The following is a 140,685-nucleotide window of genomic DNA, read 5'->3' on the forward strand; positions in this document are numbered from 1 at the left end:
GTTCGGTGTCTTGATTTGAGACAAAAGATTCTGTTTGCTTCCCAGGAGGCAGAATCTACTTTGAAATATGATCCAAATCTTGTTCAGAGTATGTTTCTCCACACTGTCCTGACCGGCTTACAAAATGATAGTATTAGAAGTGACCTGCAACCTTACCTCACAAGAAATGAGGTGAGCGATGAACTTCTATTGGACAAGGTCAATGTTGCCTGTGCAAATGAAACAGAGCGTCAAAACAAGAAAAAGTATCTATCCCAACATCATCTCACTAAAGTAAATCCTGTACAAGTTAATGAAGTTGCTATTGAAAAAAAAGGAAAGACACAGTGTCACAGAAATACAGAGAAAGTTGAACCTGACCTTTTGAGTGAGTTAAAAGGAATGCGGTCTGACATGGCAATGTTGAAGGATCTCAGTGTAGAGGTGGCTCAAATTAAAGAATCCATACGACAGCCTCAGGTCATGCCCACACAGTCCTCCACCCATTTAAGGGATCCCATATGCATGCAACCTCCCCAGTCTACATACCACACTGCACATTATCTGCAGCCTTATGACAGGCGAAGGGGAGCATATCAGCGACAACATTGGCTCCCTCCACAACAATACCACCCTCCTCCAACCCATCTAAGGAAATGTGTGGCATGTCAGCAGAGCGGATTAGATGTGCACTGTACCCACTGTTATAGATGTGGGAGTAGCGACCATTTTCTGGCAGGTTGCAGAGTGCGAAATCCAATGATTTACAGAGACCAGTCGTTAAACGAGACCGGGTCACGACCGCGGGACAGGGAGTGACCAGTGAAACATTGGAGTCCCTACAAAGCTGTGCACACTGTGGTGTAGTGAATCCTGACTCAAATTTGCAACAATGTTCTGCCTGTAAGCAAACACTTTATTGCTCCAAAGCCTGTCAATGTCATCACTGGACAAAACATAAGAATCAATGCAAACAAGTTTCCAACCGTGATATGAATTCTGCCATGATTGAAAAGAAAACAAATGCAAAAGAATATATTTGTGCTGATTTTGTTGGAAAGCAGTGTATTGTACCATGTTACATTCAAGGCCAGCTTGTTGATGCATTATGGGATACAGGATCACAAGTGTGCATAGTGGATGAACTGTGGAAAAATGAGTACTTGCCTAACATGAGGTTGAGGGATGTGACAGAGGTAATCGATGCACCTGAAAGTCTCCGTCTTGTGGCAGCAAATGGACAGGATATTCCTTACATGGGATGGGTGGAAGTGACTTTTGGTTTAACAGTAACTGAAACTGAAACAAAAGAACTTGTCATACCTGTGCTGGTGATGGAGGGCAGGCAGCTTTGTCGTCCTATTATTGGATTTAATGTGATTGAGCGAATTCTAAATGACAATAAATTACCTCGGCCAGTCACAAATGAATTTCTGAGAACAGTTCTCCCTAGTGTGGAAAGTGAGAAAGTACATGCTTTTATTAATCAAATCCACGAAGAAACCCCATGTGAATACCTTGTTAAAACAACAAAGGAAAATATTCAGGTGCCAAAACACACATCTGTACAAATAAAATGCAGGGTACAATCTCGTCGACAAAAAAAAGACACATTGCTTCTCTTTGAGCCTGATGTTAACCCACAATGGACAGAGGGGTTGGAGTTCTGTGAAACAGTAGTGACCCTACAGAAGCACATGTCCCCACACATCATCATCAGTGTACAAAACCCCACAGATCACGACTTAATGCTAATGGGCAAGACAGTTATAGGAACAGTACAGCCAGTACAGTCTGTGTATCCAACAGCTGCGTTTGACAATAATGACTTACCATCATTGAGAATAAATGAAATAAAAATTGAAGCTGGCCACACCCCTGACAACACATGGGTTCCACCTGTAAACTTAAGTCATCTTAATGAGTCTGAAAAACAAATTGTTCAACAAATGTTAAAAGAGGAAGCGGCATCATTTTCCAAATCCGAAACTGACATAGGCTGCATTGAAAAGCTGCAACTGTCCATCTCTTTGAAAGACACTACTCCAGTAGCACGTACTTACCAGTCAGTGCCTAAACCGCTCTACCAGGAAATGAAAGACTACTTGCATGATCTCATTGCACAAAAATGGATACAGAAATCAAATTCATCATATGCCTCACCTGTAGTGTGTGTCAGGAAAAAGGATGGCACCTTACGCTTGTGTATTGATTATAGAGAGTTGAACAGAAAAACACATCCTGATAGGCAGCCCATTCCCCGGGTACAAGATATAATGGACAGTCTGGGAGGGAACTCCTGGTTTTCACTCCTTGACCAAGGAAAAGCATACCATCAGGGTTTCATGGCCAAGGAAAGCAGACCACTAACTGCTTTTGTTACACCATGGGGTTTATATGAGTGGATTCGGGTACCTTTCGGCCTGATGAATGCTCCTTCAGTGTTCCAACGCTGCATGGAGGAATGCCTGGAAGAGCTGAGAGACAATATCTGTGTTCCTTATCTGGATGATACCTTGGTTTTTAGCAAAACCTTTGAAAAACATGTAGAGGATGTGAGAAAGGTCTTGCAAAGATTAAGACAGTATGGAATAAAGTTAAAACCTATCAAATGTGAGTTGTTTAAGCGTGAAGTGCGGTACCTCGGGAGAATTGTGTCTGAGGAAGGAAGTAAAATGGATCCGGCTGACACAGCTGCCGTGGAAAGCCTGAAAGAGAAAAGACCTACCACAGTTGGACAACTGAGATCTGTCATGGGCCTGCTCAGTTACTATAGGCAATATATAAAGAACTTTTCAAAGATCGCAGGACCTTTGTACGACCTACTGAAACAAACAGAAACTAACAGAGAGGATTACAAAGAGAAAAGTCATCAAAAGTGGAAAGAAAAGAGTAGGGGATTGTCCTCCAAAACACAAATTAAATGGACAGACAAACATCAAGAGATACTAGAGAGACTGATTGACTGTCTGGTTGAGCCACCTGTCCTTGCATTTCCTGATTTCTCACAGCCATTCATACTCCACACTGATGCATCAAATCAAGGACTTGGGGCTGTTTTGTATCAAAAACAAAATGGAAAATTAAGAGTCATCGCTTATGGGTCTCGAACTTTGACAGCCGCAGAAAAGAAGTACCACCTCCACTCAGGCAAGCTGGAGTTTCTGGCCCTAAAGTGGGCTGTCAGCGAAAAGTTTAAGGATTATTTGTACTATGCGCCCACATTTACAGTGTACAGTGACAACAATCCTCTCACTTATGTCTTGACCAGTGCAAAGTTAAATGCAACAGGATGCAGATGGGTTGCAGAGCTCGCAGACTTCCATTTCACAATAAAATACCGTCCTGGAAAAGAAAACATAGATGCAGACAGTTTATCCCGTATGCCACTAGACATTGAAACTATAATGGAGCAGTGTACAGAGGAACTTACATCTGATTGTGTTGAAGCAACTGTGCAGGCAATAGAAATGCAGGATTGTACAACTTCATGGACAGCCATGACCTCTCTTAAAAACCCAGCAGAATCTGTGGAGTCAAGCGAAAGATATTCAACTGATGAAATACGACAAGCACAAAGGGAAGATGCCCATATTGGGCCAGTGTTACAATGCAAGTTGATTGGCGAAAAACCTTCTAGACACCAACTGAAAACATTTAGTATACAAAGTAAAAGTTTGTTACGCCAATGGGACAAACTTACTTATGGAGAGGATGAAATCCTTCGCAGAAAGACAGCTACCCGAACTCAGCTTGTGTTGCCAGAAAAATACAAATATTGTGTCTTGCAAGAGTTGCATAGTAAAATGGGTCATCAGGGAGTGGAAAGGACCATGTCCCTCATTACTGACAGGTTCTTCTGGCCAAAAATGCAGAGCGAGATTGAACATTTTGTGACCAAGTGTTGTAATTGTTTGAAACAGAAAAAGCCAAGTAAAGAAACAAGAGCACCACTCACGAATATTGTCACCACTCACCCATTTGAACTCGTTTCCATAGACTTTTTGCACCTTGACAAAAGCAAAGGAGGGTATGAATATGTCTTGGTTATAATGGATCACTTCACAAGGTTTGCTCAAGCTTACGCCACTACATCGAAATCTGCAAAAACTGTTGCTGAAAGGATTTTCAATGATTACGCACTGAAATTCGGATTCCCTGAAAGGATTCATCATGACCAGGGAGCTGAGTTTGAAAACCAGTTACTTTCTCAATTAAAGAAAAATTGTGGAATTGCAGGATCACGAACAACACCATACCACCCACAAGGAAATGGGCAGGTGGAACGTTTCAATCGGACATTGCTCCAGATGTTAAAGACTTTAACAGAAACACAAAAGGCCAACTGGAAGGAATCGTTAAACAAACTTACTTTTGCCTACAACAGTACACGATGTGAGGTAACTGGATTTTCACCATTTTATCTTCTGTTTGGGCGTTCGCCAAGATTACCTGTAGACTTGCTTTTTGGATTAATGCCAGAGGGAGGGACTGAGGACCACAAGGAATATGTAACAAAATGGAGTCAAAGAATGCAGGAAGCATATGAGATTGCAAAAGAGAACAGCAAAAAGGTTTCAGAGAGAAACAAAAAGAACTATGATGGAAAGGTCAGGAGCTCAGTATTGCACCCAGGAGATCGTGTGTTGGTGAGAAATCTTACACCTCGGGGAGGCACAGGGAAATTACGAAGCCACTGGGAGGATATGATACACACAGTTGTTCGACGATTAGGGGAAGAATGCCCAATTTATGAAGTGAGACCTGAGCAGGGTAAAGGAAGATCACGTGTTCTTCACAGAAACTTATTATTGCCCTGTGATTGTTTACCACTGGAGATTGAACCTGGAAAGAAAGCAAAATCAAAAGGACCATCAAAAAATCTAAAACCAGTCAAAAGGAATGAACCTGAGCCAGAAGAGGATGAGGATGAAGATTGTCCTTATTACTATTACTTACCTGAAATCCAGCCTCAGAGCCTTGGGCAAGAGATTGTTGAACTCAGAGAGCAGAATGTATCTGAAGCTCAGTCTGGATTACCTAAAGGGGCAAACAGAAAGTTAGTAAATGAACACTTACCTTGTGACTTGTCTGGTGAACCTGAAAAAGAAAAAGAGCAAATCAGTGAACGGACAGAACAGGATCAGATAACAAATGTTTCAATGGACCTTGAGGATATGTCTCAACAAGAAGTTGATGTGTTAGAGGAGGAACAACCTGAAGAGGCACCAGAGAACATGCAAGAAGAATATACTACTTTGAGTGAAAGTAGCACAGAGGCAGAACAAGAAACCAGGTGGCCTCAAAGGGAAAGGAGACAACCAAGAACATTTACCTATGACTATTTGGGCACTCCAGCCTGTTATAATGTTGGACATACTAACACCACAGCTTTTCATCCCATGCCATATGAAATGCAGAATGTAACTCCGTGGACTTACCTTGTGCAGCAATATGAGCCAGTATATTCATACATATATTAAAAGATAGAGTTTGTGGAGGAAAAGTGGGATTAGAAGAAGAAACAGACTAGGTAGTCTCAACTCGTACCCCTATTCATAATATGCAGAGCACACAAGTAATGAGACATACAACCACTAGACATTAATATCACATGATGACAAGAAATTATTCCGTTTTCGTGGGAGATAAACAGGAAAGTAATGTCGGGACGACATTTATTTTGATGGGGAGAGTGAAGTGGTTACGAATTATTAGAAATTAAAAATCAAAGTTAATTTGTCTTTCTAGTCTGTACACTTTCGTTTTATTAAGTAGAAAATAGAAAATAAATATTTTAAATTAATGTAACGTGATGCTATGATTTACATGTTTCCGATTGGCTACTTCTACTTCATACTTAATGAGGGGGAGGGGCTTGCTGCTCAAACAATACACAGACTCTGACGTGAAGCAGCAGCAGCTCCGTGTTTCCTGTGTTTTTATTAACATTATTGTCCCTCATCAGGTATGAAATATTGAAATCGTTATCAAAATGTGTTGAATATAAGTTAGAGATGTGAAAGCAACAAGTGTCATCTATTAAATTAACCTGATAGTGTATATTAATATATAAGAGTTCGTATTAACTGTATATATATACGCTCTGCACTGTAATTCCAACGGTAACATGATGATATGATGATTTAAATGCCAACTGTAGAAACGGTCAAGTAAATGTATATTATATGTATCAACATAATAACTAACAAAGGGAATATTGTTACAAAAAGTAATTATAAAGTCACAAAGTGCTATTATTTCCCATAGTTGGTTACAATGTATATATAAAGAGAGATAGATGTGTAGGTCGTTTATAAGCCTTTATGTGTGTGTGTTATAGAATAATTAAACTGTGAATAGTTTATTTAGGAAGAATCATATAATTACTTTATAGTAATTTATAACAGTAATGTGCAGGGAATATGTATGTGATTATTTTGTGATACGTGTATATATATAATATCTGTGAAGATGTTTACATATGTTGTTGTACAATGTGAAAGTATACTTTTAAGTGCATTCATTTAAAAAAAACAATACACAGACTCTGACGTGAAGCAGCAGCAGCTCCGTGTTTCCTGTGTTTTTATTAACATTATTGTCCCTCATCAGGCGGTGAGGGCGCTACAATTCCACTGTGGCAACTCCAGATTGATAAAGGAACTTAGCCGAAAAGAAATGAATGATTATGCATAGGAGATATTGACAGATGTTTAATATCTCTGCCGATTTCACTTTTGCACACATTATAACGTTACAGTATCAGTTTGTTTTATCTGCAGCTCCACAGACTGTAAAATTCTTCCACAAAGAACATGTTTTTTTTTCTTTTTTGACTGGTGGAGGACCAAGAAATGGCTCAGAAGCAGTCTCACTCTTTTTCTATTCGGGTGCCCAAATGTATTTGAGGAGTTTCAAGTTAATAAAAAGTGACGGGAAGCTATGCTAAGGTTAACTAGCCTATAGCATATATCTTGCTGTCTGCAAAAGACAGTAATGTAGACGTACCATATAACTCCCATAAGTGCATACTATTCGACACAACAGCACAAGCATCATTTTAACCTTTATAAACGAACGTTAATTTTACTCTGTCAACAGTCTATTGTCTAAATTACCACGCTAACAGAGCTAACGTTGCGTAAACAGAGCACCCGGTTGCAAACTTCCCGATCCCGATCAAACTCCGCTACAAGCTTATAAACTGCATCTGGAACCCAATTAAGGTACAAAAATCTATTTAACAAAAATAGTGATGCAGATAAGATTTTTTTTCGCTCAGCCGAGCCTTCTCTGTCTGTATCTGTGGAGAAGATTGTGCCAGACACCTCCGACTGAGCGTCTCACTCGCTCTCTCTCTCTCTCTCTCTCTCTCTCTCTCTCTCTCTCTCTCTCTCTCTCTCACTCACTCACTCACTCACGCGGGCATGCACTGTGGTCTCATGAGGAAACGCAGCTTTTTGATATAGTGTTTTTCTTGCTCCCGAATACAAATATTTTTTCAAGTATTTGTTCGAAATAAGTATTCGTAAAAACACGCTATTCGTGCCTTTCCGAATACCGTATTCGGGTTCGGCTCCACCCTTAGTAGTTAGATAAAAAATCTCCCATACTATGCACTTTAAATGTGGTAAACAAACCAACAATTCAGCATGATTTATGATTAATAATTTTTTGTTTAAGTGAAAAGTTTTTTTAATAAGAATGACATTACTTCCAAATGTAAAATAATTCTTTGCAAAAAAAAAAATAAAGTAAGGTGTCATGTTTTTAGACACGTTTACATTTCTGTAAACTAAGTGACAACTAAGCATTTATGTTTTTACAGCTATCATTCTTCTATATGGCAGAATGCACAAGTTCTAGTGTAAGTAATATCCAGTGAGGGAAATTTGACAGCTAGTTTTTAGTTGTTTTCAGATATAAATGGTCAAGTGTTTTTTTTTTTTTTATAAAATGTTACAAATGTCTTCCCTACTAAACAAAAAAGAAGCATTTAAAGGATCATTCTACTAAATTGTAAATGATGCTTAATGATCTTGGTGGATAAATTGTATTTTAATGACAAATTGACCGCATGTCCACACTAAAATAACATTGTACTGTAGTACTTTATCAAACCTTTTTTTTAATGGTTTAAAGTAGTTTTTAAAAAACTTTTAATAAGTGTAATAAGCTTTAACTTTTTTGTGTATACTCAAGATGATTACAGACGATTATTTTATATAATATGGAGACAGACAAAAGATGCACTAACAAAACAGGAAAATAAACATTTAATTAGATCATTAACTGATAGACTTGATATTGTTTGTACAGTTGTGACCTGTTTGGCTGACCATGATATTAACTATAAAAAAAATTGAATAAAAAGTATAAATATGAAGAACAAAAACGATGTGTTGAACTTGATCTTGTTTTTGTCATCTAAGTAATAGCGTCACTTAGTTACTCAGCTCATTGTTTGATTGGCTGGTTTCAGTTCCACTGACGCATCATGTTGTGAGTGTATAAAAGATGAACGCGCTCCTTCATTTCACTCACTTCTTATTTATTTCGTAGAAGCGTTTTGATAATAAAACCTGTCGACATGGAGACTTGTCAGATTCGGCAGAACTACGACCGTGACTGCGAGGCTGCGATCAACAAGATGATCAATCTGGAGCTTTACGCTGCATACACCTACACCTCCATGGCAAGTGTTTATTATACAGTCTGTTTGACCAGAACCGCTTTTCGGCGAGTTGCTTAATTTTTTCTGTTGATTATTGTTTTCCATTTTTATATCAGACGCTAAATATATTTTTTTTCTTTCTGGAAAATGTAGGCTACAAATAATTTATATATTTATAAAAACGGTTGAATTTATTTGTAGTGGCTTAAACAAGTAGCCGACATAAAAAAGCTGTAATTAGTTTAGTCTATACCTAAAAAGGAACACATTTTCCTTTTCAAGGGATAAGTCGTTTAATTAATATGATGCATATTAACCCTTTATTACACTCAACACTGGTTCTAACAATATAAAAACATACAAGTCCAAATGCCATGAGCTGTGATGCACATTCGTTTTATTGAACTGTCCTGTAAACATGTATGGCTGCAGATCTTGTTATGTGGTCATTTTGACTTTAACTGGATAGTTTTGTCGGCCACATGTCAAAAATGAACTGTCCTTGATGAAAAGCTTATATTAACATCAATTCAATATATTTTTGCACAGGCTCACTACTTCAAACGGGACGATGTGGCTCTTTCTGGATTTGCCAAGTTCTTCAAGAAGAACAGTGAGGAGGAGCGCGAACATGCTGAGAAATTCATGGAGTTCCAGAACAAGAGAGGTGGACGCATTGTCCTTCAGGACATCAAGGTGCTTTTCCTGTCATGTATTATTTAAAGCAATGTAACATCAGCAACTATAGTCATTGTTCTGTTGTTTAGGAAGGGTCTTAACTTGCTCACAGATCTTGTATTTGCTCTTCAGAAGCCTGATCGAGATGTGTGGGGAAATGGACTGATTGCTATGCAGTGTGCTCTTCAGCTGGAGAAGAACGTCAACCAGGCTCTGCTGGACCTGCATAAGCTCGCCACTGAGATGGGAGACCCTCATGTGAGTGACCCCTAAAATTTGCCTCCATGTAACTTTGTAAATCAGTTTATTAGTTGAGTACTATTCTCTGAAGATATCATCCAATATAGTCTTCTGATGTCTTGTCCAACAGCTGTGTGATCACCTGGAGTCTCACTACCTGAATGAGCAGGTTGAGGCCATCAAGAAGCTTGGTGACCACATCACTAACCTCTCCAAGATGGATGCTGGAAACAACAGGATGGCGGAGTACCTGTTCGACAAGCACACCCTGGACAGCTAAACTCCAGCTGAAGTTGGAGACATTGTTTGATTACTTCTAGTAAATTTCATTAATACATGTTTGATGCACTGAATTTGCTGAATTTGAAGAATAAACATTTTGGTTGGATAGACTTGTGGTTTTAAACATTTGGTTTTGGCTGGATTTACTTGTGTTTTTATTTACAACTGTGAACAATAATATTTACAAGTGATGTGTTGTAGCTGGAAGGGCATCCGATGCGTAAAACAAATGCTGGATACGTTGGTGGTTCATTCTGCTGTGGTGACCCCTAATTAATAAAGGGACTAAGCCGAAAAGAAAATGAATGAATGAATGAATGAATGAATGAATGAATGAAAGAATGAATAATTGAACAATAATAGTCTTATTGTCACATCCAGGATGTGCAGTGAAATTCAGAATTGGGAACTTCTCTTTTAATTCACTCCAAAAAATGTCATAATTATTGCACATCACTTGAAATGTGAAAAACAACCAATTGTTTTGAATCTGCCAAAGGCGTTTGGAGCTCCACCCTATTTTGAAAAAAGCACAACCTCGTTTGAATATTAAGAGACCAAAAGTATACAAAGGGCAGATTATTTGTGGGGTATTTTGGGCTGAAGCATTACATACACACTCCTGGGACATCAGAGACTTATTTTATATCTTGTTAAAAAGGCATAATGGGTCCTCTAAAACGTTTTCAGCAACTGGACATCAATCTGTAAACAGTGTCTGAAGCTACAATGGTCTTCATTATGTGAAACAAGGACATGCTTCACATAATGGGCCCCTGGGTTTGCCACATATTTTATGGGGTGGTTGTGAATGCACTTACAATCATCCTTACTTTCTCTTTCATTACAGTTCACTGTTTTGAAAGACTCAAATGCAGGATGGTCACATATGTGGATTATTAGGACTGCAGAGAAACATCCATTTACACATTTACATTCACATCCATGTCCATTGTTTGTTCTGAGAGAGAAAGAGACACTGTAGTTATGCTCAAAGTGTCATTTTACGGTACAGTGTTTTCACTGCTGACATCAGCACTTCCAAAAGCAAACTAACAGCAGTCTCCATAGGGATATTTTCCAGGCAGGTACTGATGAGGCCCAACCCTGCTTCGCTTCAGTGGGTGTGTTTGTTACTGAAACACCTGCTCCACACCATCTTGACACATCAGCCTTAAACTTAAAAATTATAGTAATGAGGTTGTGAACAAGTCAGTTCCATGCAGATTCATAAACACCTGTGCAACTGCATTATACATGGTGCTTGGCTCAGTTATTCCATACATGAAAAAAATCTATGAGGGGACATGAAGGAACACCCTGTATTGAATTAATTGATTTGTTCAGCCCTCACCAATGTTACAACAAATGACTGAAGAAAAACTTAAAGCTAAGCTACTTTACTTACGGCTTTTTAATTCTTTTGTTGACTATACTGTAACACAAGAGAAAGAGAATTCGGTATAACCAATAATACATTTATAATCTTACAATTTGATGTCTAACCCACAGGTCCTACTGCACACAACCTGGTCTGAGCTGGGATCGAAGCAGCGATTATTTGTATAGGAGTCAGTTGCTTTAACAAGAAGGTCAAAGACCATGCCCTCTAGTGCCTGTCGCTAGAGCACCTATTGAAGTCAGAGGAGTGAGGTTTACCTGCATAGCACTTCACTAGCTGATCTCCATCACAGATGCAAGTGCAAGATAAGTAGTAATAACTGAGAACCAAAATTATCAGTTGCTAAATAACTAAAAGATTGAAGATAAAAGATCTGGGTAAAGAGCATAACCAACTCTTACAATGTAAATGGAAAAGGCCTGTGAAGCAACGGATGTCAAAGAGCAAAGAAGAAGGACTGAGGAATTGTCCTGAATTTATATTGGCACTTATATCCTACCAAGTATGCAATCCGATGTCTTGTCTGGTAAGTTAAAACAGAATAGGCTATAGAGTGGAAATTAAGTTCAGCGGTCCCATATATAATTACAGTATGTGCGTATGCGCCATTTTCCACACAAAGGTTTTGATCTATAAAAAAACTAACATGACAGAAAAATGTGTGGACCTGTAAGTAAACTCTAAGTAAACATATGTAACAAAAAAAAAATCAATCAATTGAATCAATTTAAAATCATCATATGAGTCATAATCCTTAATATATGAAAAAAATATGTATTCTGCTGTACGTTCACTTGCAAGAAGGTTTCTACGCAAAGTTTTATAAATGACACTGGTCACCATGACCCTTTAGATTCATTAGACACTTATACATGTAGTTTGACACCTAAAAATAACCTTGAGCAAATATCTATCATGGAAAGTCAGGGAAAATCTATGAACAGTTCTTAACATAAGAACAGTTATTCATCAATCTGCTAAAAAAAAAAAAAGCATGATGCATTTGCATACTCTCAAGACAAGAACAGGAAAGTGATGATATATAAATATTTTGGATTACATATGAAAGAATATATCTACTTGTAATAACTTATAAACGATAAAATGTCAGGATAAGATAAAAACATTATATTGAAATACATAACTTACCAATTACATTATCTGCCAACATGTGCCACTTACATCTATAATAGTGAGAATTAGTCACACAGTTTGTTTTACAAGTTCCTGCAGGTTCACTTTTTAACAGCACACTGATGTAGCACATTATTTATATTGTTTACGACTACAGCTAATGCTTTAACTGTTTCTTTTTGCAATTATACTGTGAACATTATTTATAATTAATGAAATCACAAGCCATGCTGATACTGTTACGAGATACTGCATCACCTCTCAACATTACTGTTGGTGCTGTTTACACTCTTTTATTAATATCCATTCATTACTGGTTTTTAGGCATCTGAAAGAGCTGCTCGCTTCATTTCATTGTTTTGTAGTTACTACTGTATAATATATACAGTATAACTGTATAATATATACAGTATAATATATACAGTATATAATATAATGACAACATTCATGGTTTCATAATGACAGTGATACTTATTTTTTTGTGCAAATTTAAAGAATTAATATAAGTAATGTTTTTAAACTATTTAGAGAGGAGCATGTGATATGAGTCATCTCTCATTCGTAATTAGCAATAATCCAGTCAGATTGATTCAAGCCTACAATAAATAGACCGATTTCACCCTACTGCCCTATCTTCGTTTTGGAAGTATCTCCCCTTCCACCTCATCTCCTCCTTTTCCTCCTCAACCAAAGGAAGCTCTTGAGACCAAGCAGAAGCCCTGGGCCAAACCTGCTAATAGCGTCAAGCATATGCACGTGTGAACTCTTGAAACAAAATTGGGTAAAACTTACAAGAACAGTAGATGAATAATGATGTGTTAATAATACGTAAACTAAACAATACTTTATTATGAATTAATGATGAGTTAATGTATGTGCTAATCATGAACTAACTTTAACAACAACATGAGTCACATGAGTTCATGCTGAATAAGCGCTACCTACTTGTTAGTACATGATTGTTTGCTAATTAATATATTAATTGTCACATTGGTTTATGCTTAATTTAATTATCATGAACTCAAGATATGTTAATGTATTGTTATATCATGACTTTACTTAAAGGGCAAATTATCAATAAACCATTCTTAACTGCTTGAACTCCTTATGCACGTCTGTCTAGTGCATTTACACTAAGTAACAATTGAAAGGTGTTCTGTCAACACCAACACGATCAGTTTAAACACAGGAGTTCATGAGCAGTTGGATAAATTAATAATGATGTGCCCCTTCAAGTGAAATCATGACTAGGCCCACACGGAATCTGCACGCGCAAAATACCACATATTTTCTGCAGATTTCCACAGATTTTTAGCCCATCATTAATTCTGTTTATTTACTTGATTCGATTAGATTAGATTCAACTTTATTGTCATTACACATGTACAAGTACAATGCAACGAAATGCAGTTTAGGTCTAACCAGCAGTGCAATAGCAGCAAGTGCAGGATACAGGAATAAGTTATAAAGTGCAGTTATAGAAAACTATGGTGATATTTACAGATGGATGTACTATCAAAATTATATACAGGTTGGATAAGCTATGAACAGATTTACAATATATGAATATATGTGCAGATTGCTATTAATAATCAGTAGTGTGCAGATAAATAAACATGATTACAAGTGTATATGTTACAATATATGAATATATGTACAGGGACAGATGAACATGATTACAAGTGTATATGTTACAATATATGAATATATGTACAGGTTGCTATTAATTATCAGTAGTGTGCAGATAAATAAACATGATTACAAGTGTATATGTTACAATATATGAATATATGTACAGGTTGCTATTAATTATCAGTAGTGTGCAGATAAATAAACATGATTACAAGTGTATATGTTACAATATATGAATATATGTACAGGTTGCTATTAATAATCAGTAGTATGCAGATAAATAAGCATGATTACAAGTGTATATGTATAGTGGATGTGTACATAATTACAAATGCCCATATGCAGTGGGTATGTACAGTTCAATAAGTAAACAGTTCAATGTGGTGCAGTGAATGTGCAAATTTTAAACGTGCAAATGTTAAACAGTGCAGTTATTGCGAGGAGTTTAAGTTAGAGGAGAGTGGGGGGTGTATTGGGGGGGGGGGTGAAAGGTGTCCTTCAGAATACTGCGTGCTCGAGTAAAGTTACTTGAGTAAATGTGTGTAGATCTACATTTATTCAGTTTTTTTTTTAGTTATTACAGTAATATTATTGACTAATATGAAAATGTCCATCTGATTCATCTACAATGCAGTTTTGTACATTAATAATTTATGTCTTTTAGTAGATATATATTATATGAGAGACTTGTTTTGTTTACCAAATAATGTAAACCTAATTGGTTTTAGTTATGATGCTCCTAAAATAATTCCATAGAAATCTGCAGATTTTTACCAAAATTCTCTGCAGAAATGGCAAAAAACGTCCACAGATTCTGTCTGGCCCTGGTCATGACATAATCATACATTAACAGCTCATGAGTTTATGTTGGTTACATTTAGCTTAGCCTTAAATGTTAATTTATACATTAATTAACAATATGTACTAACAAGTAATTAAGTTAGTTAAGTAATTAAGTTATAACTCTTGTGACTCATGTTGTAGCTAAGATTAGTTCATGATTAGCTATACCTTAACTCATCATTGATTCATAACAAAGTCATGTTTAATTTACATATTAATGCTTCATGTACTGCTATTGTAAAGTGTTAGCCAAAATTGTAAAATGCTTAAGGGCAATAGGCTAACACAATAATTTTGTTTCTTTTTATTGCATTGTGTCCATGCACACCAACTCAAAAACAACCATTAAAAGGTCAATGCAAGATCCTCTATCAATAAATAAATAAATAGATGTAAAAAAAGAAATAGCTGAATTTTCACATAAAGATTAGTTAAAATAATAACGTTGCACAGTTAAAAGTGGAAGTGTATACAGAAATATAGTAGGTTATACAGTTATAAAAAGTAACTGTTTTCTTTTTTATGATAGCTTATCCTTGCAAGTTGATCAGGTTACAAACATACCCGCATCTTCCTCGAGAGAGAAAATGCTGACTCACAGAGACGCAGCTCCATATCGGCCCTTGGGACGTTGCACTTGTCGTTCACTGAGAAGGTTTTACCAGGCAGGCGCGGCATCATTAACATGGGTTTTTGTAATGCAGCGTTTCATTGATAATATTTTTTGACAATCACCTTTGGAGAATATTTTTTCCCCCATTTGTGTTGTAGTGTAAACATACTGTTTATTTTAGGCATTAAACATTAAAAAATAAAACATGACTGCATAGCACATAAAACGATCATAATAATTAAATAGTACAAATAACCTGTTTGATACAGTACGATGTTTATTGTAAAAAAGAAAAGACTAAAAAGGATTAATCACGAAAGCTGATCGTGTTTTAGCTATCCAAGTAATTGCATCGTCACTCTGTTACTCAGCTCGTTGTTTGATTGGCTGGTTTCAGTTCCACTGACGTATCATGTTGCGAGCGTATAAAAGATGAACGCGCTCCTTCATTTCACTCACAGCTTCAGGAAGATCTGGAGAGGTTCTTGCTTCAACAGTGATTGAACGGAACTTCGATCTCGCTTGAATTTATTCTAGCTCTATTTATTTATTTAGTTTGTACAAGTATCTATATAGTAAAACCTGTCGAGATGGAGACTTCTCAGATTCGCCAGAACTACGTCCGCGACTGCGAGGCTGCGATCAACAAGATGATCAATCTGGAGCTTTACGCTGGATACACCTACACCTCCATGGCAAGTGTTTATCATTCAGTCTATTTAAACAGAACCGTGTCGGCGAGTTATTTATCTGTTGAATAGTCTATTGTTTTCCTTTCTTGATACTTCAGTATAAAAAGGCTAAAACAATAAAATAAGCTCTAAAAATAATCAATAAGGAAAGTAGCTTATATACAGTAAATTTAGGTTGTCTACCACTTTGGATTGTTATTCGAAAAGTAATTGACTAATTAATTTACAAAACATTTTACATTGATTTGTAAGGTAAGTACATTAAAAATAGCTGTAATTAAATTACTATACATATGATCAGTTGTTACATGTTTTCCCTTTTCAGACTAAAACTTCATTATACTCAACACTGGTTATAACAATATAAAAAAAAAAACATATAGCTTCAAAAAACGTACAAGTTTAAATGCCATGAGCTGTGATGCAATTTATTTTATTATATCATCCTGTAAATGGTTATAGCTGCAGATCTTGTTCTGTGGTTGTTTTGACTTTTTGTCATCCACATGTTAAAATAAACTGTCCTTGATGAAAAGCCTTGTAGTTTAACATGTATAATAACATCAATTCTTATTCCTATCTCTGATTGTGCACAGGCTCACTATTTTAAACGGGACGATGTGGCTCTTCCTGGATTTGCCAAGTTCTTCAAGAAGAACAGCGAGGAGGAGCGCGAACATGCTGAGAAATTCATGGAGTTCCAGAACAAGAGAGGTGGACGCATTGTCCTTCAAGACATCAAGGTGCTCTTCCTGTCATTTATTATTTAAAGCAATGTAACATCAGCAACTATAGTCATTGTTCTGTTGTTTAGGAAGGGTCTTAACTTGCTCACAGATCTTGTATTTGCTCTTCAGAAGCCTGATCGTGATGTGTGGGGAAATGGGCTGATTGCTATGCAGTGTGCTCTTCAGCTGGAGAAGAACGTCAACCAGGCTCTGCTAGACCTGCATAAGCTCGCCACTGAGATGGGAGACCCTCATGTGAGTGACCCAAAATTTGCCTGTATGTATATGTCCATTTGAAGTGGTTCTGGGAACATATTGTTCTAAATTCTCTTCTGATGTCTTGTCCAACAGCTGTGTGATTTCCTGGAGACTCACTACCTGAATGAGCAGGTTGAGGCCATCAAGAAGCTTGGTGACCACATCACTAACCTCTCCAAGATGGATGCTGGAAACAACCGGATGGCGGAGTACCTGTTTGACAAGCAAACCCTGGACAGCTAAACTCTGATCATCTGCATCCTCCAAAGCCTCCAGTTGTACTCTATGCATAAATCATGAAACCATGTTGTCCCGCAGTAAAATCTTTGAGGTTAACATTTAGAGGCTTCATGTTTAAGATCCTGCCTTCTTTGATTAGTCAGCTGATGCCTTGCTTGTTGAATGTGCACTGACTTGGTCACCTTGTGAATCTGATGAATAAACATTTCTGGCTGAATTTACTTGTCATTTTTCAGTTTTTCAACGAACTGAAGGTGCATTAGAGGGTAGTTTATGGAGGTTGTGTGTGAACCTGCTTTTCTCATTTAATAGATATTAATTAATTTTGTCTGGTCTATAAAGAATAACAACTTTATTTATATGGAAGATTGCAGTATAAAAATCTTTGCAGGACACACTAATGCCAAGAAGCTATGTATACAATCTCGTTTTCATTTTGACTAATAAGTTTTATTACATCTTGTACACCTGCAAGCGGAAGCTAATCTATAAATTTAAATCAAATGTTACTCTTAGGTTTGATAAATATTCAGAGTTCATCGACCATTTTTCATCTCTAAATCGTCCTGCATCTGTCGAGTGTCTATCCAGCCTACAGTAGTTTCTATACAGCTTATTAATCAAAGCATTTTGTATACTGGGATAGGGTTTCAACATTCAGTACAGATGAATTAATGATCCTTTGTTATGGGATCTGTTTTATATTTGCAAGAGTCTTTGGTACCTTTTTATTATAGTATGTTATTTTCATTAACTACAGTGCATCTGGAAAGTCATAGCGCTTCACTTTTTCTATATTTTGTTATGTTATAGCCTTATTCCAAAATGGATTAAATTCATTAATTTCCTCAGGATTCTACACACAATACCCCATAATGACAATGTAAAAAAAGATTTTTTGAAATTGTTGCAAATTTATCAAAAATAAAAAACGTAAAAGATCACATGTACAGTACATAAATATTCACAGCCTTTGCTCAATATTTTGTTGATGCACCTTTGGCAGCAATTACAGCCTCAAGTCTTTTTGAATATGATGCCACAAGCTTGGCACAGCTGTGTTTGGGAATTCATTCCTCTTTGCAGTAACTCTCAAGCTCTATCAGGTTGAATGGGAAGCGACGGTGTACAACCATTTACAGATCTCTCTAGAGATGTTCAATAGGATTGATTAGTTGTTGTGATGGCACCCCATTGATATTTTGGCTGTGTGCTTTGGGTCATTGTCCTGCTGGAAGATGAACCGTCGCCCAAGTCTGAGATCAAGAGCGCTCTGAAGCAGGTTTTCATTCAGGATGTCTCTGTACATTGCTGCATTCATCTTTCCCTCTATCCTGACTAGTCTTCCAGTTCCTACTGCTAAAAAACATCCCCACAGCATGATGCTGCCACCACCATGCTTTACTGTAGGGATGGTATTAGGTATAAAAAAAATTATTTAAATAAATTTATAAAAATTTCAAACAAATATTTTTTCACATGGTCATTATGGGGTATTGTGTGTAGAATTTTCAGTAAATAAATGTAATCAATTTTGAAATATGGCTCTAACATAAAAAATGCGAAAAAAGTGAAGCGCTATGAATACTTTCTGGATGCACTGTAAAATGTGTATTTGTTTTAAATAGTACCAGAAATATTCTGATATAAAGAAAAACATGTACTGTGAAGAAACAGAAAGATTAGGGAAATTTCAAGTCTAATTTTAGTTGGAAAGTAAACATTTTACAAATAATATTTTATAGTACACACACAATCGCTCCTTTTTAATGTCAAAATGCAAAACATTTCTTCTCTCATCACATTGTAAAGGAAAGTTCACCCAATACCTAACTTTTATCATCATTTACTTATTCTCCACTTGTTCCAAACTTCTTTGACTTTCTTTCTACAGTTCAACACAAAATAAGATTAACAGTAAAAAATTTGTTAACCAGTACCCATTGTGTTGTATAGTATTTTTCATACAATGGTTGTGAATAACTACGGGTTTCCAACATTCTTCAAAATATATCTTTTGTGCTTAACATAATAAAAAACATTTTGAAACCATTTGAGAATAAGTAAACGTGAGTAAACTTATATTTTAATAAACTTTGCTTTTAAATTATATGGCATCTTTACTGTCTCTTATTTTTTTACAGGTTTTATAGTTGTCATTTTTTTTTACCAAGACTCCTTGATAGAGGATATATTGTATCTCAGTGGTTAAGTGATAAATAAATAAATAAATAAATAAATAAATAAATAAATAAATAAATAAATAAATAAATAAATAAATAAAACTCTGCTTTAAGGAGATTCCATGAGTTTAAAGAAAACTAGTTTGCAATAAATAACTTCATAATCTTTGATAATAAATAACTTAAAATACATTCTTAACTATTACATCAACACCAATGATTTGCAAGTGTATGAATATAATTATTATATACTTTTATCCTTAATTAATCCTTAATAATGCATTGATCATAAACACATAAAAAGCAGCATCAGATGGATTATAATTTATGCTGCCACTCATTTTACTGAATAATTAGATAATAATTATTAAAAACTATTATGTTGAGATTCACATTTTTCTCAAAACCCTTTAGTAAGCACTTTGTTTCTATAACACATAACATATTTAAGCATACCTTTCACAAACGGATGATGTACACAAATGAAATTAGATGTAATTCTGGTATTACTTATCTAAAAATAAAGGTTAGCAGGTCTGAAAGTCAAATCTACAAACACATTATGCAATTGCTGAGTCACAGCAACACAGCCCAGTATCATGACTTTGTCTCTTTATGCATTGCTAACAGACTGAGACTTCACACTGGATTGTAAAAAGTGATTAATTACTTAAAATTAATTTTTGATAAAAATGCATTTAATAATTTACTTAATTTTAAGACAGGTTAATAGGCTTACTCACCTTTTAAGTTCAGCTAACTAATTGCATTAAACACAATGGATTTACTCACTTTTTAAACGTAAATTAAACAAATAGCATTTTACAGCGGTAAAGATGTTTTGTCTTTGTCACCCCGCTCATTTCTTTAAATATGAATGCAGTTATCAGGGGGATCTGTCCCAGAGAGTGAATTGTCCCAGATGCCATAACTCATTGCTATTGCTGCACAGGGTCATATTGCTGAAAAGGAGACATTTTGTGTAGTTTTCTAATGCTGGACATAATGTGCATAGTTGTATTGTATAAACATAAACATTAGAAAATCAAGTCAAACTGCTCTAAATCTGTGCTGACATGTCTTTTATATTATTGTTTAAAAATATATGAATCATGCGACCAGACTTGTGATATGGCTTTGATCAGATCTGCTATACCATGAAAGCTTAGGTTGCAAAATCTTATCATTTTGCCACTGCTGACGACTGCATATAAACAAGAAAAATGAAATTCATCATAAATAGACAATACTTATATCAAACAAGTTCCTCAAACATATTTTCACCTTAAAATTAAGAAATTAATGCCTGGTTGTTTTTCCCCTCTGCTCATATGAACGGTTAAAGAACTAACCCATCGTACAAGCAGTATGTAAAATTAATGGGTACTTTTTGATTACCACAATAAGACAAAGTAGAGTTTATTTAGATTAATTTAAATTTATTTACTATAAAAATACATAAAATAAAAAGAAATTAAATTAATTCAAAAAAAATTTTAATAAAAAAAAAATCTTTATCTTACAAAATGACAACACAGAGACCTAGTGTGGTGTCACATCATTACTCTGCACTTTTTGATTGGTTGCTGGTTTCAGTTCCACTGACGCAGCATCTTAAGTGTATATAAAGAAGAACACACTCCTTCATTTCACTCACAGCTTCAGGAAGATCTGGAGAGGTTCTTGCTTCAACAGTGATTGAACGGAACTTTGATTTTAGCGAAATTCTTTTTTTTGTTCCAGCGATATTGGTAATACAACAGTAAATCCCGCAGAGATGGAGACTTGTCAGATCCGCCAGAACTATGACAGCGACTGCGAGGCTTTGATCAACAAGATGATCAATCTGGAGCTTTACGCTGGATACACCTACACCTCCATGGTAAGTGTTTATTATGGATAATCACCTTTCTAAATTGCATCTTTCCCTTGACTGTTTAAAATTAATGTTTGTATTAGGCTCCATTTTTTAAGGCACCAGTTTAAGAGCTATTTTGAGAGTGTTGCATATTTATATTTATTTACTGAATGTTTACTACTATTCCTAAATACATTTTTTTCCTACAGGCTCACTACTTCAAACGGGACGATGTGGCCCTTCCTGGATTTGCCAAGTTCTTCAAGAATAACAGTGAGGAGGAGCGCGAACATGCTGAGAAATTCATGGAGTTCCAGAACAAGAGAGGTGGACGCATTGTCCTTCAGGACATTAAGGTGTGTTGACATTGATTTAAACAAAACTTTTGATGTGAAACACCCTTCCGTTTCTTGTGTAATGTGCTCACTAAACTTGTTTCTCTCTTCAGAAACCTGGTCGTGATGTGTGGGACAATGGACTGACTGCTATGCAGTGTGCTCTTCAGCTGGAGAAGAGCGTAAACCAGGCTCTGCTGGACCTGCATAAAGTCGCCTCTCAGAAGGGAGACCCTCATGTAAGTTCACTTCAGATTGTCACAAGTCAGCTAAAATGGTAATAAGTAATTTGGGGAGCTGCTGTTTAAATAGTGCTTTGGTCTATGTGTATACACATAGTTCTGCCCATCAATTTTGAGATTTTGGATATAGGCCATTGTCCTAAATTTTCTTCTGATGTCTTGTCCAACAGCTGTGTGATTTGCTGGAGACTCACTACCTGAATGAGCAGGTTGAGGCCATTAAGAAGCTTGGTGACCACATCACTAACCTCTCCAAGATGGATGCTGGAAATAACAGGATGGCGGGGTACCTGTTCGACAAGCAAACCCTGGACAGCTAAATGCAGACATCATCTGCATCCTCCAAAGAGGCCCTCTATAATATTTTCTTAATCTACTAGTTCATTATACTTAAGTAATAACACAAAAAAAGTTTTAAATGTTGTTAATGTTGTTTTAGTCAATTCCATGCTTTCCTTCTAAATGGATACTAATTGATTTTGGGGAATTTGATTAATAAACCTCTTGGGTTGGATTGAATTGTCTTGTTTTATTTTTTTAAAATGGTGGTGATTGAGTCATATCTAAACACATCACACACACACACACACACACACACACACACACACACACACACACACACACACACACACACACACACACACGTATATGTATATGTATATGTATATATAGTATAAAGTTATTATTAGTCATATATTTATTGACTTTAAACACAGTGGGTGAATGTTCCTGACTGGCCTTCCTGCAATTTATTTTTTGAAATGTATATGTAACCCCGCCAGTCCAACCCGCTCCGAGCAGGGATCGAACCGGCAGCTCTTGCATGGGAGTCGGTTGCTCTAACAGGGAGGTTTAAGACCATGCCCAGCAAACAATTTAGTATTTAATAGATGTCTAACAGGCTAAATTTGGGCTGTCAAAGAAATTCTAATTGACATCTAAGAACAGCTAAAAACTAATAGACAGATTAGACCAGGGATGTCCAAACTCGGTCCTGGAGGGCCAGTGTCCTGCTGAGTTTAGCTCCAACTTCAACACACCTGCTAGAAAGTTTCTAGTGTGTGTAGTAAGGGCTTAATTAGCTGGTTCAGGTGTGCTTGATTGAGGTTGGAGCTAAACTCCACTGGCCCTCCAGGACCGAGTTTGAACACCCCTGGATTAGACAGACTTTATATGTGTAGTCATTAATTTCTATTTATTTGAGGACTATTCTATTTTTAGCCTATTCTTAGTAGTTTATTAGACTTTCACTGACAGCCCAAATTTAGCCTTGTTTTAGCCGAAACGACTATGTTTAGACATCTATTAGGCAATCTACTAGACATCTTTTAAAAACAAAAAATGCTTGCTGGGTGGCCTCAAGCATCTGTCGCTAAAGCACCTTTAGAGGTCAGAAGAGTGAGGTTTACCTGCATAGCACTTTATGGCATCTGTTAATGTACATATAAAAATGAGAAATAGATCATGATGACCCCTGATTGTTGAGCAGCTAAAAATTTAAATGATGTCAGCCTGGGCAAAAATGTTACTAGTAAACATTTAAATCTCATCTTTCTTTTTCATTTGCAAATAAACAAAAATCTTGATTATTACAAGACTTGATTATTTAAAATACCCAGCACAGCCAGTCCAGTTGAGAAAAATAACTAAAAAGTAACAGCACATTGCGCAATTACGTAAAATTGTTGTTTGTACTAACACTCTTCAGGTCATTGCTCAGTGACAAGTACCTGTTGCTGATACAGACTCAGGGTGAATGTTTTTGAACAAAAATGTTTTGTCATTTATTGTCGTTCTCACCTGGTTGATTAAAAATAAGCTAGCTGTCACATGGAAGTTGCAAAGGAGTGCTTTTCAGTAACTAACAATTTGAACCAGCTGTATTTTTTGTAGCAGTGATTTTAGATTGCTTGTTAGTTTCTTCGTGTTAAGCCAGATTTGCATAACCATATTACAACACCTGGGTCCAGCATTCCCCGTTTCTGCAGACCAACTGTCTGTAGTTGATTCAGGAGGATAATCCTTTGTGTTTTGAATTGATGTAGTTGAGGCAACTGTCTTGTGTTGTATTTGTATTTGGTTTTCAAGAGTTCACACGTGGCTGATGATTGGTAATAAGCTAGTTTGGCATGCTGTCCCGGGAGAGAGCCCCGAGCTCATGAGAGCCTCGAGCCCGGGGCTCCCTCCCGTTGCAGGGCGAGAGGGGAGTTTGAGCTCGGGTAGATCTCGAGAACCCCCCTCCCTCCTGCTGCGTGAGGGTTGCTAAGGTGATGCATTGCTGACAGAATTGAATCAAATTTGGTGCTAATTTGGATTAGTCAATTTACTTAAGAGTCATGTTTTTGGGAGTGTGGGAGGAAACCGGAGGACCCGGGGAAAACCCACGCAAGCACGGGGAGAACATGAACTCCACACGAAAATGCTGACCGTTTGGGTAGATGCCCGAACCGGAGGCATTTTGCTGTGAGGCTGCAGTGTTAGCCACTGGGCCGCCGTGCTGCCCTGTAGACAAAAGAGGAGGCGAAGGGGTGAAAGGGGGGATTCTTCAAGACGAAGATGACTAAAGGTAAGGTGTTTGGTTATTTATACTTGGTTAGGAGTAGTCTGATTGGTGATTCGTACATTAGCTTGACTCGGGGCCAGCCGTGTCAATCATAAGCACGTGATCCTCTCGAAATTAGTTTATGAATAAACTTCACTTAATTCCAGTTTTGTTTTGGCTTTTTTTCCATTGTACTACAGTATATTGCAAACATTTAAAAATGTTGTTGCATTGTGCATTGCAGGCCATTCAGACCAATCAGTTCTGACAGCATATGCTTTTAGGTCATTGTAACTTCTTAAACTAAGTTAATAATGTTCTAACTTAATTTTATAGGTTACGCAAGCAGTTTAAAATAATATGTTCAATTATATTAATAAGGTTAATTTGATTCAGCTTAAAAATTTAAGCCAACCAGGATTTTTTGCAGTGTAGGAATAATCTCTAGCCAGGTCCAACTTTGTGTGTTTTTTACATAGTGCTTTGTGCATGTTCATTACCATACATTCAAAGAGTATTATCTATAAGGGGATATCAGGCTAAGAAAGAACATCCTGTATTGAGTTTATTATTTTGTGCAGCACTCGCTATTCACAATGAGTGAAGACTTTTTTATTTAGTTAAATGCATTTGTTGAAGATAAAGATAATTCAGATGGCCTTGGCTATAACTAACAACATCGGTATTTATATAAAAGTTTAGTTATTTACAATTCTTAATTATAAATGTACTAACCAATCACAATATCTGTCTTTATAGTCTATTACATATAATAGTGTGAATTCTTTTTTACACGTTCCCGTCTCCCTTTATTACAGTAGACTGGTGTCGAACTTGTATCCTAGCAAGTTGATCAGGTTACAAACATACTCGCATCTTCCTCGAGAGAGAAAATGCTGAGTCACAGAGACGCAGCTCCATGTCGGCCCTTGGGATGCTGCACTTGTTGCTCACTCAGAAGCGAAGTGAATCTTTGTAATGCAGTGTTTTATTTATAAAAATGAGACAATAACATCTGTAAAATATGTTTTCCTATTGGTGGTGTAGAAAAATATGGTTTAGTCTATTAGCCTATAACCAAAAAAAGACATAAAACTAAGTCACATTGTTAAAATCTAAATAAACTTGTGAATCATATTTTTAAATAAATGTGCTGAATCCAACATGCTATTAATTATGGAAAAGCAAAGACTGAACACAGCACAAAAAATAATGTTTATTATCTAAATTGCATCGTCACAGTTACCCAGCTCGTTGTTTGATTGGCTGGTTTCAGTTCCACTGACGTATCATGTTGTGAGCGTATAAAAGATGAACGCGCTCCTTCAGTTCACTCACAGCTTCAGGAAGATCTGAAAAAGGTTCTTGCTTCAACAGTGATTGAACGGAACTTCGATCTCGCTTGACTTTATTCTAGCTCTATTTATTTATTTATTTATTTATTGAGTAAAGTATTTATATAATTAAACTTGTCGAGATGGAGACTTGTCAGATTCGCCAGAACTACGATCGTGACAGCGAGGCTGCGATCAACAAGATGATCAATCTGGAGCTTTACGCTGGATACACCTACACCTCCATGGCAAGTGTTTAATTATCAGTATATTTGATTAGAACCGTTTTCGGCGAGATATTTATCTGCTGATTATTGTTTTTCATTCTTGACACCACTATCTGACGCTCAATAAAAAAAAAGTAGTAAGAGAATAGCGTAGGCTACATAAGGCCTTTGTCTATGTGTAGGTTATAGGCTTGCCAGTGGTGGGTTACTTTAAAACAGTAGCTTAAATAATTTTTATATTTATACAAAACGGCTGAGTTTATTTTTGGTGGTCTAAAGGAAGTAGCCTACATAAAATATTTGTATTTAACTTAACCTTTACCTCAAAATAATCAGTAATCTTTTAAGCCTATTTATGATGTATATTAACTCATTACACCCAACACTGGTTATAACGTAAATAAACAACATGTACATGGTCACTGCAGAACCGTCTTCTGTGGTCATTTTCACTTAACCATACAGCTTTTGATGGTTAAAAAAAATGAATCGTCCTTAAAGAAAAGCTTTGTAGTTTAACATGTATAATAACATCAATTCTTATTTCTATCTCTGATTTTTGCACAGGCTCACTACTTCAAACGGGACGATGTGGCTCTTCCTGGATTTGCCAAGTTCTTCAATAAGAACAGTGAGGAGGAGCGCGAACATGCTGAGAAATTCATGGAGTTCCAGAACAAGAGAGGTGGACGCATTGTCCTTCAGGACATCAAGGTGCTCTTTCTGTCATGTATTATTTTACAGCAATGTAACATCAGCAACTCTAGACACTGTTCTGTTGTTTAGGAAGGGTCTTAACTTGCTCACTGATCTTGTATTTGCTCTTCAGAAGCCTGATCGTGATGTGTGGGGAAATGGGCTGATTGCTATGCAGTGTGCTCTTCAGCTGGAGAAGAACGTCAACCAGGCTCTGCTGGACCTGCATAAGCTCGCCACTGAGATGGGAGACCCTCATGTGAGTGACCCAAAATTTGACTACATGTAACTTTGTAAAGTAGTTTATTAGTTTAATCACTTTTCTAGAAAGGTGTCATCCTAAATTTTTTTCTGATGTCTTGACCATCAGCTGTGTGATTTCCTGGAGACTCACTACCTGGATGAGCAGGTTGAGGCCATCAAGAAGCTTGGTGACCACATCACTAACCTCTCCAAGATGGATGCTGGAAACAACAGGATGGCGGAGTACCTGTTTGACAAGCAAACCCTGGACAGCTAAACTAAGACCTCTGATCTAAAGATGGAGACATTATATGATTACTTCAAAATGTCATTAACAGAATGTTTGATGCACTCACTGCTGAATTTGAAGAATAAACATTTTAAAGCTGGATTTACAGTTTTTATTTACAATTGTGAACATTAAAGATCTTGTATGTAGTAACAGTTTTTTATCTACTTACTAGAACATAAATATGCTCTTGTTTTGTCATCAGGTGGTTGAAAATTATGATCAGATTATTAAAAAAGATGTAAGCTGTTTTGTTCTAGTTAGTGATTTTATCACATTTTTTCTAAAATAATTCAACTATTCAAGCAGATCCAAAATACTGAAATTCTCAGATACTGAGAATGACAAGGAAAACATACAGAAGTGTCCTTATTGGGTGAACTGAGTTTAACGGCTTTAATGTGTTTACAACAGCTGGACTTAAATCAACAAACTGCAAACTAGGTCTAAAATTACAACGACCTGCTTTATGTGAAGCACTGCTGCCACACTTTATTATCTATGGCCCTGTAGTTACACTCAGAGAGTCATTTTATACAGCACAGTGTTTTCACTCACAACATCAGCACCTCAAACAGCAAACTAACAGCAGTTTCCATAGGGATATTTTCCAGGCAGGTACCGATCAGGTCCAACCCTGCTTGGCTTCAGTGGTTGTGTTTGTTACCCAAACACCTGCTTGATTTCCCAGAGATGGGTTGTGGCTGGAATGGCATCCACTGTGTAAAAAACTTGCTGGATAAGTTGGTGGTTCATTCCGCTGTGGCGATCCCAGATTTATAAAGATACTAAGCCTTCAAGAAAATGAATGAATGAATGAACACCTGCTTGACACACTATTGACTCATTAGCCCTGCCATACCCTCACAGGATATGCTTGTGCTTTATTAATAAATGTTGCTCAAATCAGCAATGGTCATGAACATCAGGGGTTCCCAAACATTTCAGCCTATATGACCCCCAACAATGCCAGTGATTCGTAACTCTCACTATGCTCTGAGGTGGTTATAAATCTACAAATTTTGCACCTAACGGCAATGCATAGGAATACACCAGAAGACATGAGCATATTATCAACACAAAAAATTCAACTTGATTAATTTAGTTTTTTTAACAGTACTTTGACTATTAACTACTATTTTCATCTTCTGTACGTTATAGATAAAATATGGTAATAATAATTACTTATTAAAATGTGTTTAATCTCCAAGTAACCCCTTGGTATGTTCCTCAACCAATCAGAATCAAGCATCCAACAGCCCTATACGTATAAACATAATTATCAAGTCACAGTGTCTGCCATCATGTAGTATTTAAATACACTCTGTTACACATAATAATGAGCATAGTTTACATTCCATTAACAATATTGTTCTTATAAGTTACTTGATACTTCCAGTATTTCACTTTACCAGCAGGCACACAACATAATAATAATAATAATAAATTTTATTTATAACGCGCTTTTCTAAAACCCAAAGCGCTTACAAGAAAGTAAAAACAGCAAAGCACACGCAGTAAACAATAAAAAATACAATAAAAAACATAGTAAGATTAAAAGATATCACAAATTAAAAACAGACTTAAAAAGATGAGTTTTAAGTAGCTTTTTAAAAGCGTCCAGTGGACCGGCATTCCTAATGTTAGTGGGAAGAGCATTCCACAGCTTTGGAGCACGGAAAGAGAATGCCCTACCTCCCATGGTGCTGAGTTTGCAGCGAGGCTAAAACAACGTAGGAAGGACCCGAGGCAGAGCATAGACTGCGAGAGGTAGAGGAAACGGATATCAGGTCACAAATGTAACCTGGAGCAGAACCATGAATCGCTTTATATGTTAAAATCAATGTCTTAAAATCATTACGAGACTTGACGGGCAGCTAGTGAAGCTGGAGTATAGGAGTGATGTGCGACTGAGACGATGTATGTGTCAACACACGTGCAGCAGAATTTTGGATGTATTGCAAAATTTTGAGAGAATTTGCTGGTAACCCTCCGAACAGGGAATTGCAAAAATCCAAGCATGGACGAGTCTTTCAGCATATGTTTCAAGCGGGCTATGTTACGGAGATGATAAAAGGCCGTTTTAGTTACATGTTTAAAATGAGGCTTCAGACTAAGCTGAGAGTCCAGGAGAACACCAAGATTACGCACCTGCGGAGATGGTGATAAGACAGACCCATCAACCGTTAACTCAAATTCACTACACCTCTTGACGTTAGAAGGAGTGCCAACCAATAAAATCTCTGTTTTAGAACTATTCAGTTTAAGTGAATTATGTTGCATCCAAGCTTTAATTTCAGTTAAGGAAGCGTTAAGCGATGACATTAATGCCAATGAATTAGGAGAAGTGTTAATATAGATTTGTGTGTCATCGGCATAACAATGAGATAATACATAAGACGCTAATTTAAGGTTAGATTTTGATCCTGACGTCTGGTGACCAAAATTCAATCTCTAGCCATTGTCTAAAGACAATGTTATTTTGACGTTTAATAACGAGGTTAAATTATGCTGATATTTGGTTGATTTTAGGTTCTGTTGGAAAGTGTCAAAATGCAACATCTGATAGATGTTATAGTGGTAACGTCCCCACAACGTCAAGGTGTAACATGATTAGATGTTGATATTTGATTGTCAACACAGTCAACTGGTGTTGCACTTTATGGCAACAGTTATGCTGTTATTAATCTTTAAATTGTTTATGATATATAATTATCCTCTTGAAGTATCTTTAGAACACGTCACATGCTGTGGCTACACTACTGCATAATGTTTTGTTATTAGCTATTTATTACCTTGTGTATTAGTAGTCTTAAAAATTTCATTGTTTGTACTTCTGTGTGTTCATTGAAAAGATTCATTCATAAGTCTTTTTTTAGAGAAAACCAATTAATTTAGTGAGCAGCAACGTAAGATTGGAAATGTTAAACATTACTTTATATATATATATATATATATATATATATATATATATATATATATATATATATATATATATATATATATATATATATATATATATATTACTTGTGATTTTTGAGTCCAGATAATCCAAAATCATTTCAGTCCAAGGTCCTATACAACAAGGCTCAGCGAATCTATCAAATTTACAGTGATTATGTATAGGAATATGTTTAATATACTTGTACTACTTGTATCTTAGCAAGTACTCACATCTTCTCTGAGAAAGAAAATGCTGAGTCATAGAGACGCACCTTCATGATGGCTCTAGGGAGTTTGCACTTGTTGTTAATGGATGTTTGCTGTTTTCCATACCAGTGGTTATAGAAAGGTTGTCAAATTGAAACTCAGTGATCAGAACTAGCTTGCTAAAGCAGAGAATGTTGTTGGTAACACCTTGATGAATATCTTTTATTTAAAAAAGTATTTGTAACTTAAGTCTACTGCATTATTTGTCAGCTGTATTAATCATAATGTATACACAAATGAAAAATGCATGTGGCTGCAATAAAACTGTTTGAGTATGCCTATTTGAAGCCTATGTGATGATGTTTATAAATTGGAAATAATGTATTTTATTGTTTTCTTTTAAATTTTATCTAACCTGCTATTAACTATATAAACTCAAACACTAAAAACACTGTCCATCAATCCTGATTATCTAAATTGCATCGTCACTCTATTACTCAGCTCGCTGTTTGATTGGCTGGTTTCAGTTCCACTGACGCATCATGTTGCGAGCGTATAAAAGATGAACGCGCTCCTTCATTTCACTCACAGCTTCAGGAAGATCTGGAGAGGTTCTTGCTTCAACAGTGATTGAACGGAACTTCGATCTCGCTTGAATTCATTCTAGCTTTATTTATTTATTTATTTATTTCCACCTGTCGAGATGGAGACTTCTCAGATTCGCCAGAACTACGCCCGCGACAGCGAGGCTGCGATCAACAAGATGATCAATCTGGAGCTTTACGCTGGATACACCTACACCTCCATGGCAAGTGTTTATCATTCAGTCTATTTAAACAGAACCGTTTTCGGTTTTATTTATCTGTTGATTAGTGTTTTTCATCCTTTACACTTCACTCTCAAATGTTAAATAAAAGTTGCTCTAGAAATGTACTTTAACAAAAGCATTTGATGGTCAGGAACCAGAGAACTGGCAAAGAACCAGCTGAAAACCAGCATCAAACCTACATGAGCAAGCTGTTTTTTTAATTAGACAATAAATAATAATAAAAAATATCTGTAATCCCATATTTTTCTTTGTTCAGTCGAATAAATTTATTTGTAATAATGTTAAATGCCACTAGCTGTGATGCACATTAGTTTATTGAATCATCCTGTAAACGGTTATAGCTGCTGATCTTGTTCTGTGGTTGTTTTGACTTTTTGTCGGCCATGTGTTAAAAATGAACTGTCCTTGATGAAAAGCCTTGTAGTTTAACATGTATAATAACATCAATTCTTATTCTGATTTTGCACAGGCTCACTACTTCAAACGGGACGATGTGGCTCTTCCTGGATTTGCCAAGTTCTTCAATAAGAACAGCGAGGAGGAGCGTGAACATGCTGAGAAATTCATGGAGTTCCAGAACAAGAGAGGTGGACGCATTGTCCTTCAGGACATCAAGGTGCTCTTCCTGTCATTTATTATTTAAAGCATTGTAACATCAGCAACTCTAGTCATTGTTCTGTTGTTTAGGAAGGGTCTTAACTTGCTCACAGATCTTGTATTTGCTCTTCAGAAGCCTGATCGTGATGTGTGGGGAAATGGGCTGATTGCTATGCAGTGTGCTCTTCAGCTGGAGAAGAACGTCAACCAGGCTCTGCTGGACCTGCATAAGCTCGCCACTGAGATGGGAGACCCTCATGTAAGTGACTCAAAATTAGTTTGTATATTTGTCTCTTTTTGGGAACATTTTGTCCTAAATTTTCTTCTGATGTCTTGTCCAACAGATGTGTGACTTCCTGGAGACTCACTACCTGAATGAGCAGGTTGAGGCCATCAAGAAGCTTGGTGACCACATCACTAACCTCTCCAAGATGGATGCTGGAAACAACCGGATGGCGGAGTACCTGTTTGACAAGCACACCCTGGACAGCTAAACTAAGACCTCTTATATGAAGCTATTAAATGTCATTAACAAAATGTTTGATGTGCTCACTGGAGAAGAATAAACATTTTGAGCTTTATTTATTTGTGTTTTTATTTTACAATTGTGAACATTTAAGATCTTATTGTCACATCCAGGATGTGCAGGGAATACTCTAAATTCAGGATTGGGAATCTCTCTTTTAATTTATTTTTAAAAATGGCCATTTTAACTGCATATCACTCAAAATGTGAAAAATAACCAATTGTTAAACGAACGCCTCTTAATCAATAGCATTTAGCTGATTATAGTGCACAGTATTTAAGAGGCAACGGAAGAATGGACACACTTCAAAATGTAGTAACAGTTTACTCTCTACTTACTAGAACATAAATATGCTCTTGTTTTCTCATCAGGTGGTTGATCATTTTAATCAGATTATTAAAGAGATGTATTTTATAAGCAAGTTCGAGTATTTTTTATCCATTGACATGTTCCTCGCCCATGCTGCTAATCAAAGATACTGATTTAATTTAGCAATTTAAGCAGTGACAAAAGATCCCGAGAATCAAGAAGAAAAACACTGAAGTGTCATTATTGGGTGAACTGAGTTTAACTGCTTTAATGTGTTTACAACCGCTGGACTTAAATCAACAACCTGCAAACTGTGTCTCAGATACAATAGCCTTCATCATGTGAGGCTGAGCCATGGCTTGGTTATCAGGGCACCTGGAGCTGCCATATTATGCGAGGTCCCTTAAATCCAAATTATGAAATTACGTTCTTGGAGCAGAAGGGGTGATTGTGAACGCACATACAAATGTCCTTACATTTCCTATAGTTCACTTTTTGGGAAGACAATATATTCAGATATGTGGATTATCAGGACTGAAAAGAAACATCCCTTGTTTTTATTCTAAGAAAGAGACCCTGTAGTTACACTCAGAGAGTCAATTATAGTGTTTTCACTCACAACATCAGCAGTTTTAACAGCAAACTATCAGTAATCTCAATAGGTATATTTTCCAGGCAGGTACTGATCAGCCCCAACCCTGCTTGGTTTAAGTGGGTGTGTTTGTTACTGAAACACCTGCCCCACACACTCTTGACACATCAGCCCTGCTGCAACCCCCAGGATTTATGCCTGTGCTTTATTAATAAATGTTGCTCAAATCAGCAATGGTGTACATCAGGGGTTCCCAAACTTTTTAGCCCATGTACCTTAACAACGCCAGTGATTCTTAACCCTCACTATCTTCTGAGGTGGTTATTCATATACAAACATTGCACATAACGGCAATGCATAGCAATACACCAGTAGGCTTCTATATACATGAGCATATTATCAACACAAAAATGCAACAGTTAAACAACAATATTATTATATTTCTCATTCATTAATTTGTTTAATTTAGTTTTTTTTAAATGTACAGTAAATATTTACTATTTTTATCTTCTGAGTGTTATAGATAAAATATGGTAATAATAATTACTTATTAAAATGTATTTAATTTCTAAGCAAACTGCCCACCACCCCAAATTTCCTGCTGATCTGCCAGGAGGTCTTGATCCTCACTTTGGCAGACACTGGTGCAGTGGTGTACATGAAGGGACATCCTGTGTTGTGTTCATCAACTGTGTAGCATGAACACTGATTCAACAACAATCACTTGTCCAGCAAAGATACTTTTTGTCTTTGAGTTAGGATACATCCATTTGTTTTGTCATAACACAAGAAAGAGATAACTCAGCAATAAGGGACTATGGGCCATTAAATTATTAGAAAAATAATGCACCCTGAGATATGATAAGGAACTATTATTTGGTCAAATCGTGCCTGGAATCAGAATCAAACTTTCAACCACCCTGAAGTATAAACATAATTATCAAGTCACAGTATCTGCCATCATGTCGTGTTTAAATACACTGTTGAACATAATAATAGTAGTTTACATTCCATTAACAATATTGTTGTTACAAGGTACTTGATACTTCCAGTATTTCACTTTATAACAGTCAACTGGTGTTGCACTTTTTGGCAACAGTTATGCTGTCATTATTTTTTAATTGTTTATGATATTTAATTTACCTCTTGCAGTTTATTTAAAATGTCACATGCTGTTGCTACACTACAGCATAATGTTTTGTTATTAGCTATTTATTACCTTGCGTATTAGTAGTCTTAAAAAGCTGCTAACCCCATTTCATTGTTTGTACTTCTGTGTGTTCATTAACAAGATTTTTTTAATAAAAGTCTTTTTAGAGAAAAACAATTAATTTAGTGAGCAGCAACATAAGATTAGAAATGTTAAACATTACTTATATATATATATATATATATATATATATATATATATATATATATATATATATATATATATATATATAAGTATATATTACTCGTGATTTTTGAGTCCAGAAAATACAAAATCATTTCAGTCCAAGGTCCTATACAACAAGGCTCAGTGAATCTATCAATATTACAGTGATTATGTATAGGAATATGTTTAATATCCTTGTACTACTTGTAAAGCAAGTACTCACATCTTCTTTGAGAAAGAAAATGCTGAGTCACAGAGATGCACCTTCATGATGGCTCTTGGGAGTTTGCACTTGTTGCTGACACAGAATGATCTCACAGAGGCAATGATTGGTACAAAATTGTGTTGCTATTTTCATCTGTATTCATATCTTATAATCAATGTGGTATCAGGTCTCCAAATCCATTACGAAGGACAAAATAACATTCCGTGAATGGTGAAATAGTACAATAATGCAGGAGTGTTCCTGATATTTGCCATATTACGAGCAGGCTCCTATGAAGGTGTTACTAAACATCCCACAGTTTCAGATGTTTGCTGTTTTCCATACCAGTGGTTATAGAAAGGTTGTCAAATTAAAACTCAGTGATCAGAGCTTGGTAAAGCAGAGAATGTTGTTGGTAACACTTTGATGAATATATTTTATTTTAAAGAAAGTATTTTAATCTAAAGTCTACTGCATTATTTGTCAGCTGTATTAATCATAATGTACACCCAAATGAAAAATGCATGTGGCTGCAATAAAACTGTTTGAGTATGCCTATTTGAAGCCTATGTGATGATGGTTAGAAATTGGAAATAATGTATTTTATTGTTTTCTTTTAGATTAATCTAAAAAAATTCAAACACTAAAAACACTGTCCATCAACCCCGATCTTTGTTATCTAAATTGCATCGTCACTCTATTACTCAGCTCGCTGTTTGATTGGCTGGTTTCAGTTCCACTGACGTATCATGTTGTGAGCGTATAAAAGATGAACGCGCTCCTTCATTTCACTCACAGCTTCAGGAAGATCTGGAGAGGTTCTTGCTTCAACAGTGATTGAACGGAACTTCGATCTCGCTTGAATTTATTCTAGCTCTATTTATTTATTTATTAAAGTATTTACATAATAAAACCTGTCGAGATGGAGACTTCTCAGATTCGCCAGAACTACGCCCGCGACAGCGAGGCTGCGATCAACAAGATGATCAATCTGGAGCTTTACGCTGGATACACCTACACCTCCATGGCAAGTGTTTATCATTCAGTCTATTTAAACAGAACTGTTTTCGGCGAGTTATTTATCTGTTTATTATTGTTTTCCATTCTTGACACTTTACTCTCACATGTTAAATAAAAGTTGCTCTAGAAATGTACTTTAACAAAAGCATTTGATGGTCAGGAACCAGAGAACTGGCAAAGAACCAGCTGAAAACCAGCATCAAACCTACATGAGCAAGCTGTTTTTTTTAAGCTGAATAAATTAGACTATAAATAATAATAATAATAATAATAATAATAAAATAACAGTAATCCCATATTTTCCTTTTTCAGTAGAATTAATTTATTTGTAATAATGTGTTACATATTAAATCATTAGACACAACACTGGTTATAACGGTATAAAAAAATGTTTTTTGTCGTGTTAAAAATGAACTGTCCTTGATGAAAAGCCATGTATAATCACATCAATTCTTATTCCTATCTCTGATTTTGCACAGGCTCACTACTTCAAACGGGACGATGTGGCTCTTCCTGGATTTGCCAAGTTCTTCAAGAAGAACAGCGAGGAGGAGCGCGAACATGCTGAGAAATTCATGGAGTTCCAGAACAAGAGAGGTGGACGCATTGTCCTTCAGGACATCAAGGTGCTTTTCCTGTTGTTTATTATTTAAAGCAATGTAACATCAGCAACTCTAGACACGGTTCTGTTGTTCAGAAAGGGTCTTAACTTGCTCACCGATCTTGTATTTGCTCTTCAGAAGCCTGATCGTGATGTGTGGGGAAATGGACTGATTGCTATGCAGTGTGCTCTTCAGCTGGAGAAGAACGTCAACCAGGCTCTGCTGGACCTGCATAAGCTCGCCACTGAGATGGGAGACCCTCATGTGAGTTACCACTTAATTAGCCTACATGTGACTTTGTAAAGTGGTTTAATAGTTTAATCACTATTCTAGAAAGGTGTCATCCTAAATTATTTTCTGATGTCTTGACCATCAGCTGTGTGATTTCCTGGAGACTCACTACCTGGATGAGCAGGTTGAGGCCATCAAGAAGCTTGGTGACCACATCACTAACCTCTCCAAGATGGATGCTGGAAATAACAGGATGGCGGAGTACCTGTTTGACAAGCACACCCTGGACAGCTAAACTCAGACTGCTGATCATATCAAAAGAAAAATAATAGAAATTCTATTATCTTAAAATGTTCTTATAACACACATCTGTGCAAAATTTGAGAGGTTTAGAACTTAACATGAAGTAATTTGAATGTGAACTTTTGGTTAATTTAAATAAACATTTTGACCTGAATAATCTTGTTTTTGTCATTTATTCATTTACTTTTGGCTTAGTCTCTTAATTCATTAAGGGTCACCACAGAGGAATGAACCGCCAGCTTATGCAGCATTTGTTTTACACAGCAGATGACCTTCCAGCTGTAACCACTGGGAAACATCCATACACACTCACACACTCATACACTACAGCTAATTTAGTTTTTTAAATTCACCTATACCTGCTTGGTTTTGGACTATGGGGGAAACTGGAGGAAACCCATGCAAACACGGGGAGAGCATGCAAACTCCACAGAGAAATGCCAACTGGCCCAGCCAGGACTCGAACCAGTGACCTTCTTGCTGTGAGGCGACAGTGCTAACTACTGAGCCACCTCGTTTTTGTATAAATACATAATTGTGCTGTGACTTTGCAGGCTGTATTTGATGTATATTTACTGTAAAACTCTATAAGTTAAAGTAACTCAAACCATTTGAGATAACCATTTAAGTTCAAAAACTAATTCCGAGTACTGTGAACCTACTCCATTTGAGTAAACGAAGAAATTTGAGCACAGCAAAATCCAATAAATGAAGAGAACTTAAACCAACTGAGTATTGTAAAATCCAACAAGTTAAGGCAACTCAAACAATTTGAGGAAACTATTTGAGTTAAAAACTAATGAGTACTGTGAACTCCCTCTAATTAAGTGGAAGTAATGAGGTATTTAATTAACTCATTGCCTTCATCACTGAGTTCAAAACTCTTTTCATATGAGTAGAATTAACTCAGTAAATTTGAGTTAACTATACATTTCATTTGATAAAGTTGAATGTTGGGTTTCACAGTATTCAAATGTTTTAATACTCATCATACAGAAAGAGCCATTAAAAGTGGTTAAGAAAAAAGGAAAAATGCAGTACCCTATATAGTGCCATCTTAAAATCTTTATGTGGTCTTTTAACTTAATAATACAAATACCAACATGAATTTAAATGTGCAGGATATTTCATTTTACCACAAGAGGGTGGTGTTTCCTCAGCTCATGACCGTAAACGCCAAAGAGCCGATAGGTTGTGGTTTTCAGGTGATATATTATTATTATTTCCAATAAATCTCAAATTGTCATCTGTGTGTGATATTTCATAACCAATGAACATGTTTCACAGCTTCCTTGTATCATAGCCTATCAATCATGCCTATTAGCTCCAACAATGGCTGAGCCGCCGACTAATCCGATTGAGAAGGGTCACTGAACAAAAATATATTGGAAATTAGAATCGGATAAACAGTATGCTGGAGATTAAACGAGATACTAGCAAATAGGCATACGTGATGGATGAAATAAGACTGTCACGTGCGAAACCGCAGGACACATAACTGCGAACAGAAGGGAAAGTACGATTAATCCAAGTGAAAGAGGGTTTGGCGCTTCAAATGCGCTTTGGGGAGAGAGAGGGACAGATGATAAAGTGGATGAGGAGTGTAAGTTAGAGCAGTGTGTGAGAGGGCTGATGCGCAACTGTCCTTTCCAAGCAAAACACACATTTATATCAGTATAAGAGGGCTGGATCAGTGGCAGATCAGGTAAGTTTTATCATTGTTTAATATTTGATTCATTTTGACCAGTGCCTCATATAAAGTTTTTGGAAAAGGTTCACCTTTTGTGCAGTGTCAATGAAATATCTGTTGTCAGTTTATAGTCAATGCATAATACAGCCTGCCGTTTGTAACGTCAAATGATTACAGAGACTACATGAAATACTTTGAAAAAACGTGTAATTAAAAATTGACACACAAAAAGGTTTTATTTAAACATTACAATAATAAATATTTAAGAAATATAAAAAATAATAAGCTTTCAGCAATTAAGTCGGGACCAGGCTACAAACCAGTCAACATAGTTACCTAAATAAAAAAATTATTTAAAATGAATGTAAAACAATGAAAACGGTGGTACACTGTGGTATTGATAAATTAATACTCATTATAAATTGTTCTTTCTTTTTTCACGTTTTGAATCGTTAATAAATTACAATAATTTCGGTAATAATGTTTTAGATGAGTTTTTTCGACTAAATTAATGCTTATCTCTGTGTGACCTCCAGACAACAGTGTGTATTAAGCTTTTTTCTTCCTTTTTTTTCTTCTTTTTTTTCCAAAGAAAAAGGGTGTCTGGATGAGATTTAGGTTATCCGAAAAAAAAGAAAACAGTAGTGCTGCGCGCTGGTGGACAAAGCAGCGTTGAAGGGGGAAAAAACAAGGCCGCGTGATGCGGCTGATGGCCTGTGACGCACTGAGCGACAGGCCTTCTTTAGCCAGATTAGGACAGATCGTGTTTGTAGTGACACAAATTACGAGTTTGAACTCTCATTATAAACTTACAAGGTATCTGCATTCCGTTGAAAAGATTATAAATATTTGCCTAATATTGGGAATAATATTGTAAAATTGGGATTAATATGTAACATTGTAATATTGTAAATAAGATTATAAATATTTGCATAATATTGAGAATAACATGGTAATATTGGGTTTGATTGTGCAGTTGTAAATATAGATTTGCGTAATATTAGGAAATAATGTTAAATTTTGAGAAGAAAAGCAAAAATTTTAAAATATATATTTTGCACGGTTCATATGTTGTTGTAACCTACTGTAATTGCATTATGTTCCCATGTAGAAAAAGTTATTATACATTCAGTTAGATACTTAATAGGAAAAATGGCAAAAAACATGACTGCTGGGCTACAGGCACATGCACTAAATATGTATCCTGCATATAAATACAAAGAAATTGCCCTAAACAAAAATATACTTCTCAAAAAAATAAAATAAATAAATAAAAATAAATAAAGGAAACACTTGGAGTTAAACATACATACATACATACATACATATAAATGATAGGCTACTTATAATTTTAATAGGCTTATAACATTTTAAATGTCATAAAAATCAATAAAATAATACACCTTTTAAAAAGTCATGCAAGAAATGAACCATTTTTTCTGTCCCCCTCCTACAGTTCACTGGAACATATTGTGTGTGCGCACATTTTAATATCTACATTCGATCAAACCTCTCCACACATTATAGTTTTCATTATTATAAAGATTCAATAATTAGTAATGTTCTTCACAGTACCATCAATGCCTTTATTATCATGGATTTCTGAGGCAGAGTTAAGCTAAAAATAATTCAAATATAGCAATGACACATATATCCAAAAAATCATTTAAACATTCCCCAAAATATATCAAATCTTTTACATTGGCCCTTATTTAAAAAGACTTTTATAATAAATGTTTTGACACTAAATGTATGTGTGTGCAGTGCAGAATGAAATATAAAATATGTAAATAATGTAATGAATTCTATGTATTCAAAGTAACTATTTAAATTTGAATCTTATTGCCATGTTATGCAAATGCAAAGTGATTTCTGAGTCACCATTATTCACCACAAAAAAAAAAAATCAAGGATACATTTTAATATTTAAATAATATTTTTAGGGTTCGACTTCAACTTGAAGCTTGCTTTGGGTCAGTCTTTAGAAAAAAACAAGGAATTTTATCATTTTAACTAAATGTCTGTATTTGTCCCTCATTTTATATCACTCATGGACAGTCTATGTGGCTGACGATTACGAAGCCACTGGAAGAGAATAATCACAAAATCCTGCCCTCATAAATCCAGCCTTGACCTTGAACATGTTCTGATATACAATAAAAGTGCAGTGGTCACTGGAAGTCAAAGTCCTCTTCATGGCCGTCTGGTGACACAATGCCATTGGCTATATTGTGAAAGCGAGGCAGCAAGGGGAGGCCCCTGTTCCTAATTTACTTAAACCCAAGGATTTTTGGATTAGCTTTGGCAATTAATCTTGTTACGCATCTGCTGAGAGTGACAAGAGGTCAGTTTAGCAGAGCAGGGCAGGCGGAGATGACTATTGTGTGTTAATGTGTTTGACAAATATTAGAGTTTTGGAGCACATTTATAGTATTTGGAAACATATGGGCGTTACGTGTGCATGGTTGTGTTTTGGCATTCAAGAAGGATTAACAACAGACATGCTAAGCGCCAGCGTGACCGCTTAGTCCATCAAAAGTCACGCCAGAGACACAAAGAGGGCAGAGGGAGTGAAATGGAGAGATACTGTAGTGTGGATTTGACAGAAGGATGGTTGGAAAAGTGTACTGTAAATTATAATAATAAAAAAGAATGACATTAAATGAATGCTTTAGATGAAGTGAGATGGATTTAGGAGATATATGGGATTTGGGGCATTTAGTTTACATAGGTTATTTCAGGACAGTAATAGCCTGTTTTATGTTTCTAGCTGATCAGCTATGCGATTGGCCAGTATGCAGCATCGTGGGCGGAGAGCAGCAGAATCAGAGGAGGAGCCTAATCGTGCTCCGCCTCCTCCTCCCCCTCCCTCTCACCACTCCCACAACTTTGTAAATATGAAGAACAAGTTCTTCAATGAGCTTGGACATCTACCTAGTAAGTAATTAATGTATCTCAAGATGTCTGCCATGCTTCACTTCAATCCCAGCAATCTAATAAAGTCAAAAGAACATTATATATAACTGTTTATATATAAAGGTTCTTATGTTGCGAAACCAGAATTCAATGTCAGGAAAACATTTCTGACAAAGATATTCAATGGCAGCTAATGTTGATATTTTAATGCTTTTAATTTATGCCATCATCATGCCAACATCCCATCAATGTCAAAAACCACCAGATGTACTGATAGTAAATTTGTCAGCTTATACTAAAAGCCGATAGTGATTTAGCATGTTATGCTTATTTTAAATAACTTTATTCTCTATTTCAACAAGTGGGTTCCAAAGTAACTGGTCTCATAAAAAGAAAACATGCTTAAACCAATACACTCATAAAAAATGTGGGGTTGTTTGAACCCAAATTTGAGTAAAAATAGATGCGATGGTTGGGTTAAAACTATTATTTAAAAATATGTAACCTAACCATTAAGCCAATGCAAATTTTACCAAAACATGGGTAAAACAAACCAGGAGTTTTAGAGTGTTCTTAAATTCTGAAGATTTCAATTACATTTTCATAACTGAATAAAATTTAGCATCTCTGAATAACATTAGTTATCATTAGACTGTATCATTGCTAACCAATTCACAGTCAAAAGATGTTTTCTTTACACTATGAATTCTATATTTTACAAACATCTTTTGTTTGGAAAGACATGTTTTTAAACTATATTTCTGATCCTCAAAATTTATTGCATAATAATCTGAAATTGATCATTTGTTGATATATTAGCACAGGGGTTCTCAAGCTTTTCGGCCCGCGACCCCTAAAATAACAATTCCAGTGACTCTCAACCCCCAAATTCCTCAGAGATGGTTATAAATACACAACAATAGGCCATTTAAACATTGTTAACACAAAAAAGTGCAATAGTCTAACAACCATATCATTTTTTATAGTTGTTGATTAATTTGTTTAATTTAATATTAACCTCACCTAAAGAGACTGGTGGACACAAGATTTTCAGCACAAGTCTATACTTGGTTTCATTTTGGAGGCTGCCATTTAGAGATCATCCTCAATGTTCAGTTGTGGCCTGTATTTGATTTTTAATGTTTTGATTGCCATCAATCTGCTGCAGCTGACGCTATTGCGGTGTTGTTAATCGAACGTAAACACACAATTCTATGAAAAAAATTATAATTTAAAGGCTGACGGCTTTTCGTTTGCATGTTGTTGTTTTTTAGTATTAAAAACTACTATTTTTATATTTTGTCGGTTACGGTTAAAATATGGTAATTCCAATAGTTTAATAAAATTGATTAGATATTTGGAAATCACCAAGCAACCCCCTGTCATTGTCCCACGACCTCCACTTTGGGAACTACTTAGTGCACCACTGCCCTTTACTTGAGAGGGATTCAATTTAATTAGCATTTATTAAGTAAAACTTTTCTTAAACATTTTATATTTAGTTTTAAAGCAGCGAAAGTAATTGATAGCCCAAACTCATATACAATGGTAAAATATTAATGTCCTTATTGGATATTCAAATTTCATTGCATTCAAGACATGTAATTAAGCTGACAAAATGTAACATCTGTACAACTGGCTCTTGAAATCAATCTGAATTTCTATTTTCCCCCCCACTAATTAAATAATATCTATCCAATGTCTTTCTGACATTAATTAAAGTCTGGTCTGGTTCTAGCTGGCATCATTCATGTTTCATCATATTATCATTAGTAACACAAACTGCCATCAAAACGTGTGTGTGTGTGTGTGACAAATTAATTTCTCCATTTTCCCATTTCCATTTAAATCCTTCATGCTTTCATCTATTCCATAAACAGACCACAAGATCAGAAGTAAGTTTCAATTCGTCAGATATCAGTTCATCCATTTATTTTTTAATGAACTCTGACTGACTTTCTCCTCTTTACAGTGCCCATGTGGGCTATTGGTGCCATAATTGTGGTTGTGCTTGCCTTGGTGGGCTGTTTTGCTTTTTGCATCTATAAGAAGTGCTTGGGAGGTAAGAAGAAAACAAAAAAAGTCAGAGAGAGAAAGGGAGGACGACGGAGGATGAAAAAGGAAGGAGAAGAAGAAGCAGGAGAGGTAAAAGAAATTCAAAACTTTCGTTTGTAAAATGTTTCTTTTTTTAAATACATGGGTCATTTTTGGACTTAAGGTTTAAGTATTTACATTTAAACCTCCATTATTCAACCCTCATAGGAGCAACCTAAAGAAGGAGAGGGCGAGGGAGAGAAAGAATATTATGGGAAGTTGGAGTACACTTTGGACTATAACTTCACTGAAAATCAGGTTGGTTCAAGTGGACGTTTCCATATGCATACTAATTGCAAGATAAAATGATTAATTTCTTACACAAACCAAAAATAATGCGCGAGTAGTTACTTTATGTTGAACACCTGACCCACAATCTCTTTTTTAATAATCCTCAGCTCATTGTTGGCATTTTACAAGCCCAAGATCTTCCTGCCATGGATATAGGTGGAACATCTGATCCCTATGTCAAAGTTTATATGCTGCCAGACAAGAAGAAAAAGTTTGAAACGAAGGTCCAGCGGAAGAACCTGTGCCCTGTTTTCAATGAAACATTCATATTTAAGGTATTGCGGTTATATATCTATAAATTGGCATATTGGGAGTTGTCCCAAATGAATTTCTTTGTACAAATGTTTAGGTAGTGATTTTGTTTTATTCTCTCGGTTTCTAGATCCCGTTTAATGATCTAGCAGGACAGACTCTGGTCCTGCAGGTGTTTGACTTTGACCGCTTTGGTAAACATGATGTAATTGGAGAGATCAAAATCCCCATGAACAGTATTGATCTGGGCCAGCCTATACACGAATATAAAGACCTGGTTGGAGGGGAGAAAGAGGAAGTAAGGCTTTCCTTTATCTATTTTATCCTTTATAGATGCCATTGTTTTTGATGCCTTTCACCAAAACAATTTGGTCTTTCTATCCATCAGCAAGAAAAGCTGGGAGACATCTGCATTTCCCTGCGCTATGTGCCTACCTCTGGAAAGCTGACCGTCTGTATCATGGAAGCAAAGAATCTAAAGAAGATGGACGTGGGTGGTTTATCAGGCAAGTGTGGTTATTAAGTCAAAATGATATATTTATAAGAGATTTTCACACTGCATAAATGGAGTTCATCCAACAATGAAAATTATGGCCAAATTTGCTAGCAATTTGAGTTCCTTTCTTCTGAAGGTATTTTGGATGAATGCTAGACTTGACTACCATAATATTTTTTCCTACTATGAATGTCAATAGTCACCAGTTTTAGTGCTACGAAATATTGTCTGAGATGGCCAAGTAAAAAAAGTAACAACCAGGTAATGAACTAGGCATTGTTGTTTTTACTACTCACAGTAATGGCCACTTTGTAAAAGTTTTAATGAATGTCCCAAAGTGCAATTCAAAAGTGTAAATTGATGGAAAACATATGTGAACCGCGAAACTATTAACAACACTCTTCTGTTTACTCTAGTTTAGAATGACCCAGTTTACTTTTTCAGTGAACTATGTTGAACTCTTTGAGTTGGCCTTTATATTGACTATGAGCTGCCATTATTTTAAATTCCACTGTATTTAGATAAGAATAATGTACTTACAGTAGCTTGTGATGCAGCTAGACAGCACATATTATTAATTATTCTCATAAAATATAATTTTTTTACATTAAGACCCACATTTCTATCATAATATACTAATGGCATTTTTATGTCATGCTTTAATTCTTTTCCTCTTTTAGATCCTTTTGTGAAAATAGTTTTGCAACACAATGGAAAGCGCATCAAGAAGAAGAAGACCACGGTCAAGCAGAACACACTAAACCCATACTTCAATGAGAGCTTCAGCTTTGAGATACCTTTCGCTCAAATTCAGGTAACCATTTGATGCATGGCTACTGCTTCTGTGCTTTATTTGCATCTATTAAACACTACCTGACAAAAGTCTCGTTGTTGATCCTAATTGTAAGAGCAACAAATAATAACTTGACTTCTAGAAGATTGACTTTTAATAAACGTGGCAGAAGATACAGTTTTCTGATAAATCATTTGTTGAAAAGCACCCCAATCATCACAAATACTGCAGAAGACCTAATGGAACCTGCATGGGCCCAAGATTCTTACAGAATCAAGTTTGGTGAAGGAAAAATCATAGTTTGGGGTTACATTCAGTATTGGGGCTTATGAGAGATGACAACATCAACAGCCTGAGGTATCAAGACATTTGTGCTGCCCATTACATTACAAAACACATAAGAAGGCGATTTCTTGAGCAGGATAGCGCTCCTCCTCATTCTTCAGTTTCCACATCAAAGTTCCTGAAAGCCAAGTAGGTCAAGGTGCTCCAGGATTGGCCAGCACGGTCACCAGACAACAACATTATTGAGCATGTCTGGGGTAAGATGGATTAGGCATTGAAGATGAATCCAAAGAATCTTGATGAACTCTGAGAGTCCTACAAGAACGCTTTCTTTGCCATTCCAGATGACTTTATTAATCATTTATTTGAGTCATCGCTCATGGGAGTCATACACAATAGTAATTCTTTCTCCACTGCACCATGACTTTTTATTCTACACTGTAAATTATTTCTGTTAAGTGACAAGATTTTTGTCTAAGCAAAGTCAGACCTTACTGTCTCTTACTGTTGCTGATTAAAATAATTAAAAATCAAGGCATGATCATATTTTATTTAGGTAAAATAAGCGTAGTCTAGAGACCTTTGCCTTTCATAGAAGTCGAGTTATTATTTGTTGTTCCTAAAACTTGTATAGGTGACATGGCTTTTGTCAGATCGTGCATTTACAGGTTCACTTTTTGGTCCTCTAATACCTCAGAATGCCACCTTTTGCAATTGATTGTAAATGGTTATTGGTAAAATAATCTGCAAGAACTACTTTAAGAATAAAGTGAACTAATTTATTATACCTATTTTTCTTTTTCCTTTGTGTCCTTGCAGAAGGTGCAAGTGCTGATTACTGTCTATGACTACGATAAACTGGGAAGTAATGATCCAATCGGGAAGTGCTGGATAGGGTTTGGTGCTAGTGGGGTTGGCCTGCGTCATTGGTCAGACATGCTTGCCAATCCCAGACGACCCGTGGCCCAGTGGCACACACTTCAGCCTGAAGAGGAAGTAGACGCTGCCCTAAAAGCACCCATTCGCTAAATGTCACACTAATCCACCCTTACCGAATAAAGTTTTCAGCACACATCCGGCAAAGCATCATTTCAATCTTATTCATCCTGTCAGTGAGGAGTTTCTTTCTTTTATTCTATGCACATCATTATATCCTGTAACCTTCTTTACTGTGAAATCACTTTTATAAATGTCACTATGTATAATTTGCTCGTGCTTCTTATTCAAATGTCTGTATGTGAATGATAACAGTGTGTTTGTGTTTGAAAGTGTTGTATGTGTGTATCTGTCCATGTGAAATCGTCCTGTTTGGCCTCTTTTTTTCTGTGACTCAAGATGACTATAAATACAGTATCTGGAATATAACATTTTTAAACACGTGTTTTCATTTATATACGTTCCCAAAGTAGGAGTTCATCGTAAATATTTTTTAAATATCTACTGGAAAACAGTTGTTTTATATGGCAGTATGTAAACATGCCTATCAAGAGCAAATTTCTGGTAGGTTTCAGTAGTGTTTAGAGATGTCCAGTTGTAGTTGGAAGCCTGGATTAATCTTGTGCCGTTTCCGGCTGTGTTCCAAGTGCAGTGCTGGACTAAGCCATACATGTGAGCAGGGAATTAGAGCCAGGGAAGGGTGGGTGTGTGGAGAGGATGAAGGAGACCAGAAAGGACACAGATAAAGTCCGAGTAACAGATAGTGACTCGGCTGGGTAAATAAAGAGACTGCAATTTACATTTAAAGTTATTAACAAAAACTACATGATTTTTACAACAACATGTCTGTGTATGAGAAAGCCTAGAGCCAAAGATAGAGCTATATGTTTAGAATATTGTAGTCAGTTTTGGTATTAGATGATTAATCTGTAAATACCCTGGAAAATCCTTTTTAAAAGAACAACAGCATAACATTTACAGACAACAAAAAAAAAGTATAGATGCCAGGGGAGGTAAATAAAAACAACATGTACTGCTCAAAAGATAAAAGTAACACTTAACACAATGTAGCTCCAAGTGTTCTCTTATTTTATTTTGAGCAGTATTTAAACATACCAATATAAAAATTAATGAAATACATTATAAAAGTTACAGTTTTTCTATAGTGCGTAGGGCTTTCTTGGTTAAACAGTATCCGATACAGGTAGGTCTAATGTGCAAATTCCTTGTTAACAATGCTAATTTACATTAGCATGTCTTCAGCTAACATTGCTGTTTTTAGATTAGCTAAAGTCTGACCATTTTCGGTCCGTGTACGTTCTGTTCATTTGTTTTCCATTTTCAAACGGAATAAAGGAAATGGAGAAAACGGCCGTTTTTCCGTTTTTCTTTTGCTCACAAGAAAACGAAAAAACGAGATTTTGGCTGGATTTTCGTTTTTTGGTTTAGGGTAGGAAAACGGATAAACGACTTTAAAATTCATTTTACACATGTACGCGGTGCTGAGACACCCACTTTCCTCTAATTGGTTAACCAAATCTGCGCTCGTGACGTCGCCCTCAAAATAAAAGCCTTACACGCAGGCTTTTAATTATTATTATTTAATTATATATATAAACAAAGTTTACATAATCTATCATTTGAACCACACACAGTTAGCAGGCTTACATTCATTACGTATGTATAAATTAAATAAAAACGTAAATCAGCAGTATTCTTAGACATTTGTCATTAAAATAAGGTCATAGTTCACTGCCAAGCTTCTTGCTGCTGTGCACCTGATGCAGAGCAAAGATAGCCATTTCCGAGCAGCACCTGGTTTACATGATTGTTTCAGAGCTATTGTAGGCCTAAATAATAGCCTACTCTGTATAAAATAATAATTTATTATTATTATTATTATTATTATTATTATTATTAGGCCTATTATTATTAGTATTGTTATTATTATTATTTACTTGGTTATTTAATGGTTGTAAGAACACAATGGACCCTGCATGGGGCTATAATAAATGGTACCATTTGTTTCTATTGGATTTTCTCCTATTTTAATTTAATATATGCCTTTAGCCTATTGTAAATATTTATTTGATACTTAATACTTTTTTATTGCAACGTCAAAGTAGGCCTGTCTTATTATTATTTTTTTTTTGTTATTATTTTGTCGTTGTTGTTGTTATTATTATTGTAGCAGGAACATAGCCACAGGTGTGGCAGAGTGTGCTGGTGCCACCCAAAGTGGCATCTTGCACCTGAAAATAGATGCCTTCGCGCTCAAGCGCGCGCAAAAAACTTGCACAGGCAAAAGTAATGATGAATGTGTTGAAGGAAAAAAAACATTCTAATTATTTGTTAATAAAATAGTGCAACATTATTCTCAGTCAGTGTAGGCTGAAAAAATTAAGATCGCCAGCATTTCAAGGGTGGTTTTATTTTTAGTTAATTGCTGTGACACGCTATATTTCACTAAGGCTGCATGAGACTGCGCATCTTGCTTATTTTCTCTATTTTACATACAGAACATATCATACAGTCCTACCGTTCTAGTGAGTGTGGGGCATTGCTTTACGGTGGTAAAGTGGATTATTTCTTGGCAAATTCATAATGATTCACTTTGTTTAGTAATAAATTTCATAGTTATAAAATAACTACATTTCAAGAATATGTTAACACTTTCAACTATTTAGGATTATTTATTGCATCAAAAGTAATTTCAAAGTAACATTAAATGTACGTATAAACTGCTTAATTTGTGTGTGTAAACACCTAAGATGCAAAAAGCTTATTTAGACCAGAATAGGCCTACTAAATGCAACGGTCAATGTATGTAAACTTATGACCTAAAATGTCTTAAATGACTAAATTTAAGTCTTTTTAAGTTTTTAAATAATTTAAGTTTAACATAAATGATTTAAACTTTAAACTTCAAATTAACAGAGGATGGCAAATAAATTGTTTATTAAATGGAGGTCAGGTGTCTATCTTAATTATAATTATTAAACATTATGACACTACAGTGGTGTATTGGAGAGTACGCACCTTTTAATTAATTAATTTTAAATAAGTGGTTTATCCTAAATAAAATATGGGATCGGTGTGCAATAAATAGTTTGAAAACCCCTGGTTCAGACTAGACGAGCTAGCTGTCTGTGCGGTGCGCTAATAACTTGGCATTTGCTCTTTTCGGTGCTGCCAGATGCATTTATAATGCATAAAAAATAAAAAAGGTAATTCGGTAAAGCGCGCGATGCGCGCAGAAATAAGCGCACTATATGCATATGTCGAATTAAGTTCTCTTTTTCTTTAATCAAGACTTTTCCATTCGAGGAATTACAGTTATTAAGAGCTTAGTCCTTATAAACGATCAGTTTATAAAATACACAATTTACGGATCAAGCCTAATGAAGAATAAGAAGAATATGCAACGCATTATGATCCTTGAATGATCAGAGCGCATTTATATAAACTATATATTTTATATAATCTATAAATATTAAAAAACATTATACATTTAAAGTAATGGAACATTATATGTTATAAAATCTAAACTATCATTTAGGCTACAGGCTGTTCAGCGCGTGCGTCAAAGAAAAGACATGACACAATCTCTATAAAAACTAGTTGTTTATTTACAATATCTAAAGGGATATAAAACATCTAACATGCATCTCCATTCTCAACGAGTTTCTGTGTTCTGCATCCTTCACAGACGAGGTCTCATTCCGAGGTAATCTGTAAATATTCTCATTTGGTTCTGGCACATTCTTGATTAAAGGTAAAACTGACCGGCGCAACGGATGATTTGTCATCTAGGGTGACTACAGTTATAATACAGGTTATGGAACTATTTCACTTTAATTTCATATTATTATTTTATTAAACAAACAAACCAGTTTTTGTTTTGGCTCTGCATGCAGCGTATTGGATCTTTGAAGCATTGCACTTCAAATGTTATTCCTTCTTTTTTTTTTATTGTATTTTTAATATTTTTAATTATACAACACAAAATTGGTTCTAAACAGATACATTTTCCTATAGGCTATGATGAAGTGTATATTTTTGTTCACACAGGTCCTATACAAAACTGTGTGGATGGATGATTTGTTTCTCCGTGAAAATCACTCATTTAATAAGCAAAACAGGCCAAAATGTTGTTTAGCTTGCGTCAAACTGGATGGACAATTTACAAACATATTGAATACAAAGGCTGGTTATTTTATGCAATGAGGGACCTATTACAAATTAAAGAAAATTATATGCATATTAAAACGAAAATATATAATACAACAACAGATCCTACCTCAGAAATGACTTTAGATAATGTAAATAAGCATCAAGTTTTTTTTTGAGATTGTGTGTCTAATTCAGTAGTGTAGTGCGTTCGCGTGGGTTTCCTCCGGGTGCTCCGGTTTTCCCCACAGTAAAAAGACATGTGGTACAGGTGAATTGGGTAGGCTAAATTGTCCATACTGTATAAGTGTGTGTGTATGTGTGGATGTTTCCCAGAGATGGGTTGTGGCTGGAAGGGCATCCGCTGCATAAAAACTTGCTAAATAAGTTGGCGGTTCATTCCGCTGTGGCGACCCCAGATTAATAAAGGGACCAAGCCGACAAGAAAATAAATGAATAATGTGCAATACTAATTTAAAATACGTATCACTAACCTTATATGTGAAATAGCAGGGCCCGCTGTAGCACTTTCTCAAGAAGAGCAAATGTCAAATTATTAGCGCAACGCACATGTAGCGAGCTCATCTGTTTGTCGGAACTACTAGACACAATTTTTTTATCAACTATAATGTGTTTAATTGGTTAATTTGAAATTTATTTCATTATTCCAGCAATAATTGTTGAGTGAAAGAATGCGCTAGAAATATGCATTGCGGCTCCCTTTATTGTACAGGCTTATTGCACTTAAACTTTTTTAGGTTCGGCTCTCGAATTAGTAAGGTTATGAGTAAATGTTATTTAAAATATTTAAAGCCTGCCATCTAGCCTACAATAACAGCAAATTTAATAATAAAAAAAATAATAAGACAGGCCTACTTTGGCGTTGCAATAAAATAGTATTAATTATCAAATAAATAATTACAATATATAATTAAAATAGGAAGAAATAAATGAAAACAAATGGTACCCTTTGTTTTTATAGCAGGGCCCAAAGTGTTCTTATTCTGGTTCTGGTAACAACTATTAAAAAGAAAAAAATCACACCAAACAATAAAAACACTAGTAACTGATAATAATAATAATAATAATAATTATTATTATTATTATTATTATTATTATTATTACAAGCCCTTGCTCTGAAACAATCATGCAAACCAGGTGCTGCTCGGAAATGGCTATCTTTGCTCTGCATCAGGTGCACAGCAGCAAGAAGCTTGGCAGTGAACTATGACCTTATTTTAATGACAAATGTCTAAAAATACTGCTGATTTACGTTTTTATTTAATTTATACATACGCAATGAATGTAAGCCTGCTAACTGTGTGTGGTTCAAATGATAGAATATGTAAACTTTGTTTATATATATAATTAAATAATAATAATTAAAAGCCTGCGTGTAAGGCTTTTATTTTGAGGGTGACGTCACGAGCGCAGATTTGGTTAACCAATTAGAGGAAAGTGGGCGTTTCAGCACCGCCTACATGTGTAAAATGAATTTTAAAGTCGTTTATCCGTTTTCCTACCCTAAACCAAAAAACGAAAATCCAGCCAAAATCTCGTTTTTTCGTTTTCTCGTGAGCAAAAGAAAAACGGAAAAACGGACGTTTTCTCCATTTCCTTTATTCCGTTTGAAAATGGAAAACAAATGAACAAAACGTACACGGACCATTTTCAACAGGCTTTTCCAGTGCTCTTTTCACAGACAGTTGGTATACAGTACGTTCTCATGCTCGTTCACACAGCGAGAAGGTATTTGATGAAAAATAGGCGTCTACTTACCAAAATGAGTATTGTGTGAAAGACAATGAACTCTGGGCCAGCAGATGGCGACTGCAGATCAAAACTTCAGAACTGATGTGAGTTTTTGTTTGGTGATGTCACCAGCCGCTTGCTGCAGTGCTTAGCGATAATTTATTATTTTTTATTTTTTTATTTTTATTTAGCCTTCAAATAACAACTTCCATTGTTAAACATATATAACATTGTATCCAGGCAGCATATAATAAACAAAACAGTACAAAATATAAATAATAATAACATAAATAATCCTTAAATAATACAAAAGAAAATACTTTCAATGGGGTCAGTCCATATAAGCTGACAAAAGTTTAGAGAGCTTTGAGGCACCTTTTGTTTTTACCTGTTTTATGGATTTATATAAAATGTTGGAAATAAATTTTAAATGCTTTGAAACAAGGACAAACTTTAACAAATCTACATTTGTAAATATAAAATTTTGCTACAATCAACATATTATTACACAGAAGTTTAATTTCTTTGTTTTTATAAAAATGCCAAATTTTGCTAATCAATAACATCCTTCTCACTAGCAGTGCACAGTAGATTTTATTAGTATAATTTATTTAATTAAGTTTTATTTCATTAAAATTCAATAAATTAGTTTTAAATAAACACCAAAAACTTCCAGAAATGTATTATTTCCTTGGTTAATAGGCCTGTGTAAATAATTTACAATAAATAAAATTAATAAAATCTGCACCCTGATGAAGGGTGTTTTGGCTGTTTTTTGTTTATTTTATTTTGTTTTGTTTTATTTTATTGTTTTTATTAACAATTACATTTGAATTGTTATTCAGTCTATGAAACGGCTGCCTTTCCACACAACAATTTTCAAAATTAAGTACAACTTAAAAAAAAACAAACAAAAAAAAAACTACTATTTGAAAGATCTTAACCCTCCAAAAAAGCTTTATTCCTACCTCTGGCACAAAATACTTATTAATTATATTGTTTTTCTTTAAGCAAGAGAGTCTCGCTTGTACCACCTTGTTACCTGATAATAAGTATGACATTACAGTAGTAAAATAACAAATAGCTTTTTAAATTAAAATGTTTTTCATATAAAATGTCCTCTTTTATGCAGCTATCAATAGAAAGTCTGTATTATGAGATTTTTAACTTTGAAAAATAAATGTGACATGTAAATTGTTTGGACTGAAAATTTTTATTCAAATTTTAAAAAAATACAAATGAACTTAAATTTTTAATTTAGTCCACACAACAAGAACACAATTTAACATTAATTTATGTAACATTTCATTTCCTTTCCTAAACCAAGAAAATGACAGTGTATTGGGGTGGTATCTGATGTTGATGGTGTTGTTCACTGTGACCGGGTGGTATGGACTTATGGTTTTTTTTAAATAATTTAACCAGTGTAAACCTTTAAACAGTGTAATTTGTAAAGTTATATATAACAGTTTGTGCTATAATAAAGAAAACAGTTTATTTGATGCATCTTCCTGCACTTTATAATCTCTCCCTCTCTATGTACTGTATATATATATTACACACACACACACACACGCACACGCACACGCACACACACACACACACACACACACACACACACACACACACACACACACACACTTATATCCATTAAAATAAGAGTTTGATCACCTTCATCAACTTTAGGAATAGAAAGATTTACATTCAATTAAATATTGCCAAAAAAGACATACTACAAAACATACTTTTGATTTTTCCTCTTTATTAAAATGTGTTAAATGTTTTCACCAAACATAAACAATGTGGGTGAACTCTTTATTAAAACAGATAGATTATGAATGTTTGAGTGACTAAAAATGAGTGTGTGAAAGAGAAAGTAAGGAAGTGTGATAGAGGTCAAACGATTTAATTAACAGAAAAGGACTGAATTAATCGATTAGTCCTATATTAGAATCTTTGATTTCATAAATCTTTATATTCAATTGTAATGCAGAACCACCCTATCACATCCCTAACCACCTATCACAATGAAAAATGTGACAGGGTGTTATGTGATGTGGTAGTAAATTATATCCGAAAATGGCCACAAATCTCCCATGTGATCAAGTTCCTCGTCTGGCATACATTCATTCAATTTGAAATTGAATTGTCTCTGCTTTCAAAATACAAAAGAAATAAGTTTACCCTATCTATTTTGCGTGACAGGATGGTTGGGTTGAGCTTGACGGACCCTGTCAAACAAGATAAAGCAACAAAAAAAGAAATGTAAAAGAATTTCAGTACTTTCCTGCTTTTTAGTCTTGGAGGGTGCACTGCAGGGCCCATATGATGTCAGTTCTGTTTTTGTGATGTCATTTGAAGCAAAAGTACATCAGTTCCCCTTCGGTTGGGGAACTTCAGTGCTATAGAGTGGATTTGATTTGAAATCCACGAAATGGGAGGATTCGGATCAGAAGCTGCTTGTCTGGAGAGTATTGAACGGGCCAATGAATCAAATGAATTCGCAGCGTAAGCTTGCGCAGGTGTGCTGCATCACCAATTATCCCAGCATATAAGCACACCTGGAGCGAGCAAACACCATCCTTTTCGCTTCAGATCCTTTCTGAGTGAGTCGATGAGGGTTCCTCTTGCTATTCAGCACTTCAGAGCGAACGAGTGTCTCCCGGTCCAGATTGGGTTTTCGCGGCGGCAGACGGTCGAGCTGGGTTTCTCCCTTGCCTGTGGTTCTTTGGGTCCGGTCCTCCAGAGCGGTGCGTATTGTTGCAACTTTCCTAAAAGAGCAACACAGTCGTGCAGCACATCCTTTTCAGGATGGCGCTCCGACTGTGCGTTTCTGGATGTGGGGGTTTCCTGGCTCCGGATGATGGACACGATCACTGCATTGCATGTTTGGGGGTCCAGCATGTTAATGCGGTGCTCGTGGGCGGTTCATGTCGTCATTGCAATGCCATGACCGTTGCACAGCTAAGATCGCGGCTAACTTTCGTAAGAGAGCGAGCCACTCTAGTTGCCTTCTGTTCTAAAAAAGCAGCGGGCGCTCGGGCAGATCTGAGGGTTTCAGCGGGAGCTAATCCGCCGCCCACGGGCTCGCGGACCTCTCGCTCCTCACGGCACTCCATCCAAGCTTCGGGCAGTGGGAGTGATCCGTCTAACCAGATGGTAGCTCTCACGCTCGCTGACAGCGGAGTTCAGATGTCCTCCGCGACATCGGAGGGTGGGCTTTCACTGTCCGACGAAGATCCGGACCTGCTTGCCCCCTCCGGGCAGGTGAGCGCCGTCAAATCGGATCCTGAAGCGGACATGTTAGCCGTGATTTCCCAGGCTGCTTCGGCCATGGGGTTGGAGCTGGTTCATCCCCCAGCTCCGCGGCCGGACCGACTAGATGGGTGCTATGTAGAGGACCAGAAGGCGAAGCCTTCGAAGCCTCTCGTCCCCTTCTTCCCGGAAGTGCACAGTAGGCTCACACAGTCCTGGAGGGCACCTTTCTCTGCCCGTGCTGCGTGTCCCTCCGCCCTCACCGCCCTTGACGGCGGAGCTGCCAGGGGGTATGAGGCGATCCTGTCAGTGGAGCGCGCTATCGCGGTCAATCTATGTCCGCGTGGCATTTCTACATGGCGGGGTTTGCCCCGCCTCCCGTCCAAAGCCTGTAGATTGTCTGCCTCCCACGGAGCCAGAGCTTATAAGGCTGCGGGCCAGGCTGCTTCTGCTTTGCATGCAATGGCCACCTACCAGCGCTACCAAGTGCAGGCGCTGGCCGAGCTGCACGAAGGGCGGGTCTAACCCAGGCTTATTACATGAGCTGCGCACCGCGACCGACTATGCTCTTCGGACTACGAAGTCCGCCATGTGCGCTGGGGAGGAAGATGTCCACACTTGTGGTTCAGGAACGCCACCTCTGGGTAAAATGAGCAATTTTCCCCTTCCCCGGATGTGACAGCACGAATTCTGCCAGTCCGGGACGCGCTGCCTTCCGGCTCGCAGATTCTATGTGCTTCGCCAGTGGCTCAAGAGCGCTGGGGGGACGGTCTCCCTTCCCTCAGCCCTCCAGCCCCCTCTCCGGAGTCAGGGTGCGGAGCCAGAGCGAATCCCTCTCCTCCAGCTCTTCCGCGGGACCCTTGTGCTTCCCGGATCAGCACACCCACTTCGCGCTGCCCCACCGCTTGTACGTCAGCGATTGTAGCGATGACTCCATTAGCGAGGGCTCTGCCTGCCTGGTTAGCGCGGGCCAGCCCCTCGCGGTGGCTCATACGCACAATCAGACTCGGTTACGCGGTTCAGTACGTGAAACGGCCCCCCAAGTTCACGGGCTTGTATTTCTCCAGGGTCAACCCCCTGTCCGCCCCTGTCTTGCGAGAGGAGATTGCTGCCCTCCTGGCGAAGGGTGCAATCGAGCCAGTTCCTCCAGCCGAGATGGAGAGTGGGTTTTACAGCCCATACTTCATTGTACCCAAAAAGAGCAGTGGGTCACGACCAATCCTAGATCTTCGCGTTTTGAACCGCTGTCTGCACAAGCTGCCGTTCAGAATGCTCGCGCAGAGGCGCATTCTCCAATGCGTTCGTCCTCGGGATTGGTTTGCAGCCATAGACCTGAAGGACGCATATTTCCATGTCTCCATTTTTCCATGCCACCACCAATTTCTGCGGTTTGCGTTCGAGGGTCGAACGTGGCAGTACAAGGTCCTCCCCTTCGGGCTCTCTCTGTCTCCGCGGGTCTTCACCAAACTCACGGAGGGTGCCTTAGCGCCCCTTCGGCTCGCGGACATCCGCATACTCAATTACCTCGACGACTGGCTGATTTTAGCCCACTCACGGGAGCAATTGATTGTGCACAGGGACAAGGTGCTTCGGCATCTCCGCCTACTAGGGCTTCAGGTCAACCGAGAAAAGAGCAAACTTGCCCCCGTGCAGAGGATCTCTTTTCTCGGGATGAAGCTGGGCTCGATCACCATGGTAGCGCACCTCTCCGAGGAACGCGCTCGCCTGTTGCTGAACTGTCTGAGGGAGCTCAACAGCAAACTAGTGGTCCCACTGAAGTTCTTTCAGAGGCTCCTGGGGCATATGGCATCCGCAGCCGCCGTCACGCCGCTCGGATTGCTCCATATGAGACCACTGCAGCACTGGCTTCACGATCGGGTCCCAAGACGCGCATGGCACGCGGGCGCACACCGGGTCTCTGTTACTGCGCTGTGTCGCCACGCCCTCAGCCCTTGGAAAGACCCCTCGTTCCTACAGGCCGGTGTGCCTCTAGGACAGGCGTCCAGCCATGTTATTGTTGTTGTGGGGGCCATGTGTCGCGGGCATGCGGCTGCGGGCCTGTGGAAGGGTGCCCAGTTGCATTGACATATCAATCGCTTAGAGCTTTTGGCAGTGTTCCTTGCTCTTCACCGCTTTTTACCGGTGCTGGAGCGGCAACACGTGCTGGTCAGGACGGACAGTACGGCGGCGGCGTATATCAACCGCATGGGGGGTATGCGCTCTCGCCGCATGTCTCAGCTCGCTCGCCGTCTGCTCTTGTGGAGTCACCCGCGGCTGAAATCGCTGCGCGCCATTCACGTTCCAGGCACGCTCAATTGTGCAGCCGATGAGCTCTCACGACAGCTGTTACGCCCTGGAGAATGGAGACTCCACCCCGGGGAGGCCCAGATCGATCTGTTTGCTTCCCCCGAGTACGCTCATTGCCAGTTGTTTTTTTTTTCTCTGACCGATGGCTCTCTTGGCACGGATGCACTGGCCCACAGCTGGCCTCGGGGCATGCGCAAGTATGCGTTTCCCCCAGTGAGCCTGCTCGCGCAGTTACTGTGCAAGGTCAGGGAGGACGAGGAACAGGTTCTGCTAGTTGCGCCCCTTTGGCCCAACCGGACCTGGATACCAGAGCTCTCACTCCTCGCGACGGCCCTCCCCTGGCGGATCCCTTTGAGAGAGGACCTACTCTCTCAGGGACAGGGCACCATCTGGCACCCTCGCCCCGATCTTTGTAACCTCCACGTGTGGTCCTTAGACGCGAGGAAGACTTAGGTAACCTACCGACTGCGGTGGTTAATACCATCACTCAGGCTAGAGCCCCCTCCACGAGGCGCGCCTACGCCCTGAAGTGGAGTCTATTCACTGAATGGTGCGTCTCTCGCAGAGAAGACCCCCAAAACTGCCAGATTAGTGTTGTGCTCTCTTTCCTTCAAGAGAAGTTGGACAGCAGGCTGTCGCCCTCCACTCTCAAGGTTTACGTGGCCGCCATCTCCTCTTATCATAACGCGTTAGCTGGCGGCACCGTGGGAAAGCATAACCACATCATCTGGTTCCTTAGGGGTGCTAGGCGAATTAATCCATCTCGCCCCCCCTCTCATGCCCTCTTGGGATCACGCCCTCGTTCTCAAGAGTTTGCGAGCAGATCCCTTTGAGCCACTCGAATCAGTATCGCTAAGATTTCTGTCCCTGAAGACAGCTCTCCTGGTTGCGTTGGCCTCCATCAAGAGGGTCGGGGACCTGGAGGCATTTTCGGTCAGTGACTCGTGCCTGGAATTCGGGCCGGATTACTCCCACGTCATCCTGAGACCCCGCCCGGGTTATGTACCCAAGGTTCCTACCACCCCCTTTAGAGATCAGGTAATGAACCTGCAAGCGCTGCCCCCGGAGGAGGCAGACTCAGCCCTTTCTTTACTTTGTCCAGTTCGCGCTCTGCGCATTTATGTGGACTGTACTCAGAATTTTAGATCATCTGAGCAGCTCTTTGTCTGTTATGGCGGTTGGCAGCAGGGAAGTGCCGTATCGAAACAAAGATTATCCCACTGGATTGTGGATGCCATTTTACTCGCTTATTCGAGTTTAGGTCAGCCGTGTCCCCCGGGAGTGCGTGCACACTCCACTCGGAGCGTTGCATCCTCGTGGGCGCGTGCACGCGGCGCCTCTCTAACAGACATCTGTAGAGCTGCGGGCTGGGCGACACCCAACACATTTGCAAGGTTTTACAATCTGCGAGTGGAGCCGGTTTCCTCAAGGGTATTAGGTAACCCTTTGGTGATTGAGGAAACAACTCGGTAGGGTGTTGAGACACGCTTGCTGCGCCATTTTCCCTAACACGGAGATACGTGCGCCTTTTTATCTGTCAGTAAAGTTACCCGTCAGGTGAGCCCTGCAGATTCCTCCGTGGCCCCCAGCACTGACTCAGCGGAGGAGTCACTTGCTGGCCCAAGACGTTGTAGGTCTGCCTGCTGATCAGCTCGCGTTTTGGGTATAGGTGCCTGCTATGCGAGATCCCCACTAGGCGATCCCATATGCTTATTCCGCCACGGTTAAGTCCCCCCCCCTGGGCGGACCCGTGTCTTCCCTCTCCGCTAACCACTCTTATGCGTACTCCCCCTTCTTAGGGCTAGTCCATATGTAAATTCTGCCATCTATCCCCCCTTGGGTAACAGATGGCCTCCGCAGCGTCCTCCCTATCGGGATTGCACGCTTCCCAACGTACTGTCATATTTTCCTAGAATTATCTAGATGCTCACGACTTCCCCAAAATATATATCTAAATCCGTAGGACTTCTGTTGAAGTAGGATAAATTAGGGCCAGGGACACGTTGGAGGACCGCGCCTCCCATGATGTGGGTGCGTCATGCTTGCTTAACTATCCCCTCATCAGGGGCGTTGGTAAGGTGCAGTCATTATGGCGCTTTCCATACTTCTCCCATTTCGTGGATTTCAAATCAAATCCACTCTATAGCACTGAAGTTCCCCAACCGAAAGGGAACGTTCGAGGTTACAGAAGTAACCCTTCGTTCCCCGAGGAGGGGAATGGAAGTGCTATACTCCGTCGCCATAATGACTGTCCCTTAGCTGTTTGTAAGTCTCTTCAGCTTAAAAGGATGGCGTTAGCTCACTCCAGGTGTGCTTATATGCTGGGATAATTGGCGATGCAGCACACCTGCGCAAGCTTACGCTGCCAATTCATTTCATTCATTGGCCCGTTCAATACTTTCCAGACAAGCGGCTTCTGATCCGAATCCTCCCATTTCATGGATTTCAAATCAAATCCACTCTATAGCACTGAAGTTCCCCTCCTCGGGGAATGAAGGGTTACTTCTGTAACCTCGAACGTTATAGATGAAACAAGTAAATGTGACGGGGTCAAACTGAGGAACACACACAAATTATGAAATATTTAAAAAAATATATATAAAATTTATGAAATAAATATATCTTATGGAAATAAAAACACACATATAAATCTTAAAACAATAAAAGTTTGGGAGGAAAAAAGTAATTTATTTGATGATATTTTAGGTGCAAATGCAATGTTAGTCAGCACGGATGTGTCATTTTTGATGTAATCATGAAAAAGTATAAAAAATAATAATGTTACTCCATAATATTAATAATTTATAATATATCATGTTAGCAAGAACCTTTGAATTAATTACTTTGACTTTTGGAAACACATTTTTAGAACATTTTTGTGCCTCAAGCAGCTCATCAAATGTTACTGACACAAATTGCACCTATTTCATAGAATGCAAATATGTTACTAAATAAATAGTGTTTTGTATTTTAAATACATGTATCTGAAATACTGCCCTACTACTGCCCTGCTGGGGATATGCATAGTGATTTTTTCCCTGATTTATTCTCATTCTAGCATGTGAATCTTGTTATTTTTTCTTATGCAATATTTTGATTTAAACTACTTAAAAAAGACACTTTTTGTAGAACTGTAAGTGTTCATTTTCAACAACAACATTTTTTCAAAGAGACCAAGATCCAATATTAATGCCATCCAATTTGACTTGAAAACAACCTAATGAAAAACACCTGTGATTGATGAAATAAGGGAAACTATCAGTCTGTCATCTGTTTCTCTCCCTTTGGAATGACCCAGCGTTTACTTTTCATAAATGTTTTTCAAGTGCTGGGTTCTTTGGCAATCTTCTGAAAGACATTTAGAAAGGCACAAGGAAATGACTTTTTTATTAATAGCCACACATGTCAACTAGAGACCATCTTTTTTGTGGAGCACATGAGAACCGATTTCGCAGTCTATCCTTTTAAATGTTATGGATGAAGGCATCTCTGACATGTTATTAATTTTCATTTGCTCAGCAAGGACTCCACTTCCCTTTGCAACTGACTTGAAGGAAAATGAAGAAATGAAAGCAACATTCATCTACATTTTCATCTGCATTACCAGTCTATTTTGCAAAAAAAAAAAAAAAATGTTAGCATTCAGATGCAGTTTGTCATTTACATTTATTTGTTTTGCAAAGACTTTATTCAAATATCTAACAAATTAAAATAATACAAGCCAAAGATATTAATCCAAGTACATTAGGTCTGAAATGGATCTGAAATGGATTTCTGACCATTTCACATCTCTGAGAGACTAAGTAAATGCATTCATGTTTTCTTTCCTTATTTTTCCAGTTTCTTATTTCCAGCGGCCTCCGACTTTTCCTTTACCATGACCTTTTTTGCTGTAATAGAGAAAGAGACAAACACAAGCAATTCTGACTTTAACTGACTTCTTACTGGAATAAAAAGAAGTTTCTCAGTTCACATAAAAATTCAAACCCTGTCTTTATTTACTCTAATGATGTTTTTAAACCAGTATGGTTTACTCTTACCCCTGACAACTATAAGTATACACGTTTTGAACAGATTTGTCAAAGTATAGCGTCAGCCTACATACTCTCTAAAATTACCCAAAAATTTGCTTAAAAACAAGGTACTCTGATGGCCAATGCAGACTTCTTCATTAGCATCAGACTATGCATATTCATCCATTGGACAGAAATTAAACAATTATATCTTGAGCACATTTTAAAACATTAATTGTTGTTCAATTGTTATGTGTGTTTTTTTGTTGTTCAGTATGTCTTGAAAGCATGCACTTAGAGTGCATTTTATAGGGGGTTTGACTAAAGTATTTAATGCTTGGTCCCTCCACTAAAGTAGGAAAAAAACTGACATCGGGTGGTAAAATAGTTTTGCACTGGAAAATAGTTTGCACTGATCTGCATCTGAAAAGTAAATGCTCACACATGTAAGTTTTACAGTAAACAGTAATTGTGAACTTCTATCATAACTTTATCGGTGCATGGATGCAAAATTGTCACCATTTGCAAAATGTGTCATTTCATATATAGAAATAAATCCAATCATTATCCATAAAAAGTGTGAAAATAAGTTTGACTAATAAAGGAGAAGTATTTGAATTAAAAATATGAGTTTTTAACATGAAAAATTTTATGAAATAACTCCCTTCAATGTGATTGTATCTGAAAAGTTATGTACTGTAGTGTAAAATAACATAACTTACAACTTTTGAGCGTGAGAAATCCTGTTCAGCAAAACAACAATCTGTTGAGAAGGAAAAATAAAACATACATTTATTAAGCATACTTTTAATGTGCTTGTGTTCATATAATTACAGTATTTTTATCACTTTAAGTTAGTTCTCACTCAGGGTGGTCTCTAGCTAGCTCAACTGAACCAATTTTAGTACTGCCCAAAACAAACAAAGTCAAACATTCACCAATAAAATCATGGACCAGAACCTGGATTTCACAAATCAGTCAAAGTCAACACACCTCATACTTCTGTTTCTTCATTTGATCCAAGAGGTCAAATTTCTCAGACTCCAGCTCATAAATCCAGTTCCACATCTCCTGAGCTCGTTGCCTGTTTTGTTAGAATAAGTAATGGGCATGACCAAAACTGTCAGGTTTGAGCAGACAACACATTTATAAAGGTTGGAAAAATAACGTGTCTGTCTGAAATGTTGGAAATGGAAGTTTTATATGAAATTAGAGCTCATACTTACTTTTTTTCTGCACATCTTACAAAGTGGCAAAACATGACCTAATGTTCTGTCAGCATGAACATGTGCAACGTATGGCAGGCTGTATCATACACTGCTTAAAAAAATAAAGGAAATACTTGAATAACAAATCCTAGATCTGAATGAATGAAATGTTCTTATTTAAAACTTTGTCCTTTACATAGTTGAATGTGCTGACAACAAAAGCACACTAAAATTATCAATGGAAATCAGATTTATTAACAAACGGACATCTGGATTTGGAGTCACACTCAAAATTGAAGTGGTAACACACACTACAGATTGACCAAACTATGATGTAATGTTCTTAAAACAAGTCAAAATGGGGCTCAGTAGTGTGTGTGGCCTTCCTACAATGCCTAGGTATGCTCCTCATGAGGTGGCAGATGGTCTCCAGAGGGATCTCCAGCTAGACCTGGACCAAAGCATTCACCAACTCCATTCACCAACATTGTCTGCGGTTCAATGTGGCGTTGATGGATTGAGCGAGACATGATGTCCCAGATGTGCTCAATGAGATTCAGGTCTGGGAAACGGGCAGGTCAGCCCATAGCATCAATGCCTTCATCTTGCAGAAACTGCTGACACACTCCAGCCACATGAGGTCAAGCATTGTCTTGCCTTAGAAGATACCCAGGGCCATCCGCACCAGCATGTAATGTAATGTAATGTAATGTGTATTTATATAGCGCATTTATTGTGTATGGCCATACACTTAAAGCGCTTCACAATCATGAGGGGGGGGGGTCTCTCCACACCACCACCAGTGTGCAGCGGCAGCCACAGGACAACGGCGCCAGTGCCATTACCACACACCAGCTGTTGGTGGAGTGGAGAGACAGTGATAGAGCCAATTCAGTTGAAGGGGATGATTGGGAGGCCATGATCGTAAGGGCCGATAAAGGGACTTTGGCCAGGACACCGGGGTTACATCCCTGCTCTTATACGAGAAGTGCCATGGGATTTTTAACGACCACAGAGAGTCAGGACCTCGGTTTAACGTCTCATCCGAAAGACGGCGCCCACTGACAGTGTAGTGTCCCCTTCACTTTTACTAGGGCATTAGGAATCACGCAGACCACAGGTTGAGCGCCCCCTGCTGGCCTCACTAACACCACTTCCAACAGGAACCTAGTGTTCCCTAGTGGTCTCCCATATAGGTACTGACCAGGCTCAGCCCTGCTTAGCTTCAGTGAGTAACCGGTCTTGGGCTGCAGGGTGATATGGCTGTGGAGCATATGGTCTCACAAGGGGTCTGAGTATCTCTGTACTAAATGGAAGTCAGGCTACCTCTGGCAAGCACATGGAGGGCTGTGCGACCCTTGAAAAGAAATGCCACCCTACAATATTACTGACCCACTGCCAAACCAGTCATGCTGGAGGATGTTTCAGGCAGCAGTACGTTCTCCATTGGGCCTTAATACCAACCTCCTGCATAATTATGAGTGTTTGAGCAGACACATGCACATTTGTGGCCTGCTGGAGGTAATTTTGCAGGGTTCTGGCAGTGCTCCTACTATTCCTCCTTGCACAAAGGCAGAGGTAGCGGTCCTGCTGATGGGTTGTTGTCCTACGGCCTTCTCCATTTCTCCTGATGTACTGGCCTCTCTTCTGGTAGCACCTCCCTGCTCTGGACACTATGCTGAGAGAAACAGCTAACCTTTTTGCCACAGCTCGCATTGATATGCCATTCTGCTTGAGCTGCACTACTTGAGTCTCATGCTTACACTAGAGTGAAAGCTCCGCCAGCATTCAAAAGTGACCAAAACAGTAGTCAGAATGGATAGGAACTGAGAAGTGTCCTGTGGTCAAACCTGCAGAGCCACTCCTTTATTGTGGGTGTAATGCTAATTGCTTATATTTTCTACATGTTGTGTATTCCATTAGCACTACAGCAAGTAAAATTCATTGTCGATCAGTGTTGCTTCCTAAGTGGGCAGTTTGACTTCACAGTGTGATTGACTTAAAAGTGTGATTGACTTGGAGTTATATTGTGTTGTGTAAGTGTTCCCTTTGTTTTTTGAGCAGTGCATAAGTATAATAGTTGTTTGTATAAGTTGTTTGCATGTGTTCACCTCAACGCATCCTCACGCATATTTTCGATGCCAAGGGGAGCACGCCTCTCTGAAAGAGTCTTTCTCTTGATCTCTCGACCAGTCAAACGTTTCCCTCTTTTCTGCTCTGCCTAAAACACAAACATACAAACTGTACACTTATCTGCAAAAGCATTAGAATCTGTAAGAGGTCACTTTTATAACCCAACAAGGCCAAGTTCTAAGGTGTGATTAGATGAGATTGTAAGCAAACACTTGATACCTTACTAAACATGTAGGATGCAGAAATAATGGATGAGAATAAATATGTAAGTGACATTAACTTCTGAAACATACTGTAAACTACCATAAAATGTGTAAAGTTGCATTGGTTTTAATAGAAACTGTAATGATTGTTAGGTTCTCTACTGGTAATGTTGTATGTTAAAGTCAATAAACTCTGATAAATTATGTCTGAAAACCCAAATTCGATGGTTATATTTTATTAGGAAACCACTGAGCTTCTGTAATGGTTTCCATTGTTTTTCTTTTCTAATTTTTTAAAGCAGGGATTGACCATGAAAGTTGGCTTAGAGTATGTATAATTCATAAGGCATGACGGTTGCTGCCAAACACCAATGGCAAGAATTTACGCCCAGTTCACAAACCAATGAGTCATTATATGAGGCCAAGGATGAATGTATTCCCGCCTAGTCTGAGCAAACTGAAGCCCCACTGTTGCGCAAGACACATTAAATTATACAAAATGTTTACAATTTAGAATAGCAAATGATATAATATAATAATATGTCAACTACATTTATTATAAATGTCTTTAGTATTTCATTTGGGAATAGTTATAATATCTAGAAAATTCTACCAGAAAGGTACATTATCTGTCTCTGAAATAAAAACATAAAAACAGTGAGAAAAAAGTTTTTTTTCCATCAATTTAATCCCAAGAATTTCTAAAATGGACTGATGGTTGATTTTTGTCAGTTTACACTTTACATTGTACAAACCCTGTCATTGTCCTTGTCCTCAGCGCAGTTGAACCTACAGCTTTAATAGTTTTGTTACACTACAAAGTGTTATTTAGAGAAAAAAACAGAACTAGCAAGTTTAAGTTGTTATCATTCACATCAATTGAATAAAAACCTGAAATTATAAATAAATTCTACAAATAAATACTACAAATATATATAATACGACTAAATTTACAATTGGCCCCATGTTTCGGTCAGTCCTGCCACATTTGCATTTAATTTAACAGACAATGCGTTCCTTACATGTTTAAGACTATGACTCTGGAGTGACATCATTTAACAGAGAAGAAGCTGACAATGATCAAGGATGCATTTTGTCATTGAATTGTATGATTTTACAACACAATCTCACGGCAATTCGTAACTTTTTCATTTAGTGGCTAATTCGTATGAATTCGTACGATCTAATTCGTACAATTTAGTACGATTTGCTTATCCCCCAATGACGGTTGGGGTTAGGGGTGGGGTCAGGTGCCACGCCTCCTTTTTAAAATCGTACCATTTCGTTCGACTGAACTCATACGAATTCATACGAATTAGCCACTAAACTGGCAAAACGTAAAATACTTACGTTTTCTCGTGAGATCAGGCTGGATTTTATGCTTGTTTCGTATTATGATTTTCTTTTAGGGTGACAAATTTTTATTAGTGAAAATGTATGTTTCTGGTAGAATCTCCCATAAACTATTCTTAAACATTGTTAAGTCATTTAACGATCACATCTCATCCTCTTGACTCTATTGGCAATTTGAAAAAATTGTGTCGGTTGCAAGTGACATCCTTTAGTGGAGTGTGCAGACAATGAGTGTATATGTAAGTTCTGAGTGTGTGTCACTAATGTCAGCCTTTCTCATTGTGTAGGATCCCAAGACCAGATGGGCCTCTACTAAAGATGAAACGTGATATCTACCAAGGGGGCTTCTTGGAAAAGGGATATATTTTTTAAGGCACCCAAACATGCCTGTCCTTGCTGTTTTGGCAGGTGAATGTTTTAGCTTGTTGCATGTACAAAAATGTATTCATGTGTACATATAAGAAGACTGAATCTTACTTTGGCTAAGAAGCCACCAAAATTTGCCCCCATATTGGATAAAACCTTCTTCTTCTTGGCCTCATCATCTGCCCTCTTCTTAGCCTCCTCATCCTCTTTCCTCTGGCGCTCCTCCTGATGAGTGATTGGATATTAGATTTCACACTGATTTGATTATCGAAGCCCACAACAGCTAAATGCATCTGATGATTTTATTTAATACATCTTAAATTTCATTTTAGCTTTACCGCAATTCTTGTCTGTCTGTCTCTTTCTTTCTCTGCTCTAACACGCTGCTGCTCTGCTCGTTCAAACCGCCGCCGCTCCTGGGAACAGAGAAATCAAAGAGAAATAATATAATGATAATAATAATAGGAGATAATATAAAGATAATAATAAAGATAAAGATAATATTTTGAGAGAATTAAAAAGATGGAATAAATAAAAAATAATAAATAAAAAAGAAGTCTTGGTGGTGCAGTGGGTAGCACGATAGCTCCACAGCAAGAAGGTCGCTGGTTCAAACCCCGACTAGGTCAATTGGCATTTCTGTGTGGAGTTTCCTTTAGGTCCCCTGATTTCCCCCAAAGTCCAAAGACATGTGCTAAAGGTGAAAAAGCTAAATTGGCCGTAGTGTACACTCTCAGAAATAAAGGTACAAGAGGTGTCACTGGGGTGGTACCTTTTCAAATGTTACACATTTGTACCAAAAGGGTCCATATTATTACCTCGAGAGTACATATTAGTACCGAAAAAGTACAAATGTTTACCTTTTGACATTTTTTAGACACTAATTTTTACCTTTGAGGTACTAATATGGACTCTTTAAGTACAAATGTGTCCCTTTTGATAAGGTAATACCCCAGTGACAGCTCCTGTACCTTTATTTCTGAGTGTATGTAACTGAATGCAAGTGAATGCAAGAGTATATTGGTGTTTCCCAGTGGAAGGGCATAAAAACATATGCTGTATAAGTTGGCGGTTCATTCCGCTGTGGCGACCCCTAATTAAGAAAGGCACTATGCCTAAAAGAAAATGAATAAATGAAGAGATCAAACCCAAGAATTACAATTCTATCCTTTAGACCAATCAGTTCTTCCTCCTCCTTTTTCCTCTGCTCAAAGTGGGCCTCAATCAAAGTTTGTAACTCCAGAAGGTCCTTCTCCATTCTTTTACGATGAATATCCTTGAAAAAAGTGGAAACAGTAAGCTACAGTTTGAAAACCCCCATCTCCATGAAGTCTGAAATGCTATTTTCAATTGTATAATCTGACGTCAGCATAAGACCAATTAACCTACATGACATTATTCAATGTCACAGAGAAAAAATAAAAATCGACTTATTCAACCAGATACGTTCATCTGAGCTATATGAATCCCTAAATTGTATATGGTACTTACATCAAAATCTACCCTCTCACCCTCTGGAATCTTTGGAGGGGCAAGTTGTGGAACCATGGGCCTGTAATGTGGAGGACAAAAGCAATACATTTAGGGCAAGGAGGGCATGAAAACACAGTGGTTTTGTCTGTGGTCTGTCTTTTCAAAAGAGTGTCTTCTAACTTACTTGGGCCTCGGTCTTTCCTCCTCTAGGAAAAAATAGAAGAAACAAAGCGGTTCTTGTAAAACTTTATAGTACTGTCATTATTGCTCCCACACAACTGTACAATATGCCTCTATAGTCTTGCTGACATTTGTAGCAAGTTCCTCTTTTAATTACTAATGCACTCAATGACACAACTGTCAAAGGGTTCATTCATAACTTCTTCACATATCAATATCATTTCAGTTCTTTAATTAAATAACATTCTGTGAGTCAGCCTGGTCACATCCGAATGTTCTGAAAATTAAAGAAAAAAAATGACCCCACACGTTTTTTACACCAAAACCAAACTAACCGCACACCAAAGTAACTCTCCCCACTTTCTTAGTTTGCAAATTAAAGATACAAAATGGTGAGCTACAAACTCTCAATTCTGACCAGTCTGAGCAGCAAGATGTTATCTCGTGAATTGAGTTTACAATTGAAATGTGTTAAATAAAAACAGTTTTAATAAAATTGTCGCATGTAAACTTGAAATTGTGTGAATGTCTCCATTTCAATCCTTTAGTAGAAATAAGCTTTCATAATTTCATAAAAGTACCTGAACAGCAATATAAAGTTCTGTTCTGATGATTTTTTTCTAATCAGAAATATAGATTATAATAAGGATTAATTACACTGTCTGTTTTATATAAAAACTTTCCGAAAAGCCAAACACTGACATTTATAGCAACTGACCATAAATGTCTAAAAAAAAAAAAGAAAAACTTATAATCCAGACACTTGAGTCCAGGGCAGGAAAAAATTATATCAGATGCTAAAAAAATAAGATGTTATTAAAGATCTACACCATAATTACCAGTTTCATGCTTGAGAGATTTAATAATTAACGTTAATCAATTACATTGCTATGTGCCATGCATGTCAATGAAACAGAAAAATTGATAAATTTCACAGTGATGAAAAGAGGATGAAACAACACAGATCTCAGAAGTTAAAGAAAGCACTTTTATCTAAAAGCCCTTACCTTCTTCCTGAGCCTCCTCTGATGAATGTAATAGTAAAAGAATACAAAAAAAAAAACATTAACAACAGAGAACAATGAGCAATGGCAATGTGGATACAAGATTAGTAGATGGGCAGACATTTAAAAAATGACAATGATGTGGTAAAGAAACAAGCTGCAGCTCAAATCCTTTCATTTTCACTTAACATCATTCTATTTCATTTCAAATCATTCGATTTTCAATATTTCATGCAATACAATCTACAATTAAGTGTTATATTGATGTGAAGATTCATGCTATGACCTTTAAGCATACATGCTACATTACACACCATCCACTCATAATGTTGTTGTTTTTTTACATGCTATACTGGGGTGCGTTTCCGAAAACCATCGTTACAAACATGGTTCATTGCTTTGGCGTTTCTAATCCATTGTTCCAACGAACATTCCCAAACTGCATCACAAATTTGTATGCTGTCAAGCCTCCAGAGTTTACATAGTCCTTGGCTGTGTTCTATTCCAGTTACCCCCCTATGCCCTTTTCATTTAAAACATCCATTAGAGTTATTTTTTTAAAAGCATTTAAGTCAGCACTCTTAGGTGTATTATGCTTTCAAAGTGTTTTTACAGTTCAGTTTTAGCGTTCTTCATGTTTACAAATACAAAAGCTATAGGTGACCTTTTATTTAAAAGTGGAATTTATGTTAAGACTCCAAAGCTTGAGAAAAAAAAAAAACACAGCATACGTTAATGCTTTTATTTTATATTAGGTTATTTATTAAGTATCTGTATTGTATATGACATGGGCCTGTTGGTGAGAACATTTCTGCAGTAGTTTGCATGTGTCAAATTGTAAAAATCTTACTTAACAATAATATTATTATTAATCATCATTATCATCATATTATTATTGTTAAAGTAGGATTTTTTTCATTTCCTATTAAATATTAAATTTCATTTCTTAATAAATCGCCTCATTATTTATTGATTTATATGATTTTTATATGATATTAGAATACATGTTAGCTTTTGTAAGTGGTTTTATGTTTTAGAATAGAATATCGAATATTCTCAATAATATTTGTAAAGGAAACACAAGCCCTATATGTGCCATTTACATACATTTCAATTATTATGAAAAGCTAGTGCATGTTTTTACCAAAACTAATATTGGAATTTTTTTTTAGGTCTGCGCATAAAACAATATCATTTGCACAAAGAAATATGGGGTTCTTCTCTTAAGAAGTTGTTACTCCACCCCATTAAGAGCATGATTATGGGCGTTTTACGTTATAACTAACATGGTTCAAACGATGGATCAGCGACAGAAAAACTACAGGGTTTGGGAAACACTCGTCACTACATAGCTCTTTTCTCAAACGATGCAGCGTACTATGATAGTTCAGCCGCGAGTTACGTCGTTGTTTGGGAAACGCGCCCCTGATAGTGTGTGTATTTTTACATTAAAAAAAATCAAAGTACCCTGATATTCTGTATAATCCTGCTGTTCTGTAATATAGATTTGGGAAAGAAACATAGAAATGACACATGAAAACATTGTAAAATTAATCTTTCTTTGATATTTGGTATTTATGATTGATCACAATGTGTATCGAGATTACATATGAGACACATAAGCATTTGCCACTAACATTATTATATAAATTACTATGTGAATTAATTAATATGAATTAATTTGCAAAAGAATATGACTTATTATGAATATGACAATTTTTTGTTAACTTGATAAAAGCTTTGTTTATATTAATAAACAAACATTAAAATCAAAAAAATAAGAGTGAAATGAGTCAAAGGGATATTTAATGAAGTTACATCTCAACCTTTGTTTTAAAGCAAAAGATCAAATCTTACAAAAGCACAAAGTGAAGACGTGATTGAAATAAAAAAAGATAATTATTGATTTAAAGTATTTGGGAACCGCAAAAGGGTTCTTAATGTTAATTTGTTTGTTTGTGAAAAGTTAATATCATGTCTTTTCTATCTACAGTATATCCTGAAAATCTTTATATTTATTCTATTCTGTTATTTTATTATATATAGTTTTAGCTTTAGAATAAAAACTCTTTCTCTGCTTTTTTCACATACATTTAATTTCTGCGGAGTACTGCAGGAAGCAATGGAAGCAAGCATCACTGATATGGTGGTGTAGCATTCATTCAATATTAAATATTGAATTAAATGTCATATTTCAACAGTTAAAATTAGTTTACCAATACATTAATTCATACATTAGTTATATTTCAATGAGATCACGTGACCAACAGTTTCACAGACTGCAGCTCTGCACAAGACATTTGGCCAGAGGAGAATGGCCGTGCCCAGCTGAGCCTGTCTTTCTCAAAGTTTTTTCCTTCACTTTCTTCAATTGTTCAAGTTTGTTCCTCACCACTGTCACCATTGGTTTGTGGATTTAAGAGCTGTGCATCAATGGAGTTGCTCTTCAGTGATTCGGCTTTCAGCAGTGACTTTTACCTTACACTGAACTCAACTGAACTGTGACAACTGAACTGAAGAAATTTTAATTCATTACTTCATCTATACTACTGTAAGCTCCTTTGACACAATCTAAATTTTAAAAGGTGCTGAATTGATTAATCAAGTTAAATAGAGCTATGTTATATTAGTTCTTTAACAGTGCCCATCCACATTTTTACATTAAACAACAAAGTTACACAACCTTTGCTTTAAAGCAAAAGAGCAAATCTTACAAAAGCACAAAATGAAAACGTGATTGAAATAAAAAAGATAAGATAATTATTGATTTAAAGTAATTGGAAACCACAAAAGGGTTCTTAATGTTAATTTATTTGTGTTGATTGGTAAAGATTTCTTAACAGAATCACTGGTAATGAGAAAAACAAATGTTTCAGCTATGTTATAATATTTGAAATCCCCTTCTGTTTGTTTAATAAATTGTGCAATCCATCTTGTTTTATCTGTCTCTGTCTTTTGAAGAAATCTGGTCACAGCACCTATCCATTTTGGAAGAGTGTGGTGATTCATATTTGATATACCAAATTTTTAAATGATAAAATTAATGTGACTGCCTGAACATAGAATTCTGTTCGATTAATTGTTTGGATTTTTGCATATTCTCTAAAACATGCATAAATGAGTCCTTAGACACCCAGACAAAGAATATTGAAAGAACCGAGGCTGATGAACCCTATAAGACAATTGAGGACAGCACAAAGTCTTAAGCAGTACACAATATGCAAACTGTTCTTAATCATTTTGTTGATCAGTCCACTTCAAAAAAAAAGAAAGAAAAAAAGAAAAAGTATTATATACACAGATGCCACTTGTATGAAAGCACAATATATAATGTATTACTGCAGGTTAATGATCAATGTATTGTCAACTGTATACTCAACACCTTAACTTGATTTCAATTGTAAAGTAAGGATGTACTTTTGTAAAGCTGCTTTGGAATTATTGTGAAAAGGGCGATATAAATAATACACAACTTCCCTCACAAACGTTAAAAAACAAACTTGATGGGAGAATGTGCACAGCTGCAAGTAAACATATTACTTTTGTATTAAACATTGACTTTTTTTAACCACTTTAAACCATCACATGTGGCATAATAAAAAAATTTTAAAAACTATTTATTCTGGCATAGGTTTCTATGGAAAGTTTTATTTACAAGACCCCTGGTCTGTCATTAAATGTTTGACAAGTACTACAGTATATGCCTGATTCAGATTCCAAACTAAAAAGATGACAGCTCACTCTTGTTTACAATTGGTGATATTTTCACTTAGTATATCTAATTTGCACTATATCTACAAAAAAAAAAAAAAATCCATTACATACTTTTCTTTCTATAACCTTGATCAGTTTTTGCATGTCTGTAATATTTTACCTGTTCCAGCTTCCTCTGTAGTCTCCTCCTCCTCTTCTTCAGCTTACAAATACAGACACAATGACAGGATGATTGATGAAAGGCAAACATAAGCGAATATCAATTATGTGCTGAGAGCACGTGAGGACAATCAGGAAATATAATAAGTGAATAAATATAGACAAGTCTGTGCAAAGGATTATGTAAGTGTAGACCATTTGTTAAGGCTACCAGAAACATGAGATCACTGTGCAGGAATAACCCTTCCAGATAAAGGCAGGCTGACAAGCCTAAGCACCCAATCAGACTCATGATTGTGAAACCAATTGAAGCTCAGCAGGGCCTCTTGAAGTATCTATAACTAGCCTCTGGGTACACATTAGACCAAGGCTTTACAGATAATCACTAAATCTGTAGTTTCAGCTGGGCAAGAAATAAAAACAATACTCACCCTCTGCTTGTTCCCTAAAAGACCAATAAAGGAAATGGAATGAGGAATCAGGTAAGAAGTAGGGAAAAAGGATTTACTTATGATCCTTCAGATAGTCCAATACTTAAATAGTTTCCATAAGTAAACATCAAAAAGAAACGGTACTCACTCATATTCCTCTTCTACATCAGACATGATTAAGCTGAAAGAAAAAAGGAGATACAGAAAGAAGGAATAAGTTTATTGTAATGGCTTTAAAAAACAATGAGAGAGAAATAGAGAGAGACAAAACCCAACAGCACAAGAACCAAATTGTTCCATTGTTCCAAAGTGTTGACAGCCCATTGGATGCTTCACATGAAGACTGATGGGGTGAGAACAGGTGGGAATGCAGAGACTAAGACAGGGCATATGAGATACATTTCTGACTCTTTCATTCACACTTCTCTACAGTTTCACATTTAGTTGAACAAGATTCATGTAGTAGTGTTTCACATTTCCGTCTTGTAAGTAGACACAGTTGCACATACAGTACGTATGTGAGCTAACAAGACCTTGCTTGATTTCCCTAATTGGATCTTGAGGGTTTGATAGCAGGAACTGCAGATAACAACAATTACTGTTTGATTGCAGTCATTAAACGTCCCCAGGCAGACTTCTCAAGTGCCTCATCTTTCACATCAGTACTGTATCATGAGAAACAACTTCATAGCCTCTATGTCATCGCTTGAGAGAATTTATGAGACATGTAGCTGTCACCGACCCTCTTATACTTTATTGTCTCTGGACAAAGGCTTCTATGAAAGCCTGTCTAAAAGCAGAGTCCTTTCAACAGCTTGCCCGCCTGTTACTTTACTAATGAGGGTTTGAGCATTTACAGAGCATGAGTTTGGTCAAACACTGTATAAAATTATCACATTACAAACTGAAGATATTCTTTGCTCTGGATCGACCCAAGCGGGGATAGACACAATTTGGAGGGAACAAGATAGGGAAAGTGCAAGACAAAAAGGCATTTTGGGGATGCAGCAAGGGTGTGGGAGGTCAGAACAGCATTAACCACAGAATTCTGATGGGATAATTTTAGCAAAGGACACAGAGGAGAATATATGAGTTAAGGTGAATCTGTACTGCTTAGAGACCGAGTTAATGATTTCATGCGACTATCTGAACACAATCTTTTTTTTTATTAAATGAATAACTAATTAAATTAGCATAAACTCATACTGGAAGAGGTCAGGAATGCAGTTCCGACCACTGTTTTGGTTCTGTCTGTAGCTATTTAATTACAGAAAAATAGGAAAAGTCTGGTTGAGGAAATCAAAACACATTACTGGATAAATAACAGCTAACATTATTAGCAAGAACAAGAACTGGAGATAACAGAAAAATCTAATATACATGCAGAATTATACAGAGAAATAAAAAGTGCTGTTCTCCACATTGAAAAGAATGCAGATATCTGAGAGGCAACAAAATGACTTTTACCTTCCGCTGATGGTAGGATAATTCACTCTGTAAAAAGATGAGACGTGGGCACCCAAAGGATGAGAGGAGAGCCCCGGTGAATTATGGAGAGTTATGTATTGCGGGACAATGGGTTGTTTTTATATGAGGACAGGGACAGATGGAGGGTGTTAGCGGCTACGGCACAGGACCATGGATGGATTAGAAATGAACCCAGGGACAGAAAGATGACCACCACAAAGGATTAGGGAAGACATGGGGAATGACCTCACACAACAAACACAGGGATATAAAAAGAGATAGAAAAAAACAAAGGGACAGTTGAGAACAAAAATAGGGCAGCGGATTTAGATACAATTCTTCCAAGAAGACATATTTTCTATTTGACACAATGTAAAATAAGGTAATGGGTAAGACGTCTTTAGGGTAATCGAATGTGCTCCCCGTCACATTCTTATGGGTACTAGTCAGGAATAAAACACTAATGTCTGGAAAGAATTGATTTTCCTTTCAACTTTCTATATTTTATCAAGACTAGTCCATGCTGTTGGCTGATCAAGTAGGGAAAATAACGGTTTTAGGTATTGACCTTGTACACTGACCGGCCACTTTATTAGGTACACCTTACTAGCACTGGGTTGGACCCTCTTTTGCTTTCGGAAATGCCTTAATCCTTAGTGGCATAGATTCAACAAGGACTCGAAATATTCCTCAGAGATTTTGTTCTATATTGACATGAATGCATCACATAGTTGTTGCAGATTTGTTTGCTGCACATCCATGATGTGAATCTCCCGTTCCACCACATCCCAAAGGTGCTCTATTGGATTGAGATCTGGTAACTGGGGAGGACATTTGACTTCAGTGAACTCATTATCATGCTTAAGAAACCAGTCTGAGATGATTCACCCAGAACACCGGGGTTACATCCCAACTCTTTATGTGAAGTGCCATAGGATTTTTAAGGATCACAAAGAGCCACTTTATTAGGTACACCTTTCCAACTGCTTGTTAACATAAATCTACAATCAGCCAATTACATGGCAAAAACACAATGCATTTAGGCATGTAGACATGGTCAAGATGATCAGCTGCAGTCATGTCATAAAGCATTATGTCATAAAGCGCGAATCATCTCAGACTGGTTTCGTAATCCTAATAGAAGTAGCCATCAGAATATACACTGTGGTCATAAAGGGAAGGACATGGCCAGCAACTCAGGTAGGCTGTGGCATTGACACAGTTGGTACTAATGGGACCAAAGTGTTCCAAAAAATATTCCTTACACCATTACACCACCACTAGCTGCCTGAGCCGTTGATACAAGGCAGGATTGATCCATGCTTTCATGTTATTGATGCCAAATTCAGACCTGACCATCCAAATGTCACAGCAGAAATTGAGACTCATAAGACCAGACAACGTTTTTCCAATCTTCTAGTGTCCAGTTTTGCTGAGCCTGTGCGAATTGTAGCCTCAGTTTTCTGTTCTTAGCTGAGAGGAGTGGCACCTGGTGTGGTCTTCTGCTGCTGTAGGCCATCTGCCTCAAGGGTTGACGTGTTGTACATTTAGAGATGCTCTTATGCATACCTCTGTTGTAGCGAGTGGTCATCTGAGTTAGTGTTTCCATTCTATCAGCTTGAACCAGTCTGGCCATTCCCCTCTGACCTCTGGCATCAAGAAGGCGTTTGCACCAACAGAACTGCCGCTCACTGGATATTTTCTCTTTTTGGACCATTCTCTGTAAACCCTAGAGATGGTTGTGAGAGAATATCCCAATAGATCATCAGTTTCTGAAATACTCAGACCAGCCCATCTGGCACCAACAACCATGCCACATTCAAAGTCACTTAATTTACCTTTCTTCCCCATTCTGATGCTCGGTTTGAACTGCAGCAGATCATCTTGACCATGTCTACATACCTAAATGCATTGTGTTGCTGCCATGTGATTGGCTGATTAGAAATTTACGTTAAAAAGTAGTCAGACAGGTGTACCTACTAAAGTGGCTAGTAAGTGTAAGTATTGGAGAAGACAATGTGTTCACCTTGCACAATTATTAATCTGTTAGAATATTACCATGGTATAGATTTTTTTTTTTTTGGCAAGGTAATGATATAATAGCCCTGTAAATATAAATCTTCATATATTACACTTGTATAAGTATCATTTATCAACTTTCAACTTGTAATTGTCTAATATTACCCCCCTCCCCCAAAACAAGACATTTTCTTTTCTTAAAAACTATTTATACTCAAAACTTTTTGTAAAAAAAAATAAATAAACAAATACATTTATTAACCTTTTTAATTGCTTCATTTATTAATTAATGGAGAATTATTAGGTCTTAATGGTTATCACAGCTTTGTTCAATTATATGGTTAAAACTTCACTACAATGATAAAAAAAGTATTTTTCTCCCATATTTAAATTTCATAAATTTTTTTTATTTCCCCTAATGTGGTTTTATTCACATTCCTTTTTTTATTTTACAGACCTTTTGCATGTGTGTATGCGTGCATTTGGCTTGGACAATGTGGCAACTAGTGGTAACTGGCAGATACAGTGTTATCTATGGCCAGAGCACAGAATGGATTTCTAGAAATTAATCAAACATAAACTTTGATGGTAATGGTTTATATGATAAATAATGGTTTAATGAGCGATGTTGTCTAATAATTCCATCAATAGTGTTCTGTAGGGCACAAAAACGGAAACCAATTTCACACATGTAAAAAAAAGTATGTTTTATACTGTAGTTGTTGTTGATTACACTATAAACAAGTGAATAAAAGAATAACAGTTAAATTGTGAAATCATAGACTTGCAGTAGTTTTCACAAAGACACGACTGGCATGGTCACCGTAAGCGTCTGGAAAAAAAAACAGAAAAAGGTTGTATAAGACATTCTGCTCCAGCACAAATATAAAGGAGTAAAAAGTGGCCATTAAAGGGTTTAGAAAGACAACCTTAAAATACAGCACTTTAAATATGAGCAAAAAGCTTCTGATTCAGAAAAATAAAAAGTGAAACACCTGTGTGTTTGTGTTGTATTGGGCAACACTGTTTTCTTGGTCAATAAGCACGGGAAAGAAAATATCCAAGTGGAAAAGAGATGGTCGGGCAATCAGCACTAGTCTGTCTTCTCCCAAATCCAGAACAAGAGATCGAGCAGATGACTAGTGAGAAGGAAACAATAAAGTTTAAAGTCTCTTTCATTTTTATAGATCCAAAAAAACTGGATTACTCACCACTCCAGGAAGAAGGATCTCAGCGATCAGGTGCTCTGCTTTTCCACTTGGTGGCTCCACCAGTAAAGTGAACTCTGGACTGGAGTTAAAGAAGCACAATAAAGTTACAGGTCAACCTCTCAATGATAAATGATTCATCACTCTGAGCATTAAAAATATGGGCAAAACAACATCTTTGCATTCAGATTCGTCAAACATAAGAGGCAGCAAAGGCATTTGAAAGGGTCAAACCAAACATTTTACAAATGAATTCATTTAACTGAAAATAAACTTACCGCTTAGCCGCTGAAGGCAGTGTGAGAGATTCCCTGTCCATAGAGAACAAAATGATTAGAGCAATTCTAGTTATAGCTGCAGCCGGATCAGGTTTAGGAAAGAGCATTGAGACGCAAATGCGTATTAACACGATGGATAGCACACACAGACAACTCAATCACTCCTATCAAATGTCACTGATATGAACAGGCCCAGACAGAATCATTGGATTTAATCAGCACTTCATTTGGAACAAAGCACTCTGTGAAACAGATGGTGCACTCAATGGTACCCTCTTATAAATCATTGCCCAATATGTTAAATAAACTAGAAGCTAACAGTGTACAGAAGCTTTTTCAGGTAGTTTGTAAATATGATTTATGAATAAGCTGTCCATTGTATGACACTGATGTATCACTCTAAGTGTTTGAACAGTGCTTTCTAAGTGGTCAGAGACTGTTGAAGCAAGTTCAAATAAAAACAATGCTTCTCACAAGTCCTGATGGGTGAATACAAACCTAAAATAAAATGGGTATATCTAAATAAAGAGTCCTCATCAGATCTTTAAAGCTATGATTACTAATAACTGCATTTGCCACCTGATGTTTTATGGTTGCTGTTTCTTGTTTCTGATGATTTTATGTGGGTTTTTTTTTTTTTTTTGCTCTTTTCCAGCATTTAACTTGGCAGATACTTTGAGCAAACTGCCAAATCTAATGTTTATTCAGTAAAGCAGAGAATTTCTTTTGCAGTGGAATTTTTACCAAGTTCATTTCCTTTGGATCATTGCTGTTTGCCCGACCAGTCAAATGGAAAAAAAGCCAAGAGCCAAGAAGGCAAGTGTGTTGGAGCACACTAAAAGCTAAAAAACATTCTCCCCCGCATCCCATCACCTTCATCAGTCTTTCAAACAATCTCTTTTTAACAGAACTTATGGCTTTATTTTTTGCAGACATATCTGCTTTTAATACTAAACTTATTTAAAGAGACGAGGCAACTAAAATTACACTTGTGATATAGAATATCATATAATAAATAACTATGTAAGACTGAATGCATTCTTTTCATCGCATGCCACTGTTTCAGCATTATCCTAGACACTATATACACATTAATTTCATGAGTCACAGCACTGAAGGGAGGTTTTCTTGAGTGTTTGTGAACATCACACACTTCTGCTTTTACATGGAAGAAAAAAGGTCCAGGTTCCTTCGCTTTAACATCAGTCTAAACCCTCTAGTTTAGTCTAAGTCCTAAGATAAAATAAGAAAGTCTTTTTTTTAAAGTCATGTTTCTCAAGCTGTTAATACATTTAATAAAAAAGCAATTCATGCATAAAATACCTAAAGTACAAATTACATTTAATGAAAACATTATTACGGGTGATGCTGTGTCGCAGTAGGTAGTGCTGTCACGTCACAGCAAAATGGTCGCTGGTTCAAGCCACGGCTGGGTCAGTTGGCATTTTTGTGAGGAGTTTGCATGTTCTCCCCATGTTTGTGTGGGTTTTTTCTGGGTGCTCCGGTTTCAGTCCAAAGACATGCGCTATGGGTGAATTGGGTAAGCTAAAATTGTCTGTAGTCTATGTATGTGAATGAATGTGTATGAGTGATTCTCAGTAATGGGTTGCAGCTAAAAAGGTAAAAAACACATGGGTTCTAACAAATGTTATAATATTTTGATCATTATATTAAGAGTGATATCATAAATATATTTATATAAAATTAAATAAAATAATATTGTCAAATTTTAAATCAAATTTAAAATAATATTCCGCAATTTTTCTTAGCAAGGACAACTTATTACACTCTACAGTGTAATAATTAAATTTAGAACAAGGAGTATTATTATTAGAGTTGATCTCACAACACGTTTAAGCACCATTTGTCCTGTTTCCCTAAAGATACAAAGAACTTACTTTGAGTCAATTTCCTGGATAATTGGCTTGCTCTTGGTACGAATGTTTTGTTCTGCTATGGATCCCATGAACTTCCTGTTCTTCAAAATTTTTATATCTACATTAAAAAACGAAAAAACAAAAAGATTAACAAACATGAAATTAGAAGAAGACACATGCAGAGATTTTGTATTTCTTCTAACCTCTGCTTAACTCCAGGCTGTATTTGTTTTCCAAGCCTTCCAATGAAACCGCAATAAGAAACTGCTGGAAGAGGGTATCTTTCTGTTGGGTACAAGCCAAAACAGAGATGGCCATGAATGCAGATTCCTAACCCTGAGGTCATTTATAGTAGATTCATATTCGAGACACGCACCTCACATTTCTGAAAGAATTCATCATTGATCACCACATCATACACAGTACAGCCTTGTGAGCCTGGCAAAAAGAAATATTTTGATTGCTAATCTACTTTACTGTCACATAAGTCCATCAGCACAAGTTCTGGTTTTGGTAATTTATATCAGGCTTATCACACTTCACACTTCCAGCAACATACTTTGGAATGGATACAGGAGACACTGATAAAAGGAAAATAGAGTGAATTAAAAAATATAATCTCATTAGCTGCATTTAAACTGTGTAAACCAGGCCTGCATAGTGTCCTGCAAATTTCAGCTCCAGCTTCCTTCAAGACACCTCCTTGGAAGTTTCTAGTATACCTAGAAAGAGCTTGATTGCCTGGTTCAGGTGTGTTTATTTAATGTTGGAACTAAAATATGCAGGACACCGGCCCAGGTGACCCTCCAGGACCGAGTTTGGACACCCCTGGCGTAAACTGAAAATACAAAATGAAATGGAAATGTGTCACTTTTGTAAACAGGAGCATTTATAAAATGTTTTATGTTCGCATTAAGTATTTTTTCATTAAAACACAAAAATATTACAATAGAATTTCCCAGAAAAAAACACATTCATGGCTGCTCTGAACTACAGAGGGCTTTCTGTGTCATTAATGCTTGTTTAACACACATGATGCATGCCCAGTTCTATTAAAAATAATGGCTTGTGCATTGGCTCTAATTTAACTAATACTGCTTACCGTATATCTGTTGCCAAGACTTTTAGAATTTGAAGCTTTAGTCCCATAAAACTGTGAGTTAACATGTAAGCTTCTATTTTGCAATGATGTTTTATTGATGTTTGGCAAATAAAGTTTTGTGCTAGTTTGTAAAGGAAACCCGCCTACTGTTGTCAACTTCTGTGTGTGGTTCGCCGAGGCTCATGGGCACTCTGTAACTCGTCGGGTCCTCTGACTCCAGTAGTTCCACCAGTGCATCCTGGGACAAGTGAGGAGGTGGCGGTACCGTCTGTGACTGGCAGATGTTAAGAAAGACCTTCTTTTTGTCTGACACTGAGGAGGTCTTCACGCAAAGACCTGGAAATGGAGCATAAATTTATGTGGGTACAAAAAATATAGTCTCAATATATATATATATATATATATATATATATATATATATATATATATATATATATATATATATATATATATATATATATATATATTTTTTTTTTTTTTTTTTTTTTTTAACTCACCAGGCTGTGGACGGATGACTTTGGAAGGGGGACTGTCGCTCTGCAATTTTCCCATGGTCTGTGAGGTTGGACAAATAAATAAAATTTGAATCTTTTCTTTGCAGTGATTGAATTATAATGAGACTGCTACTTTAAGATTAAATGTTTCCTGAAGTATCAATGTGAGGACTTTGCTAGACATTTTAACGATATGACTTCATTCTTCGATGCCTCTGTTGACAAACACATTTACACACACTAGCGATTTTAAAAATGCCACTGTGAGGCCTCTTCTGAAAAAAAAAAAACTTTTGATCCCACATTACTGGCTAGTTTTTGCCCTATTATAAACTTGGTTTATTATTCAAAGGTTTTAATGAAAGTGATTTTAAGTCAACTTCGGTCTTAATTGACAATTTCAATCTATGAAAAATCTGGTTTTAAATCTTGTCACAGTACTGAGTCAGCTCTTTTAGTTTTGAATGACATTGATGCAGTTGTTTTTTTTCCCTTTAACTTACAAATTAAACACATAAGGGGCATGGACAATGTGTTTGCGAACTGCTTATCTCAAGCTCATTCTGTGTAATGTGACTGTTTGAGTGGGTGAGTGAGAGTTTCTTGTTTGGTGGTGGTCTTGTTATGTCTTTTCTTCTCCTAAATGCTTTCAGGATCTGGATTGCTGGAGCATGGGAGGAGGGGGCAAGGGTCTGCCAAACTGTAACTTTTCATTACACACTTTTTCATCACAAAGAATTTTGTTAACAGTACTAATGCTTTTTGATTTACCTTGAAAAAAAAGGAAAAGAGATAAATTGAGATTGAATATATTGGCATTGTTTGTGGGGTTATTTTTTTTTCTTTTTAGGAGAGGAAGAGGTTCTGTGTTTGACCTGTTTGTTTTGGTTATTTTTTGTGATTTGTGATCTGGGTCATCTCACCTGATACCCATTAGGTGCTGCCTATAAAGAGTCCAACATTTAATGTGAGAGGGAGCTCGATTAGCCAGAGCTCCCTGCCTGGCGTTTTGGTTATTTTAGTTTGTTTTGGATCATGAGCTCTGTTCACTACCATGCAAATGTAACGTTGTAAAAAACCCATTCTTTTATGTACATGGCCCTTTAATTCTGAAACACCCCGCTCTATGTTCATTGGTTGGTGGCATGTTATCAACTAGTTCTGGACAGGTCATTATTAATCGCGCCAGCCAAGAGAGTGGTCGTGGGGAGTGAGTGCTCCTGTAAAATATGTATTTTTGTTGATCTTTTTGTTTTGATTAATCACAATGTATCTTTTCTTTGTGACTACAACTTTATAATCGCTAATATGCACCCATCATCGCAGAACGACATGTTAGACTGTAGAAACTGATCATTGTGTTTCTACTCTGTTTACCAGGTACACGATTTAATATTTATTACTGTGTTTCTAAACTCATGTTGTATGTTTACTTGATTATTATTCGCGCCAGCCAAGAGAGTAATTGTGGACGACATGTTAAGACTGTGGAAACTGATCCCTTTGTTTTTACTCTGTTGACCAGTACAAAGTGATCCGTCCAAGGCATGATTTGGTGTCAGTACACAATGCAGAGGAAATTTGCGTACTAACCGTCTCACACACACACTTTTCACAACTGACTTCCATTTATACTGACTTTGATTGCTTTTAAGTTTTGCTAATTATGCCTTTTGCTAATAATTTCTGATCCGCTATGTCTCTCTTATGTTACAATTTTGAGCAGGTTGTAACAGTTAACTACTGGGCACTGTGGGCAGTCTATAATTTTTGGTTCTGCCTTCAACTTAGTTGATCATAATATACTTTAATCACATCTAAAAACATGTGTTAGCCTTCATGGCACGGTGCTGCAGTGATTTAAGTTTATATCTTACTAATAGTATGCATGTTGTTAGTATTGGAAACCAATCTTCATCCGAAATATCAGTGAAATCTGCTGGAACGCAAGGCTCAATTCTTGGTCCGATACTGTTTTCTATTCATACTGTATGCTTCCTCTAATATCAATTTTTAATAAGTATGGGGTCTCTTTTCATCTGCATGCTAATGATATGCAAATTTATATACCCTTGAAGTGTGAACTGAATTTTTTTTTTAAGTAGTTTTTTTTTTTTTTTCTTAGACAAATCATGGGAAAGTGCAAAAAGGTCACTCTCATGCACTAGCATACATAAATACACACTTTAACTTTCTGTAATACTTCATATAACTTCAAAATAAATCCAAAAATGAAGCTGTTTTCACATGTCTCATCTAAAAGGTTAATGATGCCAACTGATGATACAAATGAAGTAAAAAATAACTAATTGTACCTCTTCCCAACAGGAAAAATCACCAACAATCCAAAATGCATGATTATATGATGTCATGGTTTTACAATCAAAAATGTGGTAATAATAGAAGTCAATGGGGTAAAAACAGCCACAAACAGTAAATTAGGCAGTACAAATTTTAATCTTATGCTGCACAAAAACTAACAATGCATCAAAGGCAATGTTGTTACTAATCATTTGTAATCATATTTTAAAAAGTCATTTATTGCTGTGACTCAAAGCTGATATTTCAGCGCCATTACTGCAGGTTTTGGTAGCGTGGGTTAGAGTTTCATACTTTTTAGGTACTGACCAAATTTTCTTGATATCACCAAATATTGAAAAATGTCTTTATTTTGGTCATTCTGTATCAATATTTGATCAATTGATCTAGATCTCTACTGAGAAGCCAAACATGCAAATTTTCGTAAAAAGATTAACTTTAAGGATGGCAGTCGTGATCCTCGCATGAAATTGTTTATGTTAAGCCTAAGTCTATTTGAATTTATTTATACTGCTCCACCAATTCTGTGACATTGTTTATGATTTTGGCAATTAAAGAGTTAAAATGCGTGTCAAAATCAGATCATTCCGTTAGCTGGCAGAAAAAAAGTTATGGCCAAATTAAGGCTCAAAATCACCCCAGAGTGAATGAAACATCCCCAACAGCACACAAGGTTTAAGTAGGAGTGTTTACGTGCAGACAGACTGGGACAGGCCACTCCATCAATTTTCGGGTGAACTGTCCTTTTAAATCTTAATTTCCACTGCTTGACTTGTGAAGGTAAACAGCTGAACTTGGACTCCAGCCTCATGTTAATAATCAGAGAAGTGCTAGAAACAACTGAAAGAACTAATTTAAGGTCTGAGCTGATTTACCTGAAGCAGAAGTTGTTGGTAAAGCTCTTCTTGTTGTTTCTGCTCGTGTTCAACACCGAGGAGGAGAGACGCGTCCGTGTCCATGACTACACACATGGACGCACACGACAAATGATCATTGAGGTAAAGTTGGGTTTATGTTCGCACATTCATTCATTTGTGACACGGTACTTTAAATATTCGTTCTGAAAGCTCATGCGAGACTTCAAAACAACATTAGCACTAACGTTACTGTCAACTACTTGTGCGTTGATCATTGGCTGCTAATATGATTTCCCTACCTGGAACTTACAGATAATACTTTTCTGAAATTACATTATTAAGGAGAAAGTTTTAATATAATATAAAAAAACAACTTTACCTCTAGTAAGCATTATAAAACTATTAAATAACCAACCAGGTTGTCAATGAGAGTGGAGACTCTAACGTTATGTTTAGGACACGATATACTTACTGAGTGCCTCAGACATGCAGTAAAATGAAATGTTTTCACTGACTGTTCCGGTTCAGCGTGACGTTTCATGCGGCTTTCTTTTAGCTGTGTCAAAATAAAAGTCATTCTTCGAAAGAGAAAGTTTATATATATATATATATATATATATATATATATATATATATATATATATATATATATATATATATATATATATATATATATATATATATATATATACTGGCCAAAAAATCACAGCAGCGTCTCTACTTCCTCCGCAAACTCAAAAGAGCAAGAGCACCAGCCCCAATCATGTACACCTTCTACAGAGGCACTATTGAGAGTATCCTGACCAGCTGCATCACTGTGTGGTTTGGAACCTGCAATGCATCCTGCAGGAAAACACTTCAACGCATAGTGAGAACAGCTGAGAAGGTCATTGGTGTCTCTCTCCCCTCCCTCCAGGACATTTACAGCACACGTCTTAAAGCCCTCTGCACAACAGCAGATGCCACCTACCCAATGCACAGCTTCTTCAGTCTGCTGCCATCAGGGAGGAGACTGCGCAGTCTCCAGGCCAGGACCAACAGACTGAAAGACAGCTTCATCCATCAGGCTGTCAGGAAGCTGAACTCTCTCCCAGCTCTGCTCCCCACCCATCTTCTCCCCTCGCACCTCTGGACTCTAACACACACACACAAACACACACTCACTCACTCACTCACGCACTCACGCACACACTCACACACACACTCATCTGCACTGGTCACTTTATGCAGACACACCATACTACCTCCCAATATGACACTGTCACTTTATCACAATTATCATGTTTACAAGTTCTATTTGCACTATACTGTTCTTTATCTGCACAACTCTGGTTTACTTTGCACTCATTTGCTATATGCCCTTAATGTCACTGTATTGTTTACAATTTTATTTTATTACCTATGTATATTTTTTAGACCACATTCTATGTACAATACTGTAAATTTTCTTTTTCTTTTCTTAAACTCTACTATTTTTTATATATTTTTTAATATTAATGTTAAGCACCTTGGGTCTGAGAGTAACGCAATTTCGATTCTCTAAATGTCTTGTACATGTGGCTTAATTGACAATAAAGCTGACTTTGACTTTGACTTTGATACATATACAGGGCTTTACATTGACACCCGCCAACCCGCCAAATGCGGGTAGATTTTAGCTCTGGCGGGTTCGACAGACAGCTCCACTAGCCACTTTGGCTGGTTGGAAATCATTTTTAAAGGGGTGGTCCACTATGTATGTAGCCTACAATGAACGAATTTTGGGGACTACAAAAAATACTTCCGCCCCCTGTGAGATCACAAAGGTTCGTTACTGCGCATCCAAACTGAGCAGGTAAGGGCCGTGGCCAGAGGCGCTGTAACGTTATAGCAGAGATGAAGCTAAAAATGCGTCTAAACACGGCTGTTTCCACAGAGCTTCGTCTGTTTCTGTATTTGGGCTTCCAAAGGACAAGACACAAAGACAGAAGTGCTTACAGTTCAATACTAATTATGTTCCAGAGAATTATAAAATACACAGCAAGCATGATTTGACAAAACAGCTCCAGAATCTCTCCCAGTTCAGTGCTGGATTCGGCTAAAATCTCCTCAAAGCAGAAGCTGTGAGCTACAACCTGTAAGTGTTTTTATTTGTTAAAATTGATCGTGACATGTACAGTGTCTAGCGTTAACGGTACGCTGTACCAACAATGTAAACAATGCGAAATGCTGCTTTGCAGGCAAACGATTTAGCTACAAATTCCTATTTATCAGTCAAACTGCTGTAAACACACACACACACACACACTCCACCAGCACGTTCGTGTCTCTTATGTGTGTGCGCGCGACTGCATAGATTGTCCTCAGACAGCTTTTCCATGCGTTTCACATCTCAGAAAATTAAGTAGCAAAAGATATGTGGATGATTCATATTACTTACACCTGCATGATCCAGATACACGTGAAAGACGTTGTGTAACGCAGAGTGAAAAAAATACAGGTAAGCTTACCTGACTCGTGGTAGCAGCAGAATAATAAATCAAGGCTCACACAGGTAGCATCCCACATCTTGTGCTTTATTCTTCTGTCACGATATATTACAGAAAATAACTTAATCCGAGCATCAGAGAAAAAGAAAAAGAAAGTCCTGCGCACATGCGCTTGTTACAGAAAGTTCACACATTTACACACACACACATAGACGCAGACAACATTCACACCACACAAACACATAGACGCACTTGTAACACTCTTAAAGGAGCCGCACCCCATTTTCACTTGTTACAGACACTTGTCAGATTTTTTTTTTTATAGAGAGCAGGCAGGAGATTAACTGATTGTTTACACAGCAGAAAAGCGCGTGCTTTTACGGGCGTGACGTGGAGCCGATCTGCGAACAGCAGCACATTATGATGATGACCAATCAGAGTCACTTAAGAGCGGGCCTTTCAGAGGAACTAGGAAATATGACAGTCGTTTTCATGTTAGCTGAGTGGCTGTGTATAATCAAAGTGAGATATATGAAAAAATAACGCAATTTATTTCAACTGAAACATGAGCACACATTGCTTTGCATCTTTTAAACATAAACAAGCCTTAAAATTACATTCTGGACCACCCCTTTAAATTGTAGTTTTCTTAAAAGCAGGGTTCGACAATAAGCATGGCCCGATATTTGTGCAAATGTGGTCTTAGAATCGAGATGCAGCACGACTGACAAAAATAACTGTGTTCGCGCAAGCAAAACAGCAAAAAAAGGTAAAACGAGAGGATGATCACTCGCGCGCACAGGTGATGAAAAAGCGTGTGCTTTCTCGTTTACTTGCGTGAATCCCATGCAGGCCCGGATTGGCTAATCGCGAGGGCCGGTGTCCCTAGCTCCAGAATCTGTTGCTCTCAGCAGTCAGACTTTTTAAATTAATTTATTTATTTACTTGACCACAGTCTTCTTATTAATTTTTTTTTACCGCAGCTCTGCTCTTTTTATATATAACCAGCCTGCCGATTAATAATGATATGAGTCACTTTTCACTGTACAACTGTGTGGTCCAGTGGTTAGCACGTTAGATTACAACGTCGCCGACTCGGGTTTGATCCTCGTTTGAGTATGTTATTACTTTCATTCTTATTGTTGAGACATATAATACTGTTTGGGTTGTTGAACATTTGAAGTTCTAAAGCAGCTGTTTTCTCAAAAAAAGACGTGATAGTGTAATTAGAAACTGAATTTTGTAAATGACCTTATTTTAATATAGTCAGTCGTGAACTGAGGTGGGCCGTTCTGAGGCTTGAAACTCCAGGGCTGAAAAGGAGGTTTAAAAGGAGTCCCACTCCGGCCCTGAACCCATGCCTAGAGGAAGCGCAACTGATGCGATCGGTTCCCTTTGAAATAGACTGGACAAAGAGTGATGATCGTGCACCCACAGTCCTGCTGCTTTCGAGAGCTCAAGATTAAAAAAAAAACATATTCTTTTGTAAGCAGCAGCAGTCACTGCTTTCATTTTAATTATTCTTTGAACAGATTAACAAGCCTATATTAACCGTGTGCGCGTAAACATCCTTTCATTATCACACACGGTATGTTTCACCTGATTTCTTTTGCTTAGTTAGTTTTGTTAATATGGTTTAATTATATTTTTTACAATAACATTGCTTTAATGGGAAATTACTCCCCTTTTATGTGTAGTTAACTGCTGATCTGGGACTTTTAGCAAGGACCGATTACTGTGCATATTTTAGAGATATGAAAATACTTGTTTTTTTTTATTTTATTTTTTTAAAGAAAAGTTTTTTGAATTAAAAAGTGCACCTATAAAGCTATATTTTCCTTGTTTTTACACATTAAAAATTGTGGCTAAGAAATACTTATTTGGTGTGGTCAGAGATAAATTTGGTAAATCCTTAATTTTGAGCCGTAAAAAGTCCTGTGAACTAAAAACTAATTGCATTGCGACAACCCATTTGCTCATGCACACTGAGCAAGCTAATACACACACACAAGAAATTAAATAAGTAATATTGACAGTGGTCTCAGATAAATAAACAACTGATATTTTCTAAAAATGTTTTGTGTACACACACATACACACACTTACACAAACACACACACTAACCGACCGCTTTATTAGGTACACCTTAGGTACAAAGATTTGAAAACTATTGCTTTCAGAATTACCTCAATCTTTCGTGGCATAGATTCAACAAGGTACTGGAAATATTGCTCAGAGATTTTGTTCCATATTGACATGACAGCATCACGCACTTGCTGCAAATTTGTCAGCTGCACATCCATGATGTGAATCTCCCGTTCCACCACATCCCAAAGGTGCTGTATTGGATAGAGTTCTGGTGACTGTGGAGGCCATTCTGAGATGATTGGAAGTAGCCATGAGAAGATGGGTACACTGTAGCCCATCCGCCTCAAAGTTGGATGTGTTGTACGTTCAGAGATGCTCTTCTGCATATCTCAGTTATAACAAGTGGTTATTTGAGTTACTGTTGCCTTTCTATCAGCTCAAACCAGTCTGGCCATTCTTCTTTGACCTCTGGCATTAACAAGGCATTTGCACCCACTGAACTGCCACTCTGGATATTTTCTCTTTTTCGGACCATTCTCAGTAAACCCTAGAGATGGTTGTGTGTGAAAATCCCAGTAGATCAGTGGTTTCTGAAATACTCAGACCAGTACTACACTGTTAGACCTTACCGGGTTTTTTTACAGTAGAATACTGGCAACACTGTTGCCAGCCACTCACTGTAAAAGTTCGGTTACAGTAAGTTACTGGCAACAGTGTTGCCAGTTAATTACTGTAACTGAACCATTACAGTGAGTGGCTGGCAACAGTGTTGCCAGTTATTTACTGTAACTGAACCGATACAGTGAGTAGCTGGCAACAGTGTTGCCAGTTAATTACTGTAATAGAGCAGCAGTGGTAACTAACTGGAAACTGTGTACAGTTAATTACTGTATTGTAGTGTTACAAATCACAGCATTATACTGCATACACATTAATAGTATGTCATATATAGTTATTGTAGTGTTACTAAAATTAATCAGTATTCTTAGCTGTTATTTAAAAATAGAAGGCATAACATTTTTCAGACAAATTTATTTTATTGTTTTGGCACCAAACAAATAAATAACAGAAAAAGTATAACAAAATTAAGAAATCAGCAGATATAAATATTGTCTTGCATATTACAGGTCTGCACAGTAAGGCTGCGGTCACACTAACATTTGAGCAAGCAAAATTCTGTCATACTGCACTGCGAAGTGGAATTAAACAAAGCGAGTAGTGGAATTAAACAAAGCAAGTAGTGGAATTAAACAAAGCGAGTAGTGGAATTAAACAAAGCGAGTAGTGGAATTAAACAAAGCGAGTAGTGGAATTAAACAAAGCGAGTAGTGGAATTAAACAAAGCGAGTAGTGGAATTAAACAAAGCGAGTAGTGGAATTAAACAAAGCGAGTAGTGGAATTAAACAAAGCGAGTAGTGGAATTAAACAAAATAATTAGAGATTGAAAAAGCAAGCCAGAGAGGTCATATTTTGATCTTTGATTGGTATCAAGCAATCACATGATGTGATTTCGCAGGTCAGAGTTCTCCAAGCTTGAACTTTCCAATGCTGCGAATTATGAAATTTGTCGCATGAGCTATCATTCCAGGTCTGCAGTACTCACATGCGTATGAATGGAAGTCTATAGGGAGAAAAGTGCAGTGTGACCAGGACTTTAAGCTGTAACTCTAATTGAACACACCAGATCAAATAATTAAGGCTTGTTAGAAATCTACAGGTAATGTTGAAGCAGGGTGGGTACTAAACTCTGCTGCGCTGCAGTTCTTCAGGAACTTGGAGTTTGACCCCCATGGTATTTAGCAGGGGTGCTCAATCGTTTCCTGGATATCTACCTTCCTGCAGATTTTAGTTGCTACCCATATCAAACACACCTGCCTATAATTATCAAGTGGTGTTCAGGTCCTAATTAATTGGTTTAGGTGTGTTTGAAATGAATAGCAACTGAAATCTGCAGGAAGGTAGATCAGCAAATGAACAGCAAAAAACACAACATAATTATTTTAAATTCTAAAGTTTTAAAGAATTAAAAACTGTCAAATCTCAATAAAAAGTTTAAAGTAATTATAAAAATAAAGTTGGCAACACCGAAAAACCAAAGGATCCAATCTTTTATTGTTATAATTATCTCATGACAACAAACTTTTCTATTGTTTCTAATATAAATTCATAGGTGGAAACACTGCTCTGAAAAATACTTAGCAACAAACTCACAACCTGGGACCGGATAGTGGAGCTTTTGTGTGTGGATGGCTATGTGTATCATGTTTTTGTGATTCCCTGTGATGATGGAATTTAATTTTGGCAAAGTTGCCAGAAAGATACATACAACTGTTAGCATCTGTACATTATGGCAGTATGCAATATCCAATAAATACATATACTAAACAAAAGTAATGTAAGAAGTTATATGAGGAGAGGCTAACTAGCTAACAATGTAGCTTTAAAGTACACAGTTCAAGATAACAACAATATGTAACTTAAAACACAGCCTTATTTTATAAACCCTCAAAAACATTTGAAAACATTTTACTTACTCATTGTAGATTCTTATTTAAAGCCTAAAACATATCAGACTCTACATCTGAATTGATGGACAGAGAATAGAGCACACTCAGCAGTAAACAAATCAAACACCTGGCTCCTTTAAAGGGCCAGCATTTTCTGAAAACTCTTTCTAACACCTTTGTGTTTAGAATAAGACAGACAGCCTGTGGGAGTGTGTGGTGATGCCTAAATCATTATTTTCTGCCTTTAAAATGCACGTCTCTATAAATAGGAACATAAACCATCAGAGAAGATGGGACATTAATGGTTGAACAGTAATTTGCTATTTATTGTCAGTTACTATCTGTAATGAGTACATAAAGTAAATTACTGGAATTTATTCTTTGCACTATACAATTTCATACAAAGTCTACTCCTTTTACAGTAAAATAATATGTGTTGATAAATAATAAATGTTTCCTTTTGATTAAAGCAAAACACTGGCTATTTTACAGTTATTTACTGCACAATCTACAGAGTAACAGTGCAGTTATACTAATTAAACACACCTGATCAAACTAAATCTAAAGGTAGTGTGTTGAAGCAGGGCTGGAACTAAATTCTGCTGGGCTGCGGCCCTTCAGGAGTTTGACATCCCTGGTACATAGCATATTTTCAAAGGAACTGCCTACATTTATCACAATCATGCACATATCATTGAATAAAAACAATAAAAATATAAAAACTTCATCTAAAGCAAAAAATAAAAAATAATTAAATAATCTGATCCTCATGTTGTTGCAAACCTGTAGTAATAATAATAATAAAAAAAAAATAACCTGATTAATACATTTATTTAGGAAAGTCTTTATACTATACTGGTAATGCCATTTTTAACTACTTCATTTGAAGTTTTCCAAACAAATTCATTGAGTCTTTGCAAAAATGTATGTACGTGCTGTTTAACTTAATTTTTTAATTTTAATTTTAATTTTTTAACATTTTTAATATTTTTTAACACATTTTTACTAGTTAATTAGCAAAATACTAATATTCAGCTTAAAGTGCAATTTAAAAGCTTAACTATAGGCTAAACTAGGCAAATTAGATTAATTATAGAAAAGTAAACAAAGTTATAAAAATGGTTGTGATAATTTGGTTGCTCTGTGTGAATATTTTTGCCTTTAAATGCATCTCGTTGATATCTTTACCTTTTAATTAGCTCTGTGACATTGACATGGGTTGACTCCTGATACTCAATGTTAAAAACATAAAAGGAACCAAAGAAAACACAGAGACGGCTGCAGAGAAATTTAGCTTATCATCAATGCATTGTCTCACTTTCTCCTCAATACTGACCATACACATACCAAAACTGAACAGTGTATATATATATATATATATATATATATATATATATATATATATATATATATATATATATATACATATATAGCAACATAAAGCATCAGAGTACATGGGGTAATAATGGTTGAGCAGTAATTTACCATTTATTATCACAGTAACTATCTGTAATGGGTACATAAAGTAAATTACTGTAATTTATTCTTTGCACTACAAAATTTTATACAAATCCTGCTCATTTTACAGTAAAATACTGTTTCCTTTTATTACAGCAAAACACTGGCTATTTTACAGTTATTTACTGCATAATCTACAGTAAGGGTTAACAGTGTAGCATTTAGCTTAAAGTGGCATTTAAAGGCTTAACTAGGTTAATTAGGTTAACTAGGCAGGTTAAGGTAATTAGGCAAGTTATTGATGGCTTGTTTTGTAGAAAATCGAAAGAAATTTGCTCAAGGAAGCTAATATTATTAATCTTGAAATGTATTTTAAACAATTAAAAACTGCTTTTATCCTAAATAAAATAAAACAAGACTTTATATACACACACACAGCAAATATATTATCATTATTATTGTCATGGCATGGGTTTTTTAACGGATGCCCGCGCCAGGATAGAGTAACAAATATACATTCTTATGTCTTTATGATTATTGATATAGTTGAATGTTTAAGGGCCTATAATAGATTATATGACGACCTTAGTGTCATCCCACAACAGAGTAAAACTGGAATAATATTTGTGTCATGCTTTTTCTGTACCTTCAATGGACCTGGACTCTTGAAGAATTCCTGAGTTATGTACCATTTTATGTGTTAAACATTTTAAAGTTAATTCTTTTGTATGTAAGCTGCCAGTTTTGATGTAGATTACTCAGTTTTTTTAACCAGTTTTGACAAGACAGCTGAGAGTACACTCAGCCTTGGGTGAAACAGATTGTACTTTGTGTGTGTGAGTTTCCTATTCATTTTTAATAATTTTACAGGTCTGGGGTCAGCTATGAAGTGAGATGTCATCAGAATTAAACATGCGCACATATATGGAAATTTTCTTAGTCTATCTGTGTTTTAATCAATCACATATGTACAGTATAATGCAGTTAATGACGTTATGTGAGTATAATTGTTGATGTTTTGAGATTGTAAGCAGAGTGGCTTACAAACTCATTTGCGAGTGTTGAAACTTCTGCTGATGAAACTACAAACTATCTTCAGTAAACTTGAATCTTTGAAGCTCTTCATCTGATGCACTGGCTATTTCTTGGGTAAAAACTTTAAAATTTCCCTACAATTATTATTATTAGTATTATTATTAAATGTGCTGCATATGGAGAATGTGGAGCATGAATATGAATATGAAAATTAATAATACATTCTTTATAACATAACCCCACCGGAGTAATGAAGACAAGTTGCAATGAAATGCTATTCGATTTTTAATGAGAACTTTTTTGTGCCATTTAATAGGGTTTAGGATACACATAATAATATTTTTGATTTTATACAAACAAAACTGCAAATAAACAACACATTTACACAAATGCATCAATATAAAAATATAATAAGCAATCTGAGATACCCAGAATAAAACACATAAAGGCTATGTACAAAAACACAAGAAAATATAAAAATAGCAAAACAAAGTACATTAATACAAAAATTAACTGCTTTAAAAACAATGTACATATAACAATAATTGTAGAGTACTTTAGCTGTAAAGAGTTTTCCGTCCCTTTCTTAAAGACCTGTCTTTAGCGTGCAGTCACTCCTGAGTGCTGAGGGGTCCTTTCTTAATCCATATCTTATAGCTAACATGATCATCACAGAGCAAACAACATCAAAAAACATGAATAGAGGTGCTTGACAGATAAAAGAATATAACAGTTATAGAGGGGCACTCATAGGTGGACATATACAGAAGCTGTGTTCAAACACTTGAGCATATTGATTTAATAAGCTGCACTTGGATGATTTTGTCAGCCGCCGGTTCAAAAAGTACAATACCATGCAGGTTTTTTTTTTTTGTAAGATCAACAGGAAGGAGACGGGGGACCATCACTGTGAACAACAAAACAAAATAATCGTCTGTTTTATTAAATGTAATTAAAATAATGTTTTTACACTTTTTGAAAAGGCTGAAGGTTGACATTACCAGAGACATGTGCTTTCCAATGGTGAATGCAAGCGGCTCAACTCATTTACTTCAGCTGTCTGTAAAAAAAATCACTTTCCTTAATTGCCTTATAACATTTTTTAGCGAGTGTATATACTGGAAACATTTTACTCATGACTGAAAAACATAATTTTTAGAGTTGTGGATTAATAGCCTCACCCCTTGAGAACCTCTTCTCTGTAAAAATATAATTTAAAAATTATACAAAATCCAAAGATTTCAATGTTATACAATTTTAGAAGCCACATTAATTATTGTGTCTAGTTTACCTTGCGATTCCACAAATGTGACAGGAGTAGAAAGACATTGAGTAGTAGAGAGACAGCAAAGGCCACAGAAATTGTTTTAATGGTAGCTAGAAAACACAAAAGAAATATGCTGGCTTACAAAGAGATTTATCAGATGAGGATGAAGAATGTCTAGGCAAAATGACTGCTCAGGAAGACCAACTGCTATTAGACTTACTCTGGAGATTCTGATTTTCAGCTATTACTTTCTCATCTGTAATACAAAAGCCATACACAAACATTACAAACTAAGGTTAGCATCAGCATATTAAACAATATTATACATGTATTCATGAGAAAGTATAAAAGAAGTGGTGTGTTGGCTTCTGTAAGATGAGCTTACATGGTAATTAATAAAAAATATATTGATATAAATGTTTAAATAGTTTTTTATTTATATTAATAATATATTATTATATTAGTTTAAAATGAATAAGTATTGCAAATCAGTTAGTGTCAACATTCCCTTTCACACATACACACGTTTATGGAAAATTACTGGTAATTTGCAATAATGAAATCATGGGCCCTATTATACACTCAGCGCAATAGGGCGCAAGACGTGTTTGGAGCAATTTGTTGCTATTGTGAGATCAGCGCAACCCTAATCTTCATGTTTTGCACCACATTGTTTAAATAGCAAATGCATTTGTACCACTTTGTGGACTCATGGGTGTGCTGGTCTATAAAGTAGGTGTGTTGAGGCGCATTGTTGGCGTCTTGCTATTTTGAAGAACTAGAGTAGACCACACCATTGACCAACTAAAAGCTGCTTTAAAGTCCAGCGCAGAATGCGTTAGTTATGTGCCTATGCTTACACATTGTTTAATACACACAGAATGTACAGCAATAAACAAATATCTTTAAATATGAAAAATTAAAGGATTAAAATGTTACATAAATTATTGTTTTCTACATAAATATAAAAAAACTCTGCCTCCATGCCTTCTTCATCTTTGTGTTTAACAAATGTAATTAAGCATGTAGGCTAATAGATGTCTGCAGTGGAGTGCGTACAACACCATCTCCTTTTCCATGAAAGTAAAGGAGTAAAGAGTAAAGCTAAAATAAAGATAAAGGCTGCGTCCGAAACCACCTACTACTCAGTAGGTACTGCATTTGAATTTAAACGTACTACTCAGTCGTTAGAAAAGTACGTTCTATACAGTATGAATGTGAAAAGTATGAATGGAATTCGAACGTACTACATCCGCCATTTTGTCATGGTCACGCGACATACCTGCGTCAGTTGCGTCGCTTTGCTCCCATTCGTGAATTCCCTCGCAGGGCATCATGGGATAGTGCAGCATGCATGGGATGCGCACTCCAGAATCTCGCCGGAAGTAGTAAGTCATCCGGGTACTTCTCGCATACTGATTTTCGCATTCTATGAATTCAGACATACTACTCGGCTCGCATACTGATTTTAGCGTACTGTATAGTATGGAAGTATGCGGTTTCAGACGCAGCCAAAGTAAAGAGGCTGAACGGAGGAGGCTTGTACTTTATCCTTGCGCTGTAGATGGTCTGTTTAACTTGCTAGTGAAGCATTCAGTTTTTCCACTTACAAAGTCCGCCATGTAAATAACAAATGTGCCATGACGCGATGCAACTGACTCTTAAAGACCATGGGAGATGAGTCTCTGATTGGTTTAATGCACGTTATACTCAAAACACACCCATAACCCCTTAGACTTTAGACTTTGCGCTTAGATCATTAAAATAGAGCCCCATGTGTATAAAAGGCCATTTTTTTAATACTGAGGAATTTATTTTAGCAATTTTCCAGAATTATTAGTAGGAACATTACTCATAAATTGCAAAATTGTGTGAACAGCACATTTTAGATTTACTGCTAATGCTGTTCCAGTAATTTTACTATATCAGTATTACTGTGTGAAAGAGACTATAGTCACCATTTTATAAGGTGCACCTATGTGTTTGCTTTATGCTAAATATGAGATGAAAAAACAACAACAACAAAAAAAGAAAAACTTATAACCATCAGGCTAAAATACATAATTTACCCCAATAAATCTAAAACACTATTATGGATGTGTTGAATATTACTGTACTGTAGGAAATGCAAAGTGAAAATACTGTTGAGGGACAAAGCAAAGAGATCTCAAAAGAGCTTTTGCCACAGATATATTTGTGATACTTATGTTGTGTTAAAATACCAAACGTCATGTATTTCTCACTCAGCTTATACAACAGATCATGAATTTAAGCTCCCAAAACCAGAAGTGCAGCACATAATTTGAAATGAAACATGTAGAAAAAGGTAGATGCAGATGGCACTTTCATAGACAACATATAAAGATGAGGAAGGAGGAATGTCACTTAGGACAGAAAAAGACTAGAGTGCAACAGTCTGCTCTTTTACCTAAGAAAGTGGACACTGAGTGTTGAAAGACATGAAAAGCACTGAGTGTTGAAAGCGTTATGTTACAAACTACAAATGAAGCAGCTCTGCTTTTATAAGAGCCAAACTTACAGACTGATTCTTTAGGTGAGGATGAAGTTGTCAATGAATCTACAATTGTCTGATCTGCAAATCAAAATATTTCCAGTTATTATTATTTTTTAAATGTAAACAAAAAAAGGATTAAATGCTCTTAAACTGAATGTAAATGTAGGGCTTTTCACACCTGAAATAGTTAACATGTTAGTTCACCCAAAAAAGAAAATTCTGTTATTAATAAGGTGCGCACAGTGTGTAAACAAATGTGTGTACAGCATACAGTTGAATCAGTGAAGTTACATGAAATGTTTTAACAATGTTTTTGGTTACGTATCTACACTTTTATTAAAGTCTCTGGATCATCGCAGTCTATGAAGGACAAGGGCGTTCTCGGATTTCATCTAAAATATCTTAATTTGTATTCCAAAGATGAACGAATGTCTCAGTAGATTAGAACGTCATGAGAGTGAGTAATTAATAACAGAATTTTCATTTTTTAGGTGAAATAACCCTTTAACCATGGGACATTCTCAACCCCAGTAAACTAAAATAATCATTGTTGGCAAAACTGAATTATGTAATGCAAAAAATGCTTGTTTTTCCTAGAATATTTACTTCTCAGTGTAACCAGCTTCATAGCAGGGCTTTCATAACCCTGAATATAAAATGATTACATGTGAAGTGTTCCCTTACTCAGATTAAGAATAATATAACCTAGGGTTAAGCATACTGTAAAAAGCCATACATTGTACATAATTCAATTGTTGTTTTAATGCAACTTTACAGATGGGATTGCACTTCAGTGCTGAATTTGCTTACTTTCAGTTTGGGGTGTAAAGTTTGGGGTGACCGCTGTAGAAGATGTTATACCTGTATGTGATCAAAATAAATGGCATGGTTTCAAAATCTGTTGACTCACATGATATGGAGGGTATTTGTGCTTTACTTTTGTGTTTTATGTGAACTTGCTTACTTCCATTGTGAGCTGTGTACGTTGAACTGACTGTCGTTAAAAATGTTGTTCCTAAGTGATTTAGTAGAGAGCATGGTTCACAGTCAGCTTCAACAAAACAGAACAGCTATAATACGTTTTCATTGCAACAATTAATAATACTACAAGTTCAGAGTAATGTTGATTTGTATTTTGTTCAAAGGTTTGCTCAAGGTGTTAATCCCTAGGCAGAGTATATGTTTGTTTTGGCCCTTCCCCATATCTCTCTGCTGTTACATTACTTTTTGTGATTTGGTTTTATTCTGTGAGCCACAAAATTTAATTCATCTTTTTTTCTATAGCGCTTTTACAGTGTAGATTGTGTCAAAGCAGCTTCACATAGAAGATTATAGTCAATTAAAACTGTGTCAGTCCAGACAAGAGCAAATCCATCGATGCGCAGCTCCACAAGTCCCAAACCAAGCAAGCCATTGGCGAGGAAAACACTTCACTAATTGGCAAAAGTGAAGGATTAAAAAACCTTGAGAAAAACCAGGCTCAGTTGGGCAAAATCATATCTCCTATGGCTAAATGTCTTGTGCAAAGCTGCACTCTAGGCGCCGGAGGCTGGAGAATGCTGGACGTCCATCGTGGAAATGAACTTCTGTGGTAGGGCTCAGGTAAGTGCTCTCTGAAATCTTTTTTAATTATTATTATTATTTAGGGTCTTTTTCACCTTTTTTAAAGGAGAGTAAAGACAGGAAAGCATTGGGAGCAGAGAGAAAGGGGAAGGGTCAGTAAAGGACCTTGAGCTGGGAATCAAACTCAGGCCGCCACAAGCACCTCAGTGCTGTATGTTGACATGCTTAACATTCATGCTATTGGTGCAAATGCGTTCCGATCTCATCTGGTTCAACAAGTAAAAATCCCTTAGATAATGTTTTAATTAAAAATAAGAGAGAAAGAGGTACTGCTTACTAGGCTGGGTTCAATCACCCTGTGTTAATGCACGTTTTGAGAAACCAGACATAGAAATGCCAAATTCTAATTAAAATCCCTTAATTGACAAATAAGTTTTAATACTAGCTTGAGGTGGTTTTCTGTTAATGTGTTAATATGATTAATGCAAATAATATGAGATGAAAAAGCATTTTGCTGTATAAACTCTGATGTAGTAATCATTACACCCACCTGACTAATCAACTGTCCCTAATATGCTGCCTTTTATTTACCTTACCAATACTTGATGGAAATGCACCTAATTCACATTTGGGATTTTTCTTTTTTTGGCAAAAAAAAAAAACATAAAAAAATTTGCTTCACATTTTAGATGGAAGCCTGGCTAATGTCATTATTTTAATAATGTGATTTGTTTACTGCAGGGGTCACCAATCCTGTTTCTAGAGAGCTACCTTCCTGTAGATTTCAGTTACAACCCTGACCAAACACACCTGTGTATGATTACCAAGTGCTGTTCAGGTCCTAATTAATTGTTTCAGGTGTGTTGGATTAGGGTTGGAGCTGAACTCTGCAGGAAAGTAGATCTCCAGGAACAGGGTTGGTGACCCCTGGTTTACCGTGTGTTTAGTTCATGCACATTCAAATAGTAGATGTGAAACAATGATTTAAATAATGTAATATTTATATTTTAATGTAGATAAACTAACGATTTATTTAAAAAAAAACAAATGCTTGTTAACAGTGTATATAAAGTAAACTTACTTTTAAAAGCAGTGTCATTAGGGCTGATAGTTGTGAAAGTTGTTGTGCCTGTGTGATGACAAAATAGCAATATATTACACACAATTTCAAGACAGAAAGAAATAAAGCAGGTAGTGACTTTTCTGAAGGTACACAGTTGTACCTAAAGGATCCATGTTGATACCTTAAGGCACAGGTGTCCTGGAGGGCTAAAGCTCTGCACAGTTTAGTTCCAACCCTATTTAATCACACCTGATCAAGCTTATTGAGTCCTTTAGGCTTGTTTGAAACCTGCAGGTAAAGCTGGGGTCACACTAGAGTTTGAGCATGTGGAATTCTGTAGTATGGCGCTGCGAAAGGGGCGGGATTAAACAAGATGATTGCACATTTAAAAAAGCAAGCGAGTGGTTCAAATTTAAAATTTCTTTCCAGAGAGGTCATGCTTTAATCCTTGATTGGTCTCACGCAGTCAAGTGATGCGATTTTGCAGGTCAGAGTTCACCAAGCTTAAACTTTGCAATTCAGCGAATTGCGAAACTTGGCGCACAAACTTGAGTTTCCTGTCTGATGCATTCGCATGCGTATGAATGGAAGTCTATGGGGAGAAAAGTGCAGTGTGACTGCAGCTTGAGTGAGTTGAAGCAGGGTTGAAACTAAACTGTGCGGGGCAGCAGCCCTCCAGTATCTGAGGTTTGACACCCCTGCCTTAATGGTACATATTAGTACAGTTCCGACAAATTTCAAAAGGCATAAGATTGTACTGCTGTCAATATGAACCCTTTAGGTACAACAAATGTATACCATTTCAAAAAGGACCGCCCCAGAGATGGCTGTTCCTTTAGTTCTGAGAGTATACTGATCTTGTAATGTGTTACACAGGACACACACACATATATAAAACTTTACATTTATATTTATTGCATTTAAATTTTAAAGTACACTCTCACAAATAAAGGTATGAAAGCTGTCACTGAGGTGGTACCTTTTGTTGTAAATTCAGAACAAATCTCACAAATCAAAAAACACATTTGTTTGTGTACCAAAACTATAAGTTTGTTTCTGCCATTAAATAAAACTGTTAAAAAATTAATTGTGACTTTTTGTCTCACAATTTTGACATTTCTTCACAAATTATGTTAACTTAGTTTTACACGTTTAAATCTTGCAGTGCTTTGTTAATATCTAAGTTCAAGATTGCTTCAATTAAAGATTCAGTTTCAATTCAATTCAAAATTCTTAAAAATGTCACAATTCCCTTTTATTATTATGTGGCAGAAATAGGCTTTTATAAAAAAAAAATCAGTTATTGATTAAAACAATTTGAGTTTTCCTTTTTTTAAGATTTTATGTTCTAGTAAAGTTTAAATCCACAACTTTTACAAAGAATGAATGGGTGTATGTGTAAAAAATATGTAAAATCCTGTTTCAGTATTCAGAGATCAGATTCATTATCAGTGTTTCTCAACCAGGTTCCTGGAGGTCCACCAGCTGTGCACATTTTCCATGTCTCCTTAACCAAACACACCTGATTCAGATCATCAGCTCATCAGCAGAGACAGAAATACCTGTAATGGGTGTGACAGACAAAGGAGACAGCCAAAACATGCAGTTCTGGTGGTCCTCCAGGAACGTGGTTGAGAAACACTGCTGTAGATGTACAGGTAAGGGAAATTAGTGCAATTAACTTACTATCTGATGGGCACTTCAGATCTAGGGGGAAAAAAATCAAATTAATAAATTTGTTCTGCAAAAAAAAAAGGAAAAAATGCAAGTGTAGATGTCCATACCTGATAATGAACTATTGCAAGAATGCAGATACATATCACGGAATTTCCTTTTATTAACATATCTTACTGAGGAAGCATCCATGCAGGTGTGTGTGGCACAAAAGTTGGTGATGTTATTGTCTAGATACTATATACAGGAACAGAAAAAACATGAAGTTAGAAGTGATTACGTTTCATATTTTATATGGAACGATAAAATATTATAGGAAACATAGTATACACACCTTTAGCATGATTTCAAATGTTTCCAACACACGGAATTTGTCTTTGTTGTTATTTTTGGTCACGTATGAACATAGAGTATTTATGACTGTTAGAAGCTTGGATTCCTAAGAAAACATTCACACAGAACACACTTATTAAACATGGAGCTATCACAACCAAATCAAAACAATTGTTATTTAACAGATAACCAGCTAAATGTACATATATCTTACCTAATTACTTACAAAAGCTTTAAAGTTTTATTAATATTGAAATTAAATAATTATAGTTTAACTGCTAAATGAGTGCTTAGTTTTAATACAACACTAAAGTATATATTTTCAGTACAATAGATGTGGGACATCAATAAACATCTCTCAAGTACTGATTATTATAATGCATTATTATAAATTGGACATAAACAGTTTAATTTCTTGCTCAGTAGCACATTATATTCTTCATTCCAGTTTGCACTGTTAATGCATACAATTGCACTTAATCTGCTCCAGCCATTATACTGTTGTTTGCACATAAATCAATAGGCACTTTTTGCATAATAAGCATAATTTTAAACAAATACTATACATTGTTTACATCTGCTTACATTACCCCACAATCAGTATTATATATTATTTACATTCTTAATTTGCCATCCACAGTGAAGTCATACACATAATATACACATCATACACGACATACGCATATATACACAGAAGTGACAGAAGTATATCTATGAAATGTGTGTGTGTGTGTGTGTGTGTGTATGTATATATATATGATGTGTATATTATGTGTATGACTTCACTGTGGACAGCAAATTAAGAATTTCATTGTACAGGGAAACTTGTTTCCTTACTGTGCACATGACAATAAACAAATAGAATTGAATTGAATTGAATGCATGACTATTTTTAATGCTACAACTATAAGTAAACAAAAGAGAAACAGAAAAGTCATCTTACATTGTACTTACCTTTGTCTCAGATGAGAATACCTTAATCTGAAACACATGGTCTTCCATCAACTCGTTAATCTATAATAATTTAAAGAAGACATTTAGGAAATCACTTAAATGTAAGAACAGATAGCAAGTCATAAACAAAATACGTCAGTAGGATGTCATTTAGTACCATGGAGGTTTATTTGTAAAAAAATATATATAATCTCACTTGCTTATCATCAGATTACTTCTTTCAAGTGACTATAAAGTAATGCATTACTTTTTCATTTCAAGTAAATATCTGAGTGATTTTTCTAAAAGAGTAATGGCAGCTAACTGCAAGAAAATAATAGAATGACAAAGATTAGACTTACCAGGTGTTCCTCAATATCTTGTTGCATACATTCAGCTTGGATATGATGAATAAATTTGATGAGTGATAATACCTTTGATGGAAAGGGCAAAAATCAAGTCCCATTTGTAGATAATTCATTAAAAAATAATTAATTTGTTAACATTATGACTAGTTCAGCTCTTCTTGTAATACAATAACCAAAGTCACACTACAATTCACTGAAATGCATCCATTTTGTTCCCAGGACCTGTACTAACATGTTATTGCTTAATAATTACTCACAATGATCAGTGTCCAAACTTTCCCAATCATTACGGAGTCTTCTTAACCATTGGAGTTCAGCTCCATAAGTCACAATGTTGTTGTCTTGCTGGATGCAACAGAAGTGAGAATAAGAGAAAGTATTTAGAAAATGACAATATCAGTGATGTGCAGTTAAAAACAACTAAGCATTGGGCAACAAATCAATTTAATTTCCTCACACTCAAGTGGTTCTAAACATTTATATTTTTTTTCTTCTGTTGAATATAAAGCATTATATTCTGAAGAATGTTGTAAAAAAAAGCAGCCTAAATAAAATTCAATGGCTGATTTTTTCCCACCATTTTCAGTATCTTACACTGTTCAACAGTTGTTGTGTTTTTTTGTTTGTATTTTTTACTTCGTAATGTTCTCTGCGCACCACTTACATATTAGCAAGACATTTGTATACATCAAAGAAATAAGCTGCGTCCCAAATGGCACACTATACACTATGCACTCATGCACTATGTACTTATGCACTTACACACTCAACAGGATAGTACATGTATGTAGTGTCGTCCCAAATGGCACACTAATGTTTTTTTACTAAACGGAAATTCAAACCGTTTCCCTGATGACGTTTGACAGTTGCCAAATCATTGAAATAAATGACCAAATTATCAAATAATACCTATCGTGAGTATTGCCGCATTCACCATCGGGAGGCAATATAATCACTCTAGTAGGAGAATTTTGCTCTCTCCATCCAAAATAAATAAAGTTATCCAACATGTGTGTCCGATAGCTCCGCCCCTTCCGCTACGTAAGCAAACCTGCGGTCGTTGAGTGCTTGAAGTGTCCATCATTACACACTTCATTTTAGCGACTGAATGAGTGCATCATCCGGGTAATTAAAGTGCACTTATTATTTTAAGAGTTTTCAGTGTGAACACACTACTTACAATATTTATACTACAAAATGGCGTAGAATAGTGCATAAGTATGCGATTTGGGACGCAGCTATAGGTTATTATCTAGTGCTGGATCTCCAGTATATTGTCTGTATGTGTTTATCTACTTATTGTGTTTATTTTTTATATTATCTACTGATTATGTGTTTATTTTTAGTACTTCACAGATATTTAACTAGATTTATTTTTCTTGAATGTTTTTAAATATCTATGGCACAATTTGTATGAGCTATAAATAAAACCTTTAAAAATAAAATTGTACAAAGCTCAAAACTAATTTAATGATTAGCTGTAACAAAACTCAACACTCATTAAAAGGTTTTTTGAATACAGCTTGACAACAGATTTCATTAATAGAATAGTAAAAACAGGCAGGGTCAAAACTAGGGATGGCTGACGTGAAACTGACGTTTTGTCGAATCGCAAGTGCTTCAATTTACTGCACCAAGCATGATCCGAAACACCCAGGTCACATGACTAAAGCAATTCAAAGCATCGGTCTGTTCAGAAGCGTTGCGAGACCTGAATCTGCTTTTGACTGACAGGGTCAGAAACAATTTCTGTCTTATATGGCCTAGTGAACTGTGCATGTGCACGTTGTTACTGTGGTCCAAATGACTTTTGGTTTCGAATCCTGACTTGTACAAATACTCCAAAATCATGATTTTATGTATTTTAATAATGTTACTGTTTTATGGTGTAGTTTAGATACACTGTTAAAAATTGTCCCGTTAAAAAACAGTAAAATACTGGCAGCTGCAGTTGCCAGCAATGTACTGTTATTTTACAGTATGTTGCTGTAAAAATACATGAACTACATTGATTTACACAATACTCAAGTGAACTCATTTTGCTCACTGAAAGCAACTGCCTCAACTTGGTCAACTGCTGAATGAGTTTATGAAGTAATGTGCTATATATGATTAGAAGCATACTTATAATGATAACTTATTTTAGTTAATAAGAAAAGTTCGGTTTAACTCTAATGTCTTATTTTTCACAACAGCACACATACATGTAAATCTGGAATCACCAGAGAGATTCAGACTGCATCAGCAACTAAACAGCCGCTATCTTTAAGTCAAAGTCAAAGGCAAAGTCAGCTTTATTGTCAATTCAGCCACATGTACAAGACATACAGAGAATCGAAATTGCGTTACTCTCAGACCCAAGGTGCTTAACATTAATATAAAATATATATATAAAAAATAGTAGAGTTTAAGAAAAAAAGAAAATTTAGAAAATTTACAGTATATACATTGCACATAAATGTGGTCTAAGAAATATACATATGTAATAAAAAAATTGTAAACAATACAGTGACATACAGTGACATTAAGGGCATAAATAGAGAAACATGCAGAATAACATCAGCAGTTCATTGTTCATCTTTAACTCATACACTGGCTCTACTCTCCTCCACAACGGTGACAGACAGGAGAAATTAGCTTCAGGTTTTACAGTAAAATACTGTTTTTTTCCTTGATTTAACGGTAATCTACTGGCAGCTGTGGTTGCCAGCAATCTACTGTTTTTTTACAGTCTATTTCCGTAGTGTAAATTAACAGTATATTACTGTTAAAATACATTTTTACACTGTGTTTTTACCTCTCACACCTTTAACCCTTTAAACCCCAGAGCATATACTTCAGTTTTTATTGAAGTGTCCACACTACTGAGTGTTCAAGAAACATGTAGCAAAGCTGAAGTAAATTCATTAATTAACTGACTAATTAAATGATAATTGAGGATTAACAATGAACAAATGAAGAAATAGTGAAGGGAAAAAACAAGAACAGAACATACAAAACTTTAGTCACAGCTTTATAATGAAATAACCTGAAGAACAACAAATGATTAAATCATTTAAATGATCAGCGGATGATTAAACAACTCTACAAACATCATCACCAGCTACACTTATTACTTAATATATGTATTTTTGTATAACATCTACTAAAGTTCTTCTTAAGAAAAAGTTAAAGTTTTACGTCACCATCATGGAGAACAGAGTTTGCTTTAATTGGGCTCTTAGCCCTGTCATTTTTAACATTTATATATCTTGGCTGCTGCAATTGTTAAGAACTTTGTTTAAAAAAACTCCTTTGTTGTGGCAAGCCAGCCAAAAACCTAAATAAGATCTGGTGATGTTCATGTTGCTATTAAATGGCAGAGTCTGTTCTCATTTAGTATAATAAAAATTACTGCTCCTATTCAATGTTAAATCTATTGTTTTACATTATATGTCAATATATGGCAATGATTTCTGGAAATTTTTAAGAATATCTTGGACAATAACACTGCTCTATGGTGTATATCGCACTCAAAGAGACATCAATAATCAGCATGTGAACCTCAATAATGGTGACAACTAACATAATTAACAGTTTAACTCACAAACAGTCAACTGAAAGTCTAAACATAAACAACAGCAGAATCAAACACAAATAAAGAAAACTGTTAGACCATTATACAACATTTATTTATACCGCAATGCATGCTGGGATATTTGTACCGTGCCACTCCCAGCATGCATTGCAGCATGAAACATTTTAGATGTTACCATTGTTGAGATACAAGGTCAGATTTATCAGGTCTGAGTGTATATTTGTCATAACTGAACTGTTTTTGTATGTAATTTCTTAACTGTTAAGTAATTACGGAGGTATCTTTTCTGTTTCCTCTTCTCATTAATTAAATGAATACCTGCAACTAAGCATAAAATCTATTGCATGAGGCCCTTCTTCCAGATTTATAACAAAACATTTATCAGAACTAATTTCAGACAAACAGATTTCTCTATTTATTGACTTTCCAACTTGATTGCTATAGTACAAGCACTTTGTTAACTCTTTATTATAGTAATTGGAGAGTCTGAATTAATAAGTTCAAGGGTGAAGAGCCCAACTAAACCAGCCCCTCACTCCATTACGGTGACACAAAAACCACCTTAACTTCTGTTGGATCTCAGTGAGAATAGTATGGAAGTCAAATCAGTCAGTAATAAGTGTGTGTCTGCTGTTGTTTGTGGAGTTGTTTAATGATCCTCTGCTGAGACTGAAGCAGTTTTATTTTATTTTATTTTATTTAATGTTGTAACTCAAGTGTTGTTTGTGTTTCTTGTTTATTTTCTTCAGTAATTTTGATTATTAACAGCAGGTGTTCATCAGTGTCTGAATTCACTCATTAGTGTTCATTAAAACTGTCAGGTGAACTATATTAGTTAACTAGTGTATGAAATAGTGAACAAGGACACAAAGCGTGATTTTAAACACAGACTTCAAAACATCGAATCTGAACTCTGTTAGCTCACAGTTTTCTGCAGTTGGTTACTTTCTCGAAAACAAAAATGTTACCCAGAAAGCACTGTTTTTAACAGAATATTACTGTTTTAGTGAAAAAAACATTATTTTACCGTAGAATCTGCCCGTTTTTTAACAGCAATTTTTTACAGTGTAGGATTCAGCTGCTGATACTCCATCAATTTAGCATAATTTTTGTAAAACTGTAAAACAATAATTAATATTTTTACAGCACTGTGGTGGTTGGGTTTAGGGTTTGGGTAGACGTTAATAAAATAAAATTAGAAATTTAATGAATAATATAAATAATTCTTGTTTAACTCTGGTCTGGTGTCTGGTCTAGCAACAACCCTGTATTATGACCAAAACAAGACATATTTATTCACAAAGTGTTTATACAGATGTCAAACCAATGTTGAAACAAAACAATACAAGAACAAAGCAATTCAAACTGATATTAAAGCATTTGAAAATAGCTATATCAGCCTGGATTTGAACCAGTTCCATGGTAGTCAGGAATCCTAACCACTCCATTTAATCACTTGGAAGTTCTATCCTACAAAGTGGGGTTTAATACCTCAATTTGCTCAACTGTTCTTTGCTAAAGCTGTTCCCCTTCGGGGGGAACTTCAGCACTATAAGTGGATTTGATTTGTAAAATCCACGCATTGGGAGGATTCGGATCAGAAGCCGCTTGTCTGGAGAGTATTGAACGGGCCAATGAATGAAATTAATTGGCAGCGTAAGCTTGCGCAGGTGTGCGACATCTGCAATTATCTCAGCATATAAGCACACCTGAAGCCAGCAGACGCCATCCTTTTCGCTTCAGATCCTTTCTGAGTGAGTCGATGAGGGTTCCTCTTGCTGATCAGCACTTCAGAGCGAACGAGTGTGTCTCCCGGTCCAGAGTGGGTCTTCGCGGTGGCAGACGGTCGAGCTGGGTTACTCCCTTGCCTGCGGTTCTTTGGGTCCGGTCCTCCAGAGCGGTGCGTATAGTTGCAACTTTCCTAAAAGAGCAACACAGTCGTGCAGCACGTCCTTTTCAGGATGGCGCTCCGACTGTGCGTTTCTGGATGCGGGGGTTTCCTGTCTCCGGATGATGGACACGATCACTGCATTGCATGTTTGGGGGTCCAGCATGTTAATGCGGTGCTCGCGGGCGGTTCATGTCGTCATTGCGATGCCATGACCGTTGCACAGCTAAGATCGCGGCTAACTTTCGCAAGAGAGCGAGCCACCCCAGTTGCCTCCTGTTCTAAAAAAGCAGCGGGCGCTCGGGCAGATCTGAGGGTTTCAGCGGGAGCTAATCCGCCGCCCACGGGCTCGCGGACCTCTCGCTCCTCACGGCGCTCCATCCAAGCTTCGGGTGGTGAGAGTGATCCGTCTAACCAGATGGTAGCTCTCACACTCGCTGACACCGGAGATCAGATGTCCTCCGCGGCATCGGAGGGTGGGCTTTCACTGTCCGACGAAGATCCGGACCCGCTCGCCCCCTCCGGGCAGGTGAGCGCTGTCAAATCGGATCCTGAAGCGGACATGTTAGCCGTGCTTTCCCGGGCTGCTTCGGCCGTGGGGTTGGAGATGGTTTATCCCCCAGCTCCGCGGCCGGACCGACTAGATGGGTGCTACGTAGAGGACCAGAAGGCGAAGCCTTCGAAGCCTCTCGTCCCCTTCTTCCCGGAAGTGCACAGTAGGCTCACGCAGTCCTGGAGGGCACCTTTCTCTGCCCGTGCTGCGAGTGCCTCCGTCCTCACCGCCCTTGACGGCGGAGCTGCCAGGGGGTATGAGGCGATCCCGTCAGTGGAGCGCGCTATCGCGGTCAATCTTTGTCCGCGCGGCGCCTCTACGTGGCGGGGTTTGCCCCGCCTCCCGTCCAAAGCCTGTAGGTTGTCTGCCTCCCTCGGAGCCAGAGCTTATAAGGCTGCGGGCCAGGCTGCTTCTGCTTTGCACGTGATGGCCACCTACCAGCGCTACCAAGCGCAGGCGCTGGCCGAGCTGCACGAGGGCGGGTCCAACCCAAGCTTATTACATGAGCTGCGCACCGCGACCGACTATGCTCTTCGGACTACTAAGTCCGCCGCGTGTGCGCTGGGGATGACGATGTCCACACTTGTGGTTCAGGAACGCCACCTCTGGCTAAACCTGGCCGATATGCGCGACGTTGACAAAGTTCGCTTTCTTGACTCGCCCATATCCCAGGCTGGCCTGTTCGGCGACACCGTCGGTGAATTCACCCAGGAATTCAAGGCGGTGAAAGAGCAGTCGGATGCGATGGGCAATGTCATCTATCGGCGTGGCCGTAAGCCCGCTCCGCCCGCCGAGCCATCCACCTCCGCTGTTCCTCGCCGAGGGCGCCCGCCAACGAGTGCTGCCCCGCCCCCGCCTGCGCCTCCGGCCAAGCGGGCGCGGCGTTCACCTCGAAAGCAGGCAGCCCCTCCTGCCCAGGGCGCCGTTAAGTCCGGTAAACGGACCGCGAAGCGTCCCTGAGACAGGCCATCCGGAGAAGAGGAAACTTGCTTTTTCCCCGCTGGAGGGCGGGGCCCCGATAACAACGGTACTTTTCAGTGCCACCAAAACATCAGTAAAAGAGCACTTTTTCCCTTCCCCGGATGTGACTGCACGAGTTCTGCCAGTCCGGGACGCGCTGCCTTCCGGCTCGCAGACTCTACGTGCTTCGCCAGTGGCTCACGAGCGCTGGGGGGACGGTCTCCCTTCCCTCAGCCCTCCAGCCCCCTCTCCGGAGTCAGGGTGCGGAGCCAGAGCGAATCGCTCTCCTCCAGCTCTTCCGCGGGACCCTCGTGCTTCCCGGATCAGCACACCCACTCCGCGCTGCCCCACCGCTGGTACGTCAGCGATTGTAGCGATGACTCCATTAGCGAGGGCTCTGCCTGCCTGGTTAGCGCGGGCCAGCCCCTCGCGGTGGCTCATACGCACAATCAGACTCGGTTACGCGATTCAGTTCACGAAACGGCCCCCCAAGTTTACGGGCGTGTATTTCTCCAGGGTCAACCCCCTGTCCGCCCCTGTCTTGCGAGAGGAGATTGCTGCCCTCCTGGCGAAGGGTGCAATCGAGCCGGTTCCTCCAGCCGAGATGGAGAGTGGGTTTTACAGCCCATACTTCATCGTACCCAAAAAGAGCGGTGGGTCACGGCCAATCCTAGATCTGCGCGTTTTGAACCGCTGTCTGCACAGGCTGCCGTTCAGAATGCTCACGCAGAGGCGCATTCTCCAATGCGTTCGTCCTCGGGATTGGTTTGCAGCCATAGACCTGAAGGACGCGTATTTCCATGTCTCCATTCTTCCACGCCACCGCCAATTTCTGCGGTTTGCGTTTGAGGGTCGAGCGTGGCAGTACAAGGTCCTCCCCTTCGGGCTCTCTCTGTCTCCGCGGGTCTTCACCAAACTCGCGGAGGGTGCCCTAGCGCCCCTTCGGCTCGCGGGCATTCGCATACTCAATTATCTCGACGACTGGCTGATTTTAGCCCACTCGCGGGAGCAATTGATTATGCACAGGGACAAGGTGCTTCGGCATCTCCGCCTACTGGGGCTTCAGGTCAACCGAGAAAAGAGCAAACTCGCCCCCGTGCAGAGGATTTCTTTTCTCGGGATGGAGCTGGACTCGATCACCATGGTAGCGCACCTCTCCGAGGAACGCGCTCGCCTGTTGCTGAACTGTCTGAGGGAGCTCGACAGCAAACTAGTGGTCCCACTGAAGTTCTTTCAGAGGCTCCTGGGGCATATGGCATCCGCAGCCGCCGTCACGCCGCTCGGGTTGCTCCATATGAGACCACTTCAGCACTGGCTTCACGATCGGGTCCCCAGACGCGCATGGCACGCGGGCACACACCGGGTCTCGGTTACTGCGCTGTGTCGCCGCGCCCTCAGCCCTTGGAACGACCCCTCGTTCCTACAGGCCGGTGTGCCTCTAGGACAGGCGTCCAGCCATGTTGTTGTTTCAACAGACGCTTCCAACACGGGTTGGGGGGCCGTGTGTCGCGGGCATGCGGCTGCGGGCCTCTGGAAGGGTGCCCAGCTGCATTGGCATATCAATCGCCTAGAGCTGTTGGCAGTGTTCCTCGCTCTCCACCGCTTTTTACCGGTGCTGGAGCGGCAACACGTGCTGGTCAGGACGGACAGTATGGCGGCGGCGGCGTATATCAACCGCATGGGGGGTATGCGCTCTCGCCGCATGTCTCAGCTCGCCCGCCGTCTGCTCCTCTGGAGTCACCCGCGGCTGAAATCACTGCGCGCCATTCACGTCCCAGGCACGCTCAATCGTGCAGCCGATGCGCTCTCACGACAGCTGTTACGCCCTGGAGAATGGAGACTCCACCCCGAGTCTGTTCAGCTGATATGGGCGCGATTCGGGGAGGCCCAGATCGATCTGTTTGCTTCCCCCGAGAACGCTCACTGCCAGTTGTTTTTTTCCCTGACCGAGGGCTCTCTCGGCACGGATGCACTGGCCCACAGCTGGCCTCGGGGCATGCGCAAGTATGCGTTTCCCCCAGTGAGCCTGCTCGCGCAGTTTCTGTGCAAGGTCAGGGAGGACGAGGAACAGGTTCTGCTAGTTGCGCCCCTTTGGCCCAACCGGACCTGGATATCAGAGCTCTCACTCCTCGCGACGGCCCTCCCCTGGCGGATCCCTTTGAGAGAGGACCTACTCTCTCAGGGACAGGGCACCATCTGGCACCCTCGCCCCGATCTTTGGAACCTCCACGTGTGGTCCCTAGACGCGAGGAAGACTTAGGTAACCTACCGGCTGCGGTGGTTAATACCATCACTCAGGCTAGAGCCCCCTCCACGAGGCGCGCCTACGCCCTGAAGTGGAGTCTATTCACTGAATGGTGCGTCTCTCGCAGAGAAGACCCCCGAAATTGGCAGATTAGTGTTGTGCTCTCTTTCCTTCAAGAGAAGTTGGACAGCAGGCTGTCGCCCTCCACTCTCAAGGTTTACGTGGCCGCCATCTCCGCTTATCATAGCGCGGTAGCTGGCGGCACCGTGGGAAAGCATAACCTGGTCATCCAGTTCCTTAGGGGTGCTAGGCGAATTAATCCATCTCGCCCCCCTCTCATGCCCTCTTGAGATCTCGCCCTCGTTCTCACGAGTCTGCGATCCGATCCCTTTGAGCCACTCGAATCAGTATCTCTAAGATTTCTGTCCCTGAAGACAGCTCTGCTGGTTGCGTTAGCCTCCATCAAGAGGGTCGGGGACCTGGAGGCATTTTCGGTCAGTGACTCGTGCCTGGAATTCGGGCCGGATTACTCTCACGTCATCCTGAGACCCCGCCCCGGTTATGTGCCCAAGGTTCCTACCACCCCCTTATTCCGCCACGGTTAAGTCCCCCCCCTGGGCGGACCCGTGTCTTCCCTCTCCGCTAACCACTCTTTTGCTATGCGTACTCCCCCTTTTTAGGGCTAGTCCATAGGTAAATTCTGCCATCTATCCCCCCCTTGGGTAACGGATGGCCTCCGCAGCGTCCTCCCTATCGTGATTGCACGCTTCCCAACGTACTGTCGTATTTCCTAGAATTATCTAGATGCTCACGACTTCCCAAAAAATATATCTAAATCCGTAAAACTTCTGTTGAAGTAGGATAAATTAGGGCCAGGGACACGTTGGAGGACCGCGCCCCCCATGATGTGGGTGCGTCACGCTTGCTTGACTATCTCCTCATCGGGGGTGTTGGTAAGGTGCAGTCATTATGGCGCTTTCAATGGGCTCCCAATGCGTGGATTTTACAAATCAAATCCACTTATAGTGCTGAAGTTCCCCCCGAAGGGGAACGTTCGAGGTTACTAAAGTAACCCTTCGTTCCCCGAGGAGGGGAACGGAAGCACTATACTCCGTCGCCATAATGACTGTCCCTTAGCTGTTTGAAAGTCTCTTCAGCTTAAAAGGATGGCGTCTGCTGGCTTCAGGTGTGCTTATATGCTGAGATAATTGCAGATGTCGCACACCTGCGCAAGCTTACGCTGCCAATTAATTTCATTCATTGGCCCGTTCAATACTCTCCAGACAAGCGGCTTCTGATCCGAATCCTCCCAATGCGTGGATTTTACAAATCAAATCCACTTATAGTGCTTCCGTTCCCCTCCTCGGGGAACGAAGGGTTACTTTAGTAACCTCGAACGTTCTAGTGCAATACATAAAAAATGACCACTAGGTATCAGTGTAGAGTGGGGTTTCGAAACGTTTTGAAGCTTCGACACATTTGCTTCGACTGTTTCAGTGTTTTATGAAGCCTCGCTTTGCCCACCACTAGTCAAAACCAGAAACATAAGAGGTAATCCACAAAACAAGCACAGAGGTTGGTCCAGGTAGCAAACAATCATAAACTATGATGACAGTCCAGGGTCACAACAACAGCCAGGGCATAACATACACAGGAAGCTTTGTGAGAGTGCTGCTTACAGTATATGCGTTTACTAATGTGCTGAAGGTGTGTGATAATCAAAGTCTAAAATGTCTAACAGCTGTGAGCTTCATCATTGCAGGGGTTTATGGGACATGTAGTCTGGGTGGCTGGTGAAGTGAGCAGATAGTTGCAGTGCCCTCTAGTTGGTCTTGTGGGCACTAAAACTGATAATCGTGACATTAACAGTCTGTTTTCCTCAAGCATAAATTGAGAGAGAAAAAAAAATTGTCTTCTGCATAGCTGACAAGAACATCAAATGAAAATTACAAGCAAATCCCACACAATGTGGCATTGTATCTATGAATTTTATTTTTGAGTTGTGTTGTGGTGAATATATCAACAACTAGAATCAGTAGCTCACTGAGTGCTACCATTCGCCGAATTAATCTGCATTAATGCAGAATGCACTGCACACCTAAAATAATATCACCCCCATAGTCCAAAATAAATGTGGGTTCTATTGTGTAAATCTTTTTTTTTTGAGTTTGTATTTCAGTAGATACATTATTACGTTAAGCCACATAAGTCTTAATTCTGGGGTTCCATTTAAGAACAACTTAGGGTTAACAATCTGTAATAGGTGGTATGACTTTTTTGTGTTCCTATTCAGGTGCTGCATTTTGGACAAACTGTGCTCCATCTTTGCTTGGTTCATTCATTCATTTTCTTGTCGGCTTACTTTCTTTATTAATCCGGGGTCGCCACAGCGGAATGAACCGCCAACTTCTCCAGCAGGTTTTTACGCAGCGAATGCCCTTCCAGCCGCAACCCATCTCTGGGAAACATCCACACACACATTCAAACACACACACTCATACACTACAGACAATTTAGCCTACATTTAGCCTTTAACCAGCGACCCAGTGACCTTCTTGCTGTGAGGTGACAGCACTACCTACTGCGCCACTGTCTCGCCATCTTTGCTTGGTTGTAATACCATATTGATTGCAAAAGTTAAGTCTAGTATGTATTTATTCAGGCGACGCGGTGGCACAGTAGATACTGCTGTCACCTCACATCAAGAAGGTTGCTGGTTCAAGCATCGGCTGGGTCAGTTGCCGTTTCTGTGTGGAGTTTGCATGTTCTCCCTGCTTTTGCGTGGGTTTCATCCGGGTGCTCCGTATTCCCCCACAGTTCAAAGACATGCGGTACAGGGGAATTGGGTAGGCTAAATAGTCCGTAGTGTATGAGTGTGTGAATAAGTGTGTAAGGATGTTTACTAGAGTTGCAGCTGGAAGGGCATCCTCTGTGTAAAACATATGCTGGATATGTTGGTGGTTTATTCTGCTGTGGAGACCCCTGATTAATAAAGGGACTAAGCTGAAAAGAAAAAGAATGAATGAATGTTTTTATTCAAAGATAATAATTGGGAAGGGGGGACCCAATCATGGTTGTAGGGGTTATTTCCAAATTAAATCCCATTTGGTGCTTTTATATACATTTAGGGACTATGGCAATTCAAAATCTAGTAAATGATAAGGATGAAAAAACTAAATTATATAATAAACTAAATCAAAAACAATAAACAACATACATTTATGAACTGTCTGTGCGGAATTAATATTTTGTAATATAAATTGCAGGGCGACGCAGTGGTGTAGTGGGAAGCGCTGTCACCTCATAGCAAGAGGGTCACTGGTTCAAGCCTCGGCTGGGTCAGTTAGCGTTTCTGTGTGGAGTTTGCATGTTCTCCCTGTGCTCGTGTGGGTTTTCTTCAGGGTGCTCCGCTTTCCCCCACACGTCCAAAGATTTGTTATATAGATAAATGTCTTAAATTGGGTAAGCTAAATTGTTCGTAGTGTATGTGTGTGAATGTGTGTGTGAATGTTTCCCAGTGATGGGTTGCAACTGAAAGGGCATTTGCTTTGTAAAACATGTGCTGGATAATGTATATATATATATGAGCAATTCTAGCGTTATCGATGTGACATTCGCAGTAAAATCTCAAAAAATAAATTGACAGATGAAGTATGTTAGCATTATATTGAACCATCTCCTTATCTTTTTCAAAAGAACTCATCAGAAGAGCAGAAAGATATCAATCTGTAAACATTTTTTATATTTTAAATAAGGAACGCGTTATGGATACGACAAAAAAAGTCTGAAAGTTTAAAGGTTATACAACATAAACCAAAAGAAACTATGCTAATCAAAAAGAGAAGAGTTGGATCACGATAGAACAAACATGATTGATTTTATTTGATATGACATTTTTGCATTTATGAGGAAAAAGCTTTGTTATGGATGTGACATCGCTCTGTTATGGATGTGATGGATGTGAAATTGCCACTTGTGCAACTTTAGTAAATCAAATATAATAGTTTGAAAACATTGACATTTTCGAGTAAATTCGAAAATAAACTCAACCCTTTTAGACCAAGCGCCACGGTGCAGAGCGCATTTTTCGCATTTTAAAAATAGCAAAAGTGGATTCTGAAATACCCTAAAAGCATTTGCGCCCTGCGCTTTGCGCATGGACCGTCAAAATAGAGCCCTAGGTGTGCAGCTTCAGAAAGCATCATGATCTGTTGTGCAGCCAAGTAGTGTGGCAATAATTATAGATTTTGATTGTACGATTATAATGTAAGAAATAATCACGGTTTCACGGTTATTACGATTATTATGCATTTATTAATTTCAAAACACTACTAGTTTAGAAAATCACATGAAAACTCCTTATATTTTAAAATGTTATTTATTGCTGCTCAGTAACCAACTAATACAGCACAAAAAATATTCAAATCAAACAATAGTCCATTTCTCTCTGTGCTTAAAAATAAGTAATTTTTTTACATTTAAACATATTTTTTACATTGTAAATAAATGACAGAACAATGAATAAATAAATAAATAGTATTTGTCTAATGCAGGGCTCGAAATTAACTTTTTACTTGGTAGCACCGTTGCTCCCAACTTCAAAAATTTTAGGTGCACCAGAAAAAATTTAGGGGAACTCACCAACAATGAAAGAGCACCACTGCAAATTCTATATTAACAGATGTAATATAGAAAAGGCCTCCAGCCCAGCCGGCTCCCCACAGGCCTCCAGCCCAGCCGGCTCCCCACAGGCCTCCAGCCCAGCCAGCTACCCACAGGCCTCCAGGCCAGCCGGCTCCCCACAGGCCTCCAGCCCAGCCAGCTACCCACAGGCCTCCAGGTCAGCCGGCTCCCCACAGGCCTCCAGCCCAGTCAGCTACCCACAGGCCTCCAGGTCAGCCGGCTCCCCACAGGCCTCCAGCCCAGCCAGCTACCCACAGGCCTCCAGCCCAGCCGGCTCCCCACAGGCCTCCAGCCCAGCCGGCTCCCCACAGGCCTCCAGCTTCACCCTGGTTTACTGCCGGGGCCCCTGACCCGCTGAACCCACCCTGGACTGTCCCTCCTGATCCTCCCTGGTCTTGCCCTCCCATCCCTCCCTTGTTTGTCTTGTTGGGTCTGGCTTGGCTCCCCTCCCTCCCCCCCTTCATGTCGTCTTGCCTGTTGACCTCCCTGTCTTGTGTTTGTTGATGTTGCCTGTTTTGTTGTCTTGTGGTGTTTCTTGTCTGTCTTGTACCTTGTTGGATGTTCCCTTTAGGGACGCCAGGTGGGGGGGGGTTCTGCCACTCTGGTCTTGTAAATTCTTGTTTTGGTGGCAGAGCTCGGACACTACCCATGTCTGGTCCTGTCTCTGTCTCTGTGTGCGTGCGCGCCATCGTGGGAGTACGCAGAGTGTGCGCGCTCCTGCTTGATCCGGCCGCGCGCGCGCTCTGCGTCCCTCAGACGCGTGCGCTCTTGTACTCGTGTTTGTGTTTTCGTCTGTCAGCAGCGTCGTGTTTCATTCCCAGCATCTCAGTCTTGTTGGTTTCGGTTTTGGTCGGCGCTGGGAATGAAGCATGCACGCTGCGTGTGTGAGCGCACGGTGAGTGTTTTCATTCATCGTGTGCTCTTGTCTTGCGTCTGTTGTCAAAGCACGTGGCTCTGTGTTTACATTGTGGTCACGTGCTTTTGTCGTGTGCTTCAGTGTTGTGTTTGTGTTGTCATGAACATGCGTTTAATGAGTTCTCTCATTGGCTGCATGTTTTTGTCCTGTTGTATGTGAGCGCATGGCTTGTCTCGTCTCTGTCATGCGCTATCCTGTCTATTGTCTTATCCCACCCACCTTGTTATCTTGTTTGTAATTATTATTTTCCCTTGTCCGCCTGTCTGTTTATTGGTTTGTCTTTCCTATTTATTCTCCTAGTGTGCTCTGTTCTGTGCTGGTCCGTTGTTGATTTTTTCCCTTCCCTGTTCTATGAGGTCTGCTGATTTCTGGTCTACAACTGTGGTCTAAAGTAGTGTGTCTTGCCAAGTTCCAGATCTTGTCTATTAAGTGTATTATATAATGTTGTGTTTTTCCCCACGTGGGGAGATTTGAGTTTTGTTTTATTTCTTAATAAAACCTTCATTTCCTGCATTTGGGTCCTCGCCTCCTCTCCATCCACCCCCATACCGTGATAGATTTATTGTATTTGAAAACAGCGTCAATCAGGGCAGACAAAAAACTGAAACAACAAACTAATGCTGTAATGACTTTTTAATATTTGTACCAATTCCAAAATTAATGTCTAATAATTATGAAATATTAATGATGACGATGATGATGATAATAATACTACCAATGAATAGCATTATCATGCTGCCTTGATTGTGCTTGAATGTGAGTTACTTGCTATAAAAAGTTCAACTGTTACATTATGACAACTAAATCTATGGTTTGCATTAAACAAAAATGAAACATGGCAGTAAGAAATATCCATTTTGCTGTTTTTATACGCATGTCAGTATAATAACCAGAAAGAACGGACAAAAGATATGAAGAAAATCTCACTTCTACCACTCTTTAAAGGTTTTGTTTCGGTTGTGTCATTGTAAATGCTCAGTCTCATTATGCACCAATTTTCATTTTTCTGTGTTTGTGGAAAAAAGCAGGCGATTTAGCCGACACTATATATGACGATATAGGATTCTTGCGATGACCACCTGTGCAATACCGTTATTTGTCATAAGCCGAAGTTTCAATTTAAACTAAGTAAAGTTGAGTTTCTTTGGCAAATATCTATACACTTTTAGAGTTTACATTTAGCATCCATTTGCGTTGAACACGCAGTGAATGCAATGCATGAAGATTCAATAATATTATTTGAATTATTCAGCCTGACGTTTTTACTGCTCCAAAATATTCTAAATGTTTCTCAAAAAAATATTTTGTGTTAAAAGAGGGAAAAAGTTTTAGTTTTTTACTCAGACATTAAAAAATAATATATTTTAGAGCAGTAATCACAATACCGTCAAAACATAAAACCGTGATTTTTTAGCCAAGGTTATAATACCATCAGAATCATATACCAGCTCAAGCCTAGTCCCAAGGCATAAGGGCATCTGTGGCTACCAGGCGGCCCCCAAGAGTGCATGCTTTTTGTTTTTTAATAATGGATATATTATTTCAATGGATAATAATGATTATGATATATTAGATATATTTAGATAGAAATAAGCTTATTTTTTATAAACTTGCTGATTAAAAAAAATAAATTTGGTGCTGAAAATAAATGACTGTACATGGCTGTGTACTAAGCAACACAGCAAATAACATCAATAATATGTGTTTTAGATTTATAGTGTGAATAATCAAGGATTGATGATAACTTGTCATGTTGTTTGCCCCAGATAAATTCTGTTTTGGCCACCCTCAAGGCTTGGGCTGGCCCTGCTGTGAGATGACATTTCTAATCATTATAATCATTATTTACTTTATTGTCATCTTCCTGTTAAAGTCAAGAAAATGACTGGCAGGCAAAAGGGATCTTGGACAAGGTCACCTAGAGTACAAATGATGAAAAGACAGTGCAGAAAAGCTGAGCGTATGTGGAAAAAGACGAAATTAGTAGTCCATTATAATATCTATAAAGACGGTCTTCATGCCTTTAATATTGAACTAAACACTGCTAGACAGACTTTCTTTTCAAGCCTTATAAACAGCAACTTAAATAATGCTCGTACACTCTTTGCAACGATAGAGAGACTCACAAACCCCCCCCAGTCGGATTCCAAGTGAGCTCCTCTCTGAAAGCAAATGTAATGAGTTTGCTCATTTCTTCACTGATAAGATCAATAATATCAGAAAGGCAATCAGCTCATCCAATCAGTCAAGTTGTGTCGATATCAAACAAGCTCAACCACAACTTAAGAAATCAGACATTATGTCTGATTTCATGGCAATTAATGGTAAAATCTTAGAAGAGATTGTGCAAGTTATGAAAACATCAACCTACAGTCTTGACACACTACCTACGTCATTCTTCAAAACAGTGTTTACCTGTTTAGAAATGGATCTTCTAAAAGTGGTAAATGCTTCACTTCTATCAGGGATTTTTCCAACCTCACTTAAAACTGCAGTTGTTAAACCCCTCTTGAAGAAGAGCAACCTGGATAACACCCAATTGAGCAATTACAGGCCAATCTCAAATCTCCCTTTCATTGGCAAAATCATTGAAAAAGTTGTTTTTAACCAGGTTAACAAGTTCTTAAACTTCAGGGGGTGTTTAGACAATTTTCAATCTGGTTTCAGAGCACATCACAGTACAGAGAGCGCCCTTATAAAGATAATCAGTGATATACGCCTAAATACAGATTCAGGTAAAATAACAGTGCTGGTATTGCTCGATCTCAGTGCTGCATTTGACACTGTCGATCACAGCATACTTCTGGATAGGCTGGAAAACTGGGTTGGGCTGTCTGGCACGGTCCTTAAATGGTTTAGATCTTACCTTGAAGGTAGAGGTTACCATGTCAGTATAGGTGACCATAGGTCGAGGTGGACACCCATGACGTGTGGAGTCCCACAAGGTTCGATTCTGGCACCTCTCCTGTTCAACCTTTACATGCTCCCTCTAAGCCAAATAATGAGAAAGAACCAAATCTCCTACCACAGCTATGCTGATGACACTCAGATCTACCTAGCCTTACTGCCTAATGACTACAGCCCCATTGACACCCTCTGCCAATGCATTGATGAAATGAGCAATTGGATGTGTCAAAACTTTCTTCAGTTAAACAAAGTGAAAACTGAAATGATTGTGTTTGGAAACAGAGATGAGGTTCTCAAGGTAAATGCATACCTTGGCACTAAAGGTCAAACGACAAAAAATAAGGTCAAGAATCTTGGTGTGACTCTGGAGTCAGATCAACAGTCATGTCAAAGCAGTCAGTAAATCAGCATACTATCATCTCAAAAACATAGCAAGAATCAGATGTTTTGTTTCTAGTGAAGATTTAGAAAAACTTGTTCATGCTTTTATCAGCAGCAGGGTGGATTACTGTAATGGACTCCTCACTGGTCTTCCTAAAAAGACAGTCAGACAGTTACAGCTCATCCAGAACGCTGCAGCCAGGATTCTAACCAGAAGCAGGAAATCAGAACATATCACACCTGTTCTCAGGTCTTTACACTGGCTGCCAGTTACATTCAGAATAGATTTTAAAGTATTATTACTGGTCTATAAACCACTAAATGGCCTAGGACCTAAATACATCACAGATATGCTCACTGAATACAAACCCAACAGATCACTCAGATCTTTAGGATTATATAAACTAGAAGTTCCAAGAGCTCAGTCAAAGCAGGGTGAATCGGCTTTTAGCCACTATGCCCCTCGCTGATGGAATCAGCTTCCAGAAATGATCAGATGTGCTCCAACATAAGGCACATTCAAATCAAGACTGAAAACACATCTGTTTAGCTGTGCCTTTACTGAATGAGCACTGTGCTGCGTCCGACAGATTGCACTATCATGTTTTTCTCTTCTTCTTCATTCTTTTATATCACATCTTACCTGTTTTTATGTTTTGTTTTGTTTTTACGCATTTTTATTATTTGTTTTTATTTTTATTTTACTTGTTTCTTTTATTCTTGTTTATGTAAAGCACTTTGAATTGCCACTGTGTATGAAATGTGCTATATAAATAAACTTGCCTTTCCTTGCCTTGCCTTATTTGAGTTGAGAAAAACATTCTCTCTATTTACAGCACATAGGAAATCTTTGCAAAGGAATTATAATTTGCACAGGCGAGTATGATAGAAAAAAATGTGGTAATCTGATGTTGACGTTTGAGGCCTGCCCATGTGTGTTCATGTGTTATGGATGAGGGGTGGCAGAAAGGACAGGATTTTTGACTTTCAATGCTTGTCTGCGAAAGTGTCTACTCTATTTTTAAAGAGCATAGATAATAAGAAACAGGTGTGACAGTGAATGTGAAGGATGATGGAACGCGTAGTCCAAAAGTTATATTTGGGTGAATAATCAAATTTGGGCTACTACCTTAAATTACCATTAATATAAAAAAAAGAAAATAATGACAAAAATGTGCTATTTAGTTTTGTATATAAATTCTAAATAACCCAAGTTGTTTGTCTTTATACAGTTAATAAGCTAATAATAAGCTGTCTAATATTTAACATTAGGTCAAGGTACTTTTTATATTAAAATTGTTCAGAAATCTGTCATCTGCAATTTATGTTAATTTATAGCATGTTTGTTTTATGGCATTTTAAAAGTTAACAAACCTGCCTTCGCAGCTTTTTTATTTATTTATTTATTTATTTTTTGATTGTGTACTAGACATCAAACAGATGTCTTAACAGAGTTGACTAAAACAAAACTAAATATGGGCTATCTGTGAATAGACTAGTCATCAAATAGATTAATAAGACAGACATTGGCCACCAAATTTTAGCCAAAATGTCTAGATAAAAATCCAACTTACAAGTTGTTAACTCAGTTTAAAATTGTAAGCTAGCTGGAAATATTTTTGAGCTCAGAGTTGAATTTACTCATAAAAACGATTTAACTGTCAGAAGCAATTCTTATATATTACACACTATAACATGCACGTTACAATAAAAAGTGCAGGGGGAGGGGGGAACCTTTTCTTGTTATGTTTAGCTTGGGAATTATTTCATTGTTGCAATCAAGATATTCTTCAGATGCACTACAAGTAGTCCAGCCACAAGGTGCAGTGCTAATAACACGTTTGTAAGGATTAAGAAGGGCAAAGAAGTTTAAGAGAAGCTGCTACCCTTCAAGTTTATTCCTCTTGAGTTAAAGAGGCCAATGAGGTATGTGTCGTATAGTGTTCACGGATGTGACATGTATTATTATGTGTCCGTATGTTAATGTATAATTAGCCAATTAAGTGTATTTCTTTACATGATAAATGTGCACTTTATCTTTTGGGTTAATGTATGTTGTTCATTACGTGCAACATCACCTTTAAAGGGTTCATTTAAGTTTATGTATTTCTTTGAAAATTTGAAAAAATTGAAAAAAGTTTGTATTTCTTTCTTACAAACTTGTTAGACCATGCGCCATGGCACAAAGCATATTTTTCCGTCCTTAAAATAGCAAAAGAAGTTTCGGACATGCCCTTAATGCTTTTGTGTAATGCGCTTTAGACTTTGTGACCAGATCGCTAAAATAGAGCCCATACAGTCTGCATGTCCACATGTACTCTGTAGAGCTAGTGACATCATTGAGAGGGGTTGGGTTAGGGGGCGGGGTTAGGTGTGCTCATTAAAAGCATTGCATGCAGTCTCACCTTGCATGTGCACAAGGTGGGACACAATAATCATCCTTTGTATAAGAATTGTCAGTTTTTTTTTCGGTTATCTCTGTCTCTCTCTTGTGCCTGTCTATTCGTGCGCACTTGCACACCTGCCAATCAATTCCCTAGTTGCCCCGTTCCCATCACTCCTACCTGTTCTCCCTCTTATCTGATTGTAGGCTATTTAATCTCTCCTTTTCCTTCGTTCTGTGCTTAATAATTGTTTTGTGCCAGAAAGCTACACATCTCTCGAGTCTTGTCTGTTTGAGGATCACCAAGTTTCTTTTTCTTTGGATCACCATTGTGTCTCTTCTCGCCACATCTCACCCTGTAATCTGTGATAATCAATCATGCACCAGCTCACCTCTGCTTTGCACACAGTCCACGTTCGAGTGAAGATTAATCTGCTCACCAGTGTAAGCTCTGTCCTGTTCTTTTCAACTGTTTTTGCTGGGGAGGTTTGACCAGTCCTGCATCGCCTAGAAGAAGCTGAGCATTCTGAGCATTCTGACTGCTTCTTTTCTATTTTTTGTTGTTTGGTCTCATTTCGAACATGACAGGAATAGAGCAGGTAATTGTTGTTTGTTTGTTTAATTGTTTAGATACTGATCAATTTTGAATTTTTTATTCACTCTGTATACACAGAAAAAAAAATCCAGCAGTGCCAATTAAAAATGTGTCCAATTAAAACGTATCTTTCATTTTAAGTTTAATAATATTTGTTTTATTTTTCAAGTAATATATTTTAAGTTCAAAACATAGTTAAATATAAATGTTTTCGATTAAGAGCTCAACTAGGAAATATTTGTTTTGAACAATGTAAAATTTTAAGGTTACTCACACAGTAATGACCTAGCCCACAGCATCATGAGAAATGGTTTAGAGTTATTTCATGTGTTATATTAGTGAGTACTGGCAGCAAACGCGAGTAATGGCAACAGACGCAGCATATTCAATTATGACAAGAGAAGAGAAGAATCTGTAATGAAAACAAACCAGAGACACAAACTATTGATGAGACAGACAATGAAAAAGATCAAATAGATGTAAAGAAGAATCTGTAATGAAAACAAATCAGAGACACAAAACTATTGATGAGACAGACAATGAAGACGGTCAAATGGATGTAGGGGAAACAGAAGAAGAGGATAATAGAGATAGGTGAGAAGTTGTGCGTTCAAAAAAAAATAACATCAGGAAAGAGAGGGGAGAAGTTTAGAAGAAATGGAAATTAACAGGAGATAAGCAAAGGGGATACTTATAAATAAGGGTCCTAGTCGAAGGAAAATGAATGGATGAATTACTCAGGATGAAAGGGAATGAGTTAGAAGTAATATTGAAAGAGGAAGATGACAGGCATACAAAAAGTAAGTCTGATTGTGTTAACTAAAGAACTAAGAAGGTTAGCTGAAGAGATTAGGCTTGCAAGAATGTTAAAAAAATTTTTGATTTGATGATAGTTTGTAATAACGAAAGGCAAAAAAGGAAAGTGATGGGAATTAAAGTAATGTGTAAAATGAAGGACGGAGACAGTGTGTTAGTAGGGTAATCGCTGGAATGCCATTAGCTGTGTCTATGGAAGAGCTTAAGAACAACACACAGTTGGGTCCTTAAATATTGGGGCATCGACACAATTCTAACATATTTGACTTTATACACCAACACAATGGATTTGAAACAACAAGTGTGAGGCACATATGCGAACTGTTGTTATTCCTACACCGTTCACCTGATTTGGGTGTAAATACCCTCTAATTAAAGCTGACAGTCTGAAAGCACATCTTGTTCGTTTAATTTTAAATCTATTGTGTAGAGTATACAGGCTTTTTCCTAAGAGTATAAAGGGTGGACAGAGGAGCTGAACACACAGCGCAGAATGAAATTCAATGAAGTCTCTTAACGGGTAATTGGTTTAATTAAGAGTGATTGTGTGTGCGTAGGTAATTAGCAGGAATTTAGTGTGTGTAATATCAATGGTCCATTTGAAAGACAGGAGGCAGTAAAGCACATATTAGACTGTGATCCGCCATAAAACAAGAAGAAGAATTTAAAGGCTATTCATGTTCCAAGCTTATAATAAAAAGGATAACTGACAGGTAAAGCTGCACAATTAATCGAAAAAAGATCACAATCTCGATTCAACCCCCACACGATCTTAATCCAGCATCTTTTAGATTCAGCCAATTATATTTTTAAAGTTATAAAGGAGAAGTATAAAGGCGGTCGCAAAAGTATTCACATTGTTTTATATATGTTGCTCAGCAATGTGGACAACCTTGAATGGTGTAAAATTATAACTCACCCAGAAATGTAATTTCTGTCTTAATGTGAGATGACGCACTGTTTGCCTACTAGCGAGAGGAAACGCGTGTGATGTCTAGTGAACAGAACCTGCATAGTATGTAAATAACTGTTATTGAAGTTGTAAATAAGATTCAGTTTGTTGCACAGAGTGATCGTTTGAGAGCTGTACGAGAAGTTTGATTTGTATGTATGCTTTTTTTTCCTTAAAGTGACTGCAGCCATGACATTAGCTGCACTCGGCAGTAAAAGTGAAACCGAACACGCGCACATCATTTAAATGATCATATCACTTTTAAAAACATGATTACGACAAGCATTTGATAAGTTTTTTTTCACAGTTAGCACAAAGTGTTGTGCATGAGAATAAATGTTTAACAGCGTCAGTATGACTACTCTAGCCTATACAGTGCAAGAGGGAACTTGATAATGACAATTGTCTTATTTAACCAGTGAAGAAATTGTCTTATAATGTTGTCAAAAACTTTTCCAGAAAATTTCCAGTAATTCGTTGTGTTAAACAGTTCCTTTTTGAAAATTCCAAGAAATTCGTTCTGGCAATTTTTCGGAAAGAGAAGTTCTGCTTCTGCTGCTCTGTGTAAACGCAGAAGGAAAATTGCAGAAAAGAGCGTTTTTACGTTTAGAACACTCTGACAATGTCTTCTCCAATGTCTAGCCAATCAGAACATTCAGACGAATTCACATCCGCACTGTTCATGAAAATAAAAGCCTTTGAATACTTTTCCAGACATGTTTAGCTCATAGATGTTAAACAGATAACGTTTTTATGTTCCTTCTTCATGCCAACCGTGTAAGAAGTATAGATAAAATGCTTATGATAAATCACTGTTTCTTTACCTTCAAGCTCTGCTTCAGTTGCTTGTGTGCACTTGAATCAGCTGGTGAGCAACAGCACACACACATATTATGTAAATCTCGACATGCGAAAGTGTTCCTCCATATGTTTTCATCAAAGTTGTTCACGATACCATTAACAGAATTTGTAATGTAGTCAATTGTGAAAACATTTAGCTGCAGTTTGCGCTTTTGCCTGTGGATGTCTCTGGGACAAAGCAGCTGCATGAATGCTAAAGCTTTAAATAAAAGTGAAACCCTCAATTTACGGGTATCCCTCTGAGAAAGGGGCTAAAGACAAATGGCAAGCATATGTCTCAAACATAATAATTCGACTTTAGAATTATAAATAGTTGTATTCTGATGTAATCACTTTACTGTCAATTAAGGACCATGACAAATTTAAAGTTTATTCAAGTCCACTATTCCAAGTCTATTCAAAATTGAGCATTCTAACCAACATGGGCCTAATATTATTATTGCTTTTTTACCATATGTTTGAGAAATAACAGTAATAATAGCCTACTCATAACAACCTTTATTTTACATCTACAGAATCGTAAGAAAATCGTGATCTTGATTTTAAGCCAAACTAATTTTGTGTTCTCATTTTAGCCAGAATCATGATGTGAACCATTACCCTAATTTTTATAATTGGATGAATGAAAGCTTCAGTGCGCCACATAATATATAAAAAAGGCACAGCAAGTCTTGTAATTCTCAGAGGCATCTGTTTGCTGTGTATGCTAATCCTGTGTTTTGCAAACATTGATTTTTTCTTGCAGTTAACTTTCATTGAAGTTCTTTGTCCTCATTGTGTTGTGCCCTTGACAATCTAAAATTGACAGTGCACTCATATGGTGAGATAATGAGCTCAGTTTATTGATCCAACAAGACAACCTGTTTTTTTATCTATCAATCATGGGGCTTCTCTGAATAAATATGAAGCACAGTGCTCACACTACAACACAGTTCAGTTTTGTACAATGTTACACAAATGTTAAATGTGTTAACCAGGGATGGGACAATAATCATTTTTAAGGGATGCCGTGGTTTGGAAAAGTCAAGGTTTTAAAAATTTCTGCCATACTGTTCCTAAGGTATGTGTGGGATTTTTTTATTTCCATTTTGTTAGGACAACAGTATCTCCAGCAGAAAAGATATCCAAATACACATATATTATTTTAAATTGTACATGTAAACTGTAAAGAAATCTGTGTTTGAAACTAATAAAGACAGCAGAAGTGAGTGATTCATTTGAGTTATTTATTTTAGCCTGACATGTTTACTGCTCCAAAATATTTGAAAAGTTTCTCAAAATAAAATATATTGTGTTCAAAGGGGGGGAAAGTGGTTGTTTTTACCAGACATTTAAAAGGAATATATTTTAGAGCAGTAATCACAATACCGTCAAACCGTGATAAATTTATCCAAGGTTATCATGCCTTCAGAATCTTATACCGGCCCATGCCTGAACCAAAACAGTACAAAATAGATTCATGTAAAAAAATAAGGAAAAATATGTATGACATTTTATCTGCAGTATACATATTTTAACTAGTGGATAAATGGACTTTAAATTATTATCCACATATTGGATGATTTTTTTTGGAACACAAAAGCAACTGCATGTGATTTTTCACTATTATAAAATAAGCCTTTTGCAAAAATCGCCACATAGCCAGGCTCTTACATGCTGTGACTGTGAGGGTTATGTGTAGTGTTCCATGTGCTTGTGTTATGTCATGTGATTCCTTTGTTCTATTTTCCCGCTATTTGTTAATCTTTATTAGTTCCACTTGTGTTTTTGTTGTGAAAGTGCAATCTGCAAATGGATTTTGCACTTTTCACTGTATTTTGCACCAGGAGGCTTTGTGTTGCAAGTCATTAAGGATGGATAACGTCATGAAGGTGGTTATCCAAACTGTTAATTTTTATCCGATCCAGAAGCCTGAATCACCATCAGTTTGACAGCCTTCTCAGAAAGAAAAGCCCCTTTCACACAGTGATACCGGTAAATATCTGGAAAATTTCCGGACTGACTTTACCTGTTAATTCACAGCTTATCATAAGCATCTTATCAATAATTATTTACACAGTTGGCATTAAGATGAACATATAAACGTTATCTGACTAACTTCTAGCAGCTAAATGTGTCTGGGAAAATATTCAAAGGCTTTTATTTTCATAAACCGCACGGACATGAATGTGTCTGACTGTTCTGATTAGCTAAAGCAGACCTCTCACGTCAGCACATTCTAGACGTGCACGCGCTCTTTCCGGCAATCATCATTCTGCGTTCACACAGCGTAGCATTTTGGCAAACTACCGGTAATGTTACAACTTCTCTTTCCGGAAAATAGCCAAAATAAATTTACCGGTATTTTCAGAAAGGGCCTGTTCACACATACAGACCTTTCCACAAAATTGCTGGTAATTTTCCGGAAAGGTATGTATGTGTGAAAGGGGCTAAAGACCACTTCTATGGCCTGCCATACTGAAAAGCTGTGCTGAAGCATTTCTATGATTTTCGAGAAAAAATTGAACATTTTATGGAAGAAAAGGGCAATCCAGTGTTAGAATTTCATTCCGCAGAATAGATGCAGGACCTTGCATTTATGATAGATGTTACAGAGCACTTGAATAACTTGTACAAACAGCTGCAAGGGCGCAACAAAGTTGTCACACTGTATTATGACAGCATACGTTCTTTTAAGTTAAGGCTGTCATTGTGGGAGACGCAACTCGCCGGTGGTGATGCAGCTCACTTCCCCTTTCTGACAAATGTGTGCGCGTTGGGTTGCGAGTGGCAGACATGAAGCGGTTCAAAGATAAAATAAAGGGACTGTTACAGGAGTTTGAGCAATGCTTTCAGATTTTTGGTGAACTGGAGAAAGACTTCAAAGTTTTTGTTCGCCATTCACCATGAATCGCTCTGAACTGCCGGTCAGCATCTAACTTGAAATAATAGACTTGCAGTGTGACTTGGATTTGAAGGGCAAATTTGCCGCAGTTGGCTTGAACACATTTTATCAGAATCCGAAATGAGCTGAAATGAGTTTGACACCCCTGGCTTAGATAGATAACTACATATAGGTTAGCATGTTTCTAGTATAGATCGGCATGTTTCTTGCTAGGCGGTTGAGAGGGGGTCCTGAGTAGTTGCTGAGGTGATGCTAAGTGGTTGCTAGGGTGTTCTGAATGGTTGCCAAGGTGTTGCTAGGCAGTTGCTAAGGTGTTCTGAGCGGTTGATAGGGTGTTTTATGTGGTTGTTAAGATGTGCTAGGTGGTTGCTAGGGTGTTCTGAGTGGTTGCAAGGGCGTTGATAGTTGCTAAGGTGTTGCTAGGTGGTTGCTAAAGTGTTGCTAGATGGTTACTAGGGTGTTCTGAGTGGTTGCTAGGTGGTAACAAAGGCGTTGCTAGGTGGTTGCTAAGGTGTTGCTAGGTGATTTTTTAGGGTGTTTTGAGTGGTTGTTAGGCAGTTACTAAGACATTGCTGGTGGTTGCTAAGGTGTTGCTAGGTAGTTGCATAAGTTTTCCTAGGTGGTTACTAAAGTTTTTCAAGGTCTTACTAAGGTGTTGCAAGGTAATTGCAAGGGTGTTCTGATTGGTTGCTAGGCGGCTGCTAAGGCGTTGCTAGGTGGTTGCTAAGGCATTGCTATATCGTTTCTAGGCAGTTGCTAAGGTGTTGTTAGGTAGTTGCTTAGGTGTTGCTAGGTGGTTGCTAAGGTGTTGCTAGGCAATTGCTAAGGGGTTCTAGGTTGTTGCTAAGGTGTTGCTAGGGTGTTAAGTGGTTGCTAAGGTGTTAATATGAGGTTGCTAAGGTGTAAGTTTGTTTCTCGTATGATTAGTATGTTTGTTAGTATGTTTCTAGAATGGATTGGTATGTTGTTAGTATGAATTAGTATATTGCTAGTATATTAATATGTCTCTATGGATTAGTACGTTGCTACTATGAACTGGTATGCTGTTAGCATGTCCAATGTAAAGTCAATGGGAATTTATTTTACAATGGAAGTCTATGGGACAGTTGCTAAGGTGCTGTAGGTGGTTGCTAGGGTGTGGCTAGTAAGTTGAAAAGTCATCAGTGATTGGCAGATTGGTAGTCTGAGTTAAATGAGCCCAGCCTTATCTGTGTGACAGTCTGGAACAAAGTTATGAGGTCTCAAATTTTGGTCCAATGTTAAGTCAATAGGACTTTTCCAAATTTTCCAGGTCAGTTTTTAGAAAACCTTAAGTCAGATCAGTTGGAAAAGATAACTCAACCCGAGTCAGACCAGTTTAAAAGTCTGGAGTAAGTTTGGGGTTAGTAGCTTAAACAGTCTAGGAGGAGATGCATAGAAATGCATTAGAAGATGAAGAAAAAGAGGAATATTAAGTTTATGCAGGATAAGTATATGTTGGCTTTCTCAAGAATCCATAATGAGATGAGACTATTACTGCTGCTCGATGGTTCCGTTCAGCGCGTGTCAACAGAAGAAGACCACTGAATAATTTGAATGTGTTTGTAACGGGCCAGCATCTTTTGTGGCATATTGATTAAAGTTTTTAGAACTTTGGCAAGCTGCATGAAGTGGCCAGGCATGCTGTGAAAGTTGTCACAACTAAAATACACTGTTCAATAGACCAGGTTAGAGGTCTAAAGTCCAGCGCAGAGCGCGTTAGTTGTGCGCCTCGCTTAAACATTGCTTAATTGCTTAAAAACCCTACATAAATATAAAAACCACCGCCTCCATGCCTTTTTCATCTGGGGTCTTTTTCTGTTTATTCATGACAATTTTTTTTTGTATAATATTATTATTATTAGTAGTATTTATTATATGCATATTTATATCTGTTTTATTAAAAGCAAAGTTTAGATTTGCTTTAGATTTTAGATCATATGGGGCACAGCATGTGTATTTGGAAATAACTCTGTTTTTTGACCACACTTCGTTATAATTGTTCATTTAGTTGTTTGCTGGAAATTAGAGTTTAGAAATAGTTTTGAAACAAATATTTGTGCTTAACAAACAAAATTAATTATGTATAAGCTGATGGATGTCTGTGCATACAAGGTTTCCCTATCCACGAGAGTGAAAGTGAAAGTAAAGAATGAGGAGGCTCATTTTCTCATTCTCGTGCTGTAGATGCTGTTTAACCGTTTTCTCTCTAGTAAAGCATTCAGTTTTTCCACTTACAAAGTCCGCCATGTAAATAGCAAATGCGCTATGGCGCGACACAACTGACTCTTAAAGGGAATGTGAGATGAGACTCTGATTGCTCCACCCTGTTAGACCATGTGCCGCAGCGCAAAGCTGATTTTTTCATCCTTAAAATAGCAAAAGTGGATTCTGACACACCCTGCGCTTTAGACTTTGTGTCTGGATCGTCAAAATAGAGCTCTTTAACTTCATCATAATTAATGAATGATTTTTTTTTTGCCCTCGTAGTTCACTTACAGGTTTTGCCCAGTAAATATGCTCACATATTACAAGTTTGAGATTTCTGAATGAAAGGTGCAGTAATTGATTTTAAAATAATTGAAGAAAACACACGCTATCTACTATCTATGATTATTTATTGAACATCAGCGTTGAACAACTGAAATTAAAACACTCACTGTCTAAAATAAACAATCACTTTTTTTTCTCATAAATAAATAGCTTGCACTTTTGGAAACAAAATCAATAATTTTCAGTGTTTTTAAAAGTGGAAAACAAGCAGCATTTCTTCACAATAAAATCACTTTGTATATCCTGTAAATCATCTTTTAAACAGTGCATTTCTTGCATCTTCTCTAAACAAATATTTCTATGTAAATAGTAATTTTAATGTAATGGAAACTATGCTGTCTCAAGGCATCTCTGGGGCAGCTTCCCATCATCGTCAATGTAGTGCAAAGTAAGGGCGTACTTACACTATGCTATCTGAACCGTGCCCAGGCTCAGGCACTGTTAAGTTGGCTGGCCCTAACCCCGTTGGGAGAGGTGTGTCAGAGCACGGTTCACTTGGGCGTGGTAGGCTTGTAGTGTGAGTGCAAAGCGCACCTAAGCCCGAAACTGAAGACGAGACGTGACTTTAAAGGGACTGTTCATATGGATTTAATAATCATTATTACTGTTTAAAAAATGCAAACTGTCATAGATTATTAAAGATGCAAACCCCTCACAACAGCTGCACTCCTGCAGCACAATGACTTTATGTTTGTTTATGAAAAATGGCTGATCTATTCGGCGAAATATTTGACTGTGTGTCACCACATCCCAAACAACTAAAGAAATCTCCACTGTGCTGAGCGAGAGCGCTTCTTACTGAACAGCGCATCATCAATGACGTAAGCGTGCTCAGGCCCGAATGCAATGTGAGTGCGGGCCATAGGGGGGGCATGAGGGGGGACAAGTGTGCTTTGGCCTGGTTCAAGGCAACTGTAAATAGTGTGAGTACGCCCTAAGGTTAAAAAAAAAAGTCCATCGTCATCCTTGACCAGAGATCAGATGTGGCTGCGAAATGGCCACAGAAGTATAAATCTGCCTCAGCCTTCAACAGAGTGGGGTCATGTGACTCCACACGTGGTAGGGATAATAATTGAAAAAATCGTCCTGGAAAAATAAGATCGATTATTGGTTCTAATCTAAATGCCAATTTCGATTACTTTTCAATTTATCGCCCAGACCTACTTAAAGGGCACCTATTTTGCCCTTTTTTCAAGATTTAAGATAAGTCTTTTGTGTCTCCAGAATGTGTCTGTAAAGTTTCAGCTCAAAACACCCATCAGACTATTTATTATATCTTTCAGAATATTGGAATGTTCTGCTCTGAACACAGTGTAGCTGTTTTTGTTGCCTGTGACTTTAATGCAAATAAGCTAGTTCTCCCCACCCACCGTTCCCATGTGCCTGTCGGAGTGTGCCTCAATCTCAGTCTTGGATGCGTCAGATAAACAACACAGTGACAGACATAAAAGAAGCAGATTTTACGCAACGTTTGTAAGAAATACTACAGTAAGAACTTGATGATTATTTGATGTATTTCTTGTGGAGTTTATTAAAGCCTTTATGCAACGATGAGTCACACACAACCTCGTTACAAAGTTCACGCACACACACACACATAAGAAAACACAAACACACAGCATGTGCGTTTAACTTTGTACTGTTTTTGTATGCAAATGTGATTGGCAGGGCCAGATGGAATCTGCAGATGTTTTTGGCATTTCTGCTGAGAATTTTGGTAAAAACTTGCGGATTTCAGCGGAATTATTTTGGGAGTATCCAGCGGAGTATCATAACTAAAACCTTAATATATGAAAGAAAAAGTAATACATTCCTGAATAAAAAAACTGAATAAATTTAGATTTACACATTTATTCAAGTAAATAAACAGAACTAATGAAGGGCTACAAATTTGCAGAAATCTGCAAAATTCTGTGGAAAATGCCCGGAATTCTGCGCGTGCAGATTCCGTGTGAGCCTAGTGATAGGATACATGTTAATATCCACAGCTGTATGGAAATCCGTTATGTTACTGTACAAAATTCACCTGACTTAACGTCCACAAACCGTGATTGAAGTGTCTTCTTTTATAATTGCACTCACATGCGGCTGTAGTGATAAAGACCGTAAAATCGCTGTAATTGATAACAAACATGCACTGTTTTAATAATGTTTTAAACTCATTCTTGATCACATTTGATGATTATCACAGAGAGCTGAACAGATCTTTTAATCCCAGTTGCTTTGTGTGCGCCCTGTCTTGTGTATATGATTATATGCGCTACTAAGAAGACATGTTAATACGAGGTTGTCAATCAGTTTGATGGGCGGGGAAACCGCACTTCTATGTCCCGTTGCGGTGGGCCTCAAAATGGGAGGGATTTGGATCCTATTTTAACATCAGGAAATAAATTTAAAAAGTATTGTCTTTCTATTACCCCAACATGACTGTGGACACACTCTACCTACACACAGTTTTGTGCAAACAGCTTCCAAAAGTTTTCAAAAAATTTTCATCATAGGTGCATTTTAATATACAAATACATTAAGCATGTACACACAGACATCACCTAAATGTCATAAAACTGCAGGTTAACTATGTTTATATATAATAACTTATATTTAATTGTAACTTTACCTTAATTTGATTATAATGCAGTAATGTGCACCTTTTGTAAAGCTGCTTTGAAACGATCATTATTGTAAAAAGAGCTTTACAAATACACAAATAAAAATAGACTTCTGGGAGTTGTAGTTCATTTTAGTGGCAGATGTGTAGTGAGTGAATGTTTGGTGTTTTCCAGTGATCAGGCAAGGTTAGATTGCTGGTGATTGTAACAACAACACACATCTAATTCTTACTTTTATAATAATTATATATTTCTAAGTTATTGAAATGGGGTTTTTCTTTGAAATATGAATAATATATCAGCATGAACGTCTTTTACTGGTGCGGGAGGAGGGAGATCTGCAAATGAAGTAAAGAGCTGATTTTAATAATTAATTAACCCCTGACTTAAGATTACATTTTAAAACTTTCTTCTATTTTTAGGTGTGCTGCTTTGCTCTGTGGGTTGTGGCACCGGCATATCCTCACACACTCTTGACTACACCTGGTTCTTATCCATTGGTCATGTGTTTAGCAATGAACCTTTTGTTTCCATCCTTAACATTCAGGGTTATGTAATTTGACATTTCAGTGGAACTTGGTAAAAACATGGCACATGATATTATAAGTTAAATAAGCAGTGTTCACACTTTCCAATCATTTACTCATTTTTTCATGCATTCATTCAGCCTGAAATAGTCCCATTTTTCTTGAAAACAACATCACTATGCATGCTGGTCCAACAACTATATCAGCACATTTCCAGCCTGGACAAACATGGATTTCATGCCAGTGTATGCTGGTTTTTAGAGGATGGTGCCATGAAAAGATTGTACAGTACAGCAGGAGGTTGTATAAACTCTCACTTTCACCATGGTAAGCTTTTTGGCAAATTTGTACATGTTTTATCATACCGCAACCAGCCCTACATACAGTGTGTTAGTGTTATTAATAAGGGTAAGAGGAATGTAGCCGTGCCCACTGAAACCTCTCTCCACACCCGTTTAAAAAGTAAAGTTGCAGGCAAGAAAATAAGTCGATCTTTTCACACAAAGTACACTGAATATTTGGAAAGGGAAACTTTTAAGGGACTGGTCACTTAAAAAGATACATTTTGTAATCCTTTACTCAAGTAAATTTTTTTTTTTTTTTTTGAAGTGCATTTTAAGTAATGTGGGTAACCAAACATTGGTCTCCGATCCGCTTAAACTACCAAAGTCTAAAAGACCAGCAGTTACTCATATTCAGTTACACACTCATTATTAACTTTCATCTTTGGGTGATCATTACCAATAAAGTTACTGTTGTGTAATGAATTAATTCATTAATCTATTTTGTTCATTTAAGCTATTATTTTATGTTACTATATTTTTTGAGCTGAATACAAAATGTTGTCCTGCTTAAAATAAAAATAGCATATATATTGCATTTATATATACAGCTGAAGTCAGAATTATTTGCCCCCTTTTGATTTTGATTTTCTTTTTTAAATATTTCCTAAATGATGTTAAACAGAGCAATAAAATTTTCACAGTATGATATTATTTTTTCTTCAGAAGAAAGTTTTATTTGTTTTATTTCGGCTAGAATAAAAGCAGTTATTAGTAAAAAAAAAAAAAAACATTTTTAGGAAAAAATTATTAGCTCCTTTAAGCTAATTTGTTTTTCGATAATCTACAGAACAAACCATTGTTATACAATAAGTTGACTAATTACCCTAACCTGCCTAGTTCACCTTATTAACCTAGTTAAGCCTTTAAATGTCACTACACGCTGTATAGAAATGTCTTGAAAAATATCTAGTCAAATATTATTTACAGCCATCATGGCAAAGATAAAATAAATCAGTCATTAGAAATGAGTTATTAAAACTATTATGCTTAGAAGTATGCTGAGACAATCTTTCCTCTATTAAACAGAAAATGGGGGATATATATATATATATATATATATATATATATATATATATATATATATATATATATATATATATATATATATATGTATATATATATATGGGTTTATTGATTACAGCATAGTGGTAATTGTATACAGTGGATCCTGACATGGGTCTAGTAGCCTAATGTGTTGTCTTCTCCTGGTGGCATGGTAAAACACTTTTAATCCTAATGGACTGTGCCCCCTAGACACATTAGAACAGATTAGAATCGATGTTTGCAATGTTTTAATGGTATTTGTTGTCCAAAATATGAAAGTCTGTGGAGGTTTCTCTTTCTCCGGGTGAGCTCAAATGTCTATGTAAGTGTCATTTTAGGGCGCGTTTTACTTGGATCACGTACACATTTGTCCACGGAGTAATTGTGGGTGTATTAAACTGCCTATAAAGCATGTATTCAAAAACCTCGTGTCACACGCAATTCCAGCGGATGAGCTACAGTGAAAGCTCCACATGTCAACCGGATCCAGATGTGAGGCTTCCAACAGCGAGTACCAGTGACACGAAAAACAATCATCAGATCAGATACCCAAATAGATGTAGCTAATTAGACATCCGCAGACCATTCCGAAATGGTTAAATCCAAAGACTGTCCAGCGTAGATATTCAGTAGCTTTGAATCAGTACATAAATGAAAATAAATACATTTCTTTATAACATTTTATAATAGTAACACCTCAGTGGAGTGGAGGTTTTGGGTTGAAAATCAGGCATCTCACACAAGACTCAAACATGCGCCTTACCTTTCTGACGCCTTCTCTTGCTCTGCAACATACTTTCGTTTTCCAGCCTTAAGAATCGAGCCCCTTGTGTTTCTGGGAATTTAAAATGCCCCCAAGATACCAGAAAAGTCGTGGGTGAACTGACCAAACGGAATCTGACGGTGTTTATAAATAAATGTATATGTTCATAAGGGCAGCGTGGGTGTGCCGTGGAAAGTGTCGCGTTTGCCGCCGGTTAAGAGCTTATGGACAAATGGAGAAAGTCCCCACCCCCTTTCAACTGATAAAGTTGCTGCGGGTCACTCTCGGTATTGTCTTCTACATGGAAGATTTATATTGACTACCTGTTGCTGTACTTTTTCCTTTTTTAAATGCCTATATTTTTTTTTTGAACTTGAAAAATACTGCTTTTTAAAAATGTTCCTCCATCTAACGCACATTTAATATAAACAGAAGTTTAGAAGCTGATATATTGCACTGCATGCAAATCACTTATTTAACATAAAACTTCATGCTTGGATTTGACAAATATTAAAGAATGTCATATATGTAGATATAGTCTATGCAACAACACATGCACAAAAGTTCAACCATAGAATGACAAATATCTACATAGAATTTGATAAATTCCTGTATGGCTATATAGCAGATTTTTTATCTACATTCACCGGCCACTTTATTAGGTACACCTTACTAGTACAGGGTTGGACCCCCTTTTTGTCTTCAGAACTGCCTTAATCTTTTGTGTAGATTAAACAAGGTCCTGGAAATATTCCTCAGAGACTTTGGTCTA

General features: G+C 37.6%; 10 protein-coding genes and 2 long non-coding RNA genes across 39 annotated transcripts; 8 read left to right on the top strand and 4 right to left on the bottom strand.

The window, feature by feature from the left end:
* Positions 1 to 5,866: 5,866 nt before the first annotated feature.
* fthl30 (ferritin, heavy polypeptide-like 30) lies at positions 5,867 to 10,170 on the top strand. 3 transcript variants are annotated; one of them, XM_087242922.1, is made up of 5 exons: positions 5,867 to 5,947; positions 8,545 to 8,677; positions 9,206 to 9,352; positions 9,467 to 9,592; positions 9,705 to 9,980. In XM_087242922.1, exons 2-5 carry the CDS (start codon positions 8,573 to 8,575, stop codon positions 9,852 to 9,854), a joined length of 528 nt encoding a protein of 175 aa, XP_087099048.1. In that variant the 5' UTR covers positions 5,867 to 5,947; positions 8,545 to 8,572; the 3' UTR covers positions 9,855 to 9,980.
* A 561-nt stretch (positions 10,171 to 10,731) lies between these two features.
* LOC147845663 (uncharacterized) lies at positions 10,732 to 16,252 on the bottom strand. Its single transcript, XR_015480963.1, has 3 exons — positions 14,553 to 16,252; positions 12,815 to 13,731; positions 10,732 to 12,763 (listed from the first exon to the last, which is right to left on the bottom strand). It is a non-coding gene; the product is annotated as an uncharacterized LOC147845663 (long non-coding RNA).
* On the top strand, positions 15,934 to 17,615 carry fthl31 (ferritin, heavy polypeptide-like 31). The gene is given in 4 exon segments (NM_001020531.1): positions 15,934 to 16,175; positions 16,769 to 16,915; positions 17,030 to 17,155; positions 17,252 to 17,615. Coding segments are annotated over 4 exon segments (528 nt in total). The 5' UTR covers positions 15,934 to 16,070; the 3' UTR covers positions 17,402 to 17,615.
* Positions 17,616 to 21,232: 3,617 nt separating this feature from the next.
* Positions 21,233 to 27,449, top strand: LOC558816 (ferritin, middle subunit-like). The gene is made up of 5 exons (XM_087244695.1): positions 21,233 to 21,260; positions 25,920 to 26,140; positions 26,687 to 26,833; positions 26,949 to 27,074; positions 27,186 to 27,449. The coding sequence occupies exons 2-5, from the start codon at positions 26,036 to 26,038 to the stop codon at positions 27,333 to 27,335; spliced, it is 528 nt and encodes a 175-aa protein (XP_087100821.1). The 5' UTR covers positions 21,233 to 21,260; positions 25,920 to 26,035; the 3' UTR covers positions 27,336 to 27,449.
* On the top strand, positions 21,254 to 22,369 carry fthl29 (ferritin, heavy polypeptide-like 29). The gene is given in 4 exon segments (NM_001130667.1): positions 21,254 to 21,463; positions 21,649 to 21,795; positions 21,888 to 22,013; positions 22,187 to 22,369. Coding segments are annotated over 4 exon segments (528 nt in total). The 5' UTR covers positions 21,254 to 21,358; the 3' UTR covers positions 22,337 to 22,369.
* A 3,631-nt stretch (positions 27,450 to 31,080) lies between the features above and the next one.
* Positions 31,081 to 32,504, top strand: LOC147845664 (ferritin, middle subunit-like). The gene is made up of 4 exons (XM_087244696.1): positions 31,081 to 31,305; positions 31,796 to 31,942; positions 32,057 to 32,182; positions 32,268 to 32,504. Exons 1-4 carry the CDS (start codon positions 31,201 to 31,203, stop codon positions 32,415 to 32,417), a joined length of 528 nt encoding a protein of 175 aa, XP_087100822.1. The 5' UTR covers positions 31,081 to 31,200; the 3' UTR covers positions 32,418 to 32,504.
* Positions 32,505 to 35,724: 3,220 nt separating this feature from the next.
* On the top strand, positions 35,725 to 37,240 carry zgc:173594. Its single transcript, NM_001109854.1, has 4 exons — positions 35,725 to 35,957; positions 36,430 to 36,576; positions 36,691 to 36,816; positions 36,929 to 37,240. Exons 1-4 carry the CDS (start codon positions 35,853 to 35,855, stop codon positions 37,076 to 37,078), a joined length of 528 nt encoding a protein of 175 aa, NP_001103324.1. The 5' UTR covers positions 35,725 to 35,852; the 3' UTR covers positions 37,079 to 37,240.
* A 1,399-nt stretch (positions 37,241 to 38,639) lies between these two features.
* On the top strand, positions 38,640 to 47,278 carry syt5a (synaptotagmin Va). 3 transcript variants are annotated; one of them, NM_001103137.3, is given in 10 exon segments: positions 38,640 to 38,791; positions 41,547 to 41,713; positions 43,573 to 43,587; positions 43,665 to 43,837; positions 43,955 to 44,044; positions 44,185 to 44,352; positions 44,460 to 44,627; positions 44,718 to 44,835; positions 45,506 to 45,639; positions 46,723 to 47,278. In NM_001103137.3, coding segments are annotated over 9 exon segments (1,233 nt in total). In that variant the 5' UTR covers positions 38,640 to 38,791; positions 41,547 to 41,556; the 3' UTR covers positions 46,933 to 47,278.
* Positions 47,279 to 61,970: 14,692 nt separating this feature from the next.
* tnnt1 (troponin T type 1 (skeletal, slow)) lies at positions 61,971 to 78,701 on the bottom strand. Of its 6 annotated transcripts, none has more exons than XM_087242805.1 (15): positions 77,866 to 78,701; positions 77,597 to 77,756; positions 76,028 to 76,183; positions 74,705 to 74,741; positions 74,131 to 74,172; positions 70,260 to 70,277; positions 69,257 to 69,278; positions 69,091 to 69,151; positions 68,759 to 68,875; positions 67,938 to 68,015; positions 67,711 to 67,824; positions 65,656 to 65,765; positions 63,330 to 63,420; positions 63,059 to 63,099; positions 61,971 to 62,213 (listed from the first exon to the last, which is right to left on the bottom strand). In XM_087242805.1, exons 8-15 carry the CDS (start codon positions 69,145 to 69,147, stop codon positions 62,168 to 62,170), a joined length of 654 nt encoding a protein of 217 aa, XP_087098931.1. In that variant the 5' UTR covers positions 69,148 to 69,151; positions 69,257 to 69,278; positions 70,260 to 70,277; positions 74,131 to 74,172; positions 74,705 to 74,741; positions 76,028 to 76,183; positions 77,597 to 77,756; positions 77,866 to 78,701; the 3' UTR covers positions 61,971 to 62,167.
* pih1d1 (PIH1 domain containing 1) lies at positions 78,432 to 86,707 on the bottom strand. 3 transcript variants are annotated; one of them, NM_001159928.2, is given in 11 exon segments: positions 78,432 to 78,878; positions 79,042 to 79,185; positions 79,258 to 79,336; positions 79,533 to 79,565; positions 81,431 to 81,527; positions 81,613 to 81,694; positions 81,786 to 81,847; positions 82,659 to 82,847; positions 83,009 to 83,066; positions 86,200 to 86,285; positions 86,654 to 86,707. In NM_001159928.2, coding segments are annotated over 11 exon segments (882 nt in total). In that variant the 5' UTR covers positions 86,670 to 86,707; the 3' UTR covers positions 78,432 to 78,842.
* A 9,303-nt stretch (positions 86,708 to 96,010) lies between these two features.
* Positions 96,011 to 140,143, bottom strand: LOC100534715 (uncharacterized). 17 transcript variants are annotated; one of them, XM_087244707.1, is made up of 16 exons: positions 139,914 to 140,143; positions 105,712 to 105,795; positions 105,449 to 105,520; positions 105,108 to 105,167; positions 104,155 to 104,259; positions 103,931 to 104,057; positions 103,833 to 103,853; positions 102,165 to 102,212; positions 100,485 to 100,535; positions 100,331 to 100,381; positions 99,545 to 99,598; positions 97,226 to 97,261; positions 97,030 to 97,115; positions 96,920 to 96,937; positions 96,740 to 96,798; positions 96,011 to 96,645 (listed from the first exon to the last, which is right to left on the bottom strand). In XM_087244707.1, exons 2-16 carry the CDS (start codon positions 105,739 to 105,741, stop codon positions 96,618 to 96,620), a joined length of 846 nt encoding a protein of 281 aa, XP_087100833.1. In that variant the 5' UTR covers positions 105,742 to 105,795; positions 139,914 to 140,143; the 3' UTR covers positions 96,011 to 96,617. The 17 variants fall into 17 exon arrangements, with proteins under 17 accessions (XP_087100833.1, XP_087100832.1, XP_087100831.1 ...); XM_087244706.1 differs by having other exon boundaries at positions 105,712 to 105,799; XM_087244705.1 differs by having other exon boundaries at positions 99,500 to 99,598; positions 105,712 to 105,799.
* LOC147845665 (uncharacterized) lies at positions 105,086 to 110,558 on the top strand. Its single transcript, XR_015480967.1, has 3 exons — positions 105,086 to 106,154; positions 106,699 to 107,358; positions 110,103 to 110,558. It is a non-coding gene; the product is annotated as an uncharacterized LOC147845665 (long non-coding RNA).
* Positions 140,144 to 140,685: the final 542 nt, after the last annotated feature.

The sequence above is a fragment of the Danio rerio genome, chromosome 3 (genome assembly GCF_052040795.2).
Source record: "Danio rerio strain M-AB ecotype USA chromosome 3, GRCz13ab, whole genome shotgun sequence".
Classification (NCBI taxonomy): domain Eukaryota; kingdom Metazoa; phylum Chordata; class Actinopteri; order Cypriniformes; family Danionidae; genus Danio; species Danio rerio.

Coding starts and splice junctions, on each gene's coding strand:
- fthl30 (XM_087242922.1), top strand. CDS start 8,573: ATGGAGACTTGTCAGATTCGGCAGAACTACGACCGTGACTGCGAGGCT. Junction 9,353..9,466: donor TTGTCCTTCAGGACATCAAG/GTGCTTTTCCTG, acceptor TTTGCTCTTCAG/AAGCCTGATCGAGATGTGTG. Junction 9,593..9,704: donor CTGAGATGGGAGACCCTCAT/GTGAGTGACCCC, acceptor CTTGTCCAACAG/CTGTGTGATCACCTGGAGTC.
- LOC558816 (XM_087244695.1), top strand. CDS start 26,036: ATGGAGACTTGTCAGATTCGCCAGAACTACGATCGTGACAGCGAGGCT. Junction 26,834..26,948: donor TTGTCCTTCAGGACATCAAG/GTGCTCTTTCTG, acceptor TTTGCTCTTCAG/AAGCCTGATCGTGATGTGTG. Junction 27,075..27,185: donor CTGAGATGGGAGACCCTCAT/GTGAGTGACCCA, acceptor CTTGACCATCAG/CTGTGTGATTTCCTGGAGAC.
- LOC147845664 (XM_087244696.1), top strand. CDS start 31,201: ATGGAGACTTCTCAGATTCGCCAGAACTACGCCCGCGACAGCGAGGCT. Junction 31,306..31,795: donor GATACACCTACACCTCCATG/GCAAGTGTTTAT, acceptor GATTTTGCACAG/GCTCACTACTTCAAACGGGA. Junction 32,183..32,267: donor CTGAGATGGGAGACCCTCAT/GTAAGTGACTCA, acceptor CTTGTCCAACAG/ATGTGTGACTTCCTGGAGAC.
- zgc:173594 (NM_001109854.1), top strand. CDS start 35,853: ATGGAGACTTCTCAGATTCGCCAGAACTACGCCCGCGACAGCGAGGCT. Junction 36,577..36,690: donor TTGTCCTTCAGGACATCAAG/GTGCTTTTCCTG, acceptor TTTGCTCTTCAG/AAGCCTGATCGTGATGTGTG. Junction 36,817..36,928: donor CTGAGATGGGAGACCCTCAT/GTGAGTTACCAC, acceptor CTTGACCATCAG/CTGTGTGATTTCCTGGAGAC.
- syt5a (XM_087242480.1), top strand. CDS start 41,557: ATGCGATTGGCCAGTATGCAGCATCGTGGGCGGAGAGCAGCAGAATCA. Junction 41,714..43,664: donor TGAGCTTGGACATCTACCTA/GTAAGTAATTAA, acceptor TCCTCTTTACAG/TGCCCATGTGGGCTATTGGT. Junction 45,640..46,722: donor TACCTTTCGCTCAAATTCAG/GTAACCATTTGA, acceptor GTGTCCTTGCAG/AAGGTGCAAGTGCTGATTAC.
- tnnt1 (XM_087242801.1), bottom strand. CDS start 74,734: ATGTCTGATGTAGAAGAGGAATATGA. Junction 65,766..67,710: donor TTGGTGGCTTCTTAGCCAAA/GTAAGATTCAGT, acceptor TTTGTGTTTTAG/GCAGAGCAGAAAAGAGGGAA. Junction 63,100..63,329: donor TGAAGAAACAGAAGTATGAG/GTGTGTTGACTT, acceptor CCTTCTCAACAG/ATTGTTGTTTTGCTGAACAG.
- pih1d1 (XM_087242728.1), bottom strand. Junction 79,566..81,430: donor ATCCAGGAAATTGACTCAAA/GTAAGTTCTTTG, acceptor CTCTATGGACAG/GGAATCTCTCACACTGCCTT. Junction 79,186..79,257: donor AGATCCTTCTTCCTGGAGTG/GTGAGTAATCCA, acceptor CCTTCTCACTAG/TCATCTGCTCGATCTCTTGT.
- LOC100534715 (XM_087244705.1), bottom strand. CDS start 105,741: ATGATTGGGAAAGTTTGGACACTGATCATT. Junction 105,168..105,448: donor AAGATATTGAGGAACACCTG/GTAAGTCTAATC, acceptor AAATTATTATAG/ATTAACGAGTTGATGGAAGA. Junction 97,262..99,499: donor AGCTGCTTCATTTGTAGTTT/GTAACATAACGC, acceptor TTTGTATTACAG/ATGAGAAAGTAATAGCTGAA.